At 36.8% G+C, this 125,555-nt stretch overlaps 10 protein-coding genes and 1 pseudogene across 19 annotated transcripts; 3 read left to right on the forward strand and 8 right to left on the reverse strand.

Annotated features, from left to right (window-relative positions):
- Window positions 1–10,302: 10,302 nt before the first annotated feature.
- Window positions 10,303–11,253, forward strand: LOC306850112 (transmembrane protein 121-like; the record flags this gene model as incomplete). The annotated part of the gene is made up of 1 exon (XM_079385558.1): window positions 10,303–11,253. The coding sequence occupies one exon, from the start codon at window positions 10,303–10,305 to the stop codon at window positions 11,251–11,253; it is 951 nt and encodes a 316-aa protein (XP_079241684.1).
- A 3,270-nt stretch (window positions 11,254–14,523) lies between these two features.
- Window positions 14,524–17,204, reverse strand: LOC306850213 (tuberoinfundibular peptide of 39 residues-like; the record flags this gene model as incomplete). The annotated part of the gene is made up of 2 exons (XM_079385721.1): window positions 14,524–14,890; window positions 17,095–17,204. 2 exons carry the CDS (start codon window positions 17,202–17,204, stop codon window positions 14,524–14,526), a joined length of 477 nt encoding a protein of 158 aa, XP_079241847.1.
- Window positions 17,205–21,202: 3,998 nt separating this feature from the next.
- LOC306850302 (ras and Rab interactor 3-like) lies at window positions 21,203–36,417 on the reverse strand. Its single transcript, XM_079385866.1, has 10 exons — window positions 36,098–36,417; window positions 33,967–34,627; window positions 32,804–32,918; window positions 32,048–32,120; window positions 31,854–31,945; window positions 28,817–30,250; window positions 27,463–27,771; window positions 23,476–23,607; window positions 22,775–22,938; window positions 21,203–22,686 (listed from the first exon to the last, which is right to left on the reverse strand). Exons 2-10 carry the CDS (start codon window positions 34,564–34,566, stop codon window positions 22,360–22,362), a joined length of 3,246 nt encoding a protein of 1,081 aa, XP_079241992.1. The 5' UTR covers window positions 34,567–34,627; window positions 36,098–36,417; the 3' UTR covers window positions 21,203–22,359.
- A 747-nt stretch (window positions 36,418–37,164) lies between these two features.
- On the forward strand, window positions 37,165–67,345 carry LOC306850815 (coiled-coil domain-containing protein 28A-like). 5 transcript variants are annotated; one of them, XM_079386717.1, is made up of 6 exons: window positions 37,165–37,251; window positions 65,009–65,171; window positions 65,285–65,448; window positions 65,528–65,682; window positions 65,786–65,808; window positions 66,706–67,345. In XM_079386717.1, exons 2-6 carry the CDS (start codon window positions 65,026–65,028, stop codon window positions 66,758–66,760), a joined length of 543 nt encoding a protein of 180 aa, XP_079242843.1. In that variant the 5' UTR covers window positions 37,165–37,251; window positions 65,009–65,025; the 3' UTR covers window positions 66,761–67,345. The 5 variants fall into 5 exon arrangements, with proteins under 5 accessions (XP_079242843.1, XP_079242839.1, XP_079242841.1 ...); XM_079386713.1 differs by lacking the exon at window positions 37,165–37,251 and adding an exon at window positions 62,890–63,163; XM_079386715.1 differs by lacking the exon at window positions 37,165–37,251 and adding an exon at window positions 64,099–64,258.
- On the reverse strand, window positions 38,689–46,206 carry LOC306850816 (synaptosomal-associated protein 23-like). 2 transcript variants are annotated; one of them, XM_079386718.1, is made up of 9 exons: window positions 44,011–46,206; window positions 43,578–43,673; window positions 43,022–43,063; window positions 42,346–42,394; window positions 40,936–41,053; window positions 40,560–40,712; window positions 40,320–40,464; window positions 40,044–40,135; window positions 38,689–39,527 (listed from the first exon to the last, which is right to left on the reverse strand). In XM_079386718.1, exons 2-8 carry the CDS (start codon window positions 43,632–43,634, stop codon window positions 40,076–40,078), a joined length of 624 nt encoding a protein of 207 aa, XP_079242844.1. In that variant the 5' UTR covers window positions 43,635–43,673; window positions 44,011–46,206; the 3' UTR covers window positions 38,689–39,527; window positions 40,044–40,075. The 2 variants fall into 2 exon arrangements, with proteins under 2 accessions (XP_079242844.1, XP_079242845.1); XM_079386719.1 differs by having other exon boundaries at window positions 46,155–46,202.
- On the reverse strand, window positions 47,465–55,651 carry LOC306850050 (synaptosomal-associated protein 25-B-like; the record flags this gene model as incomplete). The annotated part of the gene is made up of 5 exons (XM_079385457.1): window positions 47,465–47,521; window positions 47,671–47,815; window positions 54,961–55,078; window positions 55,442–55,490; window positions 55,631–55,651. 5 exons carry the CDS (start codon window positions 55,649–55,651, stop codon window positions 47,465–47,467), a joined length of 390 nt encoding a protein of 129 aa, XP_079241583.1.
- Window positions 58,457–63,626, reverse strand: snap23.1 (synaptosome associated protein 23.1). Of its 2 annotated transcripts, none has more exons than XM_079386712.1 (8): window positions 63,481–63,626; window positions 61,440–61,554; window positions 60,563–60,604; window positions 60,372–60,420; window positions 60,117–60,234; window positions 59,757–59,930; window positions 59,430–59,574; window positions 58,457–59,278 (listed from the first exon to the last, which is right to left on the reverse strand). In XM_079386712.1, the coding sequence occupies exons 2-8, from the start codon at window positions 61,494–61,496 to the stop codon at window positions 59,219–59,221; spliced, it is 645 nt and encodes a 214-aa protein (XP_079242838.1). In that variant the 5' UTR covers window positions 61,497–61,554; window positions 63,481–63,626; the 3' UTR covers window positions 58,457–59,218. The 2 variants fall into 2 exon arrangements, with proteins under 2 accessions (XP_079242838.1, XP_079242837.1); XM_079386711.1 differs by having other exon boundaries at window positions 63,284–63,603.
- Window positions 67,346–67,489: 144 nt separating the features above from the next.
- Window positions 67,490–78,092, forward strand: ect2l (epithelial cell transforming 2 like). Its single transcript, XM_079386154.1, has 21 exons — window positions 67,490–67,861; window positions 68,008–68,120; window positions 68,258–68,420; window positions 70,222–70,474; window positions 70,632–70,738; window positions 70,997–71,115; window positions 71,253–71,337; window positions 71,443–71,611; window positions 73,102–73,230; window positions 73,322–73,414; window positions 73,625–73,801; window positions 73,911–74,014; window positions 74,097–74,225; window positions 74,309–74,514; window positions 74,599–74,746; window positions 75,712–75,785; window positions 75,877–76,033; window positions 76,126–76,191; window positions 76,388–76,476; window positions 77,517–77,689; window positions 77,821–78,092. The coding sequence occupies exons 1-21, from the start codon at window positions 67,706–67,708 to the stop codon at window positions 77,949–77,951; spliced, it is 2,841 nt and encodes a 946-aa protein (XP_079242280.1). The 5' UTR covers window positions 67,490–67,705; the 3' UTR covers window positions 77,952–78,092.
- On the reverse strand, window positions 78,015–85,562 carry LOC306850498 (Golgi resident protein GCP60-like). Of its 2 annotated transcripts, none has more exons than XM_079386156.1 (8): window positions 84,699–85,562; window positions 84,235–84,376; window positions 83,745–83,885; window positions 83,479–83,637; window positions 81,488–81,650; window positions 80,416–80,572; window positions 79,580–79,834; window positions 78,015–79,487 (listed from the first exon to the last, which is right to left on the reverse strand). In XM_079386156.1, exons 1-8 carry the CDS (start codon window positions 84,907–84,909, stop codon window positions 79,273–79,275), a joined length of 1,443 nt encoding a protein of 480 aa, XP_079242282.1. In that variant the 5' UTR covers window positions 84,910–85,562; the 3' UTR covers window positions 78,015–79,272. The 2 variants fall into 2 exon arrangements, with proteins under 2 accessions (XP_079242282.1, XP_079242281.1); XM_079386155.1 differs by having other exon boundaries at window positions 78,264–79,487; window positions 79,577–79,834.
- Window positions 85,563–89,637: 4,075 nt separating this feature from the next.
- Window positions 89,638–111,409, reverse strand: LOC306850499 (xanthine dehydrogenase/oxidase-like). Of its 2 annotated transcripts, none has more exons than XM_079386158.1 (36): window positions 111,244–111,409; window positions 111,107–111,164; window positions 110,209–110,305; window positions 109,922–110,030; window positions 109,604–109,730; window positions 109,445–109,506; window positions 108,308–108,385; window positions 107,888–107,983; window positions 107,644–107,785; window positions 106,906–106,998; window positions 106,613–106,764; window positions 106,319–106,412; window positions 105,726–105,835; window positions 104,538–104,722; window positions 104,250–104,424; window positions 103,910–103,999; window positions 103,223–103,392; window positions 102,901–103,027; window positions 101,136–101,258; window positions 100,405–100,501; window positions 100,013–100,137; window positions 99,203–99,336; window positions 97,687–97,774; window positions 97,171–97,257; window positions 96,859–97,050; window positions 96,628–96,773; window positions 94,089–94,170; window positions 93,915–94,010; window positions 93,693–93,821; window positions 93,166–93,240; window positions 93,025–93,077; window positions 92,788–92,905; window positions 92,633–92,698; window positions 92,361–92,549; window positions 92,112–92,279; window positions 89,638–91,319 (listed from the first exon to the last, which is right to left on the reverse strand). In XM_079386158.1, exons 1-36 carry the CDS (start codon window positions 111,322–111,324, stop codon window positions 91,269–91,271), a joined length of 4,065 nt encoding a protein of 1,354 aa, XP_079242284.1. In that variant the 5' UTR covers window positions 111,325–111,409; the 3' UTR covers window positions 89,638–91,268. The 2 variants fall into 2 exon arrangements, with proteins under 2 accessions (XP_079242284.1, XP_079242283.1); XM_079386157.1 differs by having other exon boundaries at window positions 92,633–92,728; window positions 111,244–111,381.
- A 4,461-nt stretch (window positions 111,410–115,870) lies between these two features.
- LOC306850051 (adenylate cyclase type 8-like) lies at window positions 115,871–119,699 on the reverse strand (annotated as a pseudogene). Its single transcript has 6 exons — window positions 118,824–119,699; window positions 118,425–118,574; window positions 118,197–118,327; window positions 117,993–118,104; window positions 116,495–116,683; window positions 115,871–115,891 (listed from the first exon to the last, which is right to left on the reverse strand). The product of its transcript is annotated as an adenylate cyclase type 8-like (transcript).
- Between the last annotated feature and the right edge of the window lie 5,856 nt (window positions 119,700–125,555).

A 125,555-nucleotide genomic window follows, 5' to 3' on the forward strand; every position in this document is an offset into this window, starting at 1 on the left:
TCTCTTTCCCAATACCTTTCCATTCTTCCCTGCTCCAGCAGATGCTGCAAGGTCAACCATCCTAAGGCACCACGGAAGCTGTCAGACAGCTCTGGCCGGCACCCGGGGAGGTCTTACTTTGATTATTTAGGCAGATGACAAGCGTTTGGTGGTCAAAGCGTGGAAAGGGATTCAACATGGCATCACGTCTGCTGTTTCTAGGCTGTTGAGAGGGCTTTGAACATGCAACAGTAGTAAGCAGCACCCCTAAGGGTCCCCCTCTCAGATCCTGTTACTGCACGCTTCATAGGGATAAATTAAAGTGGGAAGTGAGGAAGTGAGACGAGTGGAAGTGAGGCATTTAAAGGACAGAATGAGCGAGGTCACGGCAGAAAGAGGGAAGCAGAAGTAGTGCTTGGGGCATATCCCCGACAGAAGTAATGTACTCTCTTTTGCACTCTTCTGTGTTTCAATGTGCAAAATATTGAAAGCTCTAGGCACTCTGTGTCAAGTCGGAAACTCACAGATCTGAGAACAGCTGCGTTTTCTTATTGTGCTACTGAGCAGTAGTTGAGCTCAAAATATCATATGTCTTTGCATGTATTTGCTTTCTCTCTCTCATAGGAGTCGCTCTTTTGATTTTTCTTTAGCCTTGTACACAAATTGAGGTGTGATTGATCTTGTTCTGTCCAAACAAGTTACTCCCAAAGTTTTGCAGTGTCTACATGCCAGATTCTTTTTTTTTTTTTTTTTTTAAAGAAAGCAATACTTTTATTCAGGAAGGATGCATTAAATTCATCAACAGTAATAGTAAAGACATTTATAATGTTACAAAAGATTTCTATTTCCAAAAATGCTGATCTTTTGGACTTCCTATGCATCAAAGAATCCTGAAAAAAAATTATGGTTTCCACAAAAATATTAAGCTGCAAAAAACTGTTTTCAACATTCATATTAGATCAGCATATTAGAATCATGTGACACTGAAGACTGGAGTAATGTCTTCTGAAAATTCAGCTTTGCCATCTCATGCCAGAGGTGCTCTCTGTTCTTTTTCCAAAAATATGAGAAAATAATACCTGTATGAAATGATTAGATTTTTTTTAGCTGCACCTCGGCTGGGTTAAATTAAAGCTGTGATTTTCTGCAATAATTCTTATAGCTGTGGTGTTGACTGAGGATTGTTGAGTAATGGTCCAAAATGAAGGTGACTATACTGTAGAAAGAAGGTGACTATACTGTAGTTACTATTTTTGAGGCAAAGTATAACATATTTAGAAATGCATAAAAGTCTTTAATGTGATTCGCTTTAAATAGCATGCAAAATGTAGCATTGGTTGTTTGTTGAAAGAGTAAATACTGGTCCATGGGCTTTAACTCAGAAAGCGTGTAAACATCAAATGGAACATGAACTGACATTGCACTAAAATAGCCCAAACCCATAGAGGGGGTTTGCTTCCTCATTTGGGAAGTGCATGTGGCCTCTTCGTCTTAAAGGATGGGTCTTGGCCTGTCTCTGGGCAGAGACAAGACAGCGTTATGAGTCTGCGTTGCTGAGCTCAGACTGCTCTTGCTGATATAGCTCCACAGGGAGCTCTTGCTCATTGCAGCTGCCAGGCTGGATGAACATGTTGATATGATTACTGGAGAGGCCTTCAGGCCATCAAGCTCTCTATCTGATTCTACTGAGCTCTGTTTCCTCTCCTCCGGTCCTGTCTGTTCCTGACTGACCTACTCACTGGGTCCATTCACTGTGCCAATGATACGTACATGGTCACATGGGGGAAAAATTACAGAGGAAACCAATGTCAAGAACATGCCTGGGACATATTTCATCCTCAATATCATAAAGAAATAAACAAGAAATATTGTTTACTTAAAAAAAAACAAAACAAAAAAAACAGTAAGGTTTTTTTAATACATTTTGACATTATTTTCCTGTTATTTAAGCTAGTTTCCCTGGGCAGTTTTTCAGATTTAATAAAATAAAAAGAAGAAGAAGAAGAAGGAGAAAAAGAAGCAGCATATAATAATTATTATTGGAAATATTTTAAAAGTAATTTTAAGTGTTATTTTATAATGTAACAAAAATAAGAATGACTAAACACAGTTTAAATGTAAAATTTAAGAAATATATATTATAAATATAATAACGAGATTCTATTGTATCCTGGGATTTCTGCAAAAAAAATAAACAATAATACAACATATATACAGTATGCATTATGGTAATGATATGAAAATGATGGCCAATATGATTTTGTGGGGGCTTTTAAATGAAAATAAACAAGCAAAAATAAAAAGGCCTCATTTTCTTAATAAGCAAATATAACATCCTACTGTTTTGTTTTCGATGTGAAATGTGACCTAGACTTGTTTTTGTGAGATTCACCCAACTAGAGCAGAATGCATGCTCATTCATTACCTTACAAAGCCCCTCTCAGATTTTCAGACACTCGCCGTTTTAATTAAGTGAATGAGGGGGAGGAATGCAGTGGAAAGAAGGAGAGAGGTCAATCAATGAGTAGGAGAGTTGAAAGAGAGTATGAAACAGCCCTGGAGAGGACTCCAAAGAGATGGAGGAGGATGAGAGACCTGGCTCATGAGGGCTGGGGGATGACGGACCAGATGAAGGCCAGGAGATACAAGGACAAGCTGAGTTCCTATGTGACAGAAGTTGCATTCGCATTAAATCTGTAAGAATTAACAGTGGATTCATTTTCTATAAGAAATACTGAGTGCTGAATCAATTTCTGTTAGAATAATTGATAGCTGAATCACTTTTTATAAGAATAACTGACTGTTGAATCAATTCATATAACGATTAGTTGACTCTCTTTTTATACTCACAGAGAAGATGTGGCATTTTCACAGAAAACACAAATGCGCTGGGAATGTTCAAACAGCAATCTGTGTTTACGTTTTGCAATACCAGGCCATATATCCATGTGTGTCCACAGAAAGGGCTTTAGAAAACTAGGGTCCTTCTGATCTCGACTTTTGCTGTAATAACACCAAGATGAAAAGAGGGAAAGAGCACGAAATCCTCCACTTCAAGGCAAGTTGGAACACAGAGGATCTTTTTTTATTTTTCATTACTGAGGGGAAATAAGAGTCACATTCATTATTGTTTTCTTTTATTGGGGGTCTTGGACTGACGGATGTCTGTTACCACAGCAACACAGCAACCTCTATGCAGTATATATATATATATATATATATATATATATACAGTATATACTTGCTGAACTATCAGCGAATATGTGACAGAGCCACAGGCTTCTGGCAGCTTTTAAATAAACTTTGTTTTTCTATTTGTTAAGTATGTATGAGAAATTAAATATTAAACATAATTTATAAATTTTCTTTCGAAAATATCTTTCGGGAAAGTTTGTTGTGTGCTCATTGAAAATTAATAAAGTGTCTCCGGCTCGATGCGGAATGCAAATCACCCCATGTTTAAACTGTTTATTAAGCTTTGTCCATGCTTTCTCTGCTCAGCTTGTTTGGAAGTCGCTAGATCTGTGTTAGCCTGGGAATCAGTGGTGTAAATAACTAGAAAAGATCCTAGAAAGCTTGGTTTGAAAGTGACAGGCCTGTCTTGACATATTTATCTGTTAAATAATAGCTCTCGCTCCCTCTATTTATTTATTTTCATTTTTTATTTTTTGGTTGATCATGGTAATGAGAATGTGGAGGGAAAATGCACTTAATTGTCATCAGAATAAATTTTATTTTATTTTACTTTATTTTGTCTTAGATGTTTCTCCTAGATTTCCTTAAACATTTTAAGAAATAAATCTTTAATTCAACAAAATGAGAATTACAGTAATGAGAATTTGAAGGGAAAATGCACTTAATGCAATAATGTCACAATGCAAATATTCTCAGTAGACTATAAAATAGACTTCAATGTCTTTAATTAGATAGCTTCCTTTATTTTATTTTATTTTATTTTATTTTATTTTATTTTATTTTATTTTATTTTATTTATGTTTTGTTTTGTCCCAGATGTTTCTCCTAAATTCCCTTTGAACAAAATGAGAATCATGGTAATGAGAATTTAGAGGGAAAATGCACTTAATTGTCATAAAAATATTCTCAGTAGAATATAAAATAGACTTCAATGTTTTTAATTAGCTTGCTTTATTTTATTTTATTTTATTTTTATCTCAGATGTTTCTCCTAAAGTTCCTTAAATAAACATTTATGCAAATAAATATTTTATGCAACAAAATAAAAATTGCAGTAATGAGAATTTGGAGGGAAAATGCACTTAATACTGTCATGAAAATAATGTCACAATGCAAAAAATCTCAATAGATTATAAAATAGACTTCAATGTCTTTAATTAGATATTTTATTTTATTCATCTCAGATATTTCTCCTAAATTACCTTTAAAGAAATAAAAATTTTATGCAACAAAATGTAATTACAGTAAAATAACAAAATTACAGTAATGAGAATTTGGAGGGAAAATGCGCTTAATTGTCATGAAAATAATGTAACAATGCAAAAAAACAAATCTCAATAGACTATAGATATTGGAAAGCAATATTTTATTTATTATTTTAACTTGTCTCAGATTTTTCTCCTGCAATTCTCGTTGCAGGAATTATGTTAATTCTTATGTAATTAGTTAATTCTTGTCCAGCCGTGTTCGTCTCGTTATCTATGATTTACTTGTGTATTTATAGTCCTGTCTGTGCAGTTTGATTTCGTCTGGTCTACTCGTTACTCCCCGGTGTTCCTGTCGGTGGCTTGCCCTGCCTTGATGTCATCAGTAAAGACTATTATTTGAAGTTATATCCTCCTCAGCGTGTTCCTGTGTCCTCCTCGTGTGTGCACTGTGACACTTTAGAACTGAAATCTCTGCAAACTTATCGTGATTGGTTTGATAAAGATGTTGAGATCTTCTGAAAATAGTGGTCTTTTTTCTCAGAAGACACATATGAGAAGCAGAAATGTCTTCAATTGTGCATCATTTATTCCCCTTGCTGTCTAAGAGAAACAACTGAGATATTATAGAGATTTCATTTGTTATTTATACGGTTTGCAGCTGCAATGCAGCAAATTCATGTGCAATTTATGTTCTGTGTAACTGTGTTGCATTTTGAAGCCATTAGCAAACAGTACTGCCTGTAATGCTTTGCCTTATGTGCTCCTGTGAGTGTGTAAGGTTTGTCTGCTTCACAGGAGGGAAATATTCCTGTGTGTATTGATTGGGCTGATGAGCTCGCTCTCTACTACTCCAGACACTTATTTGCTCCCATGTGTTTTGCCACTTTAATTAAACTCTTGATTTAATGCTCTCACTCCATTGCTCTCTTCACTTACAGTACAGTACATTGGGAGCGGAATGTGTGTGGATGTGCTTCTGTGTCTGAGAAGCAAGACCGGCTATGGAAAATCCAGATCTTCTATTAAAAACCCTGAACTACCATGAGATGACAAAAAATAGTTGTTGTTATTGTTGCATTCTTTATAGTCTTTAATATCCCTTATAATTTGACTTTATATTTCACATAGCGACCTTATTTCTCGGAGTTGCAACTTTTTTTCTTGTAATTGCAAATTTATATCTCCCAGTTCGACTTTATATTTCACAACTTCAGTTCACTTATCTCAAAATTACCTTTTTTATTACAATTTTTTTTTTCACTCTTAGGCAGAAACAGACCCTAGGATAGAAACTCAATTAGATCAAACCAAACAGAAAAGTACTTAAAACATATATTTAAATTATAGCAAATGGAGCAAAGTAAAATTTTATCGTTTCCTAAATTAAGAATGAAAAAAGTGGGAAAATAAATGAAAATCGTATAAAAAAACAATGTCATATTCTAAGAGATTTAACATGAATAGGCTGCATTATTCATATGTTCAAGTACACGTTGGAACTATTGCAGCAAAATACATAAAAAATAATCATCAAATCATGCTTTGTGTGATGCAATTATGTCTCAGTCTGTGGTTCCCTGCACCCTCTCTCCAAAATAAATAGTTCAATCTTCCACTCAGCTGCATGTTCTGAAACTGAACAGAGGAGAGAAGTTCACAAGGTCAGAGAGTCATGTTGTCACAAATGAAAATCTGTGCACTAGAATAGAAAAGAAAGGGAGAAGGAGACCCGAAGCAGTGTAGAGGCACAATGCATAACAAATTCTATTCTGAGGAGTTTAACAGAGCAGTCATATAGAACAGACAAATTAAGTTACTGCACATGTCAGAAACAAAACAGTTGATACTTTGTAATATTACTGTTTAATTTATTTATTTTTGGTGGGATTAGAAAATGGAACATGATTTAAACCGGGGTCACTCAATAATGTGTCACAAGGCAATTTATCTATGCATGTCCATCAGGTCCCATCCCTGCTTTTCATAATGTTGCAGAAGTGGTATTGATCCACTGCACAATGTACACTGAATAGAGCCAGTATTCTTATCCAAAGCTAAAAGCATTGAGAAATGCAGGTAAAATTATGACTGCGGAAACAGCAGAATACACAATAGAAGATTTACTGCCACATGCACTCTATATTTTTCTTCAACATCCATTATTTCTCCATGTATTTCTCTCTGTGTACTGGTTTATTGTGTTAGATTGCTATCTCTTTGAGATAGAAATCAATCACTTGAGAAGATGTGTGAGCAAATAGTCTCAATGTTTGCTTCCATATATACAGTCAGGTCCATAAATATTGGAACATCGACACAATTCTAACATTTTTGGCTCTATACACCACCACAATGGATTTCAAATGAAACGAACAAGATGTGCTTTAACTGCAGACTGTCAGCTTTAATTTGAGGGTATTTACATCCAAATCAGGTGAACGGTGTAGGAATTACAACAGTTTGCATATGTGCCTCCCACTTGTTAAGGGACCAAAAGTAATGAGACAATTGGCTTCTCAGTTGTTCCATGGCCAGGTGTGTGTTATTCCCTCATTATCCCAATTACAATGAGCAGATAAAAGGTCCAGAGTTCATTTCAAGTGTGCTATTTGCATTTGGAATCTGTTGCTGTCAAGTGTCAAGATGAGATCCAAAGAGCTGTCACTATCAGTGAAGCAAGCCATCATTAGGCTGAAAAAACAAAACAAACCCATCAGAGAGATAGCAAAAACATTAGGCGTGGCCAAAACAACTGTTTGGAACATTCTTAAAAAGAAGGAACGCACCGGTGAGCTCAGCAACACCAAAAGACCCAGAAGACCACGGAAAACAACTGTGGTGGATGACCGAAAAATTCTTTCCCTGGTGAAAGAATTGGTATTTACATCCAAATCAGGTGAACGGTGTAGGAATTACAACAGTTTGCATATGTGCCTCCCACTTGTTAAGGGACCAAAAGTAATGAGACAATTGGCTTCTCAGCTGTTCCATGGCCAGGTGTGTGTTATTCCCTCATTATCCCAATTACAATGAGCAGATAAAAGGTCCAGAGTTCATTTCAAGGTGCTATTTGCATTTGGAATCTGTTGCTGTCAACTGTCAAGATGAGATCCAAAGAGCTGTCACTATCAGTGAAGCAAGCCATCATTAGGCTGAAAAAACAAAACAAACCCATCAGAGAGATAGCAAAAACATTAGGCGTGGCCAAAACAACTGTTTGGAACATTCTTAAAAAGAAGGAACGCACCGTTGAGCTCAGCAACACCAAAAGACCCGGAAGACCACGGAAAACAACTGTGGTGGATGACCGAAGAATTCTTTCCCTGGTGAAGAAAACACCCTTCACAACAGTTGGCCAGTTCAAGAACACTCTCCAGGAGGTAGGTGTATGTGTGTCAAAGTCAACAATCAAGAGAAGACTTCACCAGAGTGAATACAGAGGGTTCACCACAAGATGTAAACCATTGGTGAGCCTCAAAAACAGGAAGGCCAGATTAGAGTTTGCCAAACGACATCTAAAAAAGCCTTCACAGTTCTGGAACAACATCCTATGGACAGATGAGACCAAGATCAACTTGTACCAGAGTGTTGGGAAGAGAAGAGTATGGAGAAGGAAAGGAACTGCTCATGATCCTAAGCATACCACCTCATCAGTGAAGCATGGTGGTGGTAGTGTCATGGCGTGGGCATGTATGGCTGCCAGTGGAACTGGTTCTCTTGTATTTATTGATGATGTGACTTCTGACAAAAGCAGCAGGATGAATTCTGAAGTGTTTCGGGCAATATTATCTGCTCCTATCCAGCCAAATGCTTCAGAACTCACTGGACGGCGCTTCACAGTGCAGATGGACAATGACCCAAAGCATACTGCAAAAGCAACCAAAGAGTTTTTGAAGGGAAAGAAGTGGACTGTTATGCAATGACCAAGTCAATCACCTGACCTGAATCCGATTGAGCATGCATTTCACTTGCTGAAGACAAAACTGAAGGGAAAATGCCCCAAGAACAAGCAGGAACTGAAGACGGTTGCAGTAGAGGCCAGACAGAGCATCACCAGGGATGAAACCCAGCATCTGGTGATGTCTATGCATTCCAGACTTCAGGCTGTAATTGACTGAAAAGGATTTGCAACCAAGTATTAAAAAGTGAAAGTTTGATTTATGATTATTATTCTGTTCCATTACTTTTGGTCCCTTAACAAGTGGGAGGCACATATGCAAACTGTTGTAATTCCTACACCGTTCACCTGATTTGGATGTAAATACCCACAAATTAATGCTGACAGTCTGCAGTTAAAGCACATCTTGTTCGTTTCATTTGAAATCCATTGTGGTGGTGTATAAAGCCAAAAATGTTAGAATTGTGTCTATGTCCCAATATTTATGGACCTGACTGTATCAAACATGAGCAGCATTGACGTGAACTAACTAGCAATAGGAGATTGTGAAGGTCTGCTGTGCGAAGTGGTGTGCGAAATGTTGCTGTGATTGAAATTTCATACATCAGACAGTAGATCAATGCTAATCTGTTGATCAAGTTCATGTGATGTTCCCTAATATTCCAGCTGAAGAGGAAATCTAGTCACGATAACATCCAGATTGTGACTGTGAGCTGAGTCCTAATAAGAACACAGTACAGTTGGGAATATTTTCTTTATCTTAGATGCTAGCATTTCAATGTTATACATTTCTTTTACACTTCGTGGCAACCGTGCATACTAAAACTGGCAAAGAATCAGCTGAAAATCTTTTTTTTTATTATTGTCATTCACGTCAAGTCACCTCACACCTAGATATCAGAGTCAGTGCACACCCTCTGCCTGTCGGCTGTCGCACATCCAGTAATATCTCGCTTTCCAGAAATCTGAGGGTTCCCTGCTGCGTTACACTCATCATCACTTATTATCACTCTCTCAATAGAAACCGTTGCTATGGAAGCTGGTGACTCAGAACTCATAGGAATATTAGGGAATTATATTCTAGCAGCTGACACTCTCATGCCTAAGTATGGATACTGCTGCCTAGTGAGATCTTGCTTATAGAACCCATACAAAAATTAGGAATTTACAATTAAAAGTATTCAAAAGTCTTTAATTACGGTGAAAACTTGAGGAATGAAGTAAAGGAAAAAAAGAGCCTGAGATCATAATTCAGGCTACATTGCACCAGCTAACCAGCTCTATGCTCTGTAAGTGACTGAATGCTTACTTTTACGCACAAAAAGTATTCCCTTTTTTTATATTTAAACATGACAAATTCAGTGTCCTTCAAAACAGCCAAAGCCTAGTCAACATAAAAGGCTTTAGAGGAATGTGAAATGAACCCAAGGACTCGTGGGATGGTTAGGTACATCTGATTGTGCTAAATTACCACAGTGACCCCTAGTGTTTTGTTTTAAAGTTTCATCAGCTGGAACAAGGTCAAAACATTCTCTGAAAATAACTAATTTTTCTCTCTTTAATCCATAGGCCCTCAAAGCCGGCAGAGCAGAAAGAGAGCTGTGACCACCCATTACGTCTTCACGACTGATAGTACTCTCAGCTCCGATGCAGGAGTAAGAGACAGCGACAAGAGACCAGCACAGAATCTAATCATGCTGTTTATATGGGTTAGCTGACACAGACAAGCGGGCCCATGTCGGTAAGGTTAGCAAGTCGACACAATCTGGCTCAGCAGTGGATAAATATACAGATTTATCACAGTCACGTCGAATCAAAGAGATATTGACATACAAAACTAGTGTGGAGGTCATGTGAAGCTCGAAATGCGGTAAAGAGCGGCCATTGGACTGCGTGGAGCTTTGCTGAACGGGCTCCTCAGTCACCAGCATCAATGCACAACAGTTTGCACACCATGAACTAACCTTGCAATTTTTGAAGGATACGATTTGTTCATTTTTTACTTTGATAAACAGACAGCACCATGGTTCTGCCACCACCTGACAAGCGGCATGTGTGTTTAACCACCATTGTGATCATGACCAGCATGGCCTTCATGGATGCCTACCTTGTGGAGCAGAACCAGGGTCCACGCAAAATTGGGGTCTGCATTATCGTCTTGGTTGGAGATATTTGCTTTCTTATAGTCTTGCGTTACGTGGCGGTGTGGGTTGGTGCTGAGGTGAGGACTGCAAAGCGTGGCTACGCCATGATCCTCTGGTTCCTCTACATATTTGTTCTGGAGATCAAGCTGTACTTTGTCTTCCAGAACTACAAAGCTGACCGTAAAAGTCTGGAGACAGTAGCTCGGAAGGCATTGACTTTGTTGCTATCGGTTTGCGTACCTGGACTCTACCTCGTCCTGGTCGCGCTCGACAATATGGAGTATGTAAGAACCTTCCGGAAGAAGGAGGACATGCGGGGTCGACTCTTTTGGGTGGCACTTGACCTTCTGGATGTCCTGGACATCCAGGCTAACCTTTGGGAGCCACAAAGGACAGGTCTGCCCATCTGGGCCGAGGGTCTGATGTTCTTCTACTGCTACATCCTGTTGCTTATCCTGCCTTGCGTTTCTCTGAGCGAGATCAGCGTGCAGGGTGAGCATGTGTCACCTCAGAAGATGATGCTCTACCCGGTCCTCAGCTTGGTGACCATTAATATTGTCACCATCCTCATCAGAGGTGTCAACATGGTGCTGTTCCAAGACAGCAGAGTCTCGACCATCTTCATAGGGAAGAACGTTGTTGCCATTGCCACTAAGGTCTGCACCTTCTTGGAGTACCGGCGACAAGTTAAGGAGTTCCCTCCACAAGATCCTGCTGGGATTGCAATGGAGATACAGCATAACTCTATGCCACACAATCAAACTCTACCAAACGCCACGACCACCCTCCCAGAAGAGCCCTCACCGGCCCGTGAGGTCATTGACACGTGACCAGAGCTGACAAAAACTTCAAGACTTTAATGTTAAAGGTGAAAGAAGACAACCTTAGTGAGTTCAAACGAGGACATAATGAAGTATGAGTTCAGCCCTAAAATTACTATTTTGAAGAATTTTTAAAGTCCTGCTCATCTAAGCTGAGTGTTCAAAGGCCATTGATGCTCAGATGCACAAATGGTGGCTCACAAAATCCTGATTTTAACCAGATTTTGTAATTTCAAGCAGCTGTTTTGTGATGTTAGATATGGGATGTTTTTTAAAGAGATTTCTGTTACAGTGGCTCACATTGCTCTCTACATGGAATCCGCACAGATTTCTGTAGAATCTGAATGCTCATCATTTTCAAAGTTTAAAGTTGCCTTGCCCCTTGTGTGTTAATTTATGAAATATTTTGGCTAGTTTGAATATGCTTTCAGCTATAAATGAGAGTCCAGTACTCTCAGATCACCGTGTTTAAATGCATTTCATACAATTTTGAAGATCCCCCCCAAAAAATTAAGTGCATAAAATGTGAGGAAATACCATCTAGGCTTGCTGATGAGCGAAAAATGAGAAAGAAACATACCAAGTTCAGTCCATAATCTGTAAACAGGTCTGAGGCAAGAACTGAACTTCAAGTGAACTTCAAATTATGTTTTGAAGATTTATGTAATTTGAAGATGAAAATGTTTTTTTTGCGTGTTAAGTGAGCATGTTTTAAAGTGAAACAACTCTCACAGGATTATTTTCCTGGGGATTAAAATGGGAACTAGAAACTTTTAATTTGCCAAAATTCATTTTCAGTCTTTATGAGTTTTGTATGTGTGTATAGAGAGAACAGAAAACACAAAAGAGAGTTCATTAAAAAACAGATGATATTGAATGGTAATACATGAATTAATATACAATCCAGTTGTTTTTAAGAAGATAATTGTATTATTATTATTATTATTATTAGTATCTTGTTTCTTTTCTTTTAGCCGTGGCATTTTAAATGGTGCAAAATGTAATAAAACCTCCATAATCTTGAAACTGTGGTGTGTTGGACATTGACAGCTGAAATATGCCTTTTAAAGCAGAAAATGCAGATCCAACTAACATTGAACGTCAAGGTAATCAAAGTCATTTTAACATTAAACATACAGCATTCACTCCCACACCCAGACAACACTTGTGTCAGAACTGCTGTGAAACGGCAGGGCTGGGTGATTCTACTTGAGCTTTGAGACGCAGTTCCACTTGGTGAGAATGGGGTGCAAAAAGCAATTTGGCTACTGCTGATTGGCTCTGGCTGCCATGTAGGCCAGCTGTAGGGAGTGATAAATTACAGTTCCTGTGATCCTCAGCCCTCTCATCCATCTCACCGTTATAGAGTTTCTATAGTCTTCCTCGCCACGAGGCCTGAGCAGCAGGAAGATTTCCTATACCACAATTCTCAGTCCTAACAGAGATGTCGGTACGTTCCATAAGAGCCATAAATTGCTCCTCTGCACTTCTGAACTGACATGTAGACACTTTTGACACCTGGCGATAAATGTTGAACTGTGTGAGTCGATCACTTTCTGGTGAAATGTATTATCCCCAACAAACAGCCTATAAATTACTTCTTGGAGGCTGAATACGTAACCATCCATGCAAGATTCATGAGAAGAGTTTTTAACAACTCCTCCTGGCACTACTTGCGAGACTTGACCTTTGTAAAGCCATTTTGAAAGGTAAAGGAAATAAACACTGAAAAATTCCAACAAATGACCTGAAGCAGCGATTCAGCAGTCACAGTCTCTGCCGTTAGAGATTTCCTCGTACTTCAAGCCTCTCCAATCAGTTGATTAATCGCCTGCTAGCTCGGGGCTAATGAGGTCATGAGGGTGTATTTAACCATGGCCCTATTTAATTTTCTGCTGTCGGAACATTCAAATTTCCATTTTAAGCACATCATAATTTGGCTTGGCGATAAATGACTAATACCATCATGGGAGGTCCTATCTCCTCTGACAATTTACAATTTACCAGCTTGGTTCACTTTGTGGTACCTTTACAGCATCTCAAAAAATCTATTCATCCAGATAATGTAATCCACTGCTGTCAAACATGTAGGCAACTTGTTACCGATGTGTTCTCTAACCATTTTTAAATTATACTAAATCTTGTAGACATCTTGGAAATTCATATAGGCAATATATGGCATATTTCTCTGTTACTGTAGCTATGAATTATTGGGTGATATCTGCAAGGCTCCAGAAGGGGAATAAAATGGTCGACAAAAAGAAAAAAAAATATCTCGTCATCATTGGAAAGCTTTACGTTTGTGGTTTCATCAGATATCATCTCATGCGCATTAGCAAACTTATATGAAGTAATTTTATTAATAAGTCAAAATTTTGAATAAAACAGCATTTGTGAACAGTTTGAATCAGACTCTCACTCAGTGAATCATTTAGAGCTCTTACTCAGACATTTCATGGTTATGTATGAATGAACTGGGAAACGTTACAGTGGTGTATATACATTTTAAGTTTGTGAGGCTTACATCATTCTATTGATTGACTGATTGTAAATTTTAGAGCTTGTTAGTTTGATGTATATAATGCTACTCTATAGCACGTAAACTGAAACTAATCATCTAATACACCAAAGAACTGACTTTGAATGTCAAAAGATATTCACATTGTGTCACATATGTCGTAGAAGCATTTAACAAGCTGTTGACAAAAAACTAATGCACAAAAACAAAGTGTGTACATCTATTATGGCAGTTCATATTCCATGCATCCCATTTAAAAATTGCTCAAACAGTCATTCAAATAGTTTTCAGTTGTTTATTCAAATCATGATCTGACCAACAAACCCATCATGCATTTTCCTTATTCAAAGATCATCTAAAAGAAAGAGAAAACATCTTTATCTACATAAATTTTTTTTAAATATTTGTGTCAAGTGTTTTTTAAAGGGACAGATCACCCCAAAAAAATTACGTTTTTTTAACCTTTTACTTACCATCATGTCATTTCAAAACTATATGATTTACTTTCTAGTTGGAAAAAAAGCAGGTGGGACGTTGTGCTAAATATCACTTTTTGTGTCCCATGCAGGCAGAAAAGAAAATCATTTGGGATTAAAATGCATGAGTATAGATAACAGAATTTTTATTTTTGGTTGAGCTAACCCTTTAACTTGGTTACATTATCTGTGATGATCAATCATTATCTGTGATGTTTTTCTCCCACATGAAATGTAATATTTTTCAACATATTTTATATATATACAATTACATAAACATTCTAATTACTTAGAATTAACTACTAAGAGTTTCTGCATATAGGAATTGAGCCATTTCTGTCTTTCCATTGCTGTCAGAAGCTTACTCTTCTCTCTAAATGCAGCGTCATCTGCCACCACTATGTTTCTCTTCTGCTGGTGACCCACGCGTGAAGGCCAGTTGCCCGGCCAGCCCTTCACCAGCTCCTCCTCCATCTGTGACTGGCTGATGGGAAGCCAATCATCCCCCACCAGCTGTTCTCTCCCAGCCTTAGCTGCACTAAAATCTGGGGCAGTCAGCATCTGAATGCTCCAATCACGGAGTGAGATGGAGGGGTACAGAATTTCCCATTGTTCACCTCTGGAGTCCTCTTGACCAATAGCAGGCAAGTTACTGTTTAGGAGAAAGAGAAGTGTCAGAAATTTGTCTAGCGAGCAATAGGAAGCTTATGTAAAAAGTGTATGAAATTATAACTCTGAATAGACAATGAAACCATGATTTATAACTTTCTGTTACAAAGCAGCTGTTTGAAAAATATATTTTTACACCCATAACTGGAGTTCCATTGACTGTTTGGCAATTTTATTTATGGAACCCTATAATCTATTTAATGCTGTCAACTTATAAATCCTATCTACAAAAAGTATTTTAATGAACAAGAAATTGAACAAAAAAATTATATATATATTAAATAATATATATATATATTAAATATAAATATATGTATATATTAAATAATATATATATACAGTGGTGTGAAAAAGTGTTGGCCCCCTTCCTGATTTTTTATTTTTTTGCATGTTTGTCACACTTTAATGTTTCAGATCATCAAACAAATTTAAATATTAATCAAAGATAACACAAGTAAACACAACATGCAGTTTTTAAATGAAGGGTTTTTTTTTTATGAAGGGAAAACAAAATCCAACCCCCCCCCCACCCTTTAAAACATAACTGTGGTTTATCACACCTGAGTTCAGTTTCTCTAGCCACACGCCTGATTACTGCCACACCTGTTCACAATCAAGAAATCGCTTAAATAGGACCTGCCTGACAAAGTAAAGTAGACCAAAAGATCCTCAAAAGCTACACATCATGTTGAGATTCAAAGAAATTCAGGAACAAATGCGAAAGAAAGTAACTGAGATCTATCAGTCTGGAAGCTGTTATAAAGCCATTTCTAAAGCTTTGGGACTCCAGCGAACTACAGCCATTATCCACAAATGGCGAAAACATGGAACAGTGGTGAACCTTCCCAGGAGTGGCCGGCCGACCAAAATTACCCCAAGAGCGCAGCGACGACTCATCCAAGAGGTCACAAAAGACCCTACAACAACATCTAAAGAACTGCAGGCCTCACTTGCCTCAGTTAAGGTCAGTGTTCATGACTCCACCATAAGAAAGAGACTGGGCAAAAATGGTCTGCGTGGCAGAGTTCAAAGACAAAAACCGCTGCTGAGCAAAAAGAACATAAAGGCTCATCTCAGTTTTGCCAGAAAACATCTTGATGATCCCCAAGACTTTTGGGGAAATACTCTGTGGACTGACGAGACAAAAGTTGAACTTTTTGGAAGGTGTGTGTCCCATTACATCTGGCGTAAAAGTAACACAGCATTTCAGAAAAAGAACATCATGCCAACAGTAAAATATGGTGGTGGTAGTGTGATGGTCTGGGGCTGTTTTGCTGCTTCAGGACCTGGAAGACTTGCTGTGATAAATGGAACTATGAATTCAGCTGTCTACCAAAAATTCCTGAAGGACAATGCCCGGCCATCTCTTCGTGACCTCAAGCTGAAGCGAACTTGGGTTCTGCAGCAGGACAATGATCCAAAACACACCAGCAAATCCACCTCTGAATGGCTGAAGAAAAACAAAATGAAGACTTTGGAGTGGCCTAGTCAAAGTCCTGACCTGAATCCTATTGAGATGCTGTGGTTCATGCTCGAAAACCCTCCAATGTGGCTGAATTACAACAATTCTGCCAAGATAAGTGGGCCAAAATTCCTCCACAGTGCTGTAACAGACTCATTGCAAGTTATCGCAAACGCTTGATTGCAGTTGTTGCTGCTAAGGGTGACCCAACCAGTTATTAGGTTTAGGGGGCAAGCACTTTTTCACACAGGGCCATGTGGGTTTGGATTTTGTTTTCCCTTCATAATAAAAAACTTTATTCAAAAACTGCATGTTGTGTTTACTTGTGTTATCTTTGATTAATATTAAAATTTGTTTGAAGATCTGAAACATCAAAGTGTGACAAACATGCAAAAAAATTACAAATCAGGAAGGGGACCAACACTTTTTCACACCACTGTATATATATATAAGGCAAATTTGTTCTCCGTGAGAAAGAGATTTCCATGTAAAATTTTGTCTATAGCTCAAATGGAGTTGAGGGGTTTTATGTTTTGCATATTGCAAATTTAACAAGTAGTTGCTAAGTAACCGCACATCTCATCCATCCCATAATTACACAGAATGCAATTAACTACAGACTTGTCATGCATGCAGAGTTTGGCGTGTTTTCACCGAAGGGATAAATAGCAGTTCAATATAAGGAATAACAACAAAATCAATAATAATATAATGAGCAATTATACCTTTGCAGAGGTCGGAGTTGAGGTTGGGGAAATGCAGATGTCATCAGTGTCACACTCATCAGGACTAGGAACAATAGGGCAGGACGAAGAAGCAAGGGTAAAGCCACCATCTACAGATGAATATATTGACCAAGACATAATATTAGTCAAATATTTCTGTACCATTGTGAGAAGTAGAGAAGATACATGCGCAACATCCAAAATGTATATTGAAAGTAATTTACTCAGATATGAGAAATATGAGGAATGCTGACTATTGCTAGAAGATAGTTCTGACTACAGGACACTTTGAAATGAAACTCATACATCAGCTAATCAGAAGTATATTTCAAACGCCTATATAAATTATTCACACCCTTTCACTCTCTTACCCTATACAGCAGTATTTTAGAACAGACTAAAAAGGTACATATTAATAACTGCGTCTTTTTATATATTTAAAATACAAGACATGTTGATGTTTATTTTCTGCTTTATCTGTTCTCTATTAGGCCTATATATAAAAACATTTAAAACGACAACATTTTAATGAATAAATAAATATAAATATTATATTTAAATAATCTTGTCCTTTTAAAATGCCCAAAGGCCTCCCAGAGAAAAACCTTAAATTATAAACATCTCTGTAGCCAATTTTAGTAACAAAAAATAAATATATATGCAAATATATTTAAATTGGTTTAGTACATTACATTTTAGAATTTGTTAATAGCAATAAATGATTATCAAATTAGCATGCATTGTTAAATAATAACCAATATTTTAATATATATTTAGTGTTCGTTTTATTTCAATATATTATCATTTACAATTATAGTAAAATTAATATTTAAATTTATGGTACCTTTGTGGAGTAGCTCTTCCTCTTGGCTGTGTGTTGCTGTGAAGTTCTTTGTCTGGAGTCAAAAATCCAATCAGCCTTGTGTGACTCCAAGCTGGTTTGCAAATCTTCCATGCAATGTCTCAAAGAGGTTAGTGATTGCCCAATATTTCTGTCTATGTCTCAAGGTAGGTATTTAATTGCTGAGAAGTTGCCTATGGTACCTCTTTGTACGTATTGCTTTATCAACTTCTCAGATTGTAGCTCTAGCTCGAACTCTGTTGAGCATTGAATATATACAGGCTTTGCTTGTGTGGGATTATATACACCTCTCTTTTTGTCAGAAGTTGTAGGGGGTAACAGAAAAGATAAAAAGGCATGTGTCATTCTTGAAGCGGAAACAGAGCTGAAACAGAGAAGGCCACACCCCTGACTGTCCTGTTTGGATGGAGCCTTAAAATAGAGGAAAGAATCAGAGGAGAAAAGAACTGTTTGGACGTCAGAGCACCTAATGATGTCTCAAAAAAAGGAAAGGATGAATCTGGAAAGTGCCACATGATCACAAAATCATGATCAAAACTACATGTTCTAGCTTTTCCGCACTGTGGCGTATAATGTCCTTGACTCAAGCGCGTGACCTACCTGTTGCTGGGCGTAACCTATAGGATCACGAGTTACAAGATAAGGGTCGGTAATGAGGATCCTCAATCGAATTTGAAGTGATGTGTTTGTCGTCCTCAAGCAGCCTACGCACACGTTAGGATTCTAGGCCAAGCAAGACGTCACTCTCATTAAATTTGAAAGGTCCTGTCAAACACGCTGAAACCCCCACAAGACAATTTGTCGCATTTTACGCAACCACAGGTAGGCTTTTGCTTCAGAAACACTCCACACAGTCTGACAACTGCTAAAACCCTCATGTGCAATAAAACATTTTATGCATAAGGAACACCTTGTGTTCTAATGACAAATGTGTGTTTATTAGCTATCTATTACATGCTTATTTAATGTAAACCTTAATTACACACTCATTCGATCTATAGGCGACATCCGGCGAACAAAAACATTCATTTCCATTCAGCACAGGAAGGCTTGTTACTGAAGTGAGGTCTCATTTAAAATAATGGGCAGTGGTTGTGAGTGCAAGGTTCAGACGAGCAGGTCCTGACAGTCATTATAGAGGACATGAGTGGAGGGACAAGACTGAAAGCGTCAAAGAAAAAAATCAGGGCGTGAGGCAGACGAGGTCGAGGGATTCAGCGGCCGAGGAGGAGATGATCTGAAGCGCTTGGTAAACTTTTGCCTCAACTTTGGTTGTAATCCATAGATCTGCAAGTTTTAGCACCGTTAACCACGACTGTGAGTCAGAAGTGTTTTTTTCACAAGCTAGCACTCTCTCTTCTCTCTTTTCCCTCACCTCCTGGTCTTTCATATCCTCATCTAAACCTCGGGATTTTTTATGTGCTCACAAACTGTAAAAGATCTCAAAATTTACTTAAAGATCATCTGTTGATCTTCTGGAGAGACATTTGTTGGAGAGGTGATTTTTAAAGTAAACTGCTTTGAGATTTAAACAATAGGCTATGTCAGATAAGAAATGTCTTTAGGAGTGAAAAATGAGCACTTACAGTCACTACTATCTCAAGCTAAAACTATGTAAATTAATATACATGTTCTGAATATATATTCTGAATATAAATGAATATCTGAACATCTGAGAGGGGAATGTAGCAGTGGAACATTAAAAAAAAAGGCTCCAGTTTTTCTTATTATCAAGGTTGTGATAACATTAACCTTCCTATCATTAGCATTCAAGAGCCAACACAGAAAGATGCTTTCTACCGCAAGATTATGCATGAGGCTAATGACGGCCATATTAACCAGCCAAACCTTGACACTTTGAGACAAAATTTATTTCCGGTCTATAGTTTTTAGGTCTAAAACTGTCTATTATGCATAGTTCTGTGATGTTATGCAAATACTGTAAATCCCTTTCATGAAATGCCCATTAAAAGGTAATCTGCAGGGACACGTTATGGTCACTTCAGGGAAGCAATTTGGCGTTTATGATCATGTGATCCTGTGTGGTGCATTTGTAGGAGTCATTCAGGAAATTGGTGTAATTTATTTGAGATGCTGCGTGGGATTTAAACTCATTTAAACCCTACACAAAATTATTATATAGGCTAATAAATTTGAATTAAAAGATGCTATGTTTAATGCAAACACTTTATTTGCCACAGTAATCTTAACTGATATAAATATGAATTTTGGTGTTATGTTAAAATAACTTTCAGATTAAGCTTTTGGGTAGGGTGTGTAGTAATCAGCCATATGAGACATTAATGCCTCACAAAAGTGTTCACTTAAAAGTACTATAGTTATGCTCACTTTCAAATGGAATTCCCCCTGACAATTCAAACAATGTAACTTCCTCTTATGTCATTTAAAATACACTTCTTTGTTGGCGATTAATATTGTGTGACTGGAAAAAAAAAATATCATAGAAAAGTTAGCATCATTTAAAAAGAAAGTCTATATGTTATATAGAAAATGCATAGACTTTCAAATATATTAAAAATCACAATTAACACATTACATAATATTGTAACAGAGCTGGTTTCTAATTAAATTTGAATTATCAGTTTTAAGCTTCTAAAATAGCAGATCAGACACAAACACTGTAATCAGGGATTTCAGGGATGCATTAATGAAACTGTCACATCTGGAAGAGAAGAACAGCATGACATCACACATTTGCATCATACACCTCTGCAATCATCTCATGTATTACAGTCTCATTTTTACCCTGCTGCATTCCTCTGTCATTGATATGCAATAAACAGAGCTGAGCCCGTCTGCCTCCAGAGAGGCTCCAATACCCAGAATTCCAGTGTTTGTAAAAGCATATCCTTCCCACACGTGTCAGTCTAAAGCTAAAGCTTTGGTTCTCTTATAAATCTGACAGGTAAAACACCCCCTCTTATTTCTGTTCATGCACAAACGATATGGATTCTATTGTTAAATCTCTTGTACTAACTAATATGAGGGTTTCTTTAAATAAGTGTCTGTGGGCAGTGTTGTTCTGAATCACATTTAGATTTCCAGGGTAGCAACTTGAAGAGTTACTGTAGTTGTAAAGACCCTTAAACTCACTCTTATACAACAGTTTCAGCTACATAATATGGTATGATGAGTCTGCCTTTTACCACACATACATTTAATTTGAGAGAAATTTCATTTCATTTCATTTCAAAAATTAATTTTTCATTTGAGCCTGTTATAAATAATCTGATTACCATTTTATTGATCATTGACATCTTTTATCTTAGTGGTGTTGCTTTGATTTGTTTAGTAAGGAACACTCAGTAATCGCACAAACTCTTTTGGCTTATTGCTGTAATTCACTCATTATATAAAGTATATAGAGAGAGATTACATTATATATATAATGCAAATGATGAGATGGAAGTGTTTTATGGGAATCTGAAGTGGTATTTTTTTAGGTAACTAACATATTAAAGTTGTCATTTCCATCTGAACACACACCATATATAATGTAAAATGTATTTATTACCAGAATATGTTTTTAATATAACACCATTCTTTGGTTTGACAAGTGTTGTGCTCACTGAAACAGTCACACATTGTGATACATATGCATTCATGCTGCTTAAAATAATTTGCTGCAAAACCAGAGCTTATGCCTAAACTATTGTATATGCTGATATATAAAGCAGCAACAGTGAACCAAATATGAATAAAATATAACACTGAGAGCATATCTGTATGGCAACATATGATAGAAGAGCAATGCAGGTGCATAACCAGTTCAAGGTTTGTAAAGATGCATTGCTTAAAAAACGTATAAATGAAGAAATATGCACCGAAACAGGGTATGAGTCACAATCTGCTGAGCCCTGAGATGTGAAAATCTTTCCACTGTTGGAAAGATGAAGTTTCATTTGTAAATCATGAAACTTTCAAGGACTGTATAACGCTTGGGAACAACAGATCTGCTGAAGTAAATGCTAACTAAGGTGAAGGATGTATATGTTGCGTGTGTGCAGATATTCTTGAGTCTCAAAAAATGATTTATTTTCTTTTTTTTCTTTTTTTTAATAATGCAGGCTCTTCATGTGAGGCTTTTCTAGGAGAAAAAATATTAGATCTTTTCAAAACCGATTTCGGATTCCAGTCCTGGTCCTTTCCAGCACATGTGTTAAAGCAAATGCCAGCCAGCTTGTAAGCCCGTTTTTGTATTCGTATAATTTCCCTGGGCAAATAGCACATTCTGCTATGTGGTGGTTAGGCATCGTAATGTCAGCTTACATTCTTGTGCATCATTATATTCTTTTGTAAATCAAAGTTGTCCATTCAAGCAGCTCAAACCCTCTGCTAAAGACTCACCTATCACTGACACACACACATACAAATGCATTAGTTCATATCAAACTCTCTTCAGGAGCTGGTGTAGATGGCGTCTGATCCACAGACTCTTGTTCTGGCCAGCGACCGTGGCGGTAGACTAAATAATATTCCGTACGTGGCTCACTGTGTTGCAAAGTGGATTTGAAGGTGAGAGGAAACTCCTCGGGAGCCAAATGCTTGTAATGGCCACCCACCAGCACGCTTAGGCAATAAGACTCAGGATCCAGCACCTCGAACGTCTCTGCACACTGATTGCACAGGTCCTGAGCGGTAGTGTTGGGACGCAATCCCAAGGTCTTGGTGTTGGATCCAGCCTCCAGGAAGGACACGTTAATGAAGTCCTAACAGGAAGGTGGAACAAAATAAAGAAAAATAAATTCACAGTTGACTGGTCAATGCTTTTCTAAGACATCATGGCAGTCATAATACCTGTACAGAGGAACGTGACGCTCTGGCTTTGTTTAGGGTGCGGCGGCGCTCCCATCGATGGATGGAGTCTTGGATCTCCAAACTCAGCTGTCTGGTCACAGCTTGTTTATCAAAATTTTTGATGTGCTCCAGAGCTCCATAAGTGGTGGTGAGATAGTACGCACCTAGAAGAATATAGATATGTAATGGTTATAACAGTAACTTTGCCATTCAAAGTGCTGCTTTGTGACTAAAATGATAAACATAGTAAAATATGCATTTATTGGTGTTTTCAGACACTTTTTGCTCCTAGGGGTTCATTTTTATTGAAACTAACAAATTTATATTTGGTGTTTTTCAAATGTATTTTATGTTGATTTCATTGGTTTACTTTCGTCCTAGACCCACACTTTTAATCTTAAAATATGAAAATCTATCATAAAATTATTGCTACATTATAGAAGCTGTAACAATCTAAACAAAGAGTGAAAAAAATATAAAACGAATTATCCTTAGGAAATAAATTATTCCAAAAATCTTAATGTTATTTCCTCATTGTCATAATGCTTTTTAATACAATGCATCATTTGAGATGTAGTAGAAATGTTCATGTTTATCAATAAGCAATCTATCCATTATTTACATGATCACAGTGACTATGGGTTTTTGTATGTTCACTATATGGCTTGGGAGTGTGTGTGTGTGTGTGTGTGGGTCCTCACCCTCTCCGAGCTGCAGTGCCGGATCCATTAGCTCCATCATGTACTCTACATCCAGCAGCAGAGCGCTGATGTTACAGCGAGCCAAGACGTACATCAGCACGGGCAGGAAATCATCAGCCCCGTGAGCCTTTCCTGTTACATAACAATCAAAAATTAATCAAAATACATTCATTAATAAAATAACAAAACATTAAATCATTCATATCGCATCAATAATACAACAAGCTCAGAACAAGTTATTTGTAAATATGAGTGGAATTTACTCGTACAGTACGTGGCAATCCATTGCTTTGAGAATAAAATCTGCATTGTGGATAGTGCTGCTACAGGGGACAGATCGATGTGTTGACCACTAACAGGACACGTTTTCTCATTCCCTAACGCACTCATTGCAACACTTCACAGATTCCTGTTTAGTAATTTGCACTCCCTGTATTTTATTTGTATGTAGAACAAGAAATATATGCTGGACAGAAATGCACCCTGGACTGTGTCTGGACTCCTGCCAATACAATACAATTCAGAATATGCTGAGAGAGCTGTGTTGTATAGCTACTATAAGCAGCACACGACTGGCATTATGCTGTTTAGGCAATAGGGCCAAATCATTTTAAAACTTTGGTCTTTTAATGCTTAAATTTGGACATTTGACAATGAATCCTTTTAGACGAATACAAAAACATCTGCTGGATGTAAAAACTGGCTTGTATCTGTATACCCATGTCCATTACTTATCAAATATAATCAACCATAAACTAACATCTGGCTCATTTAAATTTTGAAAAACAACACTTGCAGCTGTGAATATGAAAGATGAAGTCTGTATCAAATTCAGCCTGTACCTGTCGCTGTTTTTGCACTAGTTTTATCACAGATGCGGTAAAGTAGACTGTAAATAAAATAGCTGTCAATTTGTTAGCCAAACTGGAAAGTTAATTCACCCTTGGATCCCTCAGGATTTTTTAAAATGGGTTTTTAGAGAAGCGGTTGTTGATTTCTGAGTAAAATGAGGTCTGTGGCTTATGTTAGCTGAAGAGATTTTCATGTTTTTAAGCACACAGATTCTAGTCGTTGTGCTAGGTGTAGACCACAGTTAATAATTTGTCAACTTGTGTTTTTAAATTGCACAACTGTTTCAAAATTCACATTTGTGTGCAATGTGTTGTAAAACAAAACAGGAAAGTCTCAGCAATATTAACCACAGACCCTATTTTGCTCAGAAATTAAATCCATTATTCTTAAAACAAGGGATGGCTCAAAAAGCTGCTGTTTTCAGTTGCACAGTTGCGATACCTGTTCAAGTTGAAATAATTAAATGTTTTCTATTATAATACAAAAACTTGCACACAAACACAGATGTAACTTGTCTGCAGTATATTGAGCTTTCAAAGAATGATTCATTGGGATTTCATCTGTTTCAATGTTCATCTCATAACAGTGCTATGCATTGCAATGAAGTAGCAATGCAATTTTGTAATAAAATGCGTTGCATTTTAATATTGGTAATTTAGAGGCAAGTTAATTGTCTCATTAGATGTACATTTCATTACTTCAGTATTACATTCCTACAGGAAACCTAGTCATTTTATTATGGATCCGCAAATAGCACCTGCAGTGTAATAAAGTTAGGTTTTAAGATAATAAAATCAACAAAAGAAGAGCAATGAAAACTACAGAACCAAAATTTCTATCTTAAGTTACACAGTCGACAAATCTGTAAACCCATTGGTAATATCTTTAGTTGAGTTAAAATGAAATTGAATTGGTAGATTAAAAAGATTTAATGAAGCAATGCAAAATGACAGTTGATCACACTGATAATCTTTCTCTATAAAATGTGTGTTTTATAAGAGTTTGTGAAACAGAAGTTTGTTAAATGAACCATACCTTAAACAACAGAGATTGTTTTGTACTTCAGAAAAGGGTTGTTGATGCCCATGAAACTAGAAAGTGTTGCCAAACCATTGCTTAAGATTGCGGTTTGGAAGTTGTAATAGAGGAAATGGATCTCATTTGTGACTGTTCTTTGGGGTGAATAATTCTTTGAATAACACTTGAATAATAGCTCTGAATCTGCAAGCATTGCTCGTCTGGGCTAATCTCAGTGCTCATGAATACCTATTAAAGAAAGCACTGAAACAAGAATACTGTGCATGGAATGATAAAAAACAAATATAGTAGATCAGTGGCTCTTAACTGAAGTTTTGCAACCCAAAGGTGGGTTGTGATGGTTTGCTCTGATAGCAGAGGAAAAAAACAATAGTAAATGCAAAACGCAACTCAATAGCTGTGCATTGTTAGAAAAATTGTAAAATTGAAAAAATGTCTCTGTTATTCATCCATCACTTGGTATAGAAGCAGTCAGTTAAGACAGATGCCAAAATGGACGAGTTGCGTGACATGCCCTCATTATCGAAACCGTAACCAAAATACGCAAGATAAAATATTTCCAACAGTACACTAATTATGTATGTATCATTGCAACAAGGTCATGGCTTGACTCTGTGTTTTGTGCTGTGAATTATTAACTGTTGAAAACCATTCAAATTTATTTTTTATTCAAATTAAAAATTCACTTCCTACAAATTAGAAATTCAATTTAATATGTATTTAATATATTTGCTAAATTACATTTTTTTATGTAACATAATAATTTTGCCTAAACCATTCATGATAATATTAATAAATTCAGTTGTTGAATATTATTCAGGTTTTAGGATTTTTACTTTCAGTCTTATTGGGCCAGCACTTGATGTCCGGTGTAAAATCTTTGAATAAAACATACTTTTCACTTTCATCTTAAGCCTAGAAAACTATGCCTGAATCACATAATGACAAAATGACATGGAATGTACTGTATAAATGTGAAAAATGTTCTGAAAACAAAGTCCTGCTGGTCCAACAACAACAACAGCAAAAATACCCATTCTAAATTTAGAACGGTTTCGTAGTAATGTTTAAATATAAGACTGCTCTCTCAGATCCAATGAATTGTGAATTGCACATGTAATTTAGAAAATTGTACGACAACTGTATTACATGACAAGCATTTCTACAAATTCTTTATCTCATTGTGACTGAAACAGTGAGTTATGACTTTGAAGAAAGCGACAGGAAATGCATCATTTTAACTAAAATATATATGCTGGTCAGTGTCAATTAAAGATTTAAACTTATGAATATGAATCTCCTTCAATGTCACACACAAAAAAAGTGATCCCTTAAAATGTAGATGAAGACTAGCTCAAATTTTGGTTCAAATTTACACAGGACTGCAGATAAAAAGCCTGACATGAGTGAAATGCTTGGTTTGCAGAACTAAAAAAAAGCCTTTCAGAACAGGTCAGTGGCGGTCTTACTTTGTTGTTCTGCATGCAGAATAATATAGACAAGAGCTTTAAAAGTTAATATTATGATAAATGCTATGCATGTCCAGTTCTGTAAACAGCTCTCTGCACAAACACTGTCTTTTGCAGCTGTAGCACTTCCTTATTTGGAGGCGCTAATGACAGCTTTGATTAAATCAGGACTATTTTTGGGGTGAGGAGGAAAAGGCGGAGTTCGGGCTGTGTACAGAGAAACATCGGTTACATGTTTTCTGTCCCTCTCTATTCAGAGGTTGTGCTCTTTCCTCCATATTCTCTGGAACTGATGAGTAATGATCTGAGCTACGGTTCCCAAAAGCAAGTAGATCATAGAAACCATTGGCAACAATAATCTCCAGGAATCTTAGGAAGGCTTAAAATTCTTTCGAGAAACAGCCCTGACTGATGACATTAGATATATAGCTATAACTAGATATATGATTTATTATATAACTACAGATATAACTTTCCAAAAGTTGCTAAATTTACTTTTAGATAAAGTTCTTACAGGTTGTTAGAAGAAGGCAGATATGTTAGTAATGTTCAGTTTAATATGATACGTATAGGATCAACTGTACATTCATCAGGGTCTCTAATTCACAATATTCCAAAAGAAACCCACCTGAAGAGCCTACAGACATGGATTCATAGATGATTTTGCAGGTCTTGAGGAGCAGGTCGATCTTCTTCTGAGGTGAATATTCTTGGTGCAGGTTACCCAGCTTTGTGTGAATTTTCTCCATAATGGCCATTTCAGGAACACTGGTGGTGATCCCCAGGTCTGTGGTGGTCGTCCCCTGAACCACTTGCTGGTTTTCTTTTAGTTTCTTAAAATTTTCTGCACGGGAGTGGATATCCTTCAGTCCGTTATACACAGCCTCTCGTAAGGGTTTCAGAACACTTTTGCATAGTGCTGCTTCAATAATCATCTCTGAAGAGGGGGAAACAGTTATCAGATACACCATAAGCAACTGAAAAAAAATGTTTATGTATATGTATAAACATAAGAGAAATGCCATACCATCTCCAAGATACATTTTATTTCTTTATACATTATTTATCTATTTCTAACTTTAAATCATAGTAATTCATGAGGATATGGCTTCAAATATTTTATGTGAAAGTCTTACTAAGACATTAATACATTTTTAATACTCTGATACTACAGAGAAGGAAAAGCAGCAAACATATCTTGTGTCTCAGTGTATGCAAGAGTGTTCATTTTCTTCAGGGGAAAATATGAAACTTTCTTCATAATGCACCAACAAACACTATGGAAGTTAGAAATGCTAGAAGATCCCTGTATTTCTCTCTGAGTACTGAATTGCAAATAAAAGGTTATTTTGGTCTAGTGTGGTCTTGTTACTTCATTAGGTTTTATGTAGGGACTGAGCAGCAAAACAGAGAGAAGCTCTGATGGTCTATTAAAGCTTAACATGCAAGATTGGGGCAACAATCTTCTGCTTGAATGGTGCTTTGCTTGTACAAAAAAATTTATATGCTCGCTTGTGGTTTTATTTGATAAAACATGCTATTTTGTCTTTGAATAATTGGTTATGATTATGTCATAGATCCACCCTGATAAACTGTCAATCCCAGACATAAGCCAGTTTATGGCAATATCTAGCATACAAGAATTTCATCAAAGGATTTTGGCTATGCACTTTATATGGCAAATAATTTAGTATATTTAATAAAAGAGGCACAGTGGCTTCCCTGCTGGCTACAACTTCCATTATTATTTGAATTGTGTGCCAGTTTTCCCAGAATCTATAGTTTTGTTCTCTAGAACATATGGGATGCTGTTTTAATCGCATATTGTTTTCGGGACAACCTTAATTTTCCTTTTAATTAAATTTGCTTAGAATGGAAATGTACTCGCATCAGAAGCTAAACGTCTAAACATTTTCACAAATGATTGTTTAGATACTGAAAAAAAATTTTTTGACAGTAAATATAATGTATATGCCAATTACCCAGTTTCTCCTCAGTGTATCCGGCTGCTTCCTGAAGATTTTGTAGCTCTGCACTCTGGATCAGATAGCTTTTCAACTGGGTTATCATCTGCCTGATTTCTTGGAGCATCTCTGTGCTGGAGGTGTGTTTCCGCATGGTGTCCAAAGTGAAAGCTCGATAATCCTTAACAAGGTTCCCAAAGTATGTGTTTCCATCCCGGGACAGTTCGACAATGCGCTTCTGCAACTTACGGTCTGCGTTCATGAAACCCGTGAGGACGTTCGAGAGGTTCGCCATAGATACCATTGACAGTCGTTGCTTGGCGCGGTCTAACATAATTGTTGGGGTCCTCTTCATGAGAATACCTGTTGCCGCATTGGTATCCACCTCCTCCTCTGTGCTGCTGGTTGAGTAGGAGTCATGGTCTGGTGGAGCTCCACCATCAGGAGAGTATAGAGAAACATCCGAGACTTTGGGATGACCGGCATTGATGCAGAGTGAGTGGCGGACGGGACTGGGGCTGCTTGAGTTTAAAGGAACAGTAAAAGTGGACTCTTGAGGAACTGGCGTGAGTGAGTTTACAAAGCTTTGGGAGACTTGTCTGGTCACATTCTGAGATAATCTTTTCTTCCTGGGAGGTGCCACTGGAGCATTAGGCCTCTTCGGTTGAGGTGCTACCTCTAGAGTCACCACTGGAGCTCCATTTGTTACCTTAGACTCTTCCACTGGCACTTCCTGAAGTTGCTGAGTCTCTGGGTCCATAGGCTTGTCCCTTTCTTCCATACTGTCATCTAGACAAATGAGGGATGCTACCGGGACTTTCAGAATATTGTCCTTTGCTTCTGTGGAGGTGCTGGTATGGACTTCCTGCTGCATTGGTTCCTCTGAAGCTTGCTTTTCAGAGAGCCTCCGTCGGATTGGTATTGGAGGAACTCGATGTGAAGACGCATTAGAAAGCTGTTTTCCTTCTTTGCCCTCAGCTGGTTGTAAGACAGCTGGCTTTTCACGTTCAGTGCTTGGGGCAAGAGTTCCCTGTCTCTCTTGTTCTCTGTCTGCACGCTCAGAGTCACTTCCTTCCCCTTTTTGGACTGAAGGGGGAGGAGAACTGAGAACTGCCTTGAACTCCCCTTTTGATGGCTTGGCTAATGCATAGTTTTGAGAACAATCAGGTGCACTGGGAGGACGAGGGCGTAGGGGTGGCGGCCTTTTGTATTTGGGCGGAGTCTGGACTGGTGTGTTGAGACTCTGGGTCCTCAAAACAGGGGCGGAAGAGGTGGGTGGCAAGCTGTTGCTGCATTCCTCAATGAAAATTGGGTTGACATACCAATGCCGGTCACTGCCGATGGAAATCTGGATTTCACAGGAGCTGCTTTGCCCCTGCCTCGCCGGAGCGCCACAACTACCAGCAGCGTTTTCCACTTCCTCAGGACTATTCAGAGCTGAGTTCCAGAACTCTGTGTTGGCATGAGAAATGTGTTCATGTTAGCACACTGCTAAATTAAGCTATGAACTACACGATATTGCCAAAAGTATTGGGTCACCCCCTTCTAATGAACATGTTTGACTACTTTAGTAATTTCTATGAGTACAAATCTTAATGTTTAAGCATATAATGACAGTTTGGACAGGACCCTTTTCTATTCTAACATGGCAGTGCCTCTGTGTATAAGGCACGGTTGAAAAAGACATGATTGATTCAGTCAGTGTAGAAGAACTTGACTGGTCTGCATGAAGCAAAGTCCTAATCCCAGCTGAACACCTCTGGTGTGACTTATGTGCAGACCTTGAGCCAAAAACTCCTCACCAAACACCAATGACTTGTACATAAGGGTACTGTCATTTTAGACGCGTCCAAAACTTTTGCAACAGAGATGGAAATACAACTTTTAAATACATGAATTATGTTTCCATCTTTGTTGCCACGGTAGTACCTTTTTCTGTTCTAAAGAAGGGTGTCCTTATAGTCTTTATACAAGTCATTGATGTTTGGTGATGAATTTTTGGCTCAAGGTCTGCATTTAAAGTCACACCAGAGGTATTCAACTGGGATTAGGACTTGGCTTTCTGCAGACCAGTCAAGTTCTTCCACACTGACTGATTCAATCATTTCTTTTTGAACCGTGCCTTATACACAGAGGCACTGCCATGTTAGAATAGAAAAGGGTCCTGTCCAAACTGTTGCTGTAAAATTAGAAGCACACACTTCCCTAGAATATCATTATATGCTTTAACATTAAGATTTGTACTCATAGAAATGACTAAAGTAGTCAAACATGTTGGGGGTGATCCAATACTTTTGGCAATATAGTGTATGTCAGCATTATTTCATCATTCAGATTGCCTGGAAATGTCTTCAGAATGTATCACTTAGCTTTAGGTATAGCATTAACCATTGTACCATTACCGTTGTTCAGCACTTCCTATGGATTCTCATAGAAATTTTGTAATGTTAAGGAATAACACTAATATGGGCAATAGTGGTTTGAAAAATCATCTCAAATGAGAATGAGTCATCTTAGTAACCTAATAAAATCAGTTTTATTTTACATCAAGTAGGTTGTTTTGAGTAGGAGGTGACATGTTGAGATCACATGATCTCAAATGCTACTACATTTTTTTGTTCTTGGTATTAATTAGGATAATCATGGTTGATTACTAATGGAGCAATTTTACAATAGTATGAGCAGGCCCACACAAGAAGGTGAACACAGAGTTCAGTAGAGTCCGCCAAAAATGGAACACATCCTACACATGCTCTGTCCCTTGCACATTCCTTTTTAAATAGTCACTGGGGTGGTATGGGACACTTATACATGCACATAATGAAACGTTCAGTCAACTGCAGCATTTTCATGGTATTGTACCTGCTATCTGTTCTGCCCACCCCTTTCGCCTAGGGCAGCATTTGAGTCAGTGCTGCTACTGATTAAGAGATCTGTTTAACACATTTGACAATATTTACCATAGATTTATCCTGAAAACAGTTCAGAAAGTGCAAGGCTGCAGACACGAGTGCAATCTAACCCAAACAAAAATGAATCTACTGTTCTGTCTTACCTGATCCTAGAGAAGAGATCACCTCCATGTCCTCATATTTAGCTACCTTTTGAATGACCTGAGGTAACTTCAGGGGAAAAGGAAGGATGTCGCTGAGTAAAAACGATAAATGAAAAGGGTGAGTGTATTGTGGAAAAATTCAATCAAGCAAAATACATATGCATGGAGGTTTGTGATTTGTTTTTTGATCCTACCGGCTAACACTGTAGAAAGCAATGAGTTTAAAAATGTTCTCAAACACCAGCACAGACCCTTCAAGGTATAGCACTGCAGCAAATGAAAGAAACAGAGATGTTAATGCTAGGCACACATCCGATCCCCGATGTTACCTTTCAGCCATAATACTTGTCTTGGTTTCTGTTGATGCAGAAACACTAAAATAGAAACAACCCACTGGAGAATTTCTGTAAGGGTGGGAAGGGGGATAATGATGAATGGAAATGTGAAATAAACATGTCAAACTGACCGCCCTTCATTTACAGAGTTTAGTTCCTACCAAAAAAGCTTAAATTACTTTTCAGCTTTGTAACAGCTGGACAAAAAAGACAAGACTGCTTTGTAAAGATTGTGAAGATGGCCACAGGTATGCACTCACGCACACACACAGAGACACCAGGAAATGAGGCCAGTGCAGGACATCCTGTAACTGCAATGCAGGGCTAGGTACAGGAAACCTGTGGCCCGCAGTCTCTATAACCCCCACCACCAAGCCCCTGCAATACCATTTGAGGTCTGTTTATATCTCTGTACTCACTCTAAAAACATCTATGCGATGTGATCAGGTATGTATGCAAATTTGTTTGTGCGTGGGCCTGTCTGTGTGGATGTGTTTAGGTTCGTATGCAAATGTGTTTGTGTGTGGGTTTGTCTCCGGCATAAAGGCATTCTATGCATAAATTTTCCTAAATCAAGTTGAAAGAACACTCATTTCTCAATGCAAAATAACTCACAGGACTTTTCTTCCTTTATAGGCAGTTCTTTGACATGGGGCTCCCCCAGTTGGTCAGGAAGGCGTACTGCCAGTTTCATCGTTTTTTGACTTGAATCCCTCCTGACTAAAAAGATCTGCAAAATCAAACAACTGACACAATCAGTTCAGCAGTACTACGGTGTAAATGGAATCATATCAGGGTAAGTAATTAATAACATTAAGACGAACTTGTTAAGGGTATGTTCACACAAGTCCTTTTCGATAAAAGTCTGTTCGCTCGACGACAACGCCTCCAGCTATTTCAGGCATCCAAGACTAAGTTTTGTCTACTTGAATGGGAAAATCCTGAAAATCTCAAAAACTGCTAGCAAAACTCAGGCGGAACCAGACAATGCGCGTATGCAGTCTTATATTGCATGTTCAACTTTTTTACATTCATAATGATGCAAGTGCATAATTTTGATCTAAGGTCTTTGGAAATAGAAAAAGCTCCAGTGTTTTTAAAACAAAATAATAATCATCCTAGCTAAGAGGCTTATTTGACTTATATGTGACTCTGGACCACAAAACCAGTCATAAGGGTCAATTATGCATATGAAAGCTGAATAAATAAGCTTTCCATTGATGTGTGGTTTGTCAGGATAGGACAATATTTGGCTGAGATGCAACTATTTGAAAATCTGGAATCTGAGGGTGCAAAAAAAAAATCTAAATACTGAGAAAATCGTCTTTAAAGTTGTCCAAATGAAGTCTTTGCAATACATATTAATAATCAAAAATTATGTTTTGATATATTTACAGTAGGACATTTACAAAATATCTTCATGGAACATGATCTTTACTTAATATCCTAATAATTTTTGGCATAAAAGAAAAATCTATCATTTTGACCCATACAATGTATTGTTGGCTATTGCTACAGATATACCCCAGCGACATAAGATGTGGTCCAGGGTCACATATAGCTACTGTACACAAATGCTTGCCCCCTTGCCTTCTCCCCACTTCTTCTGACTGGTCCACTGTTTTGGACTGTTCCGAAGTTTGAAGTTCAATTTGTTGTATAAAAATATGGTTTAAAAACAAGGTATTCTCTTGCAAGATGCTGAAAAAGCATTCAGACATGGCACAATGTATTTGATTGCCTTTTAAATAAATAATAAAACAGCATGAATTTCTCACCCCAGGAAACTCCTTGCTCAGTATATGCATGGCTCTGTCCTGCTTCATTCCCAGTTGAAGCCACACTGGACACGTCTTAATCAGTTTCTCCAGGATGCTGATACCAGGAGGAATAGGTTTATTGGATTTGCTAACTGGAGATGTAGGGACTGGTGGTTTTGGGACTACCGGTGGAGGTGGTCTGGGTTGAGGTGGAGATGAGGGTCTAATGCCAGGAGGTGGAGTTGGTCTAGGCAGAGCAGTGGAGGAGCTCTTAGGAAGAGCAGAGGGGAGTTGTGCTGGGAGGGGTGGCTTTGGGACCTGAGGAGACATAGGTTTCTGGGGAGGAGGTGGGGATGGTTTGGAGTTAAGTTGAGGTGAGGAAGGTTGTACACGTGAGATTGGGGGTGACGCAGGAAGTGGATGGGAGGCGGGGTCAGGGGATGGGTTGTCAGAGATATCAACCAATGGGAAGGTCAGTGTAGAAGTCAAGGAAGAAGAAGGACTTACAGGAAGAGGAGAGGTTTGTAGATGGAAAGATGCCTGAATGGGTGAAGTTATTGTTGGGGAAGAGGGTTTGGAGAGGCCTGAAGTTGCTGTGGAAGGGCCAGGGGAGAGCATAGTGCATAATGAGGACAAGCAGAACTTTCAGAAGAATCCGATGAATGTATTTTAGATCACCCTGCAGACATAAGATCATAAAGATGTCAGTATAACAAAATTGAATATGAACACATTGCAACTCAAGAATGACTTGTCAGATAACTACTGCAACATAAACGAAAGAACAGAAGTCTCTATGTTGATTTTTTTCTCTCTCTCTCTTTCCCCTTAAAACATGATGTCAATGCCGAATGTCATATGATCATAATAAATGTGCCGAGAAGACCAAGTTGTGCAACAGAGAATGTGTCAGCATGTTCATGCGAGGATAACAAATAAGCCTTGTGTATCATAGCAGCGTTTTTGTTCTGTTCTCTCAGCTGAGCCGCTCTTCCATTTTTTTTTTTGGCTACCAGGATGTTTCCCTCTTCCAGTTCTTGCAAAAATCTCTCCTTTGCTGTATTGTTGTACTGTGATATCACATAACATATTCTACATGGAAATTTATAGCTTGAGCTCATGCTCCAGCCTTACCATTTTACACAGAGAGCCAAACCTATCAATATTTATTGTTTGCTTACTGTATATGAACTTGAGAACTCATAAATGAAGTCAGTATATTAACATTGCTGTATTTGTCAAGGACTAGTTGATTTCTTTGGCCTTTTCATTAATGTCCAATCACTGCAAACACAATAAAATGATAATATCTATTAAATAAAACAGGTAGTAGACTTGACTAAGCGAGACAGAGATATAGAGACAAGCACGGTGCGATACGTGTTTTGTTTTTTAAACATATATTTACATATTTAATCGAACATTTTTAAAATAACATTGTATATAAAATATATTAAATAATATCTGAAATATTTAGCTAACCAGTTGTTGGTAAGCAAACATATTTTACATTTATAATGTTTTTAAAGCATTTCAAATATGTAAAAGTCACTGCATATTTAAGTGTATTTGAAAAGAAACAAATCTAGATCAGGGTCGTCCCTCCCACATGTTCAGATTAGTGGCCTAGAAAAATGGATTTCTTTAATAAACGGCTCTTAGGCTTTTACATTTGTACCCCTAATAATCATTTACTAATATTGCATTTCTGCTATTTATATTGATTTCTTTTTTTTTTCTTTTTTTTTTAAAGTATAAAAGGAAAAACTTCCAGCTTTCCACACTCTAAAAAATGCATTGTTAAATACAACCCAGCGCCGGGTAAAATATGGACGAACCCAGCGGTTGGGTTGCTGCCCTGAAGGTTGGGGTTAAACAATTAACCCAACTGTTGGTTGAAAACAACCGAGCATGTGTTCTGTCTAATATTTACCCAGCACTGGGTTGTATTTAACCCGGCATTTTTTTGAGCGCAGATGTTGCTGTTCATCCAGCCTTGAAGGACTTTTTTGAACTCTTCCAAAAAAGTGACCATAATTTCACGGCTTAACAAATACCTTTTCTGCTCAGTGAGGGCAAATAGTCAAAATTGCTAAGACAGCAACAGTGTGTTTATATTGAGAGGATGTTTGTGTGTCTGCCTACTTACTCTCAGGATGCTCCTTGTTCTGAGTCCCAACAGCTGTTTTCATCATTCACTCCTCACGCTCAACATTCTTCCCTTGGCGTCACAAATAATCCCTCATAAAATGCCCCAGAACACCGAAAAAGTTGTCCTTCATGTTCTTGCTTCACGCTTTGTGTTTTCCTCTTTGGTGCGTTTTCCGAATGATGTATTCTTTTTGCAGATAAGGGTGGGCGAAATCGTAAAAAATGTAGAAAACCCAAAAAGGAGAAACAGAAAAGTTCACGTCTCTTTTTCTCCTTTTCTTTCGATACTTCCTGACAGCGATGTAGTCAGGAAGGGGCTGTCCAGGGTGGTCAGCCAACCACTTACCACCCCCTACACTCGCTCACATACACACGGCTGAGCTAAATAAACCTTACTCGCTAACAGACTACACTCTACTTCTCCTTGTCTCTGTCTTGCATTCATAGTGAATGCAGCATAAACAATGTCTGCAGATGTGTTTACCCCAGAAACCGAGCTGTGAATAGTGAACTTCCCCCCTCCTCCCCCATAGAGTCTGAAAGTGTCTGAAGTTAAACAACTCCAGATGTTCAGGAACCCCAAAAGAAGTTCCATAAGGTCTGCAGTCCAACATATGGTTAGTTTTACCATTGGGAGCGAATGGCATGCCATCCTCCCCACCGTTTTTAATGCTCCTAATCGTTGGATCCATAATATTTGCAAAGAGTGCACATTGATGAGAACATTAACATTACACAGCCTGTTCGAGAGCCTTCAGAAGGAGGAACATATTTGTGATGCTGCAAAGTGCAATGCACTTTTAAAGGGTTCTGTTTGCATTCTCAGGCAAGTTGACTAATTTCAAGAGCTTTCAAAACTTTAAAGAGCGTGAAGAACGTGTATGTTACTGCACCAAGATAATACTATGAAAATATAAGTTCAGATCATGTGCTATGAAAATAAAAATATTTTTATAGAAGTCTAATGTTTTGCATGAGAAATCAATTTGTTTATTGGTCTACGCATGCTTGTAAGTACTTCACCATGGAACTGCAAACCTGTGAGCTTGCCAGCAGATGCTTCCTGTCAGCGAGGTGTGACTTCCACAAGTGAGTGAACTCAAAGAAGAAAAGACACGATTGTCATCTTGACCCAAACGCCTCAAGTTTCAGGTTTGTAGAGGAGCTCTTCTCTATCGTTCACCATAGTGAAGCATCTTTATATCATAGTGGTAACTGAGTGATTGTCACTTGATAACAGGGTTGTAGAGTATATGTGTTGCTTTAAAACTCTTAATGGGTCTTGCAAACAAGAAAAAGGTGGATTCTTGGGGTGGGAGGGAGATGAAATGGTGGCACTGTTCTTGGTTCAGCTCAAGTGATGACTACCGTGGAATCTTGGAAGGGGGTGGTGGGTCTGACTCACTCCTCACATGCAGGAGACTCAGTCACTCTTTCCACTCGGCTCTTACAGCTGCTGCTAGTTCAGCAGAAACATTGCATGAAACTTCCCAAATCACTTTGGCTCTGCATTCGGACAGGAAGAACACAGCTGTGTTTTCACACAGAGACTGGAATTTTCAGGAATTTTGAAATTCAGAAGTCCAGAAACTTTCTTTACCCAGTACAGTAGGAATACATGCTAACATTAGAAATATAGAATTGTATCCTTTGTGATATTTTATAAAACAGTTTGTTCACTTGAGTGGAATTCTGATATGAGTCCACAGGGTTTGTGTTTGTGTGTTTCAGACAGACTGTCGGCCTGTGCATTGGTAGTGGAGAATTATTTAGTGACTCTTTCTGCAAGTTACGGTAATAGATGGCGAGACGTGACTGTTTTTATGAGCGAGGCCTTGAATCATTAATTAAGTCGATTTACTCAAAAAAGCACTGATTCATTCAGTTATATGATTTTTTTGTATCTGCCCTGTCCCAAATGGTAAACTTGCAGTCTTGTGGACAAAACCAGATGTCCTATTTGTTATTTTAGGTTTCTAAAGGATGCTTACGAGCAACGTCTTTAAGACCACTATGCACCATCTACTGTATGTAAAGGAAATCCAAGAACTGTACATTTCTGTCATATGGACATACTTTGACATAGTCATGATAACAAATTACTCTTAATTGTAATGTAGAAACATGCATCTCCTGTAAAGCCGCTTGGAAATTATATGTATTGTGAAAAGTGCTGTATAAATGTGAACTGAAGCGACATTATGTCGTGAAAGTATGAACTCAGTGGAAGACCGCAATGGCTCTACTATTGGGAAAGCATAACGTTCGACGTGAATTTGAATACAAATGCTTAAATTCTTAAAAAATTTAAGGGGGTTTAAATAGTACAAGCGTTATAAAATGAAAAGCATGTACAATATATTAAATCAGACATTTTCAGCCTTTTTCAACTTCAAGGCATCTACATTATTTAAGATGATATTCAAATGCCTCCTAAGATATCTTTGGTACTTCTGCTGCAGTGACAAAGGAGCTCACAAGGTTTTTTTTTTTTTACTAGAAGTACTGTAATATATTGAAATAATTAAATGCTATAATTATAGAATAAATATTTCTTTTTCATTTAAATATTGTTTTGAATTTTATTTTAAATCATTATTCATCTTGAGGCCCCCTTGAAAGTTTTCCAGGGGCCCCGGCCCTCTGGTTGTGAACTTTTAAATGGAAAGAGACTTAGACATTGCTTTGCACAATTGATTAAATAATTGATCTCATTATAGACCTGACATCATTCAATTGCTTTCTGAGTTTTACAACAGTCAATCACTGTTTGTGGAGGCCAAAAGAAAAAATGAGGGTGGTACCTGAAGTACTACCAATGTTTCGCAATGTTTTTTTGTTTTTTTTTGTCCCTAGAGGAGAAGCTCTGAAACTCACTACTTTACATGTTGGTCAATCCTGTTTTGGCTATATTTATAACTGTTTTTTGACAACAAAAATAGTCTGTAAATGGCAATATAGTGTTTAAGATGTAAGTTCCTCAATATTAACATGTTGTTCATTGGAAGGTTGTGTGAAATATCACAGTTGTGATGTTGGTCTGAATATCGCTACATGTAATTATACAGTTCAGAATTACTTCCGAAAAATCTACCCATTTATACAATCTGGGCTCTACTACTGTAAAAATGTTAATATTCATATAGTAAACTTATCAGCAAATCAACACGCAGTGGCAAAGAAACAGCTTTCCTTTACTGCAGTGTCCCCTTTGAGAACACAAAGGATGACAGAGATAGCTAGAAAAACAAGGATAATTAATCGGAAATGTTTTATTCTGTTTTTGTACTTTATGATCAGTTTTGAGAAAATTCTCAAAATAAGCAGCATTCTTCTTCAAGCCTCCATCTTAGGAAGCACTTTTTGTGGCTGGATCAGAACAGTCTAACAGCAACCTCTGCTGGTCATTTGAACACAAAGGCCAGGGCCTGTAAAATTAAAAGTACAACATGAGGAAATTAGGATTTATTGACATGATCATTTTGACAGTTTGGTTTATTAAAATGAAAGAGAGTCATTCATCGACATTTTTTGAAGCATTAGCTTATTTATAGTTTACATGCTGATGTGACCGGTCATATGGACACTTCTCATTTTTTTTCCAGAGAATTTTAGACATGCACTTCAGTCAAAAGCTTTCCAAAGGCTCAGTCATTCTAAAGCCGCGTAAGCAAATTACTGAAGCATACAGCTCTCTCCCGCAATTTACAAACATCAAGATAATAATGACAACAATAACAAGGTATTTATGGCACCAAAAGTGTTAAAGTCAAGATGTAATGTTAGTAGCCGATCGTTTCTTCCATATGTTGATGTACATCTGAGTGAAATGGATTATAGAAAAAGCAAAAAAACAAAAGGGAGATGGGGGTTTGCATTCTCAAATGAATTGTTCACACTAACGTCTATAAAAAATACAGTGTAAATTTTCATTTCATGCTTACTTTAACTTTTGGTGGTCCTTTCTGTATTTCTCTTATTGGTGTTTCCTGGCTTGTTTTTCAGCAGCAGCAACATCACTCGTAATTGTTGTAATCTTGCCAAAAAAACAAACAAAAAAATGAATAATAACAGAATAAATAATAAACAGAAACTTACAAAATATCAGTGTGAAAAATAGAAGTTGTCACTAAGGTGTGTACTGCTAGCTACTGTAGATCTAAATCTCTAGAGCCACAAATACACTTTACCTCAGTGAAGTAACTTAATAGTAACTGTACCTCATTATTGACATGATCAATTATTTGGATTTGATCTTCAATCTTGTTGCTCAAGTCCAGTGCCATGTTCTTTAAAATCTCAACGTGGTTGACCACCTGACTTAGATTCTCTTCCATCTCATCTTCTGGATCATCATTTGTTATTCTTACAGAAACAAAACAAGCATGACTTGAATGACTTAAAAAGCTAAGACCTTTAAGGCCACATCTATTAGGTATAAATAGCTGTTTTTCCTTCACCTCTTGATGTAGGGGCCAGTGGGGGCCACTGACCCAGCAGAAACAGCCTGCCCATTGAGAACGGCCGTCGGTTGGCTGGATACCATCTTCTGCTTGCTTTCCTTTGGTTCCTTGCCCTGCTTTTTTCTCCAGTCACTCTCGGTGGATTTGAGTCTATAAAACAATCCATTCAAATCCAAAGATATACATCAAATATAAACACTGAGGTGAAAACCTTGAACTAAACGTGCCAATTTAGTTTATTTTCCTTGCTGAAATGGTCAGATTAGACCAGCATGGCCAAATTGGTTTATGCTGGTTAGTGTTGTTTTAAGGCTAATCTTGGAGAACTACTTCAGATATATAAGTTATTGTCATAGGCTATGCTCTAGCCAACCTGTTACATGGGAACAAACACAGGCCGCAGCATTTGGACAATTCGTTCAGGTTTTTTCGAGCTTGTTTCATGTCCTGCTTGATCTGGTCCATTTCCCGTTCCACATTCTTTAGTTTGTCTAATATAAAGAAAAAGAGAATAATAAGAAGGAAAAAGTGTGGCAGTCACATTAGCAAAATTTCCGCTAAATTTCACAGGCAAAAAAAGTGTATAGTGTATTATGAGTGTTGGGATGTAATTACAAAATAAATGTAATTGTAATCAGTTTAAGTTACTGAGAAAAAAATAATTAAATTAGTTACTTATGAAAATGTTAATGACTACAAATGGGGTTACATTTGAATATTTTCACACATATTTAGATTTGATTGATTCCTTTTCCAAATTACATTGACTGCTGTAAACTATGAGACACCAATGTTTCAAGGCTTATTCGCTAACTGTTTTATTTCCTATTTGGGTTTATGTATATGCTTTATTTTTTGTTTAAGATTAAAGGTCATTGCACACTGAATCCGAAATTCTCATTTGAAATTGTGTAAAAAAATAAATACGACCTCACGTTGTGTCAATCATGTTTACACACTGCCTCCGAAGCTTTATTCCATCATAAAAAATTCGGATCAGGTTCGATTTTCCTGCATTTTCGCATGTGTAGCAAGCATTTTGACAGGAAAAGATGACAAATACGATGAAAAAAAAATGAAAAAACGCATACGAAAATTTCAGAGTGGGCAAGGACCTTAACTGTGTTTTCCAAGGCATTTTTGCAGATTGCAGTGTTTCCTGCCTATGCAAAGATTTGATTTCAAACACAGCATCGTAGCTATGAAACTATATCTTGTTATGATTTTAAATCTGTATTTAACCTCCGAACGATCTCAGAGGAAGTCTGATTTTGTGGTGGCTTTGCTATAAAATTCATAATCTTAATACTGAGTACTGTAAGATTAACTCTGCCTGGTTTACATGTCTGAAAATGATTAACAGTTGAAAACATTGGAAATTTAGAAAAGTAATCAAATTTAATTAGTTACATTAATAAATCTGTAACCTATTACATTTCCGAATTAACCTTCCCAACACTGTATATTATATCTCATGCAGCTTTCTGTTGGTCAACGCAGCAAATTCGCATGACCAACCTGAACCCAGGTTGAAATCAATGTTGGTAAATATTTCTCCTTCACATGAAACTCCCAATCATGCAGAAACGACTGTATTTCAAACATGAAATTTCCCCAAGCAATGGCAAATGCGACTGCAGCTTAAGAGCAATTTCATGACTAGTTTCTCTCCTTTGAACCCTAAACAACATCCATATAGATCTATAGTGTGTGAACAGGCCTCCAAATTGTGGGATATTGAGGTAGACATCAGAAATCAGGAGTATTGAGATGAAGTACTTACCTCCCTGCTCATCTAGCATAGTCATTGTTTTCACCCCAACGTTATAACTCTGCAAAAATACACATGCTTCGAGTTCAACTCAAAGCATATAAAAGTACACACACGTTTATATACATATACATACATACACAAATATATTTGAAATAAAATGTATTTTGTGCTACGTATACAAGTACATTTACATATGTATGTGCTTCATAGAAATAACCTGCAATTGTACTTTAGTATATACTAAACTGGTATACTTAAAGTCTGCTACAATTGGAACAACTAATTTTGTACTTAATGCACTTTAATTGTGTGGAAGTAGTGCTGAAGTCCAACTAAAAATATACTCAAGTATATTTGATTGTGCTAAAGAACTATTGTTAGTATACTTCAGGTAAACTTTAAATATCTTGCATTTAAAGACTAATATTACACAAAGATGATACAGTCCTTATTAATAGTGATATTAAAACAGCTTTTAGGTATAATATTAAGAAATGTGCATTGTGTAGTAAAGAAATACTCCAAACAAAGTTTAATTATAATTCTTAAGTCTCTATAAGTCTTAAGTGATATGTCAAAAAACATGTTATTGGATTTGAAGTATACATAGTATGAAATAAATAAATAAATTTTAAGGAGTACTCATGTGTCATTGGTTAAAACTGGTTAAAATAAGTCCTCTTACGTCATTTGTCATTTCTACCATTCGTCTAGTGCTTTCAAGTGACTGAAACAAATACAAAGACAGTCAAACGTTAATGTCAAATATTTATGAAAGCTTGTTTACACCATGTGATAAAGAAAATCAATAATAAGGTAACTGTGAATTTTTTTTCTTGCAATTCTGAGTTTATCTCTTCCAGTTCTGTCATCAGAATTGTTGCAATTCTAAAAGAAATAAGTCTTTGCTAGATGTTAACTAGTACTTGCTGATAAAAAGTATGTTAAATATTTCAGATGAATGAAGAGTGAATGCACACTGATACTTCTGATAAACTATGGTTGCACAAAACTTTCTCACTTCTAATTTCCTCACTTCTCACTAAACCATATTTGACCTGGAAAATAACTAGATGGGGCAAAAGAAGTATTTTTTATTTTCAGTTTACAGAAATGAAAGAGCGTTGCTTTCATATGAGCTGGGAATTTTACAGGAACTTGAAAACAGCAACTAATAAAAGAACAAGAAGGATTCATCTCATCTTCTTAGACATCCTTGAGGAATCAAATAAGAAATTTACCTCATTTGTTACATGCTTGGCTTTAGTTGTCATCTCCTCCACTGACATGTCTGCCATTCTGCTGAACTGGGATTCTGCTGGGATTTTTCATACACTCTAGAAAACAATATGAGTCAAATGTAAGATGATTCATTTGCATATAAACAAAGATTGAAAAAAAAACTATCATTAGCCTGCCAATCAGAAATTGTAATGATAGAATGTAATGCATATAATGGTTTATTCAAAACAAACTTTTTCTCTTAACTTAATGATTCCTAGCTCAGTAACAAACAACCAGTTCAACTTGATTCAAGTGACACTACTAAGTTATTATGCACAGCAGAATTTCAGAAAAAAGTATACAAGTGAGGATTGTCTACAAAGTAGAATATTGAGCTACTTTAATAATATTTAACTCTTTTAGCTCCTGTGAGTGTATCTGTGAACTTACTCTCAGGATGCTCCCGTTCTGAGTGTTGTGATGATTCAGTTGTACATGTTAACGTTTCCCCTTTGCATCACAAAAATCGCTCAGAGAGAGAGTTGTGGGTGCACAAAAGGAGAAACAGCATATTTACATAACTTCTCATAGTGACGCAGTCAGAAGGGGCTGTTGAAGGTACTTGCCCACCGATTAACCATATCCCACCTCAACATACACCTCTGATATATCCTCCAGACCAGAGCTTTCAGATTCTGAAGTTGTATGATTTTTTTAAATCACTTGTATGTCGATGAACCAATGGTTGAAGCCATAGAGTTACATATCTAAAATTACTAGATAATGACAGGTACTGTATTGCACCTGCCTTTGCTTCTTATGGGCAGCCATTCTTAACAGGAAGTGAGGTGGCACAAACGGGGCTGGGAAGAGAGACAGTTTTTGACCTATATGGGAAAATACACTGAGCTGTCCTTTTAACTGTCTTCTTTCTAATAAATATCAAGTTTTTACCCTGGCTGTATTTCACTGAAAAAAAGCAAGCCTTTATACCAAAAAAAAGTATTGGTTCGTCAGACATGGTTCTAATTTTTGCAACTGATAAAAAGATCTCAATGCCAAACCAAAAATTCAAGACATCACAACGGGGAACTAAACCAGAGAGATGAAGGGAATCCTCTGTTTCTTATCTGTATCCTGAAATTTTTCCTCAGATTTTGTTTTTATCATCCGATGTGGTATTACATTTGTCAGACTCTCAGGGAACAAGGCTGATAACTAGAGGACAGTTCCTCCAGGCTCCACAGCATATGTGGACCCTCTCAGCAGTCTCCTAAACAGCAGACACAGAACGTCTCGAAGGGAGTTGAAACAGAGGCACTGTCCTAGTTCTCGAGGCCTCAAATAATTACGCTACTATGTAATCCTCAGAAAATTTCCATCTTCAACTTTTCACCATAAAATAACTGAGTAATATGACAGCGCCCTCTACTGGTAAAGTCGCTTCTACACAAAAAAGGGAAAAGGCCAAGAAATGATTATACCGGCTTTATTAGCAGTAAAATTGATTCATTGAAATGCCCTTTTGCTACATAGCATGGCAAATTATGCCATTAAAAAGGACACTACCATACATTCCCCCAAAACATCGAACAGGACTAACTGTATTCACAAGGCCCATTATTGTCTTAACATAATTAAATATGAATATAATCAGTCACAGATACAGCTAAACAGAAAAAAAACAAATTACATAAAAACCAAACATTATATCATTAGCCCAAACATACATCAATGGCTATAAGGGCAGCAAACCAGAACATTAAAAGTTCTGTCGTAAGTCTTTGGCCCTTCATTCAGATTCAATTTCATTTCAGTGCAGGGAGAGGGACGGACAGCAGTGAGCAAAGCAAATTAAGCAACTGCACTCAGTGCGTCCAGCACAGGGCTCTGAAGTCTCACGCATTTCAACCAGTTCACACGCTCTCACGCCTTGTATTTCTCACGCTGAGAAGGGATAACTTGTCCCGCTATATGTACTAACTACACGATTCTGCCGCTCCATCAGTTTTTTACTTTCACTTTCTGTATGACTGAAGTTAAGACGTTCACCGGCATAACTATTGCGCAAAGTTTGCATGTTGCTTTTGTGATACCCATTGGCTGGCCTTTATGGTTTAAAACAGAAATATTTCCAGTATTGCGACTTAACTGCAACCCCCCCCCCCCCCCCCCCCCCCATGCATGTATCTTAAACGCAGGGATACATAAAAGAGGAATCAAATCGGTATGCCGCGCTGTCTTAAACACGTCTCCATGCTTGTGCGCGCTTCGGGTGTGTGCGAGTACAGCGCGCAAGTAACGAATTGAGTTCTGTTTCGTTTCTTCTTCTTGTGGTTTTAAATAGCTTGAACATGTAAATTGGCAAATTAATCTGCGAATCACACGCCGAACGGTGGGTCTGGACCTGGTCCGTATATCACGGATCAACTGCGATCCGTTTAAAGCCCCAGCCATGACGGATAAGAGCAATCTTTTATTTACTAATTTAACATGAAATCGTCAAATTGCTACTCGATATCAGTCGCATACAACGAAAATACAGAATAACTAGAAAATATACTGTACACATACAGTAGGATTACAGTACTTACCCTGAGCATATATGTCAAACTGTGTGTGTGTGTGTGTGAGAGAGAGAGAGAGAGAGAGAGAACGCGCGCGAGAGAGAGAGTACACATTTCAGCTTATTATTTTTATTTTTTATTTTTTTCTGTTGTGTTTGTTGCACATTTTGATGCCTTGATGACAAGAGTAGGGGGCTCCCATATAAAGCAATGTGGTTTCCTCAGTCAAATTCAGACGCAGTGTGTTTTCTATGGTGGGTTTGAGCAAAACCAAAACTAGAAACAGTTTGACTCTGGATGGAACACTATTATCCATCATGACAGTGCTTTATGTGGGAGTCCTCTACCCCTGTCATCGGGCATCAAAATGTGCAAAAAACATTTACAACAGAAAAAAATAAATATAAGCTGAAATGTGTACTCTCTGTGTCTCTCTCTCTCTCTCTCTCTCTCTCACACACACACACACACACACACACACACACACACACACACACACACGGTTTGACATACATGCTCAGGGTAAGGCCTGTAATCCTACTGTATGTGTATGTACATTGAGTACTGTTCAGTTGGCGCGTTTGGGGCAAAATTTATTTTTATTTTTGATATATTTGTATTTGTATTTTTTGTTTTATTATAATTAATTTGTCTTTCATCAGATTTACCAGATGTTATAATTTCTATTTGTGGTGGTGAAATTGCTAGCAAAAACTTGGTTGCTGCAAATATTTGACTTGCTCCTCCCCTTTGTATGGTCCCTCCCCTAATCTCACTCCAAACTTTCGCTATAACTTGAGAGCCTTGGTCCAGCATATTCGTCTCACATGTGAAGACATGATTGTACAGGAGGCTCTGGAAAGGATCTGTGTGTGCATGCGTCCAACTATTTACAATACTTTACTCACTATAGCTGCTATTCATTGCTGTAAGGCAGAAAGTGTGTGTGTGTGTGTGTGTGTGTGTGTTTGTGTGTGTGTGTGTGTGTGTGTGAGTGCGTGCGCGTTGTGACAAATGAGGACATAAATTTATACAATGACATGGGTATGATATAGGTATTACAAGGAGAAGGTGACTTATGAGGACATTGCCTCATGTCCCCATTTTTCAAAACGCTTAAATCATACAGTTTTTTTTTTTAAGAAAGTAAAAATGCACAGTTTCCTGTGAGGGCTAAGTTTAGGTGTAGGGTTGGTGTAGGGCGATAGCACATACAGTTTGTACAGTATAAAAATCATTACGCCTATGGAATGTCCCTACAATTCACAAAAAACGTGTGTGTGTGTGTGTGTGATCAAACAATCAGGCTCCAGAGTGATGCTGGCAGTGTCCATTCTCTAAAGTTTGTTGACTCGCTGGTTGGCTTCATCAGTGCAATCTTTATTCACTTTAGCCTGGGGGAAAAAAACATAATTTTTATATAAATGAATTACACTCTCTTAATTTAATTGTTTAAAAACAATAATGTAATGTTAATTTAAATCAATATTTTTTTACAGGTCTACTTCATTAGATGCCTAGTTGTTTGATGGTGTAGATTTACCTTTTTACTGCTGCGGTCAAAGTTTTTGTTCTGTTTTTCAATCTCATTGCCCATATCCAAGGCCAAATTCTTGAGATTCCCGATGATGCTGCCCACCTGGTCCAGATTCTCCTCCATCTCATCTTCTCGTGCATCATTTGTTACTCTTTCGGGAAAGCAGAAATATCAATAAAGCATAGAGTACATCTTTATTATAAACAGAATACACTTGAGAACAAATTATTGTAACAAGCACTTTTTGCTTAAAGGAACACTCCACGTTTTTGGAAATGGGCTCATTTTACAACTCCCCAAGAGTTAAACAAGTGATTTTTACTGTTTTTGAATCCATTCAGCCGATCTCTGGGTCTGGCGGTAGCACTTTTAGCTTAGTTTAGCATAGATCATTGAATCGGATTAGACCATTAGCATCTCGCTCAAAAATGACCAAAGAGTTTTGATAATTTTCCTATTTAAAACTTGACTCTTCTGTAGTTACATCGTGTACTAAGACCGACGGAAAATGAAAAGTTGCGATTTTCTAGGCCGATATGGCTAGGGACTATACTCTCATTCCGGCGTAATAATCAAGGAACTTTGCTGCCGTACCATGAGTGCAGCAGGTGTAATATTACGCAGCACATGAAAGTAGTCCCCAGCTAGGTAACTAGTTATGATATAGCTGGGGACTACTTTCAGGCACTGTGTAATATCATTGCGCCTGCTGCAGCCATGGTACGGCAGCAAAGCTCCTTGATTATTACGCCGGAATGAGAGCATAGTTCCGGTTTAACTCTAGAGGAGTTGTAAAATGAGCCTATTTTCAAAAAAGTGGAGTGTTCCTTTAAGGTGACTCAACTAAATATTAATATTCAGAAGTATGAATCAGCTGTAAAGATCTTTAAAAACAATTACCACATACATGTGGAATCAAATTCTAGATACTTCAGCCACCAAAATTATTTAATGTGGCAGGGCAAAGACAACGTATCCTAATAATAGCTAAATGCTATCAAACAGAGAACAAGACTGTAGCTTATTTTAGGTCAAGAAGTGCCTGCATAGACAGGAAGACGCCATCTGATTAAGCAAAATGACAAATGTTCATGTTTTGGCATCTGATAGTGATACATCACTTGAATTTCCAGACCTTTAAAGCCACATATCTGTTAGGTAAGCAAATGGGTATATATACTCACCGGCCACTTTATTAGGTACACCTGTTCAATTGCTTGGTAACACAAATAGCTAATCAGCCAATCACATGGCAGCAACTCAATGCATTTAGGCATCTAGATGTGGTGAAGACGACTTGCTGAAGTTCAAACCGAGCATCAGAATGGAGAAGAAAGGGGACTTAAGTGACTTTGAACATGGAATGGTTGCTGGTGCCAGGCGGGCTGGTCTGACTGAGTATTTCAAAAGCGGCTGATCTACTGGGATTTTCACACACAACCAACTCTAGGGTTTACAGAGAATGGTCCGAAAAAGAGAAATGCAGAATACCATCTCTGAACGCACAACACATCAAACCCTGAAGCAGATGGGCTACAGCAGCAGAAGACCACACCGGGTGCCGCTCCTGTCAGCTAAGAACAGGAAACGGAAGCTACAGTTCGCACAGGCTCAACAAAATTGTACAATAGAAGATTGGAAAAACGTTGCCTGGTCTGATGAGTTTTGATTTCTGCTGCGACATTCAGATGGTAGGGTCAGAATTTGGGGTAAAGAACATGAAAGCATGGGTCCATCCTGCCTTGTCTCAACAGTTCAGGCTGGTGGTGGAGGTGTAATGGTGTGGGGGATATTTTCTTGGCACACTTTGGGCCCCTTAGTACCAATTGAGCATCGTTTAAATGCCACAGCCTACCTGAGTATTGTTGCTGACCATGTCCATCCCTTTATGACTACAGTGTACCCATCTTCTGATGGCTACTTCCAGCAGGATAATGCACCATGTCACAAAGCTCAAATAATCTCAGACTGGTTTCTTGAACATGACAATGAGTTCACTTTACTCAAATGGCCTCCACAGTCACCAGATCTCAATCCAATAGAGCACCTTTGGGATGTGGTGGAACGGGAGATTCGCATCATGGATGTGCAGCCGACAAATCTGCAGCAACTGCATGATGCTGTCATGTCGCTATGGACCAAAATCTCTGAGGAATGTTTCCAACACCTTGTTGAATCTATGCCACAAAGAATTAAGGCAGTTCTGAAGGCAAAATGGGGTCCAACAGGTACTAGCAAGGTGTATCTAATAAAGTGGCCAGTGAGTGTGTATATATAAATTAACAGCTTATGCCATATGGAAATGCATAACACAAATCTCCAGCTAACTTCATCTATGAGAGCTGTTACTCTCAGTGCTATTTTTCCTTCACCTCTTGATGTAGGGGCCAGTGGGGGCCGCTGACCCAGCAGAAACAGCCTGCCCATTGCGAGCGGCAGTCGGTTGGCTGGATACCACCTTCTGCTTGCTTTCCTTTGCTTTTTTCTCCAGTCACTCTCGGTGGACTTCAGTCTGAAAGAGAATCCATTCAAATCCAAATAAATTTGACATCAAATACAATCACTGAGGTAAAACCCTTCAGCTAAATGTGCTAATTTAGTTCATTGTCCTTGCTGAAAAATTCAGATTAGACCAGCATGGCTAAACTGGTTTATGCTGGTTAGTGTTGGTTTAAGGATGATCTAATGGTGCAGCACAGCTAGTCTATTCACCAACAAAATATATCTGATGAAGCCATTATAACAGCATAGACATAGGAATTATTTATTTCAAAATTTTTTTATTGAATTTTGCAGACATATACAATGTATTACCTCAATTACAAAATGAAACATGTCTGATAAGAGGAAAATTAAGAAATAAAACAAAAACACAACAACAAAACCACCACCCACAACCCTTGCCCGCGGCCACAAAAAAAAAAAAAAAAAAAAAAAATTTAAAAGTAAATAAATAAATAAATAAATTAAGGTCTAGTAAATGTACCTTCTAATGAGAAGGCCCTGATGTTACAGTTGTGTTCTCGATAGTACACAGTATAGGGCTCCATATTTTGTAAAAGGATCTCAATGATCCTTTGGAAGAGTGTCTGATTTTTTCAAGGTGGATACATTGCAATACCTCTCGCATCCAATCCTCATGTGATGGGGGAGAGGCATGTTTCCATTTAAGAAGGATGGCACGCCTAGCTAATAAAGTGGTAAAGGCAATGACGCAGTGCACTGTGGATGATGCAACTAAATCTGGAAGAAGGCCGAACAGAACAGTCAATGGATTAGGGGCAATGGTGGTGTTAAGGGCCTGAGAAAGTGTTCTAAAAATGTCTGACCAGTAGTCCATTAGCCTCGGGCAAGACCAGAACATATGAATATGATCAGCTGGAGATTGTTTGCATCTGTTGCATGCATCACTTCTGTTAGGAAATATTTTAGCCAGTTTAGCATTAGTGAAGTGAGCTCTGTGAAGCACTTTACATTGTATTAGAGCATGTCTAGCACAAATAGATGAAGAATGAATTAAACCAAGAATGTTCTTCCACTGGTCTTCGGGTATATCAATGCCCAAATCCTGTTCCCAAATTTGTTTAAGAGAATCAACTGGAGATGAGGTTAAGGACATTATTTTACTATAAATAACGGCTATCAGCCGTCCTTGACCAGGGTCAAGGGTGAGAATTGAATCAAGTTCTGACTCAGGGGGCCGACTGGGAAAATGGGGAAATAACTTTTGAATAAAGTGCCTCACTTGAAAAAAACGAAAAAGATGGCTATTAGGAAGATTAAATCTAATTGATAACGAAGAGAAGGAAGAGAAGATTTCTTTTTCATACAAGTCATTCAAAGTACAAAGACCCTTACTTGCCCAAATATCAAAGACACGGTCTGAGAGGGACGGGGGAAATAAATGATTATTTGAAATTGGCATATAAATCGAGGCTCTGTGCAAACCAAATTGTTTCCTGAATTGAAGCCAAATCTTAATAGTGTTGATAACTACTGGATTGCTCGAAATTTTGTTTACTTCAAGAGGAAGCTGCGAACAAATATTAGAAAGCAAGGAATGAGAAGAAGATATCTCTATGTGTAACCAGGGCAGGCTAGAGGCACAACACCTAAGGTCAACCCAATAAAGTAATTTAGTAATATTACATGCCCAGAAGTAATATCGAAAGTTTGGAAGTGCTAAACCCCCTTCAGATTTGAAACGCTGGAGGACTGTTTTTCTAATACGAGCTGGCTTGTTACTCCAAAGGAACCCATTCAATTGCTGGTCTAGATTAGTAAAAAAGGATTTATTGATACAGAATGGGACATGTTGAAAAAGATACAAGAACTTTGGCAGGATAATCATTTTAATAAGATTCACGCGACCTATTAAGGATAAGGAGAGGGAGCTCCATCGAGCAAAATCTACTTTACATTTGTCCAAAAGTGGTATAAAATTCTTAAAAAACAAGTCTTTAAACGAGTTGGTTATAAATATGCCCAGGTATTTAAACCCATCCAAGGCTAACTTAAATGGAAATGAAGAAAGAGGGAGAGATTTAGCCAACTGATTTATAAAAAATAATTCGCTTTTTTGAAAATTTAACTTGTACCCTGAGAGGCGGCCAAACTGGTCTAGAATATCCAGTATTGGAGGAAGAGAAATTAAAGGGTCGGAGATATACAATAACAAATCGTCCGCATAAAGAGAAAGTTTATGGACCTGATCATGGCGGATAATGCCTTTAAATGCATCATGGCTACGAAGCCAGATGGCCAAAGGTTCAATAGCTATATTAAATAACAAGGGCGAAAGTGGACACCCTTGGCGCATCCCCCGTTGGAGCAAAAAGGGTGGCGAACGAACACCATTGGTTTGCACTGAGGCAGATGGGAAAGCATAAAGAAGTCTAATCCAAGAAATTAATTTAGAGTCAAATCCGAATTTACGTAAAGCAAAGAACAGGTATTCCCACTCCACCCTATCAAACGCTTTCTCTGCATCCAATGAAACTATAACTTCAGGGGTAGTGGATGAAGAAGAAAAAATTATGTTGAGCAATCTTCTAGTATTAAAAAAAGAATGCCTCCCCGATGTGAAGCCAGTTTGATCTAAAGAAATTATGGATGGCATGACATCTTGGAGGCGAAGAGAGAGAATTTTGGCTAGAATCTTACAATCTACGTTTAGCAGAGAAATCGGTCGATAGTTACCACAGGATGTGGGGTCCCTGTCCTTTTTCAAAAGCAAGGATATGGATGCTGAATACAACGTCGCCGGCAATTGTCCTTTTTGGAAAGAATCATTATACATCCTCACCAAAATTGGGATTAGTAAATTAGAATATGCCTTGTAAAATTCAATTGTAAACCCATCAGGGCCTGGGGATTTCCCATTCTGCATTGACCCAGTAGCTTCTTGGATCTCTTGGGGGGAAATGGGGCTGCCTAGTTCTTTAGCCTTGTCTTCATCAATTCTAGGGTAATTTAATGAGTCTAAGGGGTTGGGGATATTTGCTGAATCTGGAGAGTACTCCGATGTATAAAGGTTAATATAGAAATCTAAGAACACTTTGTTGATTTCAGCTGGATCTGTAGTAAGATTACCACTAGGGGAAGTAATTCTTGGAATTAGCCTAGAGACACAGGCTGCACGAGCCTGATGGGCCAAGAGTGTACCCGCCTTATCGCCATGTTCGAAAAAACGTTGCTTGGTTTGTCGTAGTTGTCTCTCAACATCATGTGTCATGAGACAGTCATATTCTGATTGTAACACAAGTCGTTTTTTGTAAAAGGTCGGGGAGGGAGAGACTGCGTATGTTTCATCAAGTTTAAAGAGTTTGTCTAAAATTTCCTGCCTCTTAACCCGATCAGCCTTGCGCAGGTGGGAAGTGAAAGAAATAATCTGGCCTCGAATAAAAGCTTTAAGCGCTTCCCATAAAAATTCACTGTTAACTTCAGAGGTATCGTTAAATTCAATGTAATTACTAATTTGAGTGGCAACAAGATTTTTAAACTCCTGATCTGCTAATAAATGAGAGCTAAATTTCCATAGAGATGGAGAGTTAGTAGTAAATGAGAAATTAATATCAAGTGATGTAGGAGCATGATCTGAAATGACTATTGGGTGATAACTACTAGCAGTAACCAGATGCAACAATTTATTATCAATCAAAAAGAAATCAATTCGAGAAAAACTTTGATGTGGGGGAGAAAAAAAGGAAAAGACTTTACTGTCTGGGTTTTTAAATCTCCAGGGGTCTGAAATACCTAAATGAGATGAACAGTTAAGCACTACTTTGGCAGAGCTGGATAAACTGATTTGCTTAGATGATGACCTATCAAGACTTGTGTCTTGCACCAGATTAAAGTCGCCCCCTATCAGTATGTAATGAGTGTCACTATTTGGAATTGACATAGGAATTATTGATGGTTAAGCTAGTTAAGAACCTGGTGAGGATATCAGTTGCATTTTACATTGGGAGTTCGGTTGCGAGTTCGAGTCTCCGGTCCGGCAGGAATTGTATGTGGGGGGAGTGAATGTACAGCGCTATCTCCACCCTCAATACTACGACTGAGGTGCTCTTGAGCAAGGCACCGAACCTCCAACTACTCCCCGGGTGCTGCAGCATAAAGGGCTGCCCTTAGTGTGTGTTCACGGTGTGGGTGTGCAGTCTGGATGGGTTAAATGCAGAGCACAAATTCCGAGTATGGGTCACCATGCTTGGCTGTATGTCATGTCACTTTTTCACTTTTCACTTTCAAAACACAACATTTGCTGTTCTTTTCAGCATTTTTTACAGCAAGTCTAACCCTAATTTTGAATAATAAGCCTGACGAAAGATGTAGCCAATGGTTCTCACAGCCTTGTTTGACTTCACAGTTTCTACCCTATAAAATATTGTACAGCTTTACATAACTAGAAAAAAGTATATTACTTTATTCATGAAGTATAATTTATTAATTTACTTTTCCAGTTCTAAAACCACACTTTCAAAATTAGGCTTCTTTATATAATCAGGCTTTTCAAGCCAGTGTGAACCTTGGGGAAGAATTCAAATAAAAGATATCTTGATTTTTAGTTGTTTTAGCTTTAATGTAATGCCTATTGTGTCTTATTTAAATAATTTGTAATCTTGAGAGCCGCTTAAAACTTTACTGAGATCCCCAAGAAGCCCTGGCCCTCTGGTTGAAAAGCTCTGATGTAGCCTATATTCCAGTATTGCACCACAGTGCCTTACTTCTTAACTGTGTTGTAATCCCACAGGTACATAACTCATTGTCATACAGAAGATATATGCTCTAGCCAACCTGTTATATGGGCACAAACACAGGCCGCAACAGTTGGACAATTCATTCAGGTTTTTTCGAGCTTGTTTCATGTCCTGACCGATCTGGTCCATTTCCCGTTCCACATTCTTTAGTTTTTCTAATACAGAAAAAAAGAGAATAGAGGTGTAGCAGTCACATTAGCAAAATTTCTGCTAAATTTCTCAGACAAAAGTAGTATATCTCTCTCACACAGAGATCATTTTACAACCAAGCAGCTTTCTGTTGGTCAATGCAGAAAATTTGTAGGACCAACCTGAACCCAGAGTGATATATTTCAAACATGAAATTTCGCCAAGCAATGGCAAATGTGACTGCAGATTAAGAGCAATTTCATGACTAGTTTCTCTCCTTTGAACCCTAAACAACATCCATATAGATCTATAGTGTGTGAACAGGCCTCCAAATTGTGGGATATTGAGGTAGACATCAGAAATCAGGAGTATTGAGATGAAGTACTCACCTCCCTGCTCATCTAGCATAGTCATTGTTTTCACCCCAACGTTATAACTCTGCAAAAATACACATGCTTCAAGTTCAACTCAAAGCAATGAGCAAATGAAAGCAGTGTTTTTGCATGATAAATGATTACAATGTTTTTAAGGAGCACTCATGTGTCATTAGTTAAACTGGTTAAAACAAGACCTCTTACCTCTTCTGTGATTTGTACCATTCGTCTAGTGCTTTCAAGTGACTGCCAAACAAATACAAAGAAAGTTAATCAAATGTTAAACATCAAATATTTATGGAAGCTTGCTTTTGCCATGGGATAAAAAAAAGCCGATTAGTGAAAATAATTGTGACTTCTTTTTTCTCACAATCCTGTTATCAGAATTGTTACAATTCAAAAATTTAATTGAAAAGTCTGAATTGCTGGATGTTAGCTAGCAATTGCTGAGAAAAAAATAATTGTAAAATAAAAGTCACAATTACCTTTTTTTTATTCTGTGGCAGAATAAAGATTTAGAGAAAAATATATTTTTTCATTATGGAAATAAGCTTCCATATTACTGTAATACAATGAGAATTCTATTATAAGTTCGGCTTGCACACACATAGGACAAAAGTATGTTAAATATTTCAGATAAATGAAGAGTGAATACACACTGATACTTCTGATAAACTATGGTTGCACAAAACTATTTCCACACTTCTCATTTAACCATATTTGACTAGATGGGGCAAAAGAAGTATTTTTATTTTCAGAAATGAAAGAATGTTGCTTTCATATGAGCTGGGAATTTTACAGGAACTTGAAAACAGCAACTAATAAAAGAACAAGAAGGATTCATCTCATCTTCTTAGACATCCTTGAGGAATCAAATAACAAATTTACCTCATTTGTTACATGTATGGCTTTAGTTGTCATCTCCTCCACTGACATGTCTGCCATTCTGCTGAACTGGGATTCTGCTGGGATTTTACTCTGGGGAAAGTGTAAGTCTAATGTAAGATGATACATTTGGATATAAACAAAGATTGCCACAGAAATCCATGGAAATATCCCTACCCTAAGTTTCATGTCAACATACATGACAATTACAATGAAAAGAGAAAAAAAACTCTATTCTTAGACTCTAAATCAGAAATGATAACTATACAAACTTATACACATCATAGTGTGGTTTAATCAAAATGTGATTCCTATTTCAGTAACTATCAGTTCAACTTGATTCAAGTCACACTACTAAGCTATTAAGCACAACAGAATTGTCTACAAATTATAATATTAGAATATTTAGATACTTTTATAATATTTAACTCTTTTAGCTACTGTAAGTTTGTGTTTACTTACTCTCAAGATGCCCCAGTTCTGAGTGTTGTGATCATTTAGTTGTACGTGTTAAAGTTTCCTCTTTGCATCACAAAAATCCCTCAGAGAGAGAGTTGGCCGGGGTACACATAAAGAAGAAACAGTGTATTTATTTTACTTTGTCATAACTTCTCATTAGTGACGTAGTCAGGAAGGGGCTGTTGAAGGTACTTGCCCACCCCTTAACCACATCCCACCTCAACATACACTTCTGATATACTCCAGACAAGAGCTTTTCTTCAAAATCATGTGTATCAGTGCTGATATTGATAAACCAATGGTTGTAACCATAGAGGAACATATCTAAAATCATTAGATAATGACAGGTTTTGCACATGCCTTTGCTACTTCTTGTGGGCAACCGTTCTAAACAGGAAGTGAGGCATCAAAGGGTGGTTGGAAGAGAATGTTTTTGACCTACATGGGAAAAATACCCTGAACTGTCCTTTTAACTTTGTGATTTATTTTTTTTCTTCTTCTTTCTAATATACAGTGGTGGCCAGAATTATTAGAACACCAGTCTCAGTTTGTTGTTTCTTCATGTCATTCCAGACAGACTGGATGATGATGAGATCAGATCTCTGGCTGTTGTCAGACTCCTTGTGCAAACAAAAATCTCTGACTTAAAACCATTTTTTAGCTGGTGAAAATAATAGTGTTCTAATAATTTTGTTCTATGCTTGTTGCGAGTAGCATTAAATACTCTGGGTGTATCTCACGGAAAGAAAACAAGCCTTTATACCAACAAAAAATATGGGAACGTCATATTGACTTTGGTTCTAAATTTTATAAATGATAAAATATCTCAATGCCAAACCAAGTTTCAGGCCATCACAACAAGGAGCTAAACCAGGGAGATGAAGGGAATCCTGAAATGTTTCCTCAGATTTAGTTTTTATCATCCGATGTGGTATTACATTAGTCAGACTCTCGGGGAACAAGGCTGGCTGATAACTAGAGGACAGTTCCTCAGCATACGTGGACCCTCCTCAGCAGTCTCCTAAACAGCAGACACAGAAAGTCTCGAAGGGAGTTGAAACAAAGGCACTGTCCTAGTTCTTGAGGCCTCAAATGATTCAAATAACTAGGCTACTATGTAATCCTCCTTGAGGAAGACCAGAGAAGAGTCAGTCCAAGAAAACTATCCATGAAAAAGATGAAAGCTGGAATTAACAGAAAACAGTCCTCAGCACTCAGCTTTGGTAGGCTAAGAAAGACCATACAGACATTAGATTTCTTTTAAAAGAGTGCCTTTGTAAAAGTTGAAAGTAATGTTGTTATAAACATACTTATCTTATATGGAATAATATTTGCAATACAGGCAGTAGAGATATTAACAGGCATTCAAACACAAAATTGTCTTTTTAATCTTGCCGTTCCAAATACTTCTGTTAGGATGCATCTTTTTTCATAACTGGTGAGAGCTTGCCATTAAGTGGTCAATTCCAGTCATTCCAATAGAAACCCACGTTTTCTCCATGCAGATTTCGCATAAGGTTCAAGCCCTTCATGCGAATTTATTGCATTGAATAAAGAAATCTGCTAGGTTAGACCTTGTTGCAAAATTAACCATATTTCATTTCACCATAAAATAACTGAGTAATATGACAGCCCCCTCTACTGGTAAAGTCACTTCTACGCACAAAAAAGGGAAAGAAACCAATACATGATTATACCGGCTTTATTAGCAGTAAAATTGATTCATTGAAATGCCCTTTTCCTACATAGCATGGTAAATTATGCCATTAAAAAGGACACTACCATACATTCCCCCCAAACATCGAACAGGACTAACTGTATTCACAAGGCCCATTAATGTCTTAACAATTAAATATGAGTATAATCAGTCACAGATACAGCTAAACAGAAAAAAAAAGATATTACATAAAAACCAAACATTATATCATTAGCCCAAACATACATCAATGGCTATAAGGGCAGCAAACCAGAACATTAAAAGTTCTGTCGTAAGTCTTTGGCCCCTCATTCAGATTCAGATTCAGATCAGTGAAACATTTAGCCATGTTGACTGAAGTGCAGGGAGAGGGACGGACAAAACCCATCACCATCTCGAGAGATTAGGCTCCTTCCATTACAGACTGAGAGAACAGCAGTGAGCAAAGCCACAAAAACAACTGCACTCGGTGCGTCCAGCATATTTGTCTCATATTAAGGGTGAAGACTTGATTGTACAGGAGGCTCTGGAATAGATCTGTGTGTGCATGTGTCCAACCATTTACAATAGAACAAACAGAACGGCAAAAAAGGCACAGATGGCACTGGAAGAACTTAACTCACTTGCTGCGATTCATTTATGTGAAGCAGAAAGTGTGTGTGTGTGAGAGAGAGAGAGAGAGAGAGAGAGAGAGAGAGAGAGAGATCGATCAAACAATCAGGCTCCAGATTGATGCTGGCAGTGTCCATTCTCTACAGAAGTTTGTTGGCTCGCTGGTTGGCTTCATCAATGCGAGCTTTATTCATATCAGCCTGGGAAAAATAATATATATTTTTTATATAAAAAATATCTTAATTAAATTGTTTAAAAACAATAAATGTTCATTTAAATAAATAAATAAATAATCATATTTTCAGAGGTCCACTTCATTAGATGCCTAGTTGTTTGACTGTGTAGATTTACCTTATCAGTGATGCGGTCAATGGTTTTGTTCTGTTTTTCAATCTCATTGCCCATATCCAAGGCCAAATTCTTGAGATTCCCGATGATGCTGCCCACCTGGTCCAGATTCTCCTCCATCTCATCTTCTCGTGCATCATTTGTTACTCTTTTGGGAAAGCAGAAATATCAATAAAGCCACAGAAATGAGAAGAAAGTGTAGCTTTAATGTCAGATTTCATAATCTATTTCAAGGAAGTAAAGCTTAACATACGGTTTTCATTTACTTGCTTTAAACAATTGATTCAAATCAAAAGATTTAAGTATTATTTAGTACAATTTTTCCTTTACCTCTTGATGTAGGGGCCAGATGCGCCCCCTGACCCACCCGAAACAGCCTGTCCGTTGCGAACGGCAGTGGGTTGGCTGGATACAACGCCGCCCTCTTTTCCCTCCGAGCTTGAGTTGTCATTACCTGTGCCCCAAGTCTTCTTATATCTCCCATCATGCTCAATAGACGTGACTCTAAAAGAAAAGAGGTTTTTAATACTCTCATCTACTCCTAAAAGATCTTATGACAATTCATTTAATTTCAATAAAATGCAAAGAGAATTCCCAACAAAAATGCTACTGAATTTGATGCTATATAACACAACGTAATGCAGAATATTTTAAATCCAGGAGCTTAGAAGTGGAGTTATAATAGCGAACCTGTCACATGGGCACACACACAGGCCACAGCATTTGGACAGATCAGTCAGGTTCTTCTCGGCATGCCTCATGTCCTGATTGATCTGGTCCATTCCTTGATCGACTCGCCTCAGTTGCTCTAATCAAGACAGAATGAAGAAGGTTTCAGCAATAAAATGAGCCAGCATCTCCTAAACAAAGTTTTTATAGATTATAGCAATGGTTTAATGTGAGTAACAAAGTAATGAGGAGGAATGGAATAGTGCAGTCACTCACCTCCCTGCTCATCCAGCATGGTTATTGTTTTGACACCCGTCTCCCGGCTCTGAAAATATACAAATGCTTATATCAAGATATATATCTCAAATTCAAATGAGCAAATGCAGATAGCTGTAGGCATTCTGAATCTGTACATCAAATAACAGTAACATGTTTGTCAAGCCTCCGGGCTTCATTGGAAATCTTACCTCCTCTGCCATCTGTAGCATCCGCCTAGTACTTTCAAGTGACTGAAAGAAACAAAACGCACATATTCAAAAGGTAGTCAAATCACTACGGTAATGTGACACAGCGCACATTCTGTTGAACATTAATTTGAGTTCTGCATGCAAACATCAAATAAAACAATACACACTTAACATTTCAGTGCGTCTTTGGCTCATAAAGCCAGAAAGGGTAGATATACAGGTAAATACAGAAATTGTCCGAAATGTGAAAAGTGCTATAATGCTATGAAGCCATGCATGGAACACAATGGAAAGGCATAGCTGTGAAAAATAAACTTTTCCAACTATGGCTATTAATCCACTTTTGACCTGGGAAATTATATTCTAAGGGTGGTTAAACACTAATGGTACAATTACAGTAAAAAACATGTAATGTCAGAATGAAAAAGTGGGTGGGGTTTCATGGATCTCTAGTTTACCCCCAGTCACCCATGCTGAGGTGCAAGAGCACAGTGTCCCCTTCATGCTATTAGTCTTTATTACAGCACACAGGCTCATGTGAGTCCCTTCAGAAGCAGCAAGGAGAAAGAGAGAAAGAAACAAAGTTATAAGTAAAGCAAGGAAGGAGTATGTTATTATTATCTGACAATTTTAGTAGCAAGAAAATAGCAAAGTCAACAAGAAGACATGAGGAAAATCTTACAACTGTTAGTGCAAGAGAAGTATCAAGGTTGAAAAATAGAGTAATACAATTGTGAGTAAAAGAGAAATACTTTGCAGTGACTTTGCTGTCACAAACAATGAGAGGGCACATATACAGGAACTTGCAAAATCACATCTAATCAAAACAAAACTAATTACTTTGTTATATCGCTATAGTAATAGATGACAAGTATACCTCATCTGTAACTTGGTTGGCTCTCAGTGTGATGTCCTCCACTGTCATGTCTGCCATCTTGCTGGTGTCCAAGTTTGCCGCCCCTCCTGTGGCCTTAAGCTCTACGCTCTGGGGTCTGGAGGTCAGAGGTAAGACGTCAAAAGTTTAGAAGCCATTCATACCCACACAAACAAGGGTGCCCACAGAAAAAGCTTTCCCATGGAAATTTACCACCTGGAATATGAAGGAAATATTGTCATCATTACTCAGCCTCATGTCGCTCAAATGATCTTCTTTAATGCGAAACTCCATTCAGTACTACAGAGGTAGTCCATACAACTCATTCGCTAATGTTCCAATCTCTGAAAGTCTTCCATATCAAAACTTAAGTTTTAAATGCAACTTTTGCGACACAAGGCTGAGTACATGACAAAATTGTGGGTGAGAAAGTCCTAATATATAATGAAAATAAAGAAATTCAGCATGAAAGGTTATCAGCTGTCAAATGTGTTTTAAAATTCATGACAAATTCAATAAAATGCGTTACACCTCAGAGAACACCAAGGGGTCACAAACAGTACAGACAACACATTTACGCAGCGCTGATAATACGCCCTTAAACAAAAACTGAAATTGCGTATGTCTATGCTGTTTAAAACACTGTTAACAATGGTGTGAGATGGGTGTGTGAGAGAGATAAAAGAAGTGTGATGTTTCTATCAAGCTTTTGTGGATGACGTGTTCAACATAAGATATACACCATTTTGGGGTACATTTCACTGCAAAGAACCCTGAAGAGTAGAAATACATTATAGAAATACTCATAATACATTAATGAATAAACAGGACACTCCAGTCAATTATCAACTAGCATGTAACTGCCACAGCTTACAGTATAAATCTCACATGCACTGTAGTAAAACTGTGGTAAAAAGACTAATAAAGTGCTTATGAGTGTGTAACAGGCCTGTCTGCACAGGAAATAGATCTCATATCTTTTCCTTCATTTTTGCAGACTTTTCCTGTTGCAAATTCCAATAAGGTAGATGCAAATTCACAAGAACAAATTTATGAGAATATTTCATCCAAAATGTTTCAAACCCGTATGATGTAATTTCTTCTGTCTAGCACAAAAAGACAAAAGATGCAACGAAAGATAATGACTGAGGCAAATTCTGCCTTACAACTGCTTTTGTGAAAGTCATTCAGGTTTGACACAACATGAGTGACCAAATGACAGAATTTGAATTTTTGGGGTGAATTATTAAATGTAAATTTAAATGCACTTCTATTAGTGTTAACTTACTTATCCAGGCTTTTCAAGAGTGTTTTAAGGGGATTAACATGACCCTGAAAGACACTTTACTGACTTCATTGAACAGTCCATCCATGAGAAACGCCTTTTTAAGAAATTTCCAGTTTGTCAACAAAAACCGGTTCCTCAAGGTAAGGTCATTACATCATGTCTCTCACACTATTTTCACTGTATTCTGCATCAGACAGACTATCTGGACCTGCAGATATGCAGTTCATATGGGATTAAACTACAACATGACTCCTCTATATATGATGATCTGACAAGTCCTCCAAACCAACATTCTGGAAACCATTCATATTTGTTTCTTAAACAAGACAATCCGATCTTTTCAGAGAGTATAAACACATAGCAATGATGTTTAATGCTGCTGATTCCAAGATGTACGGTTTACACTCAACGCCAGAAGGACAGAGCACAATTTTGCAAGGTAACGTTAAATAAAGAAAGTTAGTAAGTTACGTTACTTTGAAAGTGGGAAAGTCCTCGTGATTTGCCCAAGTCTCAAAGATCCCAACACCATTACTAACGGACCGTTTTTTTTACTTACTGTTTACTCATGATGTTTCACGGTGTTCTTTATCACTAACTTACTGATAAAAAGTGTTTGATTATTTAAGACAGAAGTCGGTGAGTTGGTCTCGTATTCAGTTCCGCTTTGGGGAAGTCGAAACGCATTAACATCCTCTTGTTTTGAAATACGTTACTGGACGCAACCTGGAGCACAACGATTCACTCGCTACTTACTGAGGTTGATTCCAGGACAGGAGTCGGATAAGACTGGAATCGATCGGTTTAAGTCTTTAGAAAGTGTTTATTGGTCGCGCTGATCCAAACTCTTTCCGAAATTCCGTCAGACAGATCGTGACTGTAGTGCGCATGCGCGGTCATATGATAGGTGACTTGGTGCGCATGCGTCAAAGAGATGCAAATATAAATAGAAAAGATAATTATTAATAACACCAGAATAGATGTTGGATACTGTAAAGCGTTTATTAGAGGCTGTTAACATTTTAATAGATCACTCAATAAAAAAAATGTTTTGGGCTATTTGCAACGATTATTACTAAGTTCCTGTATAAAAATAAAATAGGAAGAGGTGGCTATTTCTAGTGCGTCATTAATGTAATGCACGAGTATGTAAGTAATGATGATTTTTAAAATACATAGCATTAAAATGGTCCACTGTAACGAGTGGCTTTTGTGATTTTTTAATCTTTAAGTGACTCTCTGTAACTGGTTTAACTAACCAGTCAGACTTCTATTTAAATCTGGATTAAAAAAAAATGTTCGTTGGTAGAAAAAAATTAAATTGATTGTGCGTTGTAACTCTTTTTGAGAGTCGCTTTAGTTGAATTACACAACAGTGCGTGTTGATATCACCACGATGACGTGCAAATCCAGGAAGTGCCTTTTGTAAACTTGCTGGTCAGCTGTACCAAATTTAGAGCAGCCTAATCTCGTCTAGAATGTCTCTCAGAGGGGATACTATTTCAGTCTAAACAGTGGAGTCTTCCTTTGTGCGGTAAAATAATGCGTATGATACAATTGTGCATGTGTTAGTACATTGCTCTCATGATTTCTCCGCATGTTTTCTCGCGGCTCGCTCGCGTGTTATTGACATGTTCCGTGTTACTGTAAAAGAGGATTAGACGTGCTTGTTAGTGCACGTGATAACACCGTGTAATATCACCGGACAGTGTTTATAGTAAGTTTGATTGCCAGTTTGAATCATTTCGTCGCCTGATTATCATGAATAAAACGCTAGATGTTGTGTAATCGCGGATTAACGTTAGTGGTTCCATCCGGAGTCAAGGGTCCGCTAGGGGGCCTCAGAAAACTTCAAAATGAAATTAAAATGTATATTTATTTAGATGTATATTATTTAATAATTATGTTACAGAATCTTACTTCATTATAATACTACATCCTGCTACAAAAATAAGTAAAAATGTATTTTTTTATTTATCCTCAATAATTGTTTTTATAGCAGAATTTACAGTACTTGAAACTTTTGGAGTCACGTTATTGTATTGTATTCATTATTGTAATCTGTAAACACCCCTAGTGTCATGGAAAATGGGGGATCTTGGTGTTAAGAGGCTGGGAACCAATAAATGATGTAATATTCCCAAAACTTGCAGGGAACCAATAAATTATGTAATATTCCAAAAACTTGCAGGGCATCATGGTCAAATATATGTTTTTATTGTAAACTAAAATCACTTTAAACTTTTCAGGCTTCTCTGCTCATTAATACTATTTTATTCTGTAGATAATTTGGATGACACAATGGAAGAAAAAAGTAAGAAACGTAAAAGCCCCAAACCGTCTTCTAACCAGCCTCCTCCCCCAGTCACAGCACGAAAAGCAACATCCAGCAGCAGATCGTTCGGTGTTGGTGGTACGCACTCCAGTCAGAGGACAAAGTATCGCAGGTGAGCGTTATCTATCATCATCATATTAAATCTGTGTAAGTTAGTAAAATTACAGTTTCATATTTCAATCTTCATATTTTGGTTCATTTATTCATTTTGTTTTGGGGTTTTAGGGGAGTACGAGACAAACCGAGGCCTCAGAGTCAGTCGGGTAAGAGTAATCAGTCTGCCAACACCCAGCACTCGTTTCTCACAGACGTGTCTGATGTTCAGGAGATGGAGAAGGGGTTGCTTGGCCTTCTTAATGACTTCCACTCTGGAAAATTACAAGCCTTTGGTAAGCTCTTACGGCACAGTAATGCTACATTAAAGTGTGTTTACAGTTTTGATTCGAATTCAACTCTTCTCTGAATCAGGCAATGAGTGCTCCATTGATCAGATGGAGCATGTGAGAGAAATGCAGGAAACACTGGCTCGTCTGCAGTTTGACCTGTATGGAGAAGTGGATGAGCTGCCAGAAGACCAGAGGAAGTCTGCTTATGACACTAACATGGATAAACTGTTATTAAATGTAAGCTAAGCAATATTAAATATTTAGTCATACATTCACAAATCAATGAGTTCTTTCATGTAATTATCCAGACTATCTAATGAACTTCACTTTTTCCCTTCAGCTGGAAGAGTTAAGCTCCTCAATGTATCCTTTCATGATTTCACCAATTATGTTGACGTCTTTCAAATGGATGTTTTAGTGGTTAAGTTAAAGAAATAGTTCATCTAAAAAAAGGAAAATTTGTTGAAAATGTACTTGCCTTCAGGCCATCCAAGATGTAGTTTATTTCTTAATTGGAACAGATTTGGAGAAATTTAGCATTACCTTACTTGCTCCCCAATGGATCCTCTGCAGTGAATGGGTACCGCCGCTTTTCATCAAAAGTCCATAATCCATAATACTTTCTCCAGAGAAATAGTATGAGTAATCCACATGACTCCAGTTCAATTAACATGTTTTGAACCAAAAAGCTATTTGTTTGTAAGAAACAAATTCATCAAGGCATTTTAACTTTGCATTGTTGCTTCTGGCCAAAATACGAGTCCATAATTTCTGTCTTGAGACAGCCAAGATGATTTTTTTTTTTCACTGGAGAATGTAGTGTTATGGATATTGGACTATTTTAATCAGAAGCAACAGGTTGAAGTTAAAAAACCTCTCGATGAATTTATTTATTATAAACGCAGCTTTTTGCTTCACAAGATGTCAACTGATGGACTGGAGTTGTGTGGATTATTGTGATGTTTTAATCAGCTGTTTGGACTCTCATTCTGACGGCACCCATTCACTGCAGAGGAACCAATGGTGAGCAAGGGATGTAATGCTAAATTTTCTCAATAGGTTCAAATGAAGAATAAACTCATCTACATCTTGAATGGCCAGAGAGTGAGTTAATGTTTTGGCAAATGTTCATTTTTTGGGGCGAACTATTAATTTTAAGTTGTTCAGACTCTTTTTTTAGTTGTGTATTGCATACATAAAAGCAAGTGATTTCTCATATGCTTTGAATGAGTATGAATTCTTTAACTATAATTTTTTTAGACAAAAGCTTAACCTTGCTGACAGTCAAGATGTCCCCAGAACTTCCAGCATATGAGCTACAAAAGCTCTACCACGGAGAATGCTGTGTGCATATTTAGCACAGAAAAGCTGTGGAGAAACACCAGTCATACAGACACTGTGGATCTTAAACTTGTAGAATTGGTCAGCTTGGCTTGTTTGCACTCTATAGTTTTATATATATGATATCAAAGAACAAATCCAAACAGTTGTGAAGCAATTCTCACTTGTCCTTCTCATCACATCATATGTTACCACAATAAATATGTTCATAAGGTAATGTTCGATAACATTGTGACTTCTAATCTTATGTCTTAAATGTTGCCTTGGAGTTGTACAATAGCAGCACCTTTGCATTTTCACTTTAACAAGGAACTGATGGGCTCAGTTGTATTTATGTCCCGTTTTAAGGGAATAAATAGAAAGAAAATGGCAGGTTATTTTCATCCAAGATGTCAGTTTCCTGAGACTGCAGAAATAGCATTGTATATTTTTGGTTATAGTCATATTTACATGTTTTATTCTGAATTGAAATGTGAAGTGTAACATAGGCTACTGGCTGATTGTTGATTAAACTTTTTATTCATGCTTCTGTCAATAAAGTTGAAGTTGTATTACCCCACATCTGATTTCTCAATTACGTAGATTAACTGCAGTATTGATATAGTTACGCATTTTAACATAAACATGCTAAAACAATTGTCTTCGAGCAAAAACACGATTGCTGTGAAGGAATTTGCAGAGCTTCGTTTGTTATTTGGTCTCCAGGGAAACGAGCACGTAAAGTAAGCGCTTGTTCCCGGACGTAACTAGAGGTTTGTTTAGAACTAAATTCCAGCCGATAACAAGCAGAACACAAATTTCACTAATTTTATAGAGTGCATTTGCAATTGAAACAAATATGTCTCTGCTTGTTATTTTATCTATAAACCGAGAAAGGCAGTGTTCGGTTTGGACTGTTTAAACCAGTTTAACTGTTATTATGGCGTCTGTGGAATATAGAACCCATCAGAAGTCAAAAACCCGCGGAAATTCGGATATTATTAATCAATGGCAGATGAATGGAAGTGACTTCGACGCCACAGAAACCAGATTCAGTGCATGGACGCCTGTAACAAATAAAGCATGCAACCAACAGGTCAGGAAAAAGTGTATTTTTGATTTCTTTTTTATGTACTTTTTATTTTGTTTTATTATTATTATTATTTTAAACATCTATTTCGTGTGTGTGTGTGTGTCATTTATTTTTACAACCACATTTAATCACACTAAATACATTTGCAGCTTTTTCAAGAAAGAACAACTCTCATCCTCCATTGGTTTGACCTGTGGACGGACCGACAAAGAAAAGAATGTATTTGTCAGCTGCTGAAAAGATGCTCTAAAACCCAGCTCAAGTAAATTCTCAGTTCCTAATTTTTGATCTTACATGATTTACACACAAGAACTTCACTTTCACAGACAAAGAATTTGTAGTCAATATATATATATATATATATATATATATATAAATATATATATTTTATCATTTCAGGTTTACCAGGGATTGCTTGGCAGAATCAGTCCCCATCACTCGAATGGACTTCACAGCTGTGCTGCCCCGCTTTCTGTCTCTCTACATCATGTCCTTCCTCAGTCCTCGAGACATCTGCTCTGCAGCACAGGTGTGTTGGCATTGGAGGTTTCTGGCAGAGCAGGTAAGCAATTAATCAGTACAAATGTGCCTTTGATATATTAGATACTGGGCTTTTATCACATTTCTCTCTTCATTTAAGGGCCATTTTACAGAATTGGTGCAAACTGCGGTCCCACAACCAAAAAAAAAAACATTTAAAAAGCATTTAAGTATTCAAATCTTAGATGTTTATTAAGATCCTTCTATTATCTATTAAAACCCGCAATAATATTTAAAATATTAGTGAGCTTAATATATATAAAATCATCATTTATTAGGTACTTTCTATTGGGAGGTGGCTGTCCCGAACCCTAACCCCTAAATTTCAACTTTTGAAAATATTGAAATATTTTTTGTATTTTTTTCCATTGTTGTTTTTAAAAGTATCTTTTTGATTCTTTTTTTATAAAGCGAAGTTCAAAATAAAAATATTGTTTTTATATTTTCTTTGTAAATTATGAAACTTTATGTAAAAGAAAACATGTCCTGCATTTTTCATGTCACTACCGACACAGTGTATGTTTGCCGAGACTGATTTTAACTACACCCCTAAATTTATGATCAGGAAATATTCCTGTGTTCCCCTGTCTCATAACTACAAGGTGTGAGTAAATAGGTCCCATCATTTTGAGGTAAATGTGTTCAAACGTCTGAAAATTCTTTGTGTAACTTTAAGGAACGTCACTAATGAACACCTTTGTTTTGCAATTAAGCACATTTTTTGAGGGAAGTTATTCCATAGCATTTTGTTTTTATATGTGTACCACTGTTCAGAACAGTGCTAGCTAACCATGTGCTGATTAGCATCTTTGAGCTAGGTTCAAAAGTATCGAAAATTGTCACTACCGAAACAATTGGTGGAATTGGTGGATCTTTGGTTTTTTGGGTGTTATCCCATAAAATTGTCACTACCGAAACATTTGGTGGAATTGGTGGATCTTTGGTTTTTTGGGTGTTATCCCATAAAATTGTCACTACCGAAACAGTCACGACCGAAACATGTCATCATTGTTTAGTTAGTGACAAAAGGGAACACATAATCCTCATATTTGGGGGAAATAAACAAAAGTTTAGTACAGTTATGCAATTTTTTTGTGTTTCAGTAGTGTTTTGCGAGTTAAAATTCTGTAATGTGATGTGGTCGCTACCAAAGCATTACTGTCACTACCGAAAATGTGCAATCACTACTGAAACATGGGATGTTTTGTCAAAAATAAAGTATACTGAATTATCAACTGAGATGTTATGATAGTTCTTGATTCAATGTATATTCAAACTAATGAATCCTTAACTTTGAAATCAGTATGATCAACTTTTGACTTTTACAAAGAAAAAATGGATTCAAAATACAACAAATCTACTCTTGAAATATTGTAAAAAATTTAATTATTAATTTACCTCTGAAAAAAAAAAAATATATATATATATATTTACAATGTAGATGTAAGCAAAATCTTAATAGGTCAATATAACACTTCTAATTAAATTATTGTTACTGTGTTTCGGTAGTGACAAATTTGTGGAGAGGACAAATATTGCAAAACTTTCTGAAAATACAACATGAGAATTAACTGCACAATTACTAGAAATGTGTACCTTGGATATACAGTTTGCACACATACAATTTTTGGGGAAAAAGACACATTTTTTCAAGACGTTTCCAACTCTGACTTTGGACCAATTCTGTAGAATGGCCCTTAAACATTTCTACCGAAAGTGTTCTAAACATGGGTAAATTTCAATGAATGAATGCCGGAAATGTCAAAGACAATGTTTTGTATATGTTTAGTCGCCCACAGTACAATCTCTGTGTGATTCTCTAGGACTGTCTGTGGTCTCCGAAGTGTATCCGTCTGGGTTGGTTTCTTCCCTACAGCCCATCAGATCACGAGTATGGGGCATGGAAAAGACATTATGTGGCTTGTACTGCCAGTTTAGATATTCTAACTCCACGGGAAGCAGCAGGTGTCTATGGTACCTTGAATGAGAGTTTGACAGCACCAGAGGAGCAACAGGATAGATGGAGAGAACACAAGATAAGACAAACTATCAGACAGAAGGTTGCAGAGCATAAAAGTGAGTGCCAGGGTTCCAACATTTCATGTACTCTACATGCCCTTATGAAATGATCTGATTGAGGTTAAGGAGTTTTAATTCATATAAATGATCTGAGGCTAATAATCTCAGTTGGCTGATGCTCTGGTCCTCATATTTCTGTCTGATTTTTTCACAGAGGCTGCTGTAAAGACCAGGAGGGCATGGTTAAACACCAGTAAATTGGGCACATCATTTACTGGAACCATTCATAAGCCACTTACTGCTGCTCTTGTTCAGCTTGGGGTGAGGCACTGACAATGAAAATGTACAGCAAAAGCTGACTGTCTACTAAAATGTCTCATCCATATTTTATTTTATTATTTATTTTAATTTAATTCAGTCTTTTATTTTAAGTACTTCAAATTACAAAGGCATTAAATCACTGACTATGTTGATCATGTGTTAGTTACTCATCTTCATGTTGAATGTAACACAATATTAGACTTGTACTACATGCAAGGAAAATGTACACATGTTATTTGTCATGGTTTTCTTATGTAGGACAAGTGCCGATTGAAAAATTCACTCTCTGGTGTGGATATAAGTGAACCACGGCTTGATTTAAGCTTGAATAACACTCTTGGGAGCACATGTGCCACCAGTTTATTGAAAACTATGAGGTCAGTATTACAGTAGCAACATTGGTGAATATCTTTCTGGATTTTTCTATCCATCATATTTTAGTAGCCTACCTTTTATAATTCTTCTCACAACAATATTTAAAAAAAGTAATCCTGAGCATGTTGTTTTCTTTCAGTTCACTGTTCACCCAGACAGTCAAATCTTCCTATAGTCCTCTTCCTCATTTCCTGCTTGTGTCATCCAGTGTTCCTGGATATGAAGTAAAACATTTTTAATTCTCATTCATGTCTATCATTGAGTTATGTCTCTTGCTGAATGATAGACAGTTGTTTATGAACTGAAGAATTTTAACTTTATATTTCTAGCTGCTTCTGGCCGCAGTGCAAGTGTCTGTGGTGGTTTTACCATATGACTCAAAAGGAATGACCTTGGAGGCTTTGCTTTCTCTGGCGGAAAGGGTGATTCAAGGCAGGATGGTGCAAAGTCTTGGCATGTTGGTGACAGGAAGCACAGAAGAGATAACTCTCACAGATGGTAATTTCCTTGAGTAAATAATTTAACATTGAGTCCAATCTATCTTATATAAAAAGAAACATATTAACAGGCAGTTTTTGCCTGCTGGAATAGATTTTATAACCGTGCTTTCCATGGTTATAACATCTATTCCAGCAGGCAAAAACTGCCTGTTAATATGTTAAGAAGTAATTCAATAAATTGCAATACAAAAGAATCTGTAAATGATGAACAATGATGAGTCAACAAAACACAACAAACACTCTACTAAATCATCTGTATCTATAGGCCTATAATATCATGTAATAGAAGAGAAAATAGGATTAAATATTTGAAATGTAAAGGTTAAATCTATGCAATGATTACATCCTACAGATCTCTCTCTCTCTCCCCCTCTCTCTTTCTCTGTCTCTCTCTCTCTCTCTCTCTCTCTCTCTCTCTCTATATATATATATATATTACATATATATATACAGTGGTGTGAAAAAGTGTTGGCCCCCTTCCTGATTTTTTTTTTTTTTTTTTTGCATGTTTGTCACACTTTGATGTTTCAAATCATCAAACAAATAAAAAAAATATATATATCCTCAAAAGCTACACATTATGTTGAGATCCAAAGAAATTCAGGGACAAATGAGAAAGAAAGTAATTGAGATCTATCAGTCTGGAAAAGGTTATAAAGCCATTTCTAAAGCTTTGGGACTCCAGCAAACCACAGTGAGAGCCATTATGCACAACATGGAACAGTGGTGACCCTTCCCAGGAGTGGCCGGCTGACCAAAATTAATTAGTGTGATGGTCTGGGGCTGTTTTGCTGCTTCAGGACCTGGAAGACTTGCTGTGATAAATGGAACCATGATTTCAGCTGTCTACCAAAAAATCCTGAAGGACAATGTCCGGCCATCTGTTTGTGACCTCAAGCTGAAGCGAACTTGGGTTCTGCAGCAGGACAATGATCCAAAACACCAGCAAATCCACCTCTGAATGGCTGAAGAAAAACAAAATGAAGACTTTGGAGCGGCCTAGTCAAAGTCCTGACCTGAATCCTATTGAGATGCTGTGGTTCATGCTTGAAAACCCTCCAATGTGGCTGAATTACAACAATTCTGCCAAGATGAGTAGGCCAAAATTCCTCCACAGCGCTGTAACAGACTCATTGCAAGTTATCGCAAACGCTTGATTGCAGTTGTTGCTGCTAAGGGTGGCCCAACCAGTTATTAGGTTTACGGGGCAAGCACTTTTTCACACAGGGCCATGTGGGTTTGAATTTTGTTTTCCCTTCATAATAAAAAACGTCATTAAAAAACTGCATGTTGTGTTTACTTGTGTTATCTTTGATTAATATTTAAATTTGTTTGATCTGAAACTTTAAAGTGTGACAAATATGCAAAAAAAAAAAAAAATCAGGAGGGGGGGGCAACACTTTTTCACACCACTGTATATATATATATATATATATATATATATATATATATATAATGTATACATTGTAACCGTTGTCTTTTATCTAGGAATGAGCATAACTGAGAAGACAGTGCTAAAGCCATGTGTGAGGGAGTTCTGGGAGAGTCTGTGTGGTTGGGTAGTTCCTGCTTCAGAAGGAGGGAGTCTGAACATCTTTGCTCCCCTGGCAGCTTCAGGTAGAGTTTGTCTGTTTTGTCCCAGTGGCATTTTGTCTCATGTAACATTTACTGTAAATATCTTTTATTCAGGAGTTGTTTGATTGTTTAGTTGCAGGGATGGATCTGATGAGGAAGTTGTCCGTTTTGACTGGTCTGAATGTCAGAGCTCCCACAGGGATCTGTACAGGCTCCTACCAGCACAGTGAGTTGCAGAAAAAAAGATTATGAAAATATTCAAAATATTGAAGAATATTGAAAAACTATCATCTAAATATATAAAATATAGTTTCATATACTTATATTTTATAATATATATTTTTATATCATAAAATAATATTGATTTAAAGAAACACATATTTATTTACTTTAGATTATACAATAAATTAAGTCAAGTATCACATGTTTCTGCTAGTTTTCAGTGAGTGGTCTGGGTCTGGTGAGTTTCCTCCGTTGGTGTACCTGCATGAGACCCTCCTTCTGAGCTGGTGCAGACAGGCTGAATGGATAGAGGAAGCCTGTAAGCATCTGCGGAAACAGCTGGGGCCACAGCTGCACTTCATGTGTCAAGAGATCAGAGGCCGCATCCTGGGCAAGTCAGAAATGAAAACATAGTCTTGTGCAGTTACGTCAATTACATACCTTATATTTTCCCTCCTGTGTATGTATTCAAACCATTCTTATTTGTGTGGCCTTTCCAGGTCTGTTCCTCTGGGATCACATAAAGATGCCTGTCATTTCCCTTAAATCAGAGGTCATGCAGTGTTTGCTTCATGGGCTTGTGGCCCTGATGAATGAGACTCCGGTAAACAAGACGCATTTTGTTCCAGTAAATCTCAGATTATCTAGCTGCATTATACTAAATCTGATTCACTGTCATGCTGTAGGATGATCCCTTAGACTTCTTAGGTCACTTTCTACTGAAGTCATCAGTCGGCAATGATTTGAAGAATATGGACCCACTGTTTCTTACAGAAAGTGCTTCCTTTAATGGCCTCGATCCAGAATCTCCAAAGGTTACTGCTAATGTGTTTGTTTTCGATCATTTATTTGGTTTACCCAATGCCTTCAGTGCTTAAAAATGTGTCTATTTTGTTAGTGCTTGCTAAGTGATGGAGACAGACGCAGTGCTGTGTGCAAAGAGCTTTTAAATAGTGAGAAAACATACGTGAGACAACTTCAAGCAGTGGCCACAGTGTACTACACTCCTCTCAGAGCAGCACTGGACTCCAACAGAGCCATCATCAGCTCAGTCAGTCTCATCACCATCTTCTGCCCTCTGCTGGACATTTTGGAGACGAACAGGTAAAATATTTCCCATGTTTCCATATAAAGTCTTCCGTTTCTATTTGTTACTTTTTCATTTTTCTTAGACTCTGCTTTTCACAGTGTTTTTCTGAAGGAGCTGACTGAGAGGTGGGAGGAGTGGGGTCCGCTGCAGTGTGTGGGGGATGTTTGTGTCAAATTTTGCACCAAGTTACGGGTCTACACTAATTTTTTCAACAACTATCCTACCATTCTCAGAAGTATAGACAAGGTATGTTAATGTAAAATATTTCCTAGGATGATAACTTGTCATTATACATAATAAAAACAAATACTTTAAATGACTTGAATAAAACTAGTCAAAAGTTCTGAATAATATATAATGCATTTTGATATATATTTCAAAACTGTTGTAAAGTCACGAAAGAAAAAGTCTCATTAAAAGAATTGTAAAAAAAAAAAAATATTAGTGAATAGTTTGGTCTAATATTTTATTATCATCATAATCAAAGCAGTGAAGAAGTTTTGATAAAATATAAATATTTGAAACACTTCTCTGCCAAATCAAAATCATGTGGTACAAGCAATGTGCAGAAGCATACAGCATAAAAAAAAACAGGAAACAGGAACACAGGAAATGATAACAGAGACCCCTTCAGACTCTCATGAATTTGTCAATGTCAGCAAGTTGAAAATACTTTTGAAATATCAGATGATTTTACCTATTTATGACAAGGAAATGCTAGTTTAGGTACAACCCCATAAAACTAATAACATTTATGAATGAATCATTTATTTATGATATATAATAATTTATAAAAGTGACAGTAAATACATTGTTCCAACCAAAAAAAAAAAAAAAAAGACAAATTCATGTTTTTATTTTCTGTTCATGAAATAGTTAATCAAAAGTATCATGCTTTCCACAAAAATATTAAGCAGCACAACTGTTTTAAACACTGGTAAGAAGAAATGTTGCACCAAATATTAGAATGATTTCTGAAGGATCACGTGACAAGGCAGCAAAAAATCAGCTTTGGCACCAAGAATTACTATTGCTATGATTAATACTGTTTTTATTGAATTTTTGATCAAGTACATGCAGCTTTGGCGAGCATAAAAGACTTCTTTAAAAAGAAACATTTTTCAATACTTCTGGTGTATAATACTTATGTACATTATTTTATATACTGAATCATTGTCATTATCTGTTACATAATTTTGTATCTTTTGTAGTGCCGTGAGATGCTTCCAGTTTTCCGCAGCTTTCTGAAGAGACACGACCAGACTGTTGCTACCAGAATGCTGAGGTACAGTAAAAATGACAGCTCTGCTGGTTTTCAGACAAATGAGAAAAGTTGTACAAGAGTGACTCTAGCAACGCTCCAAATGCACATCCAGTCTCCAGGAGCTGTTTCTCACACCATCTGCACGAGTGGAGGAGTATGTGACTTTGCTTCAGGTTTTAATGCTACACACACCGTCTGAGCATCCGGACTACACCCAGTTATCGTCTGCTCTCAATTCACTGCTGACTTATAGAGGCTTCATCCACAAGGTGTGTTCAAAAACAAAGTGCTCAATGAATATATATGAACATTTATGTTTGTTTACCTTCATTTAAGACAGTGCTTTGCTATTCATTCCCAGTTGAAAAAGAGTCTTGATCGAGACTTGAGAATCATGGAGGCACAGAGTACAATTCAAAGCTGCCCAGTAAGTTGCATAGTCATCGCAGCAGCCATTTATTTACAGAGATCAGGTTCTCACTGGCCATTAAAAGTCGCAAGTTTTCTGTACTTAAAAGAACAGGAATAGTCTGATGGACAGCCATATCTATTTGCAGTGCACTATATGTAGATGTCAGTGTTCATACACATAGTATAACAGAGTATTTTTGTACTTTATTTAGAATTTGTTGGAGGAAAGCAGATACTTGGTCACCACGCAGGATGTGGCATTACTGAGCTGCATTAATGGAGACATCGCTGCCTCTCTCAGGTGCTGCCATTGACCTGAGATCAAATGACAGAGAAACAGGAGTCTCTCTGTCTACCTGAAGCCAGTCTCATTCTGTTTGTAGATGACTAACAACAGCATAACTCAATATGTTTGAATTAATAAGAAGCAAATATTTTTATTATTATTTTACTATTAAGAAATAGTTCCCACCCAAAAGTTAAAAATTCTCACCTTCAGGTCATCCAAGGTGTAAATGAGTTCATGGTGAGAAATGAGAAATTAAGCATTCATTTTGCAATGCGTAAATAAGAAACTTAGCATTACATCACTTGTTCATCAATTGATGTTTTGCAGTAAATGGGTGCCGTCAGAATGAGAGTCCAAACAGCTGATTAAAAAACGTCACAGTAATCCACATGACTCGTCAATCAATTAATGTCTTGTGAAGCAAAAAGCTGTTTGTAAGAAACAAATCCATAATTAAGGCCTTTTAACTTTAAAAAGTTGATATATGAGTCCATAATTCCTAATAACGCTTCCTCCAGTGAAAAAAGTCCATCCCCTGTTGTCCTTTCACATCAAAATCCACTGACATATTTGTTTAGAGCTGCTATCACAGTGCTTAATCTGTGCATATTCCTGTCTTGATTCAGATGGGATGACTTTTTCAGTGGAGAAAGCAATATTATGGATAATCTATTTTAGCTGGAAACAACGGTTTGAAGTGAAATACTTACCTTAATGATGGATTTGTTTCTTACAAACATGCATAGTTTTGTTTCAAAAGATTAATTGATGGACTGGAGTCATGTGGATTATATCAGCTGTTTGGACTCCCATTATGACGGCACCCATTCACAGCAGAGGATCTATTGGTGAGCAAGTGATGTAATGCTACGTTTCTCCAAATCTGTTCAGAGGAAGAAACAAACTCAAATACATCTTAGATGACCTGAGGGCGAGTATGCTAAGCAAATTGTAATTTTTTGGGTGAACTATTCCTTTATGGAGGCAGATTTATTCAAGCAACTCCACTGATCTGTGATGTGTTTATTCTCTCTCTCTCTCTTTCTTCTCAGGATGTATGAGCATGTGAGTGACCTGGGGTTGTTTCTGTTCAATGATGCTCTAGTGCTGACTGAGAGGAGTGTGTCAAACGTGCCATTTTGTCTGGCAGTGAACACAACTCACACCTTTCTGGCCTCTGTGGCTCTTCACTGTCTAAATCTCACGGAAGTCACAGACACAAAGTGTATGTGTCATTATAACTACATACTGTAATGCAATGTTCATTAGACTTTTAATTGGCTTATATGTCATATTTATTAATGTTATAAAATATGAAATTATATATACATTTCAACCTATCCATAATCTTTTCAGATGTTCGAAACGCTTTTCAGCTGGAGAGCCCAAAGCGCCAGTGGATCTGTGCTACAGATAGAGAAGAGGACAAGATCAGGCTGCTGTCTGCTTTACGCAGTGCTATAAATGCTGCTATAACACGTAACTAAAGATGAACATACTATTCACTACTAAGAAACTATGATAGACACTAGGTGGTTATTTTTTATTTTGGTTTATTGCCAAGTAAATTTAATTGGTATTAATATAATGTTTGATTATGCATGATTAAAGTATGAATTATTGCAATATAAAAGTCTGTATTTTTATGCATACTGGATGATTTTAACCTTGTGAAGTTTTGAATATATACATGTTACTTTATTGCTGAAACAATGCAGGAAAATAGGATAATCATACACGTGGCTATAAATAATTTCCGTGATAATTTAAATAGTTCATATTTTATGTGCACACTTATGAAGGGTATAAAAGCATTTATTTCACATAAAATATACTGTTCGCACGCAATGTTAAAAATTTTTGATCGCACTGTGGGGCTTCCCACAGGACTACAGATATCAATGGGGCAATTTTATTTATACAAAAAATATAAAGACAATTAAAACCAAAAATCCCTCAGCATGTTACATGGTTACACCTTAGCTGCCACTTATCATTCTTGTAGAATTAAATGACATTTTTTTAACTATTACTGTTAATTCAATATAGTGTATTTTCCCCCTCTTCTATCTATCTACACACAACATGCCTCCATTATTGCAGTGTGCAAAATTGTGGAATCTGTATAGTTGCATATATGTTTTGGTATCAGCAGGACACGCATGTCTCCTTTAGACAAGAAAATATACAAAATATATTACTATAAACCTTTACCAGAAAGCCAACCTTTTGGAGTACTAGTACTACTAGTTCTTGACTTGCTTTTATGCACAAATAGGTTTTTTGTGCAAACATATTAACAACCTTTCAAAAGGTTACCAAATCCTTAACTATGGTTATAATTAACAAATAAAATGGAATAATCATGTTTACAATAAGATTAGGCCGTAATATAAAAAGAAACAATTAATAAATTATCTATTGCTTGAACTCTTCAACCACCCACACAACAATAAAAAAAATCCTATAAACCAAAGAAATATATGGTGAAATATCACCTGTTTTGGGATCCATTTTAAACTTTAAAGTGCTGGAATCAATCACATCAACTAAAAATATAATTAGTATACACCACTCCTTCATTAGATATTGGAAAAATTGTCATCTTGTATGTAAAAATTACTAAAATATAGGACGTCCAAGGACTCTGGATCCAAAGCAAAATACATGTATCTTGAGAACACAATGCAAATTCCTTTGCATTCAAAACAAACGGCATATTTCAACAGCTTGAGCACCGGGTCTCTGTTAAAGACTCTCAATATGCTCAAAGGTGGATTGTGAATGCAGAACATGGTCTGCTGACATTTATCTGGTGTAATAAACTCTGTAATAGACAACCTTTGGCCTCCAGAGGGAGTAGGAATTGTCAAATTTCAGAAGATGAACTCCTTGACCAGGATATTGGTGATTGCCTGCATAAACTTCCTCATGGCTGTCACGACGGGAAACAGGAACAACCTCATGTACTTGTGGACATTGGTGCTGTTCTGTCTGCTTCTCTTCTTCAACTTGTTCTGTGCCTTAAATTAGGTAATAGAATAAAATTTAAAATAAATATATAATAATAAATATTTGATTATCTCTTTGTCAAAGAAATCCCCCCTCTTACCACCTTTAGTTTCAGTAGTTTCAGTGCTTGCTGGCATGGTCATGTCCTTCCACTCAAAGTACAGCCCAAAACCGATATCGTAGTGATCGGTGGCGAATTCCCAAAACAGGTGTGAGCCATCCTGATGAGTGGGCACCCGTACCGTCAACACCTCCCCTTGGCCCACTGTGATCACGGAGTCATGATCGTGTAAAACCTTTTCCTTAAACTCCTTAATCTGAGGCCGTGTCCACATAGAGGGAGCAATGATGGGTACTTCTGCATTTAAGAAAGAAAGAAAAAAAAAAGGCAATATAACAAATAACTTTTATTTTACAATTATATTTATATATTTTTATTACTGTGGAATACATCCAGAAATAGACACAAATGCCTAAATCTTAAAATAAAAAAAAATACATAAAATACACTATTTTATACCATAATTTGGTTGAACATACAGTAATAAGAATACTGTGAAATATTACAAATTAAAAGAACTGTATATTTATAAACTTTGTAACTATATACAATTGGGTCATGTGATGGCAAAGCAAAGTCATTACTGCAGTCTTCAGTGTCGCATGATCCTTCAGGAACCAGTCTTATCTCATTCTATTATTTATTCATATTTTTTATGAATAAATGAAATGGTAAAGATAACAGCCTTTACTATCATTAGAAAATAATGTGAAATTCTTTACTATCTCATAGATAGATAGATAGATAGATGATAGATAGATAGATAGATAGATAGATAGATAGATAGATAGATAGATAGATAGATAGATAGATAGATAGATAGATAGATAGATAGATAGATAGATAGATAGATAGATAGATAGATAGATAAAACTCACCTCCTGCTTTGCCTTCTACACACAAATGGAAGGCTTTTGAGTCTGACTGTTGTTCCTGATTCTCTAATGAATTTGATTGGCTGTTGGGATTGCAGGTGGGTACAACTTCATCTGACATTTGATTCACATTTGAGTCCTGCTGCTTCTGCAAAGCCATCTGAAGTCATACAAGAGAAATGTAAAGGGTTTATGACATTTTCTTTATTATAACATGTTTGCTGGGGTTCAGTTAAAATGAAGTATAAATGAATGTTTTTGTTCACAAAAACATATTTCCAAAAATGATCATTTTCAACCCTCATTCTGACCTTCAATGCTTGTTAGTATAAATGTCCAATGTTACAATTGACTGTCATTTCATAGTAAAAAGTATCAACGCCCCCTTCTGATTGCATGTGAATAAGTGTTTTGAAAACATCCATATAAAATCATAATTTACAAACAAAAATATCTGACATTTTTTACTTTCAGTTTCAGTCTTTCATCAAAAGTTTGTGCGCGAACTCTCCATTAGAGTGTGCCTCATTTATGATCTGCAGTGAAATGCTCCTAATAAACAATGATCCTCCACCGTGCTCCATTCACCCGTTTCTGATGCTAAGGTCTTTTGTAGGCTGTACAGATGAAAACATGCTTTAAAATGGACAAACATAAATGTTCCTTTACTTTTCCATTTGTCCTGTTGTCAGTAGTAGCTCAAGCATGTGGACTACGTCGGAAATTGGCCAGACATCTGTACAGACAGCGGCAGTGATTATAATGGGTTTATTCACTTTTGACACAATGCAACACAACACGGTGTAAACAGGTGCCAGCTGTTAAGTGACTGAACATGATGATGCATGACGATGTTGGTGTGTTGCCCTAGAGGCATGACATACACAAATGTATATGCCAGAGTGATGTTACAAATTCCACAATATGCAAACAAGTCGTTTTTGAGCTTTTTTTTTTTGTACCAAGGAGGATGTTTTAAAGATACAAAGATCTCTTATGTCAAAATATTAACAACCCCTTTAAGAATCTTGATAAGAAGCTTACTTAAATCTAAAGTCTCTGGTCGTACTCGTACCTGCTGTAAGCGGAGGGCCTGGTGCACGTACTGTTGGTAGTGCTGTTCCTGCAGCTGTCTGATGAGTAACTGCTGCTGGTCTGGATTGTCTGGATACTGCTGTTTGGCATACTGTTGAAACTGCACTGTTGTTTGTGCATTCAGAACAGCCATGATCTCTTGTCTGTACAAACATAGTAATACACTTAGAGAAAAACACTTTTTTTTAAAGCTGAATTCTACTGAAAGCTGAGTTAAAATGTATTTATTTATTACGTTTTGATTTGATATTCTATATGCTCGCTCTCTCTCTCTCTCTCTCTATATATATATATATATATATATATATATTATATATATTCAATTCAAAGGTTTGGAATAATTAATTATTTTTTTTTAAATGTTTTTGAATATATAAAAAATACATATATACATTATCTCACAGAAGTGAGATACGTCTATTTCCCAAACACAACCTCTGGATATGACGCTGAGCACGTGCACTCAATTTCTTTGGTCGACTATGGCGAGGCCTGCTCGGAGTGGAACCTGTCCTGTTATACTGCTGTATGGTCTTGGCCACCGTGCTGCAGCTCAGTTTCAGGGTCTTGGCAATCTTCTTACAGCCTACGCCATCTTTATGTAGAGCAACAATTCTTTTTTTCAGATCCTCAGAGAGTTCTTTGCCATGAGGTGCCATGTTGAACTTCCAGTGACCAGTATGAGAGAGTGAGAGCGATAACACCAAATTTAACACACCTGCTCCCCATTCACACCTGAGACCTTGTAACACTAACGAGTCACATGACACCGGGGAGAGAAAATGGCTAATAGAGTGGGGGAACTATGACGTCACTCTGTAGGCGGATCGGCTGTTAGCATGAAACTGGTTCCCTCGACAAAAACCCAATAGGATTTTCCCATAGGCTTTTGGATAATCGCAAAAAATAAGCTCTGTGTTCAATCATAGTTCATGAAACTTACACGTTTTGACCATCGAGATAATCTTTACAAAGTAATACAAATTTTATGAATTTTGAAGCCTAAATACAAGCGCCAGAACTAAAAAGCTAACATTAAGCTATAAACGAACTAAAGCACCACGGTCGCTCTCCTTCAACGTCACCACCACCATGTTTCCGACCACTTTTAAACTTATTTTTAGAAACATTTTCCATGATAATTATTTACTCTGGATGAATTTTAATCCAAAAGAGCACGAGACTGTAAAAGTGGGTTAGAATGAGTTCCTGTTCGGCGTGATGACGTTGAATGTCTCCGGTTGCTAACAAGTTGCTAAATGGGACTACAGGCGCTGTGCCTGTAGTCCCATTTAGCAACTTGTTAGCAACCGTCTTTTTAAAGAAACGTAACAGCTTTAAAAAATCACGAGTGGGGTGTAACTGGTGTGTCTTATGTCGTAGAATAAAACGTGAAAGTATCTTGAGCCTGTGTAAACCACGGACCTTATTTAAGGGATTTAACCAAAATCCTATTAAAAAAACCCATTGACTCTGGGATGATGGAACCGGAAGTGCTAAAATGCTAACTCGCTTCCGGATTTTCGCCTACAAAGTGACATCATAGTTCCACCACTCTATTGGGCACAATTTGGACATTTTCACTTAGAGGTGTACTCACTTTTGTGGCCAGCAGTTTAGACATTAATGGCTGTGTTGAGTTGTCTTGCGGGGACAGCAAATTTAAACTGTTACACAAGCTGTACACTCACTACTTTACATTGTAGCAAAGTGTCATTTCTTCAGTGTTGTCACATGAAAAGGTATAATAAAATATTTACAAAAATGTGAGGGGTGTACTCACTTCTGTGAGATACTAATATATATATATATATATATATGTGTGTGTGTGTGTGTGTGTGTAAAGGTAAATAGTATTTATTTAATCTAATTTAATTTACTGTAATTTACATGTCACATGTTCAGCTTTATACTAGCATGCTCAGAAAAGTGAAACCCTTCATTAAATACCAGAAAACCACTAGCACTCACTTTTGCCGCTCTATCTGTAACCTCTCTGCCTCAAATTTTCTTCTCTGTTCCTCCTCTTTTATCCTCCTCTCTTCTTCCTCTCTGCATCGTGCTTCTTCTTCCAGTCGCTGTCGCTCCTGCTCTTGTCTCTCCAGCCTGAGACGTTCTTCCTCTTCTCTTCTAAACACAGACACACACAGAATAAAAAGGGCTTCCTACAAGTCCTTAACAGATTAACAGATTGCATTATAAAACACTTCAGGCACTGTAATTTATAGAGAACATACCGTCTCTTCTCTTGTTCCTCCTTCTCAATTTTATGTGATGTCACATATGGTGCAAACAGACTACAACAGGAGTTCAGAAGCTTCACAAAGTCCTCCATGGCGTCTTCTTTAGCCATGCCTCCCAGCCGTAGCCATTCTTTCCTGAGAGATGCAGTGAAAAACTAAATGAAGCATCTATGGACATTTTAGGATTGTGCTATATGGCTTTAAATAGAACAAAGAACAAAACCCACTTTGTACTGCACATACATATTATTTTACACATCCTTACAAAACATGCTGTGGTGGTACCATGGTACAGAGAATATAAATTGGTAGTATGTGCATTAATATATGGTAATATATAATCCATTATATGTGTAATAATACTTGGTAAGTGCATTAATATCAAGATACCATATTATATGGAAATTATAATACTCTAATGGCCTTATACAGTCATAATTTGCACTCAAAAAAAGAGCGTTTTATATGCTTATTCCTCCATTACCTTCTGTCGTTTCCCAGTACATCCAAGAATCCAATTTCTGGACATGCATTTGGATCATAAGGACCAATTGTGACCTGCTTATGCAGTGCAACCAAACGGAGATTTTCTTCATATGTTGGGTTGAACGCCTTCCCATTCATCTCTATGTGAGACAATGACACAATTTACATTAACCATCGTGTACTGGTTGACAACATCTAGGAGAACCCGAATAATGATTATTATGAATGGCATTTCAGTTCCTGAATGGGTGAAGATATTACTAGTGTATCTAGACCATCTATTCTAGAAAATGACTCACAGAAAAAGGACTTTAATTTTGTTTCGCTAAATAACAAATAAACAGACAGACATAACCGCAGGTGTGACGGGACAAAATAAAGCTGTAAACATTTACTGGACAAACAGAAAAGGGAAAGTGAAAGTCTGGGTTACTTTGTTATCAGTTCTTAAGTTAACGTTACCTTTAAAGAATTTCAGTGCAAGTTTGAAGAGCTCCTCTAAAGTAAACCCCCAGTTTCTCTCCAAACTCCATGATTTCAGAGGTTCTTCGTGATCCTCGCATGATTTACAGTCTTCCTCGGTGCCGGAGGCGAGAGTTTCGGTGTTAATGCCGTTCTCGCTGGTTTTCTCAATCTTGTCGTTGGCTTGTTCTGCTCTGTCAAACTCCATCATGTCAAAACGAGCTGCTGCTGTCACAGGTGGCCACGTAGCGCACAGAACACCTCTCTTCCGTATATCCCCACCGGAAATCCCGGATATTTGTGTTATTTTCAACTCTATTTTCGCTTTTTAGTTACGTCTGTTACTGCGCAGGTAAACCCCAGTATGTTCTCCGACGAGTCTTGCATTTGGTTTAATGATAAAATGTCACTTTGACATGAACATTACCTGTGAGCAGAATGTGCAAGCTGACCCGAGTCGTATTGCAGCTAGTAAACTGAACCACGTTTACCTTCAAAGCAATTTTGAGATAGGCCTATATGGAAAGAACTATCAGATAGCCTACTTAACTGTAATATTTTTTTACAGTCTTCTGTTTCTCGCAATTGCTGAGGTTCCTATTAACTTTCCATATTTTCACATAAAACATAAGAACCATAGGCGGAGTTTGGGGGGGGCCGGGGGGGGCACTGCCCCCCCAGATCAGAGCCAATCGATTTTGTCAGATCTATGAATACAAAAATATTTTCAGATTGTCTCATTTTATTTGCATAATCTTATTTTAATGAGTATGTTAAGGCTAAATTATTTGTAATTAATGTAAAAAAAAAAAAAAAAAAAAACCTACTCTCACAACTCGCGAATCTCAAAGTATCGCGTGAGTGGACTCTCTTCTCGTTCTCTTCCCGCTTTCTGCAAAGATACGCTAACGTTAAATGAACAAAATGTATATTCGTCGTTTTTTTAATAAACCCACAATAAAAATCGTGGAGGTCTCTAACTTTGACACTTCTCAAAAGAGGCGGATTCTTCTACATTAGGTAAGACATAAGTTTTTATTCCACTCTTTGTATAGCCAACCAGTCGTTGTTGTAAATGTATTTTAAAGGGGCTATGTGTAGGTTTTTACTTAAAAAAATCTTTAAGATAAGAGTTTTCATTTGTCCATTTATGAGCCAACCATAATGTAATAGGAAGAATGACACCTTGACTGTCCGCCACGGTTGCCTCTATCAGCCTGTAGGCTCAGTTGTGTCTGGAGGAGTCGGGTCCAAATTGGCGTGAAAATTCACAAAATGTGACGTCATGCGCGTTCTCGTCTACAGCGGCAATCGCTAGCGGTAGTGTTTGAAATGGACTCTGTGGACGGAAAGAAGCGACCAGCCTCCAGCACAACCCAGACACCCACAAAAGCTCATCGTTAGCTTAAAACAAAAAACAAACAAAAAAGCCTCATTTAGTGCGCACCGAGAACGAGCATGAGACTGGCTGCAGTTCCTCTAACGGCCACTGGTGTCAGTAACTGTTAGAAATTTCAGAACTTACGCAGTACTCCTTTAAATGAAGAAGAAAATATATAGGCTATAAATAATTGAAAATGTAGAAAATATGGTATATGCAGTGTGCAAAAAAATAATAAAAAATATGGTATATACGGTGTGTAAAAAATAAAAAATCAGAGCTCATGGTCTACCGGTAGGTAGAAATGTGAAAATGTGAAACTCCGCCTATGATAAGAACTCTCTCGTTTTTATCTTTTAATATTTAATGAACTATTTTTTATATTTAATTTACTATTTTGACTGTTCTTCCAAATATATATATATATATATATATATATATATATATATATATATATATGTTACAATGCACTTTACTCCACTGTTCAGATCAAAGTAAATCTCAGCTAATTACGAAGATAATAATGATACACCCATTGTATGTTAAACAAGTCCAGCAAACCTCATGAAAAACTGGAAAGCCCAGTATCTTAACAGAAACAAGGATTTCCAGTCTGTCATGTTATAACAAGAGAAGACAAGACGGATTTGGCTATTTTATGGTAGTTTCAAGCTTTTGTCCTGTGATTTTTGCCAACAGTAATCCTCTTTCATGTAAATTCAGTATTTAATCCTTTCCTTTAGATTTATAGATTGAAATAAATGAATTAGGCTTACAAAGGAAAGCTCTTCTGCCATCAGAGACCTTTGCAGCTACAACGGAGTGATTGGAATGAAACAAAAAGAATGTCCAGATTTTCTTAGGATCTATAGAACACACAATTACTCTCAGAGGTGACAGCTTTTCATTGACAAACATTAAAACCTTAATAAGGTATCAGTCTTATGTAAATGTTAGAACAGACTTTAATAGTATTTAAATACAGTGAGTTGTTCTGAAAAAATACATTTGGAAGTAATAATTTGTAACAAGATTCAACAAACTTGTATGTATATGCACAGTAGTCATTCAATCATGAGTATTAAATTAATAATGACAACCACTGTAGTCTAACCTGAATCATAGATAATGTAATATTTATATTGTAATAAACTATGATTTAATTCTATTACCATAAGTAAACAAAGTCACATATATATTAGTACTATTCAATAATACAACTTAAAGAGGCACTACATACACTGAACAAAATTATAAATGCAACACTTTTGTTTTTGCCCCCCATTTTTCATGAGCTGAACTCAAAGTACACAAAAGGCCTATTTCTCTCAAATATTGTTCACAAATCTGTCTAAATCTGTGTTAGTGAGCACTTCTCCTTTGCCAAGATAATCCATTCACCTCACAGGTGTAGCATATCAAGATGCTGATTAGACAGCATGATTATTGCACAGGTGTGCCTTAGGCTGGCCACACTAAAAGGTGCGTTTATAATTTTGTTCAGTGTATTTATATAGTGACTTATATATCATATTGAGAACACATGACCCAAGATATACTGCTCACTTTATCTCACTTATTATCCCTATTATTAGACAGCTGCAGTTACAAAATAAATTCATAATTTCTACAATGAGATAACAAAATTACTTTGTGCGCAAATCATTTACCTGTTATATGACCCTGGACCACAAAACCTTAAGTTTTAAGTAGCACAATATATTTGTAGCAATAGCCAAAAATACATTGTATGGGTCAAAATTATCAGTTTTTCATTAGGATATTAAGTAAAGATCATGTTCCATGAAGATATTTTCTAAATTTCCTACCATAAATATATTGAAACTAAATTTTTGATTAGTAATATGCATTGCTAAGGACTTCATTTGGACAAATTTAAAGGCAATTTTCTCAATATTCCAGATATTCAAATAGTTGTATCTTGGCCAAATATTGTCATATCCTGACTAACCATACGTCAGTTGATTATTCGTTCAGCTTTCGGACAATGTATAAATCTCAGTTTTTAAAAATGTACCCTTATGACTGGTTTTATGGTCCTGGGTCACATATATTATGTACATTTCACTAAGAGCACATAGAGGCCATAAAAGCACAAGTGCTTTTGTTTTCACAGTATAATCTGCTCACAACAAAATTCCCAGAATTTCTGTTTCTTTGGTAATTAATGTTCTTCTCTCAATGCCTTTGCTGTTGTGCATTTTAAAATCTGAGGACTTTTAAAGTCAATGTGAAATTCCACTTGCAACCCATTTTACTGTCATAAACATATTTCAGAGTGAAACAGGATGTCTAAAAAAAGACTTGATTTTACCCAAGTGGTCTGTGGGTCAATTGTGTAATGCCTAAATATATATATATATATATATTTGTCTTTTAGCTAACATTATCCAATAGCCTGTGTTCGACCAGCAGAATTTTGCATAATGATTACAACACATTTTTTTTTTCATTTGGAATAACAAGCACAGATAAATCATACACAAGACCAGGAATGTTCATTAAGAAAGTAAACAGTCCATTTTGATTCCATCTGACTTTAAATTGGCTTTGCTGTGTCTTACACCTGTACTGCCCATGGAATAAAGACACCCACAAAAGCTCATCGTTAGCTTAAAACAAAAAACAAACAAAAAAGCCTCATTTAGTGCGCACCGAGAACGAGCATGAGACTGGCTGCAGTTCCTCTAACGGCCACTGGTGTCAGTAACTGTTAGAAATTTCAGAACTTACGCAGTACTCCTTTAAATGAAGAAGAAAATATATAGGCTATAAATAATTGAAAATGTAGAAAATATGGTATATGCAGTGTGCAAAAAAATAATAAAAAATATGGTATATACGGTGTGTAAAAAATAAAAAATCAGAGCTCATGGTCTACCGGTAGGTAGAAATGTGAAAATGTGAAACTCCGCCTATGATAAGAACTCTCTCGTTTTTATCTTTTAATATTTAATGAACTATTTTTTATATTTAATTTACTATTTTGACTGTTCTTCCAAATATATATATATATATATATATATATATATATATATATATATATATGTTACAATGCACTTTACTCCACTGTTCAGATCAAAGTAAATCTCAGCTAATTACGAAGATAATAATGATACACCCATTGTATGTTAAACAAGTCCAGCAAACCTCATGAAAAACTGGAAAGCCCAGTATCTTAACAGAAACAAGGATTTCCAGTCTGTCATGTTATAACAAGAGAAGACAAGACGGATTTGGCTATTTTATGGTAGTTTCAAGCTTTTGTCCTGTGATTTTTGCCAACAGTAATCCTCTTTCATGTAAATTCAGTATTTAATCCTTTCCTTTAGATTTATAGATTGAAATAAATGAATTAGGCTTACAAAGGAAAGCTCTTCTGCCATCAGAGACCTTTGCAGCTACAACGGAGTGATTGGAATGAAACAAAAAGAATGTCCAGATTTTCTTAGGATCTATAGAACACACAATTACTCTCAGAGGTGACAGCTTTTCATTGACAAACATTAAAACCTTAATAAGGTATCAGTCTTATGTAAATGTTAGAACAGACTTTAATAGTATTTAAATACAGTGAGTTGTTCTGAAAAAATACATTTGGAAGTAATAATTTGTAACAAGATTCAACAAACTTGTATGTATATGCACAGTAGTCATTCAATCATGAGTATTAAATTAATAATGACAACCACTGTAGTCTAACCTGAATCATAGATAATGTAATATTTATATTGTAATAAACTATGATTTAATTCTATTACCATAAGTAAACAAAGTCACATATATATTAGTACTATTCAATAATACAACTTAAAGAGGCACTACATACACTGAACAAAATTATAAATGCAACACTTTTGTTTTTGCCCCCCATTTTTCATGAGCTGAACTCAAAGTACACAAAAGGCCTATTTCTCTCAAATATTGTTCACAAATCTGTCTAAATCTGTGTTAGTGAGCACTTCTCCTTTGCCAAGATAATCCATTCACCTCACAGGTGTAGCATATCAAGATGCTGATTAGACAGCATGATTATTGCACAGGTGTGCCTTAGGCTGGCCACACTAAAAGGTGCGTTTATAATTTTGTTCAGTGTATTTATATAGTGACTTATATATCATATTGAGAACACATGACCCAAGATATACTGCTCACTTTATCTCACTTATTATCCCTATTATTAGACAGCTGCAGTTACAAAATAAATTCATAATTTCTACAATGAGATAACAAAATTACTTTGTGCGCAAATCATTTACCTGTTATATGACCCTGGACCACAAAACCTTAAGTTTTAAGTAGCACAATATATTTGTAGCAATAGCCAAAAATACATTGTATGGGTCAAAATTATCAGTTTTTCATTAGGATATTAAGTAAAGATCATGTTCCATGAAGATATTTTCTAAATTTCCTACCATAAATATATTGAAACTAAATTTTTGATTAGTAATATGCATTGCTAAGGACTTCATTTGGACAAATTTAAAGGCAATTTTCTCAATATTCCAGATATTCAAATAGTTGTATCTTGGCCAAATATTGTCATATCCTGACTAACCATACGTCAGTTGATTATTCGTTCAGCTTTCGGACAATGTATAAATCTCAGTTTTTAAAAATGTACCCTTATGACTGGTTTTATGGTCCTGGGTCACATATATTATGTACATTTCACTAAGAGCACATAGAGGCCATAAAAGCACAAGTGCTTTTGTTTTCACAGTATAATCTGCTCACAACAAAATTCCCAGAATTTCTGTTTCTTTGGTAATTAATGTTCTTCTCTCAATGCCTTTGCTGTTGTGCATTTTAAAATCTGAGGACTTTTAAAGTCAATGTGAAATTCCACTTGCAACCCATTTTACTGTCATAAACATATTTCAGAGTGAAACAGGATGTCTAAAAAAAGACTTGATTTTACCCAAGTGGTCTGTGGGTCAATTGTGTAATGCCTAAATATATATATATATATATTTGTCTTTTAGCTAACATTATCCAATAGCCTGTGTTCGACCAGCAGAATTTTGCATAATGATTACAACACATTTTTTTTTTCATTTGGAATAACAAGCACAGATAAATCATACACAAGACCAGGAATGTTCATTAAGAAAGTAAACAGTCCATTTTGATTCCATCTGACTTTAAATTGGCTTTGCTGTGTCTTACACCTGTACTGCCCATGGAATAAAGGTGCCAGGATCCGCAGGAGGACACTAAAATAAACACAAACATATAATGGTCAACAAACTTCAGTAGGCCCTGTCAAAAACATCTTATATGATATTAAACAAAAAAACACACATCAAGCAGCTCCATGAATGCCATATTTGATTCTGAAGTTGTATGTACGCTACCGTTCAAAAATTTGGAGTCAGTTTTTGACAGAAGTCTCTTATGCTCACCAAGGCTGCATTTATTTGATCAGAAACTATAAAAACAGTAACAATGTGAAATATTCTTACAACTTATAATAATTTTCTAGTTGAATATACCTTAAATGTAATTTATCCCTGTGATGGCAAAGCTGAATTTTCAGCATCATTACCCCAGTCTTCAGTGTCACGTGATCATTCAGAAATCATTCTAATATGATCATTTGCTGCTCAGGAAACATTTCTTATTATTATTAACAGTTGTGCTGCTTAATATTTTTGTGGAAACATTTATTTCAGGATTCTGTGATGAATAGAAAGTTCAAAACAATAGCATTTATTTGATTAAGTCCTTAATGACATTAAAAAAAAATGTCTTTACTGTCACTTCCGATCAATTTTATGCATCCTTGATGGAAAAAAAAAAAAAAAAAAAAAAAAAGAGTAAAAATAAAAAACGTCAAACCTTTCAAATGGTAAATGTCTGACTTGATTTGAGTGTGTATAATGACTTCATATTCAGTCTGAAATGACCCTGGTTCAGATTTGATGCCAATGTGCAATTATGCATTATACAGTATGAAGCCAAACACATACAGTAGCTGACAGTCAACAGTGAAAGTTACTACATACCAGTTTAGTAAACCTGTCTTCACAGGCATTTCGTATCCGTTCAGGCGTGGCGGGGCTGTCCAGTCTGAAGGGTCCAGTCAGACCGGACTCAGCCCTGGCAGCTATGATGGCATCTTTAATGGCATAAAACACTGAGGCTGCCAGAAAGAGAGGAGGCTCGCCCACAGCCTGAGTAAAAACACAGCCATAAGAGTTAACAGACTCAAACTATGATCTTACGGTGGAGTCAGTTGTTGTGGTTCATCCAACCTTTGAGGAGAAGATGGCCTTCTCATTAGGAGCATCTCTGAGCAGCGAGACCTTTAATTCAATGGGAATATCCCCAAAAGCAGGAATCTTATACATCCCAGGTCCACGAGTATACAGGTAACCATCAGGAGAGTAGCGTAGTTCCTCCAGCGTGAACAGACCTAAACCTTGCATGAACCCACCCTCCACCTGCACACGCAGCCACAAATCAGATTATATTTAAGATGAATTGACAATGGTGTGATCTGTTTTATTAAATTTAGATGAAATACCTGTCCAATGTCCAATGCTGGATTTAAACTCTTGCCCACATCCATGACTATGGATGTATGAAGATTCTGACAGGAGAGAGATGCAGACCGGTTGTCCTGTTTTGAGTAAAACTGGTACTTGAACATAACAAATACACATTTCACACTGGCATTACCTTATGACTGCCAGTTAGACAGTCTATCTCCACCTCTGAGACAGCCACGCCATAACTAAAGTAGTTAAATGGTCTTCCTGAATTTGTTTCAAAATTATAGCCAAGGAGATCTGGAGTTCTATAAAATATAATGTAGATGAATGATAACTCTTAATTCTATGAGGACCAACATGATTAGAAATGTGAAATTTATCATGTTTATTCAAAATGTTATTCAATTATAGGAAATGAACATACTTGTAAAATCCATTAGCAGACAAATTAACTCTGTCGAAATATGCTGCTTTCACCTGCAAATGTGATCAGAATGTCATATATCAAATACATAAAAATACTAAACATTTGATGAATAATTAAATACAAAAACTAGAAACTGACCCAATCCTCCCAGCAGCCTTTGGGGTTTTTGTCTTTATAAGGCTGAAGTCTCTGTAGTAATGTCTGGCAAGCATTCTGTGGAAAAAATTAGAGCGTTGAATGGAATTTTCGACAAATATTGATTTGAAATATGGTGGATTAGTTTGATGGCTGACGTAAATTATTATTAAATATATTATTTATTCCTGTGAAGGCAAAGCTGAATTTTCAGCAGCTACTACTCCAGTGTTCCGTGTAACATGATCCTTTAGAAATCATTCGGATATTCCGATTTGTTGATAAATAGTTATTAAATTATTATAAATGTTGACAACAGTTGTGTACTTTAATATTTTGTGGAAACACATTTTTTCCGAGATGTTTTATCACTAGAACAGCATTAATTTTAAATATTTTTTTCTAACATAGTAAAAGTCTTTACTGTCACTTTTGATCAATTAAATGTGAAAAATAACCCCAAACTTTTGAATGGTAGTGTACATAAAAAAAAGCATCATTAATATGAATATCTGCTGCATGAGGCTTACATTGATGGCCATGCCGTTAAGATCTGAGGAGGCGGAGGCAGCCGTAGGGCTGGTGTTGGGAACTGTGTTAGTGCTGGTCTCTGTGATGTGAATCTTTGAGCAGGGGATTCCAAGAGTTTTACTGGCTACCTGCACAACACAAAAATTTGAAGATAAGATTAATATGAACAGTAGTAACCAACAATTTAATACAGTATTTTTGTTGTGCCTTGTTTACATTACCTGGACCATTTTAGTGTGCAGGCCTTGCCCCATCTCTGTTCCTCCATGAGTTAGTAAAACCGAACCATCTGAGTACACAAGTACCAATGCTCCTGCCTGAATCAAAAATATCCATCACACACATAATCGCCTCTTTCTAATAATTATTTAGAGCCTACGAAGAAAAGGGCTGACCTGGTTAAGGAAGAGAGCAGTGAAGCTGATTCCAAACTTGGTGGGAATGATGGATAATCCTCTTTTGGTCCAACGATGCTGCCTGGAATTAAAGTATTACAGCAATTCTTAGCCAACAAGCTAAGCAGTACCTAAACTGAGAACATTTTTATAGCAATATACAAATAAAATCTAACAGTAAAGTGCTGTCTGGTTCTTCTGACTTATAGAATTTATGCTGCCTGGTGTTATTTTATATATTTATATGTATATAATATTATAGTTAATATTATATTATTATATATTATAGTTATTATAATAATATATTATTTTAATTTTAGATTAAGTTTTAGTAAGTTTGTAATGTGCATGTCATTTTTATTTATTTATTTATATTTCTGTTTTTATTTCAGCTTTAGTTTAAGTAATTTTGGTACTTTAACCCGAACTTATGTTTTTCAGTTAATTGCAATGCAACATTCCTATTTTTTTCTTTTAAGCCTTTTTTTATTTTATCATCTTTTTTTTATTTTTGCTTTATTCCAATTAACAAAAATGATTTTTAAAAGTTTTTGATTTTGTTAACAATAACAATACAGGTGCATCTCAAAAAATTTGAATATCGTGAAAAAGTTCATTTTTTCTTGTAAGTTATTTCAAAAAGTTACATTTTCATATATTTTAGATTCATTACATGTAAAGTAAAACATTTCAAGTTTTTTTTGTTTTAATTTTGATGATTAGAGCTTACAGCTTATGAAAGTCAAAAATCAGTATCTCAAAATATTAGAATATTTACATTTGAGTTTCAATTAATGACCATCCTTACAGTATAAATTCCAGGTATCTCTTGTTCTTTAAACCACAATAATGGGGAAGGACTGCTGACTTGGCAATGATCCAGAAGATGAACATTGACGTCCTCCACAAAGAGGGTAAGTCACAGAGGATCATTACTGAAAGGTGTGGCTGTTTACAGAGTGCTGTATCAAAGCATATTAAATGCAAAGTTCACTGGAAGGAAGAATTTGGGTAGGAAAAGGTGCACAAGCAACAGGGATGACCGCAAGCTTGAGAATACGGTCAAGCAAAGCTGATTCAAACACTTGGGAGAGCTTCACAAGGAGTGGTCTGAAGCTGGAGTCATTGCATCAAGAGTCTCCACGCTCAGACGTCTTCAGGAAACGGGCTACCAAGCCACTTCTGAACCAGAGACAACATCAGAAGCGTCTTACCTGGGCTGTGGAGAAAAAGAACTGGACTGTTGCTCAGTGGTCCAAAGTCCTCTTTTCAGATGAAAGTAAATTTTGCATTTCATTTGGAAATCAAGGTCCCAGAGTCTGGAGGAAGACTGGAGAGGCACATAATTCATGTTGCTTGAAGTCCAGTGTGAAGTTTCCACAGTCAGTGATGATTTGGGCTGCCTTGTCATCTGCTGGTGTTGGTCCACTTCTGAAGTCCACAGTCAACGCAGCCATCTACCAGGAAATTTTAGAGCACTTCATGCTTCCTTCTGCTGACAAGCTTTATGGAGATGCTGATTTCATTTTCCAGCAAGACTTGGCACCTGCCCACACTGCCAAAGGTACCAAAAGCTGGTTCAATGACCATGGTTTTACTGTGCTTGATTGGCCAGCAAACTCGGCCTGACCTGAACCCCATAGAAAATCTATGGGGTATTGTCAAGAGGAAGATGAGAGACAACAGACCTAACAATGCAGATGACCTGAAGGCTGCTATCAAAGCAACCTGGGCTTCCATACCACCTCAGCAGTGCCACAAACTGATCACCTCCATGCCACGCAGCACTGATGTAGTAATTCATGCAAAAGGAGGCCCAACCAACTATTGAGTGCAAAGAAATTAACATACTTTTCAGAAGCCTGACATTTCTGTTTAAAATATCCTTTTTTTTATTGATCTTATGCAATATTCTAATTTTCTGAGACACTGAATTTTGGGTTTTCATTATCTGTGAGCCATAATCATCAAAATTTCAAGAAATAAAGGCTTGAAATATTTCAATCTATGTGTAACGAATCTACATTTACATTTATTCATTTAGCTGACGCTTTTATCCAAAGCGACTTACAATTGCTATATATGTCAGAGGTCACACGCCTCTGGAGCAACTAGGGATTAAGTGTCTTGCCTCAGGACACATTGGTGTCTCACAGTGGATTCGAACACCCCATCTATATAATATATGGGTTTCACTTTCTGAAATGAGTGACAAAAAATATTGACCTTTTTCACGATATTCAAATTTTTTGAGACGTACCAGTACTGACACTGCTCTAGTGACATTGAAAAGTGTACAGTGTATGATATTAGTACAAAACTGAAGGAGAGAAAAATTTATATTATTGATTATTTATTATTATTTACTATTTATTTACATTTTGTTATTATTTTTCTTATTTTATAATGTCAGTAAATGTTTTAAAATTTAATCTGATTTCCACTACACATATCAATACACTTAAAATATCAAAGAAAACATCTTACTACATTGCTTTTGGTTGTGTTGATGAGCTCAAAATCTATGATTATTTCTAACCTGTTGTATTGTTCCACTGCATCCTTGCGCTTGTTGAAATCTGAGAGCTGCATGCACTCCTCCCAACAGCGATCGATGGTGAACTGGTCCAGACGCTGATTGAAAGGTGTGAAATCCCCCTCTTTGTAAATGTTCATCCTCCTCACCTGGAAGTAGTAGATAATTCTGTTACATGTGACATTAATATTTGAGTACTATGGACTGTGAAAGAGAGAAAGTTGCAGTATGAACCTCTTCAGCAGGCAGACCACAGCTCAAAGCCACATCACTCATCCAGCTCTCTGTGATCATCATGCCCTGTGGCCCACCAAAGCCTCTGAATGCCGAGTTAGACGGCAGGTTGGTTTTACACATGTAGCCTGTGCCACGGATGTTAGGAATGTTGTAGGAGTTATCCATGTGGAACAGTGCCCTCTCCATGATCTGTGCATTGATAGACAGGCTACACATTTAGGCTTGGAACGTAATAAAGTATACCTTGTAATGTGTCTCATTGTCCATCAGGGTGCGATAGATGTTCAAAACTTTGAGATGCCTACTCACTGACAATGACAGGTCCAGTGAATTGCCTGCATTGCTGTAGAGCGTCATTTCAAGTGCCATCACTCTTCCATTGTTCATGTACCCAACCTACACATTAGATTGCAGAGGGATAGTGTATGAGAATAGTCTAGCAAGGACGAGGACAATAGTGTGTGACGATATGTCCTTGCAGGCATTTATTTCTAAATGCCCTAAAATAGCTGGGGTTTGGCTTTGCTTTCTTTATGTTTTTTATACTTGCTGAAGATAATGGCTAAAAAGTAGTTTGACCAATAGTGTACAGACATTGTACATAATCGACCAATCGTGGCGTGTGAGAAAATGGGATCGACAGAGAGCGGTCAAAGCAATGCATATATGTGTATATATAATGCACAAGGACTGTAAAGAGCATGTCAATAGAAAAACAAAGCCCAAACCTTGACATTTTAGGCAATTCAGAAATCCCAGCCAAGACGAAGAGGACTTATGATCAACCTAAATTACAATATCTGGCTAATTTGCACAATTTTTCACCTTGTAATGGCCAAAGAATGGATGCCGACCACCTGTGACCAGCATGTCCTCATCGCGATCTAGCATGCAGCGAACTGGCCGCTTGACCCTAAAAGAGAAAGGTCAAACTAAACGTTTACCCTTCACATTGCTACATACAACATCACTTTATGTAATTAGCAGAGTTGGGTATAAACGCGTATTACTCTGTAACGCATTACTGTAATCTAATGACTTTTCCTGGTAACGCAGTAAAGTAATGAGTTACATTTTAAAGTTATGTAATTTGATTACAGTTACCTATGTCAGTATGCTCTTTAAAAAAATCACCGGAGAATGCAAGCTAAAATGAGAGTCCTACAACATTTAGATGCAATGAAAGGTTGCCTATCATATTTCAAAATGTTGCATTCGACATATTTTAGTCTGGCATTATAGTTTGGGAAAAGTTCAAGTGAATGTCTACAAGTTTATTTCACAGTAACACTAATAAAGTCAAAAATAAATGACTCATCAGAATGAGATCTTCCGCTTTTATGGCCTTATTTCAGCTACATTTTTTTCCCCAAAACTTACTAACCACGCATAATATTTTTTTCTAAAAAATGCAAGAATGTACATCCATCTTGGTCACATATTATTGTAGCACAGTTTGTGCTGAATACAAAAAAAATACATGTTGGTCAATAGTATGTTATAAATAGCTGAAATAAGCACAAATATCAGGGCATGTCAAAACATCTCAAGGGCCCCAAAATCACCTCAGACCCCAGAGGGTCAAACCGCGTTGGCATCAATTCAAGGCTTAGAACTCACAGCGCGTCTTCTTCCAAAAACTAAAAGTAGCCCAGATGAACTTGAACCTTTTTACAGAGGTGACATGAGCGTTTATATGTTCGCGCGTCTCAAGCTTGGTTTCGTGTGGATGATTACCTTATAGCACGCGCTGTGTGTGGGCATGATCACATTATAGGTGATCTCAGACGGGAAAGACTGTACCTCGCGTTGGTTTCACAGGGATTATTTTATCAGAGAATATTTGTTTTTCGACATGACTTACTTCATTGAATAATAGACACTTCAAGATTTCTTCAGATATACTGTATTTTAATGACTTGTTTCAGGAAGCTATTCACGGAGACTGAGAATTCAGAAAGCACACCCTATTTGTTTTCTTTATTTTACAAAACCAAAAAAAAAGAAAAAAAAGGAGAAAAGTTTTGTTGATATTGGGAGCGAATCAGGGAATACAAAAAAATAGACCTACTTATGTTTTTTTTGTTCAGTCAATATGAAATTAATGAAAGAACTATGAGTTTCTCTTTGTAGTGTATTTTTTAGGTTTGATAACTTGAAAGTAAAGTAATTAGTAATCTGATTACTTTTTAAATGCAGTAATCAGTAATGTAATCAAATTACAATTTTAAAGAAGTAATTAGAAATTTGTAGTGGATTACTTTTCTTTTGTAACTTACCCAACACTGGTAATTAGGCACATTAACATGGTTACATTAGTTTGTGTTATAAATATTCATACCTATGTGCGGCAACAGCAACCACAGTGGACAGAATGGTGCTCCGACTCTCTTTCCCACCAAATGCTCCTCCCATCCTCTTTACACGGCACACCACCCGGTTGGCAGGCACTCCCAGAGCTTTAGCCACTAGGGCCTGAGGTAAACACAGCACATTATTTGCATTAGGACAGTACAATCAACTATATATCACACCATAAATAATCCTATCATATTTTTACCTACTAATGAATTAACCATTTTAAATGAGAGGACCCACAGCATCTGCTGCTGTTTGTCTGTCTATCTGTCTGTCTGACTGACTAAGGGGTTTTCTATCTGATTTGGGCATGCAAAACTTTCTGACATGATGCTTATTTAATTTGTTTAATTATTATACTATTTTTAAATATAATTTATATCAATCAAATATTTTAAAATAATTTTTTTATTATAAGTAAAAAATAATAAAAAAATGTATTTGTAAAATTTTACATTTACATTTATGCATTTAGCAGACGCTTTTATCCAAAGCGACTTACATTGCATTCAAGTTAGTTTTTACATTTTTATCAGCTCTTGCTTTCCCTGGGAATTGAACCCATGATCTTGGCATTGCTAGCGCCATGCTCTACTATTTGAGCTACAGGAAAGCAAATAAGTTTGAGATATTTTTTAAAATTTCAGATCCAATTAAAACTTCAATATTTTATCAAGCTATTATCACCATTCTATTGTCTTGTGCAGTTTATACTCTGTTTTGATTGAGCATGTGGATATAAATCAATATCTTGCACCAGTCCCCACTAGAGAGAGATTTTTGTTTTGTTTACTTGAGTCTTGGAGGCTGACTGCGTGGATACAAACATCTCCATTTCTCCATCCTCTCCACGGGGGACAGCAAGTGTGCAGTTAGTTTCCAGATAAAAATGTTCCTGCCCTCCAATGTGCATCTCACCTGCAGAATCACATATGTAGTGTCAGTTCATGAAATGAAAGAGGAACAGGTCTGAACAAGAATCATTTAAGGATATAAATGGTGAGGAAGAAAACGGCAGATCTACCACAGAATTCGTGCAGGGTACAGACTGTCTGTTTCATAAAAAACATGGTTTTAAATAATGGATAATTATGGATAATTAATGGATAATAGATAACTTTCATTCTTCACAAAGAGGCTTAATGCAGTGTGTCACTATCATTTTAAATAAAAACTAGGTTATACCGTGCAGGGTGTGATCAGAATCTTTGAATCCTTGTGCAACATCTCCTCTCTCTATACTTCTCACCGGCTGAAAGAAGGACTTGTTGGCAATAGCATCCTGTTTGAAAGAGTGAAGATAAACATGTTAGCAAACCAGTCAAGCTTATCTCTATGTGTTATGTGTATTTTGCACAAGCTGTTTCCCTGAAAACCTTGAAAAATACTGTTATGTAATGATGACAGCAGGAAAACCACTAAGCTGGGGTGAAAGGTCGGAGCATAGCACCAAATGTTTTGCGATAATATTGTAGATTAGTGGTTTTGAAACCAAAAATTGGTTGTAAGTCATATTTTCAGTCCTATGAGGATTACATTATATTGTTTGATTTTTTTAAAGGCCTTTTTGTCTCGTGTCTTGTTTTCTGTTAGAGCATGTGGTTTGTGTTGGTGCTCACTTGCCATGTGCTCTTCTGTCATATCATTGTGTTTGTTGTGAGCATGTGTGTTTCCGTTGCCCTTCTGTCTCCTGTCTAGGTCTTTTATTTTCCAGCTCTGTGGGCTGAAGTCTGGTCAGATGCACCCATTTTTGTGTTACTTTTCACACTTTTTTGTAAAGAAAGACCTTTTTGAGAACTTGCTGGTTGTGTTACATTTGGGTTCTGCCCACCACACATGACAAAAGCATTGTTCCATAGCTAGATGATTCTATTTGCTGTATTGAGAGTGCGTGTGAATGTGGAGTAACTACAGACCTGAATGGTGACAATCACGGGCTGCAGTTCCTCATAGCTGATCTTCACAGCTTTGGCTGCTCTCTGTGCATGGGCTTGTGTGTCTGCCACAATGGCCCCCACTACATGTCCAACGCATGTGACCTAGCATGAAAGATCAATGTGAGGACTCTACATGAGTAAAAAAGTAAAAGTAAAAAGTAAAAAAAGAGTAATATTGTGAAATAGTATTACAATTAAAAAATAACTGTTTCTATTTTAATATATTTAAAAAATATCCTGGACCACAAAACCAGTCATAAGGGTCCATTTTTTTTTAATTGAGATTTATTTTATTGAAATGTCATCAAAAAAATCTAAATACTGAGGAAAAAAAAATCTAAATACTGAGAAAATTTCCTTTAAAGCTCGCCAATTGAAGCCCTTAGCAATGCATATTAATAATCAAAAATTAAGTTTTGATATATTTACAGTCGGAAATTGACAAAATATCTTCATGGAACATGATCTTTACTTAATATCCTAATGATGTTTGGCATAAAAGAAAAATCAATAATTTTGACCCATACAATGTATTTTTGGCTATTGCTACAAATATACCCCAGCGACTTAAGACTGGTTTTGTGGTCCATGGTCACATTTAATAATTTATACAGTGATGAAAAACAAAATTTTATTATTCCATTCCTAAGTGTCACATGAAATCATTATAATATGCTGATTTGGTGCTCAAGAAACATTTACTACATTGACATAATATCAATACTAAAAACAGCTGTACTGCTTAATATGTTTGTGGAAACTGAGATACATAATTATTTCATGATTCTTTGATAAATAAAGAGCTTAAAAGAACAGAATTTAATGTAATAAAAATAAGTATTTTACTTTAAAATAAGTCTTTTATTTTAAATCAACGTCTGCACTGTCACTTTCGATTAATTTATTGCATCCTTGCTCAATAAAATAATTAATTTCTTAATGCAAAAAACAAAACAAAATCTTACAAATCCCAAACTTTTGTTTACAACACTGTCAATGACACATATCACAGACATATGAAAGATTGAAATACATTTAAATAAAAGTGATTCAAACATGTATGGCAGCTCATTTCCAACCCAGAAAAAAGGTAATTGTAAAATATATCAAATTTCCATGTATTTATTCATAATTGTGACCTAATTTCTCATAAATTATATTTAGTATTTAACAATGTGCCTTTATCTCAAACAAAGTGACTTAATTTCTCTTACTTTCTCCCAATTAACTTTATTTTTTCACTCTGAGATGGAAACTATGGGAGGCTTCCATAAGAAACAGCAATAAAGGTCTTTGCTGCAAATGTGTGACATTTTATATAGTAGATTAAGATTATTTTTTTACTTTGCCATGTCCAAGATGCTCAACCATGAAAGCGCAGGTCAAAGTGTAACTGCATCAATAAATGATTATGCCATAGAAAAACGCCTGATCATAGAATAGTCTACTCTACAATCAAGTGAGATGCATGTGAGGTACATTTTGCACGGGAATCCATAAACATCTGTCACAAATGCATGAAGTCATTTACTACGACTTCCAAATGATACTCTCTGTTATGTGAAAGAAATGTAAAAGCCATTGCGTCATGGTCGACTTATGCCTGATTCAGTCTGCATCATAACTATCAATCGACTTCTATATAAAATGCAAAAACTGTCATAATCAATTTAACAGCTGTCTGTGTAAAACATCTCTAATTAGCAATACAGCACAGAAAATTCACTGAAATATAGAAAAACACCTTATCATCAGCAAAAACGGTCTCGTCATAAACGACAGGTCCTGTCATGTTACTTCCTGGGATGTCTTTAGCAGAGATAAATTCAACCACTCCAGGAACTGCCATTGCATCAGAGGTGTCAACGGATCTACAAAGAGAAACACGCACACACATAGTTAACACCGAATCATGGGTAATCATTGTCTCAGATCACTATAGTTCAGAATGGAACCTTGAACGTAAGTTCCCTTTAACAACATCAATGTGTATGTGACAAGTCATATACTTGGCTTTAACTCAACACTAAATCATTCCAAAACATGGTGTGTTATTTTCAACTAACTTTATGAGCGCGTGAGCTTTAGTACTGGTGACCAAAGCCAGATAGAGCTCATTTTCATAATAGGGGATGTCGTCACAGTAGATCGCTTCTCCTGTGGCCTGCTTAAGCGCAGAGAGATGCATGATCGGTTGCCCCACCGCATCATCACTATTATGACCAGGGGGAACTGCCTGCAAACAAAGAAATAAAGTTCTATCATGACAACTCTCGGAGGGATTGGCATGGTAATGTACATGACAATATTAACGTTTTTGGTATTGGCGGAATAGATCTGCTACGCTGATGTGGCAGTAGCAAGTACCGAGACTTGCTACTGCCAATAAATCCACAGACACGCTGCTGTGAGCATGTAAGAAATACTGCTGCCGTACATATAACATATATGGAATAACCCCTATATAGCATACAGGAATCGCTCCATAGCAGATCTATACAGGTGGAGCTGGGGGAGGTGGAGGGTTTCTGAAGTGTGCTGCAACTGCTACAGCAGGAACTAGCCAAGTATTTGAATGCTGAACAGCAAGCACATTAGCTGCTGATACAAAAAAGGACAAATCAGCTGCACCATGTGATAATGATGTCATTATGGACGACTGAGTCCTATTGGACTGTGCCATCTAGAGTTTCATAAAAGAACTCTGGATTTATAAGCCAACACAGTATGCACAGAAGCTAATGTATATGTACCTGGTAGAGTTGTAGACTTGACGGTGAGTCCATCTGGGAGAGCTCAGTAGCAGTAGCATATTCAGGTCGGCCGTCTTCCACAGTCACACCCTGTAGAGTTTACACAGTTTACAATTACCCCTTAAATAGTCATGTGACCAAGAATGGTCTTGGAATGCAAGAAAGTCCAAAAATAACTTTTGAGCACATCTGCAAATTTCCATGTATATTTCCTTTCTTACTAGCCATTAAAATGTATTTTTTCATTTAAATAATTTAAATTACTGGTGCATATTTTGGAGATAAGTAGAATTTTTCAAACTCTTGATTGTATAAGTGTGCAAAGCACAATATTAAAAACCTCCATTCGCAGGTCCACAGCCAGTTTGTGCTGGACAGTGAGGAAGAACTTGTAGAAGAGGCTGATAGTCAGTGTGCGTCTGTATGTCACCATCCCACCAGGAGCTGAAGGAGACAGACTCATCTCCTCAGCCAATGACGTGCAAGCTTCCTCTAGAAGCTCCTCGTTCCATTGCCTGCAATCAAATTAAGATTGTGTGAAACTGATGCGTTGATTCTTGAATAAGGCTGAATGTCAAGAAAGAATATCAGAAATTTGCTGGAAAACCTGCCAGACATCGTCTTCTACCTGTTAAGTAACCTGTTGCATGTGGCCGTGGCAAGGACAGTGACAGGAGCCATTCCTCCATAGCATATCCGGATACTCTGCACTATATTGGATTGCTCCTTGAAGAATACATTCATCCCACATGTGACAATCGCAATGTCGTCCTCTTTGCGAGGAGACTGTTTGAAAGCTGAGAAGTACTGGCCCTAAAACACAAATTCACAGAGTGACTCCAAATGTAATTATTTCATGTTGAATATGAATTACCGTTCAAAAAGTTTTGGTTGGTAAGATTTTTTAATGTTTTTGAAAGAAGAAGAAAGAAGATGCTCACTAAGGCTGCATTAAAAAAAAAAAAAAACAGTAAAACAGTAATATTGTGAAATATTATTCCAATTTAAAATAACTGTTTTCTATTTGAATATATTTTAAACTCTAATTTATCCCAATGATGGCAAAGCTGAATTTTCAGTAGTCATTACTCCAAGTCTTCAGTATCACATGATCCTTAAGAAATAATTTTAATATGCTGATTTGCTGCACAACAAACATTTCTTATTATTATCAGTGTTGAAAACAATTGTGCTGCTTAATATTTTTGTGAAAACTATGGTACATTTTTTTTTAGGATTCTCTGATGAATAAAAGTTTAAAAGAACAACAGTTATTTGAAATAGAAAGTTTTTGTAAGAAAGTAAAACTCTTTACAGTAACATTCAATCAATTTAATGTATCTTTGATGAATAAAGGTATTTATTAAAAAAAAAATCTTACTGACCTAAAACTAACAGTAATGTAGTTCACCCAAAAATGCAAATACTCTCATCATTTACTCTCCTCTTTATGCTATCCCAAACCCATTTGACTTTTTTATAATGCAACAAGTTTGAACATGAAGAAGAAGACAGTCAATTGGGAAACACTTTTAAGTAAATAATTTAAATTTTAGTTTGTTCTTTGCACAAAGCTATCTCATGGCTCCAGGCGACTTGAAATGTAGCATACATTTCTTTTGGACCACTTTTTTGCTAATATTATGGAGTTAGCACTTTCACTTTCATTATATGGAAAAGAATAGCCAGTAGATTCTTCAACAACTCTTTTGTATTCCACAGAAGAAAGAAAGTTAGAATGACATATTGTAATTACATTATTACAAAATGATCATTTTTGAGTATTTTCAATCACAGAATGTTTTTTAATGCAGACCTTTCTTGTGTATGGAATCTCAATGGACAACAGAATCTCTTCTGGCTTCAAAATGGTCTTCCTATAACCAGGGAAGAACTTGTCATCCATTTCCAGAACACGTTTCTCCCCTTTAAATATCAGACAGAGATATTTATAGAATTTATAAAACATACACAGAAAGTTTAATTCATTAATTCACTGTTTGCTGCTGTCATAAAATCACAAAGAACATGGACAGTGTCAATAAAACATATAGGGTCAACACCCAACAGTGTATGTTACTAGGCTGATATATTGTACTGCGAAAGTCCTGTTTACCATAGCTTTCAGTATTCTTAACCCCTGTACCACAATCATCCAATCAGTTGTAAAACACTAGGACTTTTTCAGTTATCTAAAAGTATCTCTAATTTAGACTTTTAGCAATTACCGTCATGTTCAGACTTCAGCAGGTCTATATGGAAAATGACTGCACATTATGGAATATAGGGTATCATTGGAGATTGCCTCTGAACATTTTCTCTACATAAACTGCGAATGTATTCTGTCTCAGATCATGAAATGCTACAACCTTTGATCCTTGAACAGGAAAAAAAACAAAAACGTTGTACCTTTGGACATCACTGTTAGCTTGCAGCTGGCGGCCATAAACACAGGGTTGAGGTCTGAAATGGGACTCGCTGTCATAATATTGCCACCAACAGCCTGAAAGCATAAATATGATAGTCACGGAAAGGAACTGAAAAACTGACTTTTAATCATTCATAATCACTTTTATGTTTTATTGTTCAAGTTAGGCACTTCATTAAATCAATCAAACAGCCATTAAATTAACATTTGACAGTAATTTTCAAGTCCATTAACTTATGATAAAATCACTTTTTGTCCTCAGGGACACAACGTACCGCAACATTTCGGATCTGCTGTCCTGCAAACCAATGAAGCTGCTCAAGAACAGCCTTAAAGAGCTCTGTCTGATGAGCGGGCAGCTTCTTCACCGCTCCACGCAACACGTCCCCCAGCACAGTCAACGTCACTGATGCACCAATCTGAATGCCTGTGAACCAAAAACAAGCCAAGATTAACTGTCATACAATACTAACTAATAATATTTTAATGTATTGTATTGACAAGTACTAATTTTGCTTTAAACCATCAAACCACTGACAGCATCCCTTTAGGTTTATGAGCCTCTTACCATCCTGAGTGTGTTGGATGATGTTCAGTTCAGGGATGTAAGCTGGTGCCAGAATCACAGGGTAAAGAAGGTTTTTGAACTTCATCTCAATACCTAGAAGAGAGACTCAAAACAATTAAAATCAGCTTTGCGTTCTGTATTATGATCTTTGAGCACTGCACAACATGCTTTTTCACTCACAAGCAGTTGTTCCAAATATCAGAGCAAACAATGATACGCAGACCAAAACAATACGATTGCTATGTGATATTTTATACAACAGTTCAATAAACAAAAAGTTAACATAGCACAACTTATATTTTAGACAGTTACTTTGTCTATTTTTGCTCCGCCACCAATAAAAATAGTTTCTACACGTTGCCGTGAAACAGTTGAATAAATGATTCAATGACTCACTATTAAAGATAGTCCCTTGTCAATCACTAATAAAGAGCACTTTTCATCATCTACTGGCCTGAATGTAAAAAAAAAGAAGCTTGGCTACATCTGAATATTCATACGTTCCTACAATATTGTAGGCAATGTGAAATGAGTATTCATATGTCTGAATTGATAGTTTTCGCATGACAATAGTGTGACGATGACAATACGTTAAATGTAGTGCACCCAGACTACATTAATACTATAAAGAGCACTCAGAGAGTATGTGATTTCAAACACAGTCTTTGTCTAAAATGAGCCAACACAAACAAGCAGACTGATTCAAACAGTAGTATTCGTAATGTATGTGGGACTCACCAACTTCTGTGTTCCCAACCACTAGTTTAGCATTTGGATAAGTCGCCTTCAGCTCCAAGAGTTCTTTAAGGGAGCAGGGTTGAATCCAAAGCACTCGTTCCCCAACAAACCTCAGCTCTCTCTGGGGCTGTTTACTTAAACCCTGTAGAGCACAAATGTAAGTTAAAGTGTTTAATACAGCAATCAGTCTCCTCATTTTACTTTGATGGTCAATCAATGCAGATTAAACTCATTTTATACACACAATGAGCTCAGGCGGGAAAATAATCTCTTGTGTCGGGTCCAGTGGCATAAACTCAGATCGGTCATACAATTTCTGAGCTGGAAGCCTTGAATTGTCCTAAAAATAGAGAAAGAAATATCGGAATTATTTGTAATGTCCTTAGATAACATTCATTACTGAGCATTGCAGTACTGTGACTGTAAAACAGTGATCTTGAAGCATCTGCTGTTTGTTTCATGGCTGTAGGTTTGACCTCACATGCTCATGAGAGCCAGTTCACACATGTGACTGGTTTCCTATGAGACTGCTATGTCTGCCATGTCATTGATTTGCTATCCAAGTATGCTACAGGTTTATCATAAATGGCAAGGCTTTAAGACAAAAACATGTTTGTACTCAGAGAAAATAGAGCATGGTGTCTGGATGTCTAATTTTACTCACATTGACATGCTCTTGCATGTGTCCATTAGTCATGCAGCAGCCATTACTTTGTCCTTTCCCACCACAACATCCCCCATCCTGAAATTAAACGAGGCAGATATTAAACAAAATATATTTCCTATGGTAATTCTGTTGTGTATTTTTTATACCAGCTCAGACTATGTGGACATATTCATCTTGCACTTGACAAGTTATTACAAGATTTTTCTGTTTATACCATCTGCACTGTGATTGGCTGGATTAGTTCCACCTGGTAGTTGCGATAATATCAAATAGGTTTGAAAATATTATAGCATTTGTGACTGCTCAAGACTCACATCAGGTTGCTGAGCTGTTCATACTTCACAAGAATCAGTGACCACAACAAGCACAGATTTGGCCGTGATTTGGGGGGTTTGACGCAGACCTTGGAAATCTCTCTTTGATAGTAAAATCCAGTTAAATTATGTGTAGTGTGAGCTTGCCTTAAGTAGTTTATAAATAAAAATGGATATGACATTTGGATATACATATAATAATATAATAGTGGTTCTCACACCTTTGTTCTAGGTTCCTCTAGTAACCCTTCTGCGGTTGCTTTTTTGGTTTTAGTTCCTTGCTTTCTTGTTGTTTATCTTGCAGTCTCTCACCGTTGTCTTGTTTCAAAATCTCTTATTTTTGTAATGTTTCAGGGTTGAGTGTTGTGTTCTCCCTGCCAGCTGGTTCCCTATAACTGGCAGCCAGACCGGTTCTGTGCCCGTGAGCTGAACGCACCCAGGGCAGGTATCAACGTTCCTCAACTTGCCTGTCTTTGATTTCTGTGCACTTAGCTGTTGTTGGACTGTTTCACGCCTCCCCTACCTACTTGTGTCTTGTCTGCTGTTTTGTCAAATTTGGTAACTGTTCATTCTGCATCTGAGTCCTATCTCAGACAGATTGTGCCAGTTACCTCTATCTTATTTCTTTAAATATTAATTTAAAAATGTATAGTTTTTTTATGTATTAATTTATTTTATTTATTTAGTCATTTAGCAAATAAATAAAATAAATAAATATGTATTAATAAATTTAAATATTCCATGTAGACTTCCAGGAGTTACTTTTATATTAAATATATTTATTATTATTATTATAGCAGGCCTTACTCAGCTATTTTACCTTTGTGAATGTTCTGTAGCCTTCTAGAATCGGTCTGTACCCAGTACATCGACATAAATTGCCTGTGTGCAAACAATTTAAAAACAAAAAGATTTATTTAGAAAAGATATATAATTGATCAAATTTAACAAGACACAGAAGTTATGACTCTTACTATACCTTGAAAAGCCTCCTGAATGTCATGCATGCTGGGTTGAGGGTTGTTTCTCAAAAGAGCGTACATAGACATCACAATTCCTGGAGTGCAGAACCCACACTGTGACCCATGAGCTTTTGCAATCCGCTCCTGGATAAAAAGATCATTGTTATAAGAGCTACTGCACCACAAATGAGCAGGACACCAGCATATCAAGTGATACAGCTAATGTTAAAACTGTAATTAATGGAGGAAGAAAGAGGTTATTTTTTAATGTTATAGTGTGACATGCTTTTCTCATAATTATATGTAATTCTGAGAGAATAAGATTATGTAGTGACCTGTACAGGATGGAGTTTGCTCGCCACACTGCCGATGCCCTCCACGGTTGTTACTGCACAGTGATGCAAAGAGCATAGAGGAGCCAGACAGGCATTAACTGCATAGTGACTCAAAGCATGCCGTCAAGGACATAACTATTTAACTCTGGCATATGTTTCAGAATCCTTTACTAATGAGAAATGAATTATTAACAGTTACCTAATTATTAACAGTTACCATGAACCTGGTACGTGCTTTAAGGACAGCAATGCACATTATTTCAAGATGTGAGTGCATAAAAAGATACATAATGCGGTTTTGATGTGGATGATATTTAGACACCATTACAGTGCAGGCTCCACAACCTCCTTCAGCACATCCAAGTTTGGTTCCCGTCAGACCCACTGTAAGCAGTGACACTAAGGAAAACAGTTTGAAAACAATCACACTGGAAAAAGTAAGTGTTCCTAAATCAGTGTAGAAAATAGCTGACATTCTCTGTAATCAAGAATGACACGTTTGGATCAATAAATCTCACGTTTGACATCACATAGCAGGTGTGTAAATTATTAATGTCCTACAACATTGAGGACAAAAAGATTAACCATTTAGAAATATATACTGTATGTTAAAGAGTTATTTCCTGACCCTTTAAAATCACCTTTGTTGGTGTAACACCCATGACCCATAAAAATTAGTTGGTTCATGGTTCATTTTGTTTATTTTCTGTAATATAAGTCAAACGTTTGACTTATAAAACTAGTTACATGAACATGACTTTTTTTGGTTTACAGAAGGGCAAAAAGCAAAAAAATCAACTCAAATCTCCTAAACTATTATCATAAATTAATCTCAAAGTTAAAACACTTTTTTTCTTTATGTCTTGATCACATGGAAACAAATAAGTGAATTTGATGAGCAAAAACAACAGAATAAAAGAGCTCCAATTAATAATAATTCATATATACTACTATATTACATTAAAACATAAACTGTACATGTGAGCAAACCTCATGAATACTAAGTGACCCAAACCCCAGCAGACAGCAAACCAACAACATAACAGCAGAAAACAGGAATATCAGTGTTTCATAAATGCTGTGGTTATGGTATAATATTTTATAACCTTTTTTTTGGAGAGCGTTCAAGCAGCATTCAGATCCAATACAGAGGCTGTTCAGCAGAACAGAAGATCAAAAGGATACAGTTTCTCCTTAGATATATCAAGAGTGTTTTCTCAGGCTCTGCATTCCTCTCAGTGATCTGCACGGAATTAAAAATGGAAAACATTTTATTGACTATACTGGAAATAAATAAGTAAACAATGAAATTATACAATTACCTTTTTTCCATTAATGAAGAAAACAAGGTCATCCTCTGGAGACTGAAGTTTGTTTGTGATCTCTTCCACTGAGATCGACATATTTTATTATTATTATTATTCTCACTGTTCCTGAGATCAGATCAGAGAGGAGAGCGTTGCAGTGAGTGAGTGTAGAACTCTAAGTGCTGCCTCACGTGACCAGATCCTTATCAGCTCACTCTTGCTGTTGTTTGTTTGGAGAGTAACTTACAGGAGGGGGTAGCTAACCCTCACAAGTAGCCTAAATGAGAACAGTCTCTTATTTATTGGTGAAAACTTATAAACTCAAACTTGTCTTGACAATTGGAGTTAACTAGAAGAAATAAGTTCACATAAGATAATCTTTGGGCTATAAAAAGTTGAATGGGGCTGTTTTATAAGCATTGCCAAAGAAACATTAAATGCCTTTCAATGACTTACACTTTTTCTGTCTTTCGTGATGCAATCAGTGCTGCCAATTTAGCGATTTTGTAGCTAGATTTAGCAACTTTTCAGACTACCCTAGCAACAAATGTATCTATTTTTAAAATGTATTTGACAACTTTTGAAAACTGACTCAAATAATAAAAAAGGCATGCATTTTTCCTCTTAACCAAGCGCTTACTAAGCAGTGCACACATCAAATGTGAATAAAGTTGCTAGTTGCACTTGTTAAAAAATAATTGTTCATTTATGAAACACATTAGTTGTTAGTTTGTTCCTAGAATTGTTAATCAGTTAGGTACACTGTTGACCTATATCAAAATCTCTCATAGATCAGTGTGAAGAATCAATTTTCACTCAGAAATGGCTAGTAAACAATTACAAAGAAATGGCTAATAACACATTAAACATGAAATTCTGAAGTAGAAAAATAAAACAAACAAAAACACAAAAATTCATTTTACTTTAAAACGTAGGCCTATTTAATATTTCAAAAACGTTTGCTGTCTGTGATATAACCAAAGGCCTAGGCAAGCACGATCTGTTGTTTCTGCTTTTGTTAAACATTATTTTCATCTTTTTATAAGGTAGTTTTATATTTTTTACATGATTTGGTGACATGTCCAAGAAGTAATCCACCTTTAAGTAACAAGAAAAGCTCAATCCTACCAACACACTAGAGTATGTAACTTTGCTGATTATTTCGTCCAAAGTTTCTTTCATAGCCAAAGCGAACAGAACCAGCATACTGATGTAGGCCTTACTTTTACATTCCTATAACATACAATATGCATAAACATCTTAACGTGCATTAGGATACACATAGAAATGGACTGTTCCCTGCTGATAACAAACAATTGTTTTAATGTTTGCTAAAAACTATGATTTTTTTTTTGTAAGTATAAATATTTTTTTCCCCATTCTTTGCATATTTTTATATGCTTCCAATGATTGCCTAATCAGACTAATGAGAAGAAGAAAAAGAGACAATATTGGCAAATGCTAATATGTTATGTAGGCCTACCCTTCACAAATACAGAATGTCCTCGTAAGAAATTCAGCAGCAACATTTCTCATTTGGTGGCTTTTTGTGGTAGTGTTTCCTAGAAATATCTAACTCTAAACATATCTTTAAAAGTAGACAAAGAATTTTGGCATTGTCATTTTTCTTCCTGCTCATTCATTCTTGACTTAATTGTAATTGTGTCAATATTAATTATGTGCTAAGATTTTATTATCCATCATAAAATCAAAGTACAGTCCCCAAAAACTCCCAAAACATAAAGACAGAAGCTTTTTTTTTTCTTGTCCCACAACCATGTAAACATAATATAAAAGGGGAGTTTGAAAACCTGCTGATCATCTAAAAATGTCTGAAAGTTTTCAATCTAAATATTTTTGGTTACATACATTTCATAGAAAGTTATGTGGATATGTTGGTATAATACTGGGATTCATAGCTTGTGTTAATGAATAATACAAATGTGTCAGATAATCAGCTAATTAGCTTAGCAAAGTTGACCTCAGACTATTGTTCGTTTCCACATTTAATTTGTCAGTGGCAGTTGAGCATTATGAATATAACCTCCAAATAAAATGTTACACGTTTAATCAGTTGTTGATTTTGACAGAATCCAGAGATCCTTAGCTTTTCTACACTATTTTGGTCTTGTTCCAAAAGGAGGAAAGTTTTATTGAAGTGTTTATAAGCAGCTTTTCTTATTTTTGCTCTTTTAAATTCCTAGCGTTTAAAATTGGCAAAAAAAATCCCCGTGATGCCAACTCCAAGACAACTTTTTCACTGTTTCCATAGTAATAAGCTATGGAAGCCCATTTCTGCTATGGAATTATAATAATTAGAAGGAAAAAAAAGTTAATTGTCACTTTTTCATCTCACAATTCTGACTTTTTATCTCACAATTCTGACTTTTTATCTCACAAAATCTGTCTTTTTATTCATAATTCTGACTTTTTACTCACAATTCCGAGTTTGCATCTCACAATTATAATTTTTTTCTCTGAATTCTGAGTTTATATCTCACATTTCACCACAGAATAAAAAACAAAAAAGGTAATTGTGACTGGGATGTAACGATTACCGGTTTGACGATAAATCATGATAAAATTCTCCACGGTTAGTATAACCGTTTCGTATTTTAATTATCATTAAAACCGTATTTGATTACCGCGATCTGAACATCTCACGATAAATAAATACTGTCCAGCATAAAGCAGAGTGTACAGTCTCACGAGCGCACGGCAGCAGAGTTTCATTCTGAGAGTGAAAACAGGGCGGAAAGGTTTTAAAAGAGTGCTGAGGGAATTATACAAATGAATATATCAGTGAATTAATTATATGAATGTACCTCTGAAGGATCTGACTGTCTTCAGAAACGATTCGATGGCATTTTGTTTTCATCTCAGCTCCACGTAATACCTAAAGGAAGTTTTCTTAAACACAATACTGCTTTGTTCACGGAGTTCACGGGAATCAGATGTAATTCAGCTTTTCCATATAAAGCGCCACCTGCTGTCAGAGAGTGGATTTACAGACACTTATTTACATTCAGCCTGTGTGCAGTTTCTGTCTGGCCAAAAAAATTACCAAATTTGCATGCCCTGCTGTAAATTTTAACCGGTTGATGAAAAACAAGCTTATATGGGTTCTACACATTTAAACAATTCAGATAAGCTATATAGAATTATTTATGGAGCAGATAAGTGGATAGAGAGTTGGACTTGTAACCTGAAGGTTGTGGGTTCGAGTCTCAGGTCCAGCAGGGATTGTAGGTGGGGTAGTGAATAACCAACACTCTCTCCACCCTCAATACCACGACTGAGGTGAGACCCTTGAGCAAGGCACCGAACCCCCAACTGCTCCCCGGGCGCCGCAGCATTGACTGCCCACTGCTCCGGGTGTATGTTCACTACTGTATGTACACTTGGATGGGTTAAATGCAGAGCACACATTCTGAGTATAGGTCACCATACTTGGCCACACACCACTTCCCCTCTCCCCTTCCCCTTATTAATCAATTATCATTTTGACTTAACTCTTTTCTTTAAAGGCTGAAATGTGAGGTTTACCTCTATATGAAACTTTTTCAAAGCTTTATTTGAACATTTACATTATTTATTTGAACATGCTATTAAACTGGTGTCAGTCAAGTTGTCATTTAAAATCCAGACCTCACTGGTAATGTTATTGTTTTAGTGATTATGCAAACAAGTCATTTTATTTGCTGTTTGTTGATTTTTAAATATAAAACTTGGTGAAGTGATTTATGTATCGGTACTTTTTGAACATCTCCAGCACATTTTAACAATACCGTGATAATACTGATAACCGTGATAATTTTGGTCACTATAATCGTGCTGAGAAATTTTCATACCGTTACATCCCTGTGACATATCTTACAATGAACTATCATTTAATTTTAATTGCAAGGTTATATCTCACAATTCTGACTTTTCTTCTCAGAATTGTGTTTATATCCTGTAATTCTAACTTTTTTTTTTCAGAACTGCAAGAAAAGTCAGAATTGTGAGATAAAAAGTCACAAGTACCTTTAAAAAAAAAACATTATAATAAAATTCTGAGGTAGAAATATGCTTCCATAGTAAGCAACTTTGAATATCAGCAGAAATGTGGTCATACAAGAGAAATAAAGTTACTATTTTGAAAGGATAACAGAGAATGTGGGAAATCTCTTGAAGGCAATGACTTGTGAAAGAGATGTAAGTCTCTAAAAGAGGTATTAGATACAGTTCCTGTCCCTTTTTTTTTAAATCAAAATTCATGTGATCTCCATAAGATGAAAACCTCCATTGGCCTCTCATAACTCCTCTTTCTTGCGGGCCTGCACCAGGGAAAAGACCACCGCTGCGAGAGTGTTTCTCCCGAGAGAGATCCCTCTGCTGGTGTTTCTCTCAGCATAGCTTGATCTCTGTTCCCGACTGCTAACAAAGTATGTGCGGACCCCTCCCCGCTGTTCACTAACCCCTTTGACGTAGATATCTCCTCTAAGCTGTAGCACAAAGCCGCAGTCAGCCAGGATACGGCTTGTGACCTCTGGGACCTGAATACGCTCACTGAGTCCTGTGCTGTCCATTCGGCTGGCAAGATTCACAGTCATGCCCCAAATATCATACAGGGGTTTAGTGGCGCCAATCACTCCGGCGATTACAGGCCCATGAGAAATACCTGTATGATAGAAAAGCAGTTATATCCACATTAAAGTTGTTTCAGGAGAAGAGCAATTTACTACATTTTCTTTAAAAAGCATTTTCTTTTGGAATAAAATACATCAGTTGCATACAATAAAACCAGGCAGGTGCATCAAGAAAGTACAACGGGTTCAATATTGATTTCACGTTGGCCAAAGAACTATGTTCTAAATCCAAATACTGTATTATTTTTTAGAATAATCTTAATTGTCCAATCCAATCACATTAAAATCATACTGATGGTCTTGTTTAAGCTCATTAGTGTGTCTGTACTGGCTCAGAGTAGGTAAATTACTTCCCTGTCTGTCATTTTTTTTATACAGTTGTGGTGTAACACAGTTGGAGAGGCTGAAGAAAGTAACAAGAACTCAGAACAAGGTGCACAGTGGCCAGTAAACACCTGCACCCATCCTGAGGTACAGTAGATGCATTCTGAATACAACTATTTTTATATAATATCATTATTTTTCTCACATCTCATCTCTCATCTGAGAAAACTGAAAGTGCAAATTGTGTGTGGGCCTATTTATAAGCAAAAATGCAATACAAAGTATAAAAGCTGTTCCTTGGCAGTCCATACCTTTCCCTCGATGTGTCTGTCTTTGAAGACTAGCGTGAAGGGTGTGATGTGTTCTTTGCGCATTCGCTCACTACTGCGCACCTCGATGGCTTGTTTTATTCTCTTGTTGATTTCTCGAGACCCGGCACAATGAGGAGTAATCTGATTGGGCAGCTGCACCAGAGAGCCATTGGTGAAAGTGGCTAAAATCTAAAAGATGACATTACAAAAAACATTGCATGTATTTCAAGTAAAAAATTAAAATAAATTATAACAATTATTAATAGTGAAAGATAATGGTTATTAGTTTTCTTTTTATCATACTGATTGATATTGGAATGTAAAGAAAGCATTTAAAAACTATTTACACAAAATTGTATAGATTTTTAATATCAGCCATTTATTGGTTATCAGCCATAACATGGAAATAATCATTGGCAATCAAAGTTTAAGTATCAATCAGTGCATTCCATAAACAAACATTCTTAATTAGGAGCTCGAATTGCTGTTTAACAAAAATCGTGTTTACAGTAATATTCTTACATTTGAAGTCTATAGGACAAGGTGCAGAACCTTGATAAATGTTAGCTATCTGCTAAGTATAGTCAATGATAAAAAATATGTCTGTAATGCATAACCATGAACACTAGTTCCAACATTAATATGACCATTTAGACAAATTAATAACTCAAATAACACATTTTTGCCTTGCACATAGACCTACATGTTAAAGGGACAGTTTAAAATGTCAAATTCTGTCATCATTTACTCACCCTCATGTTTTTCCTAACCTGTTTCTCTCTTCTGTTGAGCACAAAAGAAGATATTTTGAAGAATGCTGGTAACTGTTGCCCGTAGCCATTGGCTTCCATAATATGAAAAAATAAAAATACTGAAGTCAATGGCTACCGTCAACTGTTTACCAACATTCTTCAAATGGCTTTTTTGTGTGGGTGCTACAGAATAAAAAAAAACTCACACAGGTTTGGAACAAGTGGAGGGTAAGTAAATTATGGCAAAAGTTTCATAAAGTAAACATGTTTTTGTTTGGTTTTACAAACAAGAGACTACTTATAAATTATTTGCTAATGTAATGGACCATGCCACTGATGCTGGTGATAAAGTTACTAAAAGATTCACTGAATAACATAGTGTGGCACTATTTAACAGATTTGATAACTTTACATCTTATGACTAACTAGAGAGGGCATTCAGATCAAAGGAAGGTTTATGAAGCCAACACTGACTCACACAGTTCATTCCAATGATGTTATCAAAAGGAAGCTCAGCACTCCATGTTTATCCTCATGCAGTGATTCTCCTAAAATATCGAAAGATATTGTTCAATAAGCTTCCAACATTACTTTTGACACTAAAACTAATAGTGATTGCCATGATATTTGCAGTTCAATAGCTGCAACAAAGTGTTTTCTAATCTCATACTGTACACTACAGTAAGACATTGACCATATCCCTTTTCTCCAACTGCCTGTGAAACTCAAAGGTTAATCTTTCGCACCTCGGCAAGGCGATCAAAGCGACCGAACAGCTCATTGAGTGTGCGCACCAATTCCTGAGCTGACATGGTCATGGAGAGAGAGGTGAAGCCTTTTATATCAGCAAACAGGATACTGAGACAAGACCACATACATTTTCATTTCATGCACCATTCTTGCAACCTAAATATACTAGAAGATAGTACTGCACAGGTAGCTACATGTACCTGGCATCTTTGTACTGATGAAAGTAAGTTTTATGGAACTGTTGAGGAAGCAATTCGTCATCCATAGCAGTCATATCACCAATCATCTCCGTAGCAATAAATCGAGGAAGAATTCTAATGCAAAATGATTCCTAATGCAAGCGCTCCTAATGCAAAATGATTCCTCTTTTCCTCAGAAGTTTCATATTAATGATCTATAAATGTCTTCTTAAATCAAGACTCTCAACCCTGTCTCTGGTTCTCTCGTTCCATTTTTACTCGTCCTTCGATGCAACGCCGTATCTCAAGGAATGCCTGCCTTTGGGCACGATCCGATAAGTAGTGGATGAACAGCCCTGCGGTATTCATAGGCATGTACAACAGACCTTTTGCAAGTAACTGAAAGAAAACCGAGAGTAAAATTGAGCAGTTTATCAAAAAGAAGACCAAGTACAACTCAGTAGATGCATAAAAAAAGACTGAAACTCTCATGGACTGACTCCATACTTTTGAGGATAATTCTTGTGATGATCTTTGATTCCAAAGAAGCATTGCTTTTCTCTTACTTTATGACACTGAGGTGAGAATCGAAAGTGAACTTTGATGAAGTTTGATGAGCTTTGAGCTTGAGCATGGAATCTTTATTACCTTTCTTACAATGGCTGTCTCATTGTAGTTCCTAAGGGCGTCCACCAACAGGTGCAAGGCAGCAGTGAAGAACCCTATGCAGATGGACCATAGTAGAGGTAGAGGCAATAGCGTGTAGGTGGCAAACAGGGTGAAGAGAACATACCAGGACTGGTCCTTCTCTAACCCACATGCCAAACCACCCAGTGCCTGCACAGTCTGGGACAGCTAGCTTGCCATCCCAGCATAGCGCAGGTAATCTGGAGACATCAATCCTTTACAGGTCAGGACTAAGACACATAAGACTGCTCCAAGTCCCACGAAGAGCCCAGCCAACCATCCTCGTTGAGAGTCCACCAACTCAGGGGCCACAGCCAAGTGGATGAAGAGAATATGGAGTTTGGTAAAGAAATCAATGACATTAGTGACTACAAGAGAAGCTCGGCGCTGACCAGACGAGTGCTGCTGGTATAGATGCTCAAGATCATGAGATTTAAACTTGTGGTGGAGAACCGGAAGGAAAATTCCATGCACTGTGGAGCCCCATCTTACGAAGAAGTCAGCATCACAGAGCAAGCCGGTGGACTTCCGTGTGCAGGTGGAGTTGCGCTCTTGTAATGGGTGGATGCGGGCTGCAGAGGAACGCCGCTTATGCATGCCTGCATTGCCCCGTGCAGCTTTGTTACGAATCTGCCTGTTGATGTCATCAATGTAGGCATCAGTAACAATGATTGTTCGAGAATTGGCTGTTCGCCCCTCGTGGTGCATTCCTCGTTGGTCGATTATGTGGTGTACTGCATTCTGCCACATTAGCTGCTTGCGTTTCAGGCTGGGGGAGGGAAGCGCAGCTGGGCATACCTTAGGCGGAACAATGACTTCTGTAGAACTCAAAGCCATAATCCAAAGCTGATATGAACAGGCTTTAGATCCCAAAATTCAACTCAAGACCTCTATCAACTGCACAAACCTGAAAGACAGAAAAGAAAAGATTCAACAGTCTGGAATGTATGGAACATTGAAGGTGTCTCAGAATGAAATCCAAAAATATTATTATGATTACCCTAAAGAATATACCCTAAAATTAGTTTAATACTCCCCAAAGTACCCCTGTTACAGGTTCAGTACCCCTTACAAAAATAAATTCAGTATCCCCCCAGAGTACCCCAAAACAAGTTCAGTTGCCTCTAAAATACCCCTATAACAAGTTCAATACCCCCAAAGACTCCTAAAAGTACCACTGAAACAAGTTCAGTTCCTCTTAACAATTACCAAAATAAGGTCAATACCCCCAGATTACTGCCAAATTAGTTTTTTCACCCCCAAGAAGAGCCTAAAATTGGTTTAATACTCCCCAAAGTACGCCTAAAACATTTTCAGTACACCTTAACAATTACAAAACAAGTTCAGTACCATCCAAAATAACCCTAAAACAAGTTCAGTACCCCCAAAGACTCACAAAACAAGTTCAGTAACCCCCAGAATTCCCGAAAATGCATATTTCCCCTTTCAATTACTCTAAAATAAGTTTAATGCTCCCCAAAATACCCCTAAAACAAGTCAAATATCTCATAACAATTATCAAAACAAGGTCAGTACCCACACAGTACCCCAAACAAGTTCAGTACACTCCCTCAAATATATGTAAAACAAGTTCAATACCCCTCAAAGACAACAAATTCAAAATCCACAAAATACCTTCAAATCAAGTTCAGTACCTCCCCCCATACCCTTAAAACATACCCCAGTCTACCTCAAAAATAAGTTTACTCCCACATATATCCCCAGAATTTAATCAATATGACTTTACACAATGCATGCAATGTGCATATTAACATAAGGAATGCAAAAAGTCAGACTATTAATCCAGAATGATTTGCAGAAGACATAATTGATTTAAACTGTGTATAGATATGCAATAAAAGTAAAAGTAAATGGAAGGATACTTGCCATCGATGTGGTGCTGCAAGCTTGATAAATCTTGTAACAATGCATGCATCTGCTCCTCCATGAACATAGCTCAGATAAACTGATCCAGACCTAAGCAAATATCTAAAACGGTACATTCTTCTTGTCCCTCAAAGGTGGGATACTCGGCAGCTGAGTGCAGAATGAGTCTTCGTTGACAGTTTTCCCATCTGCCATGCACCATAACTATGCTTGTAAATTACTTGTCCTGATACCTTCCAACCATGTTATCCGTCACCCCGCCTTAAAAAACTCCTTGACATTGGATGAAGCCCACCTCAGTCCTGTCTGCGGCTGACTGACTCAGTTTTAAGTAGCGCTGTCTTCAGGTAATGAAGTGATTGCTCAGCCAGATGGTCTGAAAAACTGCCCTGACCCTTCCGAGAGGTAGCAGAGCACAATCTGCTGAAGCTTATCCTATAGAAGAATCCCGACTCATGATGGAAATGTTTAGAGGCAAAAATAAGTGGACTTGAACTCCACACTGAGGCAGTGACAAAGGGGCTTGGGCTCTAATTCACATACATACAAACACACACAGAGGTAGTAATAGGTTGAAATATATAGGATTATTATCTACTCAGCAAAAGTGCACGTGATCCATTAAGGCCTCATGGTCACAGCTAACAGGATAATGTCTGTGACAGGTGAGTTTATGTGTGGAGGTAATTGCTAGATTAAAATCGAATTGCTCTGAAAATGTATTTTTGGAAAGCTGTTTAATCCGTTTTTCAAAAAGTTGATAAGTCATATATTTTTTCACAATATTTACAGGCCATCTTGCTACATTGTTAGACTATATATAGAGAGTAGATATGTATAGACTAGTTATTGTATGCTAGTTATTATAAGGAGAAAAGTTGATCATTTGTGATTGGTTGACATCTGCTCTTGAGCAGACACAGTGCAGGTTTTAGTTAGCAGGCCAGGCCACTGATTCAGGGAATGTGGGAAGTAAGCTGGATAAAGTGCTTCTCACTGATCTGGTTACCAACAATATGTGCCAGGTCAGAAAGTGACTGAACCATCTTTCCTTTAACACACATAAATAATCATGCTTTTCACTTGAGTGGATGCCTTGAGCCAAATAAAGTTGTGTTGACTTTACCTACTGGCTTAATTTTTTCCAGTATTTATAAAATGCAACTGTCTATAAAAGGCCATTTACACAGAATGCATTTTTGAATTCCACTATACTGCTTTTCAATTGTTTTTCTACAACCCCAATTCCAGAACTGTTGGGAAGTTTTGTAAAATGCAATAAAATCAAGAATCTGTGATTTGTTAATGCTCTTTAACTTTTATTTATTTGACAAAAATACAAAGACAAGATTTCCAGACTTTTTACAGACTGCTGAGCTTCTGAAATCTTGCATCAAGCAAGACTGGACAAAAATTTTGCTTGCAAAACTTTAAAAATTTGTATCCTCAATTCCCAATCAATGAAACGTTGTAATTAAAAGGAAGGTTGATGTGACACAGTGTTAAACATGCCTCTGTCCCAAATGTTTTTGGAGTGTGTAGCAGCCATCAAAATGCAAATTAGTTCATATTTATAAAATACATTCATGTTGGTCAGTGAAAACTTTGGAAATATGTTCTTTGTACTTTTGTCAATTAAATAAAAGTTAAAGAGAATGAATAAATCACAGATTTGAGTGCATTTTACAAAATGAATTGGGGTTGTATGTAAATATGTGCTTAACATTTGACTGTTGTCTCTGTTGAAGTGTCTTGTGTGTCACGGCATTCTAAAAACATGGCACTTGAGTTAAAAGAATACTTTTATGAAAACATGCCTCTCTTTGGAATGGGGGGGGGGGGGGGGGGGTTACTCTGCTGCTCTGCGTCTCAGGTTTGTTTGTTTTTAACACAAATTCATTCTGTGGGAATGGCCCATCATTTTGTAGCTTTTGTGAAACTCTTTTAGTTTGTAATGTTGTGGTAATAATGCAATTTTCAAAATCAAAAGGCAAAAAATGATTTACAATTATTCCTTTATTTTGCAATATAAGCTGAATGGAGAAAGTAAATGCTTCTGTGCATAAAACAGAGCCACTTTTTCCATTGAGCAGTGGCCTTGGCATTCATGTAAACAGGCCTCATCTTTGTATTCTGCATAATCACAAACATGCTTCTTACTCATGCCTTACTCAGACAAATCAATGTCACACAATGAAGCAAAAGGAAACTAAAGTGACCCCAGTTAAAAGATTTGGTATTATGTAGTGAGTGTGGCTAATGAAACATTTAAGAGTACAACATTACAGATGATGTAACTCCAACATTGTTTGGATAAATGTTACATAGTCGAATATAGCCAACAAGGCAGCACATTATCAAATGCCCTTGCAAATAAACAAATGTAATAGAGATCACAAAACGTATACTTTCAGATACATTTTTAAAAATATAAATAATGGTTACATTGCACATGTACACTCACATTGTGTTGTAAACACCACGGTTCCATAAAAAAATACAATATTTTATATACTTGCATTACAGTGATTGTTACCTACATAGATGAGTTAATATACAAGGGCCAAACAAAACATTGTTGAACTAATGCATGTTGGCACATCTACACAGCTCTGCTAATGTAACAGTGTTGGTGTAAACAAAGCCCCTTTCTTGCGTTATCCTTGGACCAGGTAGTTCACAGATATTAACAGATAGTTCCTTTCATGCCTAAAACACTTCAAAAAAGAAAAATCAACCATATTTATTATATTAACCATATATATATATATATATATATATATATATATATATATATATATATATATATATATATATATATATATATATATATTATATAAACTACTGTCTCAACATCAATATTGGTTATATTTCTAACTTTACACTAAGCAAAACCCCAAAATGTTGTGTAAAGACTGGTAAATGGCACTCATACACTTTAATATAGTCTTGGCACTAGTGAACACAACCTATAATAGAGTAGTTCAAAAGTTTGGGGTTGGTATGATGTTTCTGAAAGTCTCTTATGTTCACCAAGGCTACATTTATTTGATCAAAAATACTGTGAAAAAGAGTAAATTGTAAAATATAATTATTTAACTTAAAATATGTATTGTATTATATTATAAAATCAATTTATGTAATGGCAAAGCTGATTTTTCAGCAGTTATTACTCCAGTCTTTAGTGTCACATGATCCTTCAGAAATCATTCCAATATACTAATTTGGTGCTCAAGAAATATTTCTTATTATTATCAATGTTGAAAACAGTTGTGATGCTTAATATTTCTATGGAGAACATGATACATATTTTTTAGGATTCTTAAAAAAAAAAAAAAAAAAAGTTCAAAAGAACAGCATTTATTTGAAACAAAAATAATTTGTAACAATGTAATTGTCTTTGCACTTTTGATCAATTTAAAGGGGTCATTGGATGCCCATTTTCCACAAGTTTATACGACTCTTTAGGGTCTTAATGAAAAGTCTGTAACATAGTTTGGTTAAAATTTCTCAATGGTAGTGTAAAACAACACCGTCATTACCCTGTCAAAAACAGCTCTGTCAACAGCAAGCCAGTTTATTGCATGTCGCTTTAAATGCAAATGAGCTCTGCTCACCCCGCCCCTCTCTTCCGAGACGCTCTCTGAGGGACGGTAAACTTTAGACTCACTTCTTCTGGAGGTGAAGCAGCTGGATCATGAATGATTCGCACGAAGATAGACGCATTTAGGTAGATCGGGGGCTCATTCACTTCAGAAACAAATGTAATCCTCTGCGTCTTCAGCGGCTCAGATATCAGGAGTAAATGACGACTGCTATGTTCATTATAACATCCAACAACAAAACACCTCAATCGCTAAGGAGACATTCTTGTCTACATCTGCTCTGGCGATGAAACAATGGCTGACTGATGACAGCTCACTCAACAATCGTGGGAGGGGCCTGGGTCTGTGTGACATCACATAGACAGACATCTGAGAATGGCTTGATATGAGAAAGGGGAAATGATTTAACAAGATTAAAAAAAACTACTGGGTGGATCTTTATCATTATAAGGGGGTTGTGTACACACACTGCCAACACACATTTCAGTTCAAACTACTTGTAAAAGTGCATGTCGCATCCGATGACCTCTTTAACGCAACCTTGCTGAATAAAAGCATTATTTTCCTGTAAAAAAAAAATCTTACTTACTCCAAACTTTAGAATAGTTTTTGTAATTGACCATCCATAAATACCTAACATCAGTGAAATTAACAAATTGCATGTGCATGACACATACAATATTTATTGAACAGGTTGATTTATAAAATTTGATTCTCTTCAAAAGACGTGACATTCTAGAGAGTAGAATCTAGTGTTAAATCTGAGTAGACTTAGATAAAAACAACTTATGTATGTATTTTTTTGACAAAAATGCGCTGTTATATTGCACTGATGCAAAGGTATTGGACAAGTTACATTTTCTACTCATGCTTTTCCTCCTCTTTGGAGTGAGCTAAGGTGAAGCAGAGGTAAAACTGTGAATCATCCATGTAGGTCATGGCGTCCCTGTGAGGTTCGTCGGGATTAAACAACAGCATTAGAATGCTTAGTCTGAGTCACAAATCAGTTGGTAAATAAGTGCTCTTTCACCTGTACGTCTATGGGAACAGTGCAGCACAACAGTCACAGGACAGACTGGGAAAAGTAAGGGTCTATCAACGTCATCCTCATGCTCTAAGATGATCTGGGCTGAGGCCTGACAAATACGCACTTTACAGCATTGTTGTTCTTTCCCCACTACAACTTTTCACATCAACATGT

This window comes from Barbus barbus (assembly GCF_936440315.1).
Source record: "Barbus barbus genome assembly, chromosome: 30".
NCBI classification, from domain to species: domain Eukaryota; kingdom Metazoa; phylum Chordata; class Actinopteri; order Cypriniformes; family Cyprinidae; genus Barbus; species Barbus barbus.

Coding starts and splice junctions, on each gene's coding strand:
- LOC306850498 (XM_079386155.1), bottom strand. CDS start 84,909: ATGATGGAGTTTGACAGAGCAGAACAAGCCAACGACAAGATTGAGAAA. Junction 79,835..80,415: donor TGTAGAAGGCAAAGCAGGAG/GTGAGTTTTATC, acceptor TCTTAAATGCAG/AAGTACCCATCATTGCTCCC. Junction 79,488..79,576: donor AACTACTGAAACTAAAGGTG/GTAAGAGGGGGG, acceptor ACCTAATTTAAG/GCACAGAACAAGTTGAAGAA.
- LOC306850815 (XM_079386713.1), top strand. CDS start 63,088: ATGATGTTTAATGCTGCTGATTCCAAGATGTACGGTTTACACTCAACG. Junction 65,172..65,284: donor CAGAGGACAAAGTATCGCAG/GTGAGCGTTATC, acceptor TTGGGGTTTTAG/GGGAGTACGAGACAAACCGA. Junction 65,809..66,705: donor GAAGAGTTAAGCTCCTCAAT/GTATCCTTTCAT, acceptor TAATTTTTTTAG/ACAAAAGCTTAACCTTGCTG.
- ect2l (XM_079386154.1), top strand. CDS start 67,706: ATGGCGTCTGTGGAATATAGAACCCATCAGAAGTCAAAAACCCGCGGA. Junction 74,515..74,598: donor GACATTTTGGAGACGAACAG/GTAAAATATTTC, acceptor TGCTTTTCACAG/TGTTTTTCTGAAGGAGCTGA. Junction 75,786..75,876: donor GTTGCTACCAGAATGCTGAG/GTACAGTAAAAA, acceptor ATGCACATCCAG/TCTCCAGGAGCTGTTTCTCA.
- LOC306850499 (XM_079386157.1), bottom strand. CDS start 111,324: ATGTCGATCTCAGTGGAAGAGATCACAAACAAACTTCAGTCTCCAGAG. Junction 110,031..110,208: donor CCACATCAAAACCGCATTAT/GTATCTTTTTAT, acceptor GCATGCTTTGAG/TCACTATGCAGTTAATGCCT. Junction 104,723..105,725: donor AGATTCCATACACAAGAAAG/GTCTGCATTAAA, acceptor TTTGTGTTTTAG/GGCCAGTACTTCTCAGCTTT.
- LOC306850816 (XM_079386718.1), bottom strand. CDS start 43,634: ATGGCAGACATGTCAGTGGAGGAGATGACAACTAAAGCCAAGCATGTA. Junction 40,713..40,935: donor TGTTTGTTCCCATGTAACAG/GTTGGCTAGAGC, acceptor ATTGTTTTATAG/ACTCAAATCCACCGAGAGTG. Junction 40,465..40,559: donor ACTGGCCCCTACATCAAGAG/GTGAAGGAAAAA, acceptor TGTTTCTGTAAG/AATAACAAATGATGATCCAG.
- snap23.1 (XM_079386711.1), bottom strand. Junction 60,605..61,439: donor CCAACCAAGTTACAGATGAG/GTATACTTGTCA, acceptor TGTTTCTTTCAG/TCACTTGAAAGTACTAGGCG. Junction 60,235..60,371: donor CATGCTGGATGAGCAGGGAG/GTGAGTGACTGC, acceptor TGTCTTGATTAG/AGCAACTGAGGCGAGTCGAT.
- LOC306850302 (XM_079385866.1), bottom strand. CDS start 34,566: ATGCTCTCCCCTGGCCCTTCCACAGCAACTTCAGGCCTCTCCAAACCC. Junction 31,946..32,047: donor GCTTTCTACAGTGTTAGCCG/GTAGGATCAAAA, acceptor GTTTTTACTCAG/CGACATCCTTCCTTTTCCCC. Junction 27,772..28,816: donor ATACACTGAGGAGAAACTGG/GTAATTGGCATA, acceptor CCCCCTCTTCAG/AGATGATTATTGAAGCAGCA.